The following is a 118,256-nucleotide window of genomic DNA, read 5'->3' as shown; positions in this document are numbered from 1 at the left end:
GATGAAAACTTAAAAAAAAAAAACAATTTAGAGCAACCTTATATCTAATGTTGTAATTTATCATTGGGAACTTTAGGGGCGGACACAGATGTCTCCTGGTTGGGATCTAATCAAGCATTGACTCATCATGTCTGCTCTTTACTGTGAAGGTTCTTGCTTGTGTCTTTTGTGTCTGGATGTCCTCCGCGATTTGCTTTAAATACATCACTTTTGTGTCAGTGGCAAACTCTATCGCCTCCTTCGTTTCGGTCGAGCCAAGGGCAGTAGAAAAGTTTAATTGCATGCCGATAGATTCAGTTTCTAACACTCCTGTCTTTTCCCCTGACTTAGCACATTTGTAAGACACTTAAGTGCATTGATCAGGAGACCAAGGCATGATGAAGTAAATCCAAACCTCCCTTTTCAGGCAAAGCGCACTTACGTCACTCACAGCGAGTCAGGATGAATTCATTCATGGCTGTCTGTCTTTGAGTGGAATCATCTGATGTGAGACATCAAGACAGAATCCTCACTTCCCTTTGACTGGCATCATTCTTGCTAATGAGCCCGTGCGTGGGTAGGAGAGGAGACATTACGTGAAATGTCTTGATTTATCTGCTACATGGCAGACTGTTAAAAAATGCGAGTGTGAGTGGCAGTAATCTTCATATTTTCATTACGGTACATCATTAGTGGTTTTTTTTCTTATTGATTATATTAGCTCCGCCCATCGTATCTATTGCTGTCTTGTGTGAGCAGTCAGTTTTAAGCATATCTGTTAACTTTCATGGATTATTTCTTAAAGGAGGCTCGTTATGCACACTTTTCACTATTTATAACAGTTCCAATTCATCTCAATAAAAGAGCATTGGAATTCCTATGACTTGATTAAGAATTACAACAAGCTTAATATGCACTTGTCACTCCCTCGGATAAATCACACTATTTGAAGGGTGTTTGTTGTGGTAATGGAGACTTCTGATGAAATGGATTCGTTCACCTTTCTGTGTTCAGACTGCGAATGAATGAACGGTGTATGAGAGAAAGTTATGATTTAAATCATAACCAAAGCACATGGGTTGCAGTAGATGAGTTAAGAGTTCAGTCCTTTACTTTTCTGTTCTCACACAAGTCATCTTTTTACAGATTTTGTGGTATTTACCAATAGCCCAGCCAGAGCACTATTGATTTTAAACAAGATCAAATCAAATATATTTAAGGTGCCTGGAGTTAAATATTTAAAAGTTTTAGTTTAGGTAAGTAGATTTGTTTTTAGTGCCCTAGCAGGCACAGTGTTCAACTAATCATTGAGAAAGCATACTACTTTCATACTTTCAATGATATATACGCCAAAATACATTTGGTAACAGGGTTCATAGTCAAAATCCTTGGAGGCATTTTCTTTGTGTATTGTGCCCGACTTTAGGTTTCTGCCAGCTGTGTTCATTCAGTGACCTAGTGGTTGACAATATGTCATTGAGCTTTGGGGCCACAAATGACTTTGCTCTACAAATTCTGCTTAGCAACCACTAGACTGGTATGTATTCCAAATACTGACCAGTGGCATTTTTCAAAAAAAATTCTCATCAGAGGTTGCCTCATGGGGATTACCTGGCAGCCTGCATCATATATGTATGCACTATCACACCAATCACACTCCTTTTTGTTTTATTATAAAACGTCACTTAGAATGAAAAAAACATCAGATTAAATCTCATTTAGAAAGATCAATCACATGTCGAGCTACTTCAGTAATGGATTCCATTATTTATTTTTTTCCTGTCTTATCTAGAATCTAATTGTATGTGATTATGTCTTCACTGTTAACCCAAAGCACTTAACGTTTCATTTCCCTCCCGATATGACTCCATAAGACTAAAAGCCATGAAGATTAGCGAGTGCTATTCATTTATTAACAATTTCTGTGTTATTGTGACGTTGGTGAGTGGTCCTAGGTTCAAATCTTGATTTAAGACCTCTCTGTGTGGAGTTTGCATGATCTTCCCATGCTTGTATGCTAGGCTACTGGAAGACTCTAAATTGTCTAATTGACTGTCTCTAATCCTAAAAATAAAAAATACTCCATTTGAAAAATAGAAATATACACTCAGAACAGATTTATTATCCATCAGCATCAATTCCAGAAGGTAAATGATTCTATCTTTGTGTTTTTTGTTTTTCGAAACTGAGAATGTGAAAATTGCCTGAACGGTAAATTCAGGGTTCAAGGTTTTATGACGGCAACAAATTCTCAGCATCTTTCCAAACGTATGAGACCAACTAATTGTGTTCAACAATGGAGGTGTCACTGTAGTTCAACTTTACTCGTACTTGGTTGGAGTGTCAGATCTCGCGGACTTTCTGCGTTCAATCTTCTCCCGCACGCAATCACCAGTGGAGAGGCAGCAACATAATGAAATCGCACACTGGGACAAGAAGACAGCTCCGCCTGCCTGTGATTATTTTCATCATGATCCACTGTCACTGAAAGCCCCCTGCACTCCGACTCCCTCCTGTTTTTGGTTGGTGCCATCTCTCCAGTGTCATCCCAAACTTCCTACTGACGTCACTCACCTCATCACTGTTCTTTTCTGCAGCATCCCAGGGCCTTTGCTAAGTATATTTTCACATTCTTACAGCATGGTCATAGAATATATTTTTCCGACTCAACAACAAGCATGTCGAAGAGCAAATTATTGCTGCTGCGTTCACTGTATCCAACCATTTTCAAGCTCATTCTTTTGCAGTTTTTCAGCCAAAGCTTTTGAAATAACACTGAATTATAAAAGCTGCATCTGGAATCGGCCTGTGGTGAGCACTACATGGTTGTACTTTAATCAAAGGCGTGAAGATGAGAAATGTTCAACTGAGCTATAAAATGCTCTAAGGCTTGTAAAATGAGCAACCTGATATGAAGGGAAATGAGGCTGGCTCTCCTCTCAAGCTTGTTGCTTCACTTTTGGACTTGTATCAGAGACATGTGGAAACTAACTCTGAATGACTTCAATGATTTTAGTACAATCCCAATCCAGCAATAATACAATACATCCAGGAGGAATTGTGGGTGAAAGTAATCCATGCATTTTGATCATACAATATGTCCTCATGAGATCATTTTGCTGCTCCAATCCCCGTAATACTGCTACTATACGTGTTATCCACCATCCCATATGTATTATATCATACACTATAATTTTAATGAGTTATAGTATACTGCTGTGTGTAATTTAGACCTGCAGCGTCATTGCTTAATGTACCTAAACCATCCAGCGGAGGATATAGTTAGTCCCTTGAAAAGAATTAGTGTTTCCACATATCTCAGCTCAGATTAGTCTATATTGGAAGACACTTCAAAGCCCTTAACATCACTTATTGCCATAATTACACTGAGATTTACTGAGAATGATGCAGATTTACTGTCAGTGTGCACAGTCTGGGCGACAGGAGCTGGGTGTAAAGAATAATGTGCACTGCAGGGGAACATCAGCAGATAGAAGACACATAGTTGAGCACAAACCTGTGTGCACCAGGCAGTATTGGAGACTATATTGCTATTTGTTCATTGCTTCTTAAACGGGCAGGTCATCAACTGACAGCGTTAAAAAAAAAAAAAAAAAAACTACTTTTTTTTGCAACCAACATTTGCAGTTGCAGTTTTTTTTTTTTTTTACTGGTTTTTATAGTTGCATGAAAAAAACAGACATTTTTAAGCGGGAACTCTTTGTCATTGAGCATATTTCAGTGAAACAATTCCTGTTAACTATAATCAGATGAAGAATAAAACATTTGCCATCACATTTGAGAATCAGAGCTGCATATCTCCCACTGCAGTCTATAAGCAGAGTGTTTTCTTCATGTAGCTATTTTAATCAGGCAGTTACCAGGTAGAATAGAAAGAAAGCTCTGGTACCATCTGTTATATTTGGCAAAGAATAAACAACTTCTGTCCTTTTAACTATCTCCAGAAAAGGAATTTGAAGAATATTTCTGTAGAACGGAGAGCCTAGAGCTTGTTTGGGAACACATCCAGCATGTCAGACGCATTGACAGTTAGTCAGGGACACGCCGGTCGAAGATGTTGGGCCTCATTTCTATTCGACTTCCTCCATCCATCAAAACTCCATTGGGACGTCGCTTGGCCTGCAGTACCGGTCACCTCTGCATCAGCGGTCATGTTCTCCTATCACTATCTTGGTTTATCTTGTAAGGATCGTTTTTGTCATTTCTCAAGGGAATGGCCAAGGGCTTACGCTCATTGGTGGGGTTATAATGTGACTGCCAACCCGCTTCCCAACCACTGGGCAGTTGATGTGAATTTGCGGGCAGATCACTACAAGTGTGTATTGCTAGTTGAAATTGGCACTAACACAATTTGCAATTAATAGACAACAGAATAGACAGAATAATTATGTCATCATTGAGGTCAGGTTGGTGGCCCAGTTATAACTGGTAAGCAGGTAAGCTGGTAAGCAGAGTAACAAAAAATGATTTGAATCAGAAAACAGGTTATTTGACAAATCAAACTGAATTGTTACATTTTATAGTCCTTGCATTTTTTTAGGCATATCGCGATAAAAATCAAATGGTTTTTTTTTTTTATGAGAAATGTAGACCTGTAGAAATGTAGATATAAATTGGTTTGACGTTGCTGATGATTTGTTGTTTGAATTCAATTAACTTGGATAGTTTGGGCTTTGGAGAGCTTTTACATGTTGCATATTATTTAGCACGACAAAAACTACTGCTATCCCATCTCGAATCGAATCGTCGTCCCTCTGAATGAAACCGACTTGAATCATTGCAGTTTAAAATTGTTCCATGTATCAAGAATCATGAAATTTGATCGGACAAAAACACCCAACATCCACATATGCTTCTGAAAGCATCAGTGCAGTCGAAAGATACACTAAGAAATGAAGAGAATAAACTGCTGTGAATAAATTAATACACATTTATGGTACACCTTTTTTAATTGAGGTTGTAAATGTTAGTTAGTGTTTCTGATAAGTGTTTCGGCCAGCAGATAAGACTTTGCTGGCACCACTAAAACATAAAAAAAACACCACAATGACAGTTTTTCTAGAATGATTACCCTTCTGCCACAACTGAACATCTGTCTCTATAAAAGCATCACATCTGATACAGCTTGCCATAATTTAGTGTCGGGACTCATTAGATTGAAAGAGAAATATGTATCTTAATAACAGTGCTTCACTGACGGTTGCCAAGGGAGGACAAATGAACTGTTGTTACAAATGAGAACCGTGGGGGTGTACCATGAAATATTTCTAACTGAATGAATATGTGCCCTCCCCCTAAGGCCAATCACCACGGCAGGGGGCTTCCACCATGACCACATGATGAAGAGTTGAAGGAGTTGGGTGGTAACTTGGGGGAGACCCGCTCGCCTACGGCGCTGCTATTGGTTTATCCGTGACGTGGATGGCACGGAGGAGTCGGCTTGAGGACTTTATAAAAGCGAGCTGCTGTGCGTGCAGTGAGTCACCATCCACGAAACCAACCCTGTTTAAAGAACCGCAAACCTCTACTTAAAGGTGCACCATGAGCGGGGTAAGAATTAATTACGCGTTTTAACTAATTATTACGCACGGACTTTGCGGCAATGCGCACTGGTGGGAAGCGTCGTTAACGAGTATTATTGATCTCTTCCGCTGTGATTGTCGACTCGTTGCTCTTAGCTGTCATGCGATGTTACTTTAAATGATGTTTTACTCACATTTGTAACATGAAATGGGGCGCATTATTCACGTGCGCGCACTTTAGGGTGACGGCAAGGTTTACGCGCAGGTCTTTGCTGCTGCTTTTTACCAATCCACGTAATACTGATCCCAGATTCAACAGTGCTGACAAGTGGTCACGGGGGGGGGAAAAAAGTGTTAAAATGGGCTTTATCTGGAGCAGTTTTGGATGAATCGAGTATTTTCAAGTTGTAGTGTTTGTTGCGATGTGTTGAACTGGGTGGATGTGTACCAAATGAAATGACAATGTTTTAAATAATTGATGCAATAATCATGATTTAAAAAAAAAGACCAAACTGTTTTTTTTTTGTTTTTTTTAATTGTCTTTCTGTTTGAATTCCTGGACATATGAAATGAAGGTGACTTAAACTGATGCCGCTTGCTGTCTGTTTTTTTTATGAATATGATAATTACTTTGAAATCCAATGTCACGAGATGGAAAAAGACGTCCGTCCACCAGATACCAAGTTGTCACTGTTGAAATGGAACCACTTAGTTAATTGTTTTAATCAACAACACCATTCAGCAGATGAATTACAATTTAATGGACATTTATTTTTTTAATGTTTTAGCAGGTAAGTAAATTGAGAACACTTTCTCATTTACATTGACGACCTGGAGGCAAAGTGTGTGAAATGTCTTGCCCAAGGATGCAACGATTTGCGAACATCTTGTGCTGTTGCTGTGCATTCTACTGTAGTGGTGCGTGAAAATGTTGGCTGTGAATGGTTTCAAGGGATATGAGTGTATATTGTTGCACAAACATCATCATGGAATATTTTTTTTAATGGGAGCTCTAGTTCAGCCAGGGAATTGACTTGTTTGTGTCTGCTTAAACGAATATTTGCGGTGTTACTGTATGATGCTCGTTCACAATATTAAAGATGGGATAACTTGAATGACTTATTATGGCTACTATATGTCATTCGCTACATCTATTCAGTCTAATGGGTTTCATTACAAGAGTGCTAGCCTATTGCAAAACACAATAATACTCCGTTTTGATTGACACTGTTCAAAAGATACTAATTCAAAGATTAGAAATGAACAATCATTGCTCAGTCAATTATTTGATCATTGAAAATCAGACAATGATGTCCAGTTAAAGCAGTGACACCGTAAATCGCGTGTTGGAGCAATTGAGGCAAAATGATGGGCACTATGTATGGCTGTATAAAGCCAACGGAGTTGACATTGATTTCATCTCATCTAATTTGCTGTCCAAAGAAGTGCAGCATAACGGCAGCTGTGGGAAGTTGAGCTGCATCTATTCTCTAGACATCTGTGCAGTAGAACACTAACATTGAAATATGAATTCTGAACATTCAGAGTGATACTTTATTGATTGAGAAAATACACATCGCTTTTAGAAACACCTCAGTATTGCAGTTCTAAACTGCAGTATACCACAAAAAGCACAACATATGGTATTTAACTATGAAGTGCCTGCCAGATAACTCTAATTCCATTGGGAACAGTTTAATAAGCAGGTAAATTCAAATTTAAACACATATCTGAAATTGAAAGCCTGACATTTCTGAGCCTGAACTGAGTTTAGTGCTGCCCTGCAATTGGCTGGCAACCAGTTCAGGGTGTCCCCCGCTTACTGCCCGAAGTCAGTTGGAATAGGCTCCAGTACTTAAACAACTTAAAACTGGTGTCATCTGGTCTAAAGTCTAATCTGCTTTCTGTCGGTATTGGCAAGTGTGCTCGGAATGTGTAACAGACCACGCCCTAGGTCTGGCAAAATGCCTAGCAAGGTGTAGCACGGTCTGCTAAGTTCCGAAACACAACAAACCAGACTTGCCCCGGCACGAAAATAAAAATGCACCAGTTTTTATGCCCAAGCGCATGTGCGTGCGCTTGTCTATGAAAATAGGACCAAGTATGTTACACAATTGCAAAAAGCCAAACTTTGCTTTTGTTACGTTATCCCCAATTACAATTTAAAAGCACGATGCCTGCGAGCTACTCCAGAAAAGCGACAGCACTTTTGATGGACGGAATAGAGTGAAGTGATACAACAAAAATGTTTTAGCATCCAATTTGCAGTCTTAACTTGTTTAGCAATGATTTGCATGTGTTGCATTTTGTAAGCTTTTTGTGCAATTCAAAGAAAAAAAAAATAAAGAAAGTTCAGGTCAAGGCAAAAGTGGGCTAACGGTACACTGATAGCAACCTTCAGAACAAAGGCAGGCTTAGTTTGGGAGCACAACCTGAGTGGAATGTATGATTGTCATCAGCTCAAATGGCAAATGTAGACAACAGCGCACTTCTGCCGCAAGCTGTTTGTAACAAATTGTACGCTGGGCGGCTTAATAAAAGATGCATACTGGGTGTACACACACACACACACAACAGGGAGCTGTTTGAATAATTGAATCCCTTTCACCCGCAGCAAAATCGCAAACCTTTGATTTGCCGTTAATATGCAAAGTAAAGAGACTCTGCCATTTCCTGTTGATTAATAAAGGTGTTACATTAGAGTGGATATTGTGTGAATGCAAGCGGGATGAGGTGAGAATGAGATGATTGTATTCGTCTCAGCGGTGAAGAGCAGAGTGATGCTGGATGAATGTCTGAAATATGTTTTAGTCTCCAAACATGACCAGAAGATAAAAAAAATAATTGACAAAATTCCGCCAAAACAAAACAGACCCCCGCCCCCAGAATTTACTGCAAACTTGAGCCATCTCTCTTTTTTTCCCCTCTCACCTTACATCCTCACCTTCCCCTCTTAGAAACTCCAAATCCATCTTCAGCTATAAACCTTCCACCTCTCCCTTCCATCCTAGATTATTAAAATATTCCCTAGTAATATTTGTATGTACTGAATGAAATCAGTCATATTCTCAAATAGTCATAAAATGCCATCCATCCATTTTCAACACAACTTATCCTGTTCAGGGCCCCAAGGGGTGCTGGAATCTGGCAAACCATACCCTGAACTGGTCGCTAGCTAGTTGCCCACAATCCAGCAATTGTATAATACTGTACACCGTAAAAGTACACGAATAAATTAGATGGGATAATTGAGCCATGGGCTGAACTTGCCCTTTTGCTCAACGTATTCTCTACTGTCTCCTCAGCTCAGAGCTGCATTCAGTATTTTGCCCCATCCATCTAACTAAATAAGGTAATCAAATTAATAGGAACAGCACTCAATAGGATGCAGTGCAGTTACCATGACACATTAATTGACATCTTGTCAAGTGAATACCCCTCTGACAATGTGCATCTTAATAACTTCAATGGTGGATATCAAACGATTTTGCTGTTGTGCCTAAAAAGTGTCCAGGAGTGTAGTTGCACAATATCCCCAAGGTGCATTCTATCTTTACTTTTTAATTATACCCCACTTCCCTCCGCCCCCTAGCCCCCCAGTGTAGTCAACAACTTCAAAAAAGATTAAAAATCCAGAAGAACAAGTCCCTAAAGCTTCTGTCAGCGTGTGTATGTCAAAGCGAAATGAATGAGCTGACAACAGAAAAAATGTCAGTTGCTCCAGATAGTGGAAAATGGCTGACTGGGATGTTTTAATCCCTCCCCCCCCCCCTCTGCACCGACAAGAGGTTAAGCTACTGACACTGTTACTAGACATCATAATAACACTGTTGCACCCATTAAGGACTTTCACTATGAAATTATTTGAAATAACGTTACACAAAATAACATTTGATCCATTAAATTGATCAATCTTGCAATTAAAGAGCCTTTAATTTCCTATTATTTACAGATGTAATACAGACAATTCTAATAATAACAATAATATAATCTTTTAGTTTTTTGTGAAGACAGAATTTTGTATACAGCACAGGTATTGAATGGCAACAGCATACATAAGGAAGTGTCTGACAATGTGCTGATGCTGGATATGTATGTATTTGGAACAGTGGTTCTTAACCTTGTTGGAGGTACTGAACCCCACCAGTATCATATGCGCATTCACCGAACCTCTCTTTAGTGAAAAAAATAATTTTTTTCAAATTCAACACATCAATGTTTATTACTAAATGAGCCATGCATGAACATCACCTTGTTCAAAGAACATAACGAACAATGCATGAACTCAAAACAAATAAATACCTGCAAATCAGTGTGATGTCTGCTGTTGCCTTTGCGAGACCAGTACATATATGCGTCGTCACGAATTCACAAGATAAATCAGGTGTGTTCGGACCTCCGCAATGGAGGCTCTGCCGAATCCCTGAGACCGATTCACCGAACCCCTAGGGTTCGATCAAACCCAGGTTAAGAACCACTGATTTGGAAAGAGAGCAAATATGATGCATTGGGATGATTGCAAATTTGCATACACTTTGTCTGGACTGACCGGAGACTTTTTAATGATGATTTTGAGACTTTAGAATCAGCCTTGTGTTTGTTTGGTTCTGGCCCCTAATTCAACATACAGACAGGAACCATAAATTTGACAGAAAAAGCAATTTAATTTAGTTTAAGCTGCGGCTGAGACTTCACTAAGTAATTGGACTGAAATCTTTTAGACAGGATGTAAAGAGGGTGTCATTACATCGATAGTCGGTACAAACGAGGCAAACAGCCCATCCTTATAGGACACAAATAAAAAGTACCTCTTTCAGTTAGCGTTTTATTGACCACAATGCACTAATAACGTTACACAGGCGAAACAATGCCAGTGAGTTTGGTTCATTATCCAACAGGGCGTGAGTCCGTCCATTGTTTTCCTCTCTTGTTTGGTCCTCTCTCTGGGTTCAAGCACTTGCTCTCCATCCCATTAGAAAAGTGACATTAGAGGCTTTCACCATCAGCGCCATGAAGCGTTTAATCTACCAAAATGTATCTGAGGATGGAAATCTGCACAAGATAAGTCTGCCCTCGTCTCTGCCGACTGGCAAAGCCCCAAGAGAAACTGGTGTGTCACTATGTTCAGATGCTAAGCAGCTTTAGAACGTGTTCTGCAGGATTAGCGGACTTTTGTGGATTGTGTCATTCTGTTGTGTCGCGGCCTCCCACGTTGATGGTTGCGTTTTCATTTGCTATTGAACACGCAGATGGTTTCATTTCGGAGAGGCTGGTTGAATTTTTAAAACCACTAAAATTGTATTGGGTTTATTCTCCTTTAGTTTGCGTTCATGGTCTCCAATGAATGAATGTGCAGATGTGCAGATTCCATCTGATTTGAGCTAGCCATACTTGCTTAGCATATTTGGTGGTCTGGAGATTAATACTATTTTGGTGAGTTTCATTGAGTGCTCTGTTTCTTTTTAATATGCACTTCAACAACACGACATGATGTGATTTTGCAGTGTTCAAAGTATTTAAAATTTCTAATAGTCACAAGAACATTTTGTAAAGCTTGGGTCTACCACTTTCCATTATCAAACAATCTGTATTAACTCATCAGTGTTTATCATCATTGATTCCCATCAGGATGAGCTTAATTACCAATCACGACATCAGCCAACACAGCAAAGAAGATATGAATAACAATGACAAATTAACCTGCAGATTTGAGCATCACTGAAATTGCTGCTATTACACACTGGTGTGTTTTTACACTGCAGCTGAGTCTGATCACTATTATGGAGCCATATATTCACAAGCTGTGCACACGCTAAGGGTTGGGAGGAGGGGTGTGCCACATGATGTTACTGGGCGGCTTGGTCTGCATGTTGCACAGGGAATCCACAATGTATAGTGAATCAATAAAAGAAATAGGCATCTCTATTAAGCCTGTTACTCGGGTGAAGTGCTTTGGGAGTGCTTCCCCTGCAGTGGGTGATCAATGAAGCTATATTATAGGGAAGCAGCATGCATGATGCGAATATATAAATTGATCCGAATAGATGAATTGGCGGTAAATAGCATAATGCAGTTAAACATTTATGTGTCTAGTATTCCTAACGCACAAAAAAAAATCTCTTCTTTGCTTACTGTACAGATGGCACTGAATGTAAATCACACATTCGGGCGAGTTCAGCAACAGAGCAGTCTGCGCACATGTTTCAGTCATGTACCTTACAAGTCGAGGAGGCTGCAAGCGTCTGAATTAGCTAAGCGACATTCCTGCTGCATGCTGCAAATTTACCCAGCACAAAATCATTACAGCATCACACCCCAGAGATTGGAGGCTGAAAATAGCACTTCAGAGACTGCGGGGGACTGCAGGGCAAGCTAATAAGCAGGAAAGTTGCAGAAACAGGTTTGAGCCTAAGAGGGTTTGAACGTGAGAACAAGTGGAAAGATGTCAGCGGACGCATTTGCATACCTTCACTCATCACCAAGCCTGCCCCAGTAAATCTGAAGATTATAATTTTGTGCAACCTTTCTCTTCTTAAGTCTCATCGTGAATTTGGTTACATAAGAGTAACTAATGCACAGATGCTGACACAGAAAAATAGATTTCATAGTGTAAGCTGGAGAAAGATTTGTTTGGAGGATTTTTGAAGCCATACATATAAAGAGGGTTATTCTCGGACCACTCTGAGTGTGGCTGCTACTGTGATGTTTTCATAATTGTTTTGGTAAACAGGCTCCATTGATTCTAATGTGATGCTTTTGAGTGCACACAATGAAATAACTGTTTGCCTATTAATTGGAAAAAATAAATCCTGCTCTGAGCTCATCGTCAGAATTGAGAAAGTTCACGCCAGCTTGCAAAGACAGAAATCCAAGTACAAGCTCACAAGTGATTGGGTGGTTGAGAAGGAGCAGGGTAAGACTAAGAGGGTAATCAAACCCAACTCAGTAAAACAGGGCTAACCAAGGTTATTTGGATGTCAAAGTCATTCGTTTTGTAGCAAAAGAAATGTTTCAATCGTCGCAACAATGTTTATCTTTGTAGACAAGAACCATAGAACTTTAGCTATTTGGTTTATATTTGAGCTCACACATAATTTAACACGATATTCTACCAGTGGCAAAATTCTTATGTTGACGTAACAAAAGGTTTGTCACTCTTTGGCCATTAATGGCCACGGAAGATCTCATCTGCTCAGGCCAAGATTGACCTCTACACGACTTGACAGTTGCAGTTCTTTTAGCTTTTGAGGAAATGGTTTTGTGACACACTTTCAATAAGTGTTGAGGAGACGACGTGAACATGAATGATTACGGTCTAATACTGCTTTTTTAAAGCTTTTGCGTTTGGGAGGTTGCCAAGTTGCACTGTTGAAATGAAGTCCATTTAATTTATTTCCACATCCATCAATCTACTTTGGTCAAATACACATTATTTATGACGAATTCCTATTTTAGTAGCATCTCACTACCCGAGAAGCTTTTCTGTGGGGTTTTGCAGCAATTGTGAACATCTCTGGTGTGGAAGGACGGGCAGAGGACAGCTTCATCATCATCACTGCTCATAATTAGTCTCTTAATTTGAACACCTTGCTCCTTGCAGTTCATTCCTGGGCTCTCCTGCCGCTTGGCCCACAAAAGCAGACGGGAGCGTTATCTGGGTCGCATTGATGTCACGTGGACCTACGCACAGCTGATGTCCGCCTGGAACTAGATGGCAGCACATAGCAGACTAACTGCCAACAGGCGAGCCTTTCAAAAGGGTCAACATCGCTGATCCAGATGGAGTAGCTGAAGCCAAAACATCTATCATTGCTTGATGCCAACTTTGCTTATGAATCAAATATTGCAGATTAACCAACTAAGAAGCTTTCACAGCCTATTGATTCTTTAATGCTCTCATCTTCTTATAAACAGGAAGCGAGTACATGAGAATTTCGTGTGGACATGGTAAATGTTTTTGGCAGAACTACAACAAAATGTAGTTTTTGTTCTCCTCCCATCATTTTTAATGGTCTCTGTAGCACAATTTCAACATGAAATCCATATTATGGCATCATCAGTGCGTCCACCTCAAGTTGTTGCCATGCAACACTGAGCCGTAATTCAGCAATGGCCATAATAGTGTTTATGTGCCTTGGGAGGAGAGGAAATAAAAAGAGGAAAAGATAATTGCTCCTATTTGTGGTTGTTGAAAAGGGGGCCACCTTGGGGAGCCAGAGCCGGAGGTGAGAAGTGTCATTAACATTTCCTTTCGCCAGCGAGGGTAACAACTGCAGATCTCTCCTGGATGAGTCAAATATCATGAGATTTAAGTTGCCAATGATGGTGGAGGTTGCCTGGTGAAAGGGCCGAGTCAGACGGGCTTCAGTATACGTTAATATGAATTTGATAACATTGTTTCACAGAGCAGCAGTTTTAGAGATTAGACACATTGTAAAAAAATATTTACTTAACTTCCACTTTGAGATGATTTTCCTCTTCCAACTTTACTTCTCCCAAAAGGTTGACCTATTCCTTTAATCACTACAAACAAGCACTTGTATAGCTTTCCCACAGATTGGTTTTATTATTCCTTAAATAAAAACCGAGTGAAGGACCTCATGATTAAAAGTGTGTCAGTGAGAATCACAGTAACTGGCTTCTGTAAATTGACTGGCTGATTGAACCTGAAGCCATCCTGATTCCTGACCGTGCACAACTTCATCTCTCCTTCGCCTTCCGCGTTGTTAGGTACCACCATCACCACAATCGCAAATCGAGGAAAGTAATCCCCAGACGCTAGCAAAGCTTGCACTAATGAAAGAAACACCATAAAATGTAATCTCGTCAATTTCAAGGCTCATTAAGTTGTGTAACAGACGGGGAGTTTGAAAAAATAATTTGACGAGTCAAAGTAATGTATTTTCTCTGCTTCTCGCTCTCTCTTCTTCTCTGTGGGAATTGCTGTGAATTAAAAAATAGTTTCCAGCTAGTATTCAAAGGAAAGAAAAAAAAAAAAAACTTTTATTGAACAGGCACAGTTTGTAAGGCTCCGTTCAGGCACTTTGATCAGTCTCCATGGTTGCATGACAGTCGGCCTGCCTTGCTTTCTTGAGGCGGGTTTATACACAATGAATTTTCACATCTTAAGTGATTTTTGAAACGTGAGAGCCCTCACACATTTTCAGGAAAATAAATGCTCCATGTGTTCTTACTGCTCTAATTGTGTGATAGCCGACACAGCCCATCACACTCATTTGCCGGCTATTGTAAATTTCCTTCCCAAATCAAACTAGATGATTGTCAATGTACCGAGATTGACCTGTAAGAGGCATCGCGGTGCCATTGAAGCTACCGGAAAATATTAAGAAGAAGAAAGTGTCACCTTCCAATTGTACAATCTGTGACTCAGCTGAACTTGGTGGTGACTACTCACATAAAAGTTTGATGAAGATTGAAGAACAGGTTCAGCATTTAGTAAGACTGGATAATGGCCTGGATAATGACTCAGTGTCATCTTTCCGAGACATCCGACAATCGGGCCTTTGTTCACTTTGATCAGAAGCGTCAAAATAATGCTTAAATTTGGCCTGTGTGTACCTTGCTTTCTAAATAATTTAGCCATAATCAGCCTGAATCACTTAAGAATGGCTAGCTGGTCCACACACAACTTCTCTTTTTGCAGTGCATCATTAAAAGAATATATACTATACAGTTCAGCTAAAATTATATCATAGTTGAATTCAATTCATTCCTCTGTACCAACATCACTTATTGCAGTCGAATGTCTATTACAGAATAAAGATGTAAGGGGGATATTCATACTTACATGTGTTCCACCTGCTTGCAACACTAAAATAAGAAGAACTCCTCTACACTACTTTCTCTTCTTGAATTTAACAAATAGAGGAGGATGTAAAAAAATTGCGGCGTGGACTTATTGATCCAGCACTGATTTAGCACAGTTTCACGATACCCTGTGGCCTTCGTGGCAGTATGCTTTATGTAACAGCCAATGCGGCTCACGCAGATAAATGTGAGTTGAAGCTTTTACACACGGAGTGCTTGTAGTGAAGGGGTGCTTGCAGACTCACTCCCACTGTGGTGAAGATGAGCAGGCTGCTTCTGAGTAGATGAAGAGGCAGCAGCAGAATGAAGGGAGTTTTAACATAGTGCCTTTTCGTGGACCCACCACACTCTGGACGTCACCTTTTTGAGCCGGGTGAGCGACACATCATAGTGAACGATGCAATTTGTCACTGTCATGGAAACAAGACATTTTGAAGCACACCAAGATGCACTTACTATATGTTGCTATGAAACCAAGGACATTTGTTTTTTTTTACATTCATAGTCCGTTTTAAAATTTTGCCTTTAGACATCAGCACAATGAATTCAAAATAAAATAATCAAGATACGACTGAAGTGAAGACTCTCGTGTTGAATTTCAAAACAAAATATTTTATTTAGGAAAATAAGGTTCTACGTATTTTTGGGTTGTTTAATAATGTTAAGGCCAATTGCCCATCCCCCAAAAGGCGCACAGACATGTTAAGGAGTACCTTAAGTTAGCTTCATCTGTTCCTATTGTTTACACACAATATGTACATTCAGTTGGACTAATGATGCTTGATCTGTGGATATGTGTGCATATTCTTCTTGATGTGCATTCGAGTGAAAGTGCACTGAAAATGTGACGTATTTTGTGCTTCAGTGCACTTAACAAATCAAACAAACAAACATACAAACAAACATAAAGGTCATCTGCGCGTGGCAGCTTCTGTCTACTAAGAATGGGAAAGATAAAATATATTCACATATTCTCTGCTGTACAGCGTGCATGCAGAGTGCATATATAATTTCAAATTCTGCTTGACTCGTCTGTGTGTGTGTGTGCGCCCTTTTATTTGCTTTATTTGTCATATTTCATATTTCATATTTCAACCTTAATTGAGAGCCCAGAGGTACAAATTCTCAAGAAGGCTACAGTTGAATGCTGTGTGTGTGTGTGTGTGTGTGTATGTGCGTGCATGCGTGTATTACCTCAATGCACTTCCTGTCCCTCAATGGCCGTTCATGATAAACGAGAGGTTCAAGTTGAATCTCACTGCTCTCCATCACCCTCATCAGTGTAATTACAGGTTTTTCCTCCACTTGATTGGTTTTGAATCCACACACTTATTTGTTCCTCTCACAGATTGTGTGTGTGTGCGTTCGTCTGACAGGTGAGCTGATTTGTTGGTCAGTGTGTGTATGTGTGTGTTTAGAGCATTTCCCCACTCAGTAATCTTGCTCGTCAAGTTGCTGTTATGGCAATTTACACTTGGCTCAGTCCCAGAGGTGGTGAGGCAGAACGGTTCCTTCTCCCTGCTGCCCTGTGTGATAGGTCCTCAGCACCTCAGTGCATGGAACATGTATACCGTAAACTAAATTACCTCAAGTTACGGCTTGTTGAGACGATAGTTGCAATATGTTAACCCTGCTACAATCTGCTCATGCATTATTAAATACAAAAATGCAAAGGAAATGTTTTTTTAAAACAAAGTCCTCAAGTGATCTGGACCAATACTGTCAGTAACATTTGTGTTCGTCAATTGTTTTCACCCAATTTCATTTGGTTGTGTGTCCGGTGCATCTGTTTAAATTAAATGAATATTTATGTCCAGAGTTCCAAGGTTCTTGCTTTTTTCCTCCCTGCATTTCTGTCTATAATAGACAGATAGACACAAATGGACGGACGGATGGATGGATGGATGGATGGATGGATGGATGGATGGATGGACGAACAGACAGATGAACAGATGGATGGACAGATGGAGGAATGGATGGAAGTATAGAATTTTGGGAAGCAGGACCCATGTCATCCCTTGAGGCTGTGTCCTCTCGAGCCCCGTTCAGCAAGTGCTTGCCAGGAGCAAGGGACTGGCAATCAGTATCCGAGCGAGGGAAAACATTTCCAGTAGATTTATTTATCATATGGAATTTTGAGTCGTGCATTATCCGGTCCTTCACCTAGACCTATTTGCCTTGGGTGACCCTTCCAGGGGACTAGAGACCGCAACAATTTAGCTCCTGGGATTATTATTATATGCAAACCTCTCCTCCACGGTAAGGAAGAAGAGACTAATATCATTGATACAATTATCATGAACTGATTGACTAAATCATAAATCAAACACACGTTTAATTTCCTCTTGTGATGGTAAGATGTTAAGAATGATGGTTGACAAGTTAATGTAACCAACAAGAAAATGAAAAATCTGATCAATTTAAAATGGCCGTTGATGTGCATTCACAAAAAGAGGACGCTTCCAAGCTTATTCCCATCTCTTCCTCCTTCTGCCATCAAAGTGCAGCTCACGCTATTTGAAATGCATTGAAAGTGTTGAATAAATAATGTCGAGAGACAAGCTGAGAAAAGAGGACAAATACTATGCTATTAAAGCCTTGACATGAACAAATAGGAAACCTTTGAACAAACCAGGTAATTACAAAGACCTGGTTGCAGTGAGAGCTTCTGAGGCACCAAAGGCTCAAGCACACATTGCACTCCAATGGAATCATGTCCTGTTTGGTTATTCTTCACATCCCCTAGTGTGTTCCTTGTATCGAACCTCAGAAATATTATTTTTGTTATTTAGAACCAGAAGATGAAGAAGCATTCAATGCCTTCAGCTGCTTTCCTATTTTAATTATCAGAAATAAATACATTTACTTCTTTTGCAGCAAAAGAATCATAAACAAATACTTCCAAACGGGAATGTTTTTTCTGATTGAAGGCCATTTGAAGCTCTGGGAAAATCATTTTTGTCTCGAACATCAGAAGTTTTTGACTGAAGAATTAGAACACCCACTGTGCTTGCTCCTTGCCGCTTTACCCTTCCTTTGCTGTTTTCTTTTCTCTCCAGATGAAGAGTTTTTAGTCATCAATTTCCCATTGCCAATGCTTTTATGAGCTAGTCTCAAGGGGATAGGGGCAGCATTGATCCTGCTCTGTCATCAGCGATCCCACCAAGCCTGTTCACTTGAAACCTGCCGGCCAAACTGCTATAAATGGTCCACATTGATGATGAGAAGAGAGATAATTTAATTGGGTGAAAGCTTGATTCGATTTCACCAATCAACCATTCATTGATAAATCACACCATCAGCTGTATTTTGGTCGGTATTGTGAATTTTACATGACAATTGCAATTTTGTTGAAAAATGCGTTGGTTGCAGGGTAAATTTGTTTGCGAGATGTGGTTGCGAAGATAGATGGTCTATCAAAGCATTTGTAAACACATGCTCAGGGACATCACTTGAGAGAAATGGATAACTGATGCTGAATTATTTAACAAGTAGCAGATGCGAAGGAGAAGCAAACAGAGCAGAATGTGATGCAATCACGTATATATTGTACTATGGAGTGCTTGGTCTGCAAAACAAGTGTAATCATAAACAAGACAGATAAATTGGAAATATCCAGTCTCAAGAAATTAGACAATAAATTAACTTCACATAATCTATGCGTCTACATGGTGGGTTTAGTGAACGTTCCCTGAAGATAACATTGGGTTATATTGACACAGTCGTCATGGGAAATTTTTAAGTGCTTCTAAAGATACCGTTCGCAAAATTGCACAAAAAAACTACAAATTTCAGTGAAACTTTGTAAAATTGTAGGTGGGTGGTCCCGAAACTATGGGCCAAGGAAGACTCTATTAAACATTATTGAGAATCTGGAAAAGGACATCAATGGAATCATCCATCCCCAGAGTCAAGCGAGCAAGACCTGAGTTTTTTTCCATTCTTCACAAATGTTCATGAATGACTGTTGCTTGAATGTGTACAGTTTTATTTCGGCTTTGAGGGGAAAACAATAGTGTTTACCAAATGATTCCTCTTTCTCTCCGCAGAGGCAAGGATCTGGGCCTGCAGCTGGCAACAACAAAACCTCCGGAGGACAAGGTAAGCTGCAGTCTCATTCCCGAGGTCAAAACCCAAGGCGTACACAGCAAACTCTCTGCAACATCTAATAATGAAGGGCATCACGAGGCTCACTGCATGTTGTCACTTTGTGTACACCGTAAATGCAGGAGGTTCACTGCAACCTCGATTCTTGATTGATTTTAGACTGGTATTCTTTTTTTAATCAAAGTGCAGGTAGACAGATTCGGCGTCTGTGGAAATCTGATTATTATCATCTTAAAAATACGTTTATTACAGCACCCCCTCATGAGGGAAGCCACTTCCAATAGATTGTAAAAAGGTTTACTGCGTTCCCTCCCACAATGGTGCACCGGGGCACAAGTTTTTCTAAACATTTCTCTAAATCAAAGCAATAACTGGCAGATTGCAAGAAGACGGCGAGGGAACGTCAGCCAATGATTAAATGAGGCGAGCGGATAGAGTGGAAAGAAGGATAAATCCACCGGAGTTTGTAGGACGTGATGGCTCATGTATTCAGGATGAGCTTTTAAAGGCAGACGTCCAATGATTGACAGTAACAAAGGCTGAAGGACAGCTGCCATCACACACATGCACGCACAAACACATCACACACACGCACGCACGTTATGGGACTAGAGGCCTTGCCATCAGATCTGATTACAAATTGACCACAGCAAAGTGTCACATCAATGTCAACATGGCAGCAACATACAGTGCACAAATTTGAAAAAGAGCTCATCTGTCACTTCCTGGTAATACGTTGTCCCCTGAAGTTCAGGTGGTGTGAGCGAGAGCAAAGGAGCTGCGCCAACCATCAGCAGGCTACTGTGAGCGCCGTTATTTATTTAAAATGACACATTGTTCAGCAAAATAAATTCTGCATCTATTGGAATTTTCAGCCAATGTTGGCCTCTCGAAATAACCTTTGTTGGTATATGTTGCTGTGCTTTGCAGCTTTCTCATAAATCATTTTGAGCTATAATGGTTGGACTCACTTGGGTAGAATAATGCAAACATAAGGAGACAAAGACGAGATGACTCTCAGCTCAAAATCCTCTGATGAGAGTATGCACGATGAGACTGAGATTTACCCTATTTACTCAAGCCCGGGGGAGCAAAAAAAAAACAAAAAAAAGACTTCCCCAACCCTGTTTACTGTTAATCTCTCTGTCAATACACAAAAGCAGAAGCAAAATAAACCAAGACATCGACTGCTATTATCTTTTGTAATTTAGCGTGCTGCAAATTACAGCAGTGATTTAGAATGTGCCGCTTACCCATTTGTACAATAAGAAAGATAACAATCTGTGCGGGTGTGCATAAAAAATCATTTGGGTGGATATAATGCATATGTTTTCTGTATTTTCTATACTTTTCTATACATGGTTCCTATATGGTTGCTAAAGCCAGGATACACTATGCACTGGTAGGGTACATATTAACAAATGTTTTTGACTCCCATTTACACCTTTTGACAATCGGATGTCTTTAATGGACATAAAATACATGTTTTGCAATGCGGGACAAAGCTTTTGTCCCCTGTGCAAACACACTCAAGCACTGGGAGAACATGCAGACACAGACGTGCCACAGCATGCTGCCCAATTCCAGACAGAAACTCTGAAGATTGAAAAGCAGCTTAGAGCTTAATGGTAATGTTCTTTGCATTCAGTGAAAGAAGAAAGAAGAAAAGCAAAGGCGTTTTGTATCCAGTATAAGTTTACTGTTTTAAGAGTGGGAGGATGAGGAGTGGTATTAATGACTGCGGTTGTGGCTCCAACTAACTCCACAAGCAGAGTTTATCTTTCCAGACAACCTCTCTCACAAGCTCAAGGACAGTAGCACATATAAATGTATTCAGTCTTATTTTAACAGGGAATACTAAAGTGAGAGGACACAATCACAGCGCATGACCCCCAGTCCCACAGCAGGGCTGTTTGCCTCATTACAGAAATATTGGGAATCACCAGGATGGCAAAGATTACTTTGCAAAAGGGAATATTGATTCAGTGGATGCCTGAAGAAACACTATTTCAATCCAACTGCTTGTATCTCTGGGGATGTTTGGTGCTGTTGAGATACACATGCACACAACACAACGTATTTGAAACAATTCGTTAAAATAAGGACATGGATGGGGAACATTTATGTGGTTAATGATGCTTCCAGGATCATATTCCTCCATTTCACTACTATCACTGACGTTTTTCTCCTTATAGTCCCATAAAATCTCGATTACCCTTCATTTACATCCTTTTATAAGATCATTTTTTTAACATCTCAACATCCATAGAGGTTGACTAGAGTAACAGGCCTATTTTAAGCAAGTAAGGAGAAAGAACAGAGTGAATATTCAGAAACATTGTCAGAAAACTAAATTCCTAAAATCTACTTAAGTACAGTAAGTATTTGTACTTTACACTATTTGTACTTTCCACTGACACCATTGTAATTTGGCATACAGCACGAATCTGCTCACAAGAGTAATAACTCCTCCTCCACGGTTCTGAATAGACCCAGGAATGTTTCAACTTAGCTCACCTTTAGAGATCAAAGTTATCCTTTTTTTTTATAAATAGATTGCAGTGGGCTCTCAGCGATGATGACCCAATTCCTGCATCCTTTTTTAATTAGCTTTACTGTACTCGGTTGTTGCTATGCTGAATACATCAAGGGTATGGAGGCATTCACTGCTCTTTTGAGTCTTTGAACACACCACATTCAGTCCATAGGTTGTGCATCCACCCGGAAAGCCAAGTAAAAGTTGACACAGTGTGAGCAACCAAGCCTGCAGTAGTAATCAATACAGTGTGTGTATGTGTGTATTGATTGCGGCAGGTGTCTCACACATACTGGCACTTCAATGGTTTTGGAGGGCGTATGTTTTCTCATGCTGACTTTTAACTAGAGACACACAAAAACTGGCTAGTTACAATGTGTATACTAACATAATTGTGCATGCACTCAAAGTGCTTTACATGGATTAAAACCAAGCTCTACTCTTACTCTCTAACTGGCTTACTTCTTTTTACCCTTTAATTAACAACACACAATGCAAATGGACGTTGCATGGATGTTGTGGGAGTTAAAAACCTTTCAACAATGTTTATTTGCACACAAATAGTGCAGCAACACTTGCAGACAGACAATTCAATAATAATCATGGGTTGTTTTATTAGAAATGAGGAATTTGTGCAGCTTCATCTTTTTTGTGTTCCATCATGAAATTCACATGTATTATATCGGCATTAATTGCCCCCTGGTGGCTAAGGGATGAACACCAGAAGGAACAGCACAGTATCTGTCGAGTTAAAGGATGAAAAATATATGAAAATGTTTAATTATTTACATTCTATTTAACTACCGTTTTTTTCCGTGTATAATGCGCCCCCATGTATAATACGCACCCTAAAAATGGCATGTTGATGCTGGAAAAAAGCCTGTACCCATGTATAATACGCACCCAATTTTTTTTTTTTTTTTGCTTTTTTTTTTTTTTTTTTTTTTTTAAGTCCCAATGATCGTCACACACGCAGGGAGGCAATGGGTCCCATTTTTATAGTCTTTGGTATGGTCTTAACTAGGCTGGATGTATTTTTTTTTTGTTGGCGTTGATTTCTCCGACTGCCCGTAAAGGCACCACCGCGATCAGATGAAAAGAGAGGAAAGTGACGTGCGGACATGTGAAAAAGGCGGCTCTGTATGGGAGAGACGTTGAAGAGGAATAAAAACACCCTTGGAAACCAAAACTTGCCCCTCGTCGTGACTCGGAGCCGCAACAAATGTTTCGGATTTGTGTAGGGTACATTGTGACAGCAAACGAGCAGGTGATCGAGCAAGCGTCTGATACGAGAGCATTGCGTTCGTATGGAGCGTGTTTGAAGTGAACAGCAGAGACGAAAGGAACATGGCAAAGTGTTGTGAAATAAAATATTACCTGTAATACGCATTTTGTTATTTGCTGATTGTATTAAACTATCACATTCATTGTCAGTCAAGAAGAGAAGAGGACTATTATCCCTTCTTTGACGAAATGACCAGAGCACAGTACAAACACACTATTGTCGGTCAGTCCTGTTGTTGGTTTTGTTGTACCATGATTTTCTTAAAAAAAAAAAAAAAAAAAAAAAAAAAAAAAAAATTAAAAAAAAAAAAATTAAAAAAAATTTGTACCCATGTATAATGCGCACCCCAGATTTTAGGACAATAAATTAGTTAAATTTTGCGCATTATACACGGAAAAAAACGGTATGTCATTTCTCTATGATGTCACACTTTCCTGAAGATTGTTATTTTTATTAAAAACACATTTAATTTGGTTGTGAGTGTTTTAGCATTTCCAGTCATTTGAATGTGGAAAGAGTTGACATAAAAGTGACATGGGTTACAACTGTGGTCATAAAACGAAATAACTTGAAAGTCAATGTAGCACTATTTTTAATTTTTTTTCTTAAAAATAAAGTTTCAAGAACATCTCATAAAAGATTGTCCAAGAGCTTCCCCTGTACAGTACACTTGATCGTCCAATATACTGTCCTACTATAAGAACTGTGTTTAAATGGGAAGCCTGCATTTTGCATTTGGCTCAACATTACAGGTACTATGAATAAATCCCATAAAGCAGCCCCTTAAGCTGAAAATAAATGCCCTCTCACTATCTAAAACCTTGCATTATATTACTTGAAGATAAATTTTGACTTTCCAAATCTGTCTCACTCGTGTCAAGGTCTGTAAGGCTTTCTTTTATGCGTCTTGCCCCCCCCTCACTACCACCACCCACCTACCCATGGCTCAACTGCTTTTAAAGCAGTCAAATCAATAAGGAGTCCCATATTTCACGCCTCTCCAGAGACACTTTTAAAAGACATTCTGAAAGACAGCCAAGCGAGCATGGCCTTACCATGTCCCTTGTGAACCCATTTCATCTACACAACTCTACAGAAAGATTGGCACCAAACTGGCAAGTCATGCCTAAAGTAAATCCTTAAAGCCAAACATCTCCCGGTGCATAGATTCCGGCGGTTATCATCGAAGCGATAAATGAATAAATATAGCCCCCTTCATAGAAAAGTGGGGAGGAATCCAAATAGCCCTCTGACAGCCGATTTACACGCTCATTAGGTGAAGACAGGGACACTGATGGTGCTGCCAGAGGTAATAGCGTGATCGTCTGTGTTGGGGGCAGAGACTCACATCTTTCGAGTGAGCGCCATCTATCATTGTCACTGAGTGAGACAGAGTGAGAACTTACCTCAGCTGAGCCTTCGTCAATATGATATGCACATGAAAGTAGAACTATAGAGCAAGCAGTAACGCAACAAAAATTCAAATTCAATCCAAAATCTCAGAAAAGAAAAAAAATGCCTCAGAAATCAAAGACTTACTATCTAAACCTATGTGACTGAGATTTCATCTTTTGTTTTGCTTTTTTTTTTGAACACGGAAAAGTGCCATTGGTGGCAAAGAGGCGTGTGATGGTAACCATAGAACCAAAAATGAAATTTTACCAGACGAACACCTAGGAAAAAGGCGGACCAATGTGTGAGAGGGCAACGAGGCAATTGCCTACTGTGATTGGATAAGGGGTGAAAAGAGGTGGGATTAGAATTATTAGGCAAATTTGATTTAAAAATGAGTCCAACTCTTTGTGAAGAAATGGTTATGGTGAAAAAAAGGGAGGAAATTCTGGTTTTGGGACGAATGGGCTACACATGATCAGTACAGGTATGTCTTGTGTTGTCACAGTGAAGGGCATGGCTCAATAGTCAATGCTTCCATCTGGGACTCCAAACAACCATCACTGGAACAGTGGAAAATCCAATAGCAATTATGTCACATTAGAATCTTGTCCTGACACGGGGATTAGTGACTCGCCCTTGAGAAGCAAGAAAAAAGGAGTTTTGACCAGCCATGAGGGATCAGGGGGGGATTAGCTACATTGTCAATGCACAAGCAGGTTCGTTATACCGCCCTCTGTGGATTTCACTGGCTTCTGCTGTTTGTTGCTTCCTAATTAGTCAGTCAGGATCTTGTAACGCACATGAGGCACGATCATTGTGGAGCAAATATGCTATATCGAGGGTCATTTTCCTTGGTTCTGCTTCATGGAGCTGCAAACTGACAGATGTTTAAACCTCAGTGGAATTCACAGTGTAAATGTTAGTGTGCCGTGACCTTTAAAGCCCCATAGAGCCCAGTTACTTACACTGACATATGCGCTCTGCTCAACCAATAATGGGAATTGATGACATTTAATTGGTGCCGAGGTAATTGCAGATTACAGTCCTCGTTATCGTTCATCTGTATGGATGCCAGGCCAGTTGTCTGCGGGGGGGGTCAAAGGTTTACACTTTCCACAAAGGTTTTCTTTGTCAATATGTGCAAAAACTTTGACATTATTTATAAATTCAAACAGATGCATGTGAGCATGATGCAAGCTCAAAGCGAGTCTGCTTCTGAAATCTATTCTTCAGACACAACACACACTTCAACATCCACCTAAACTTTAATGAATTCAAAAATCCATTTGCTTTTATGCATTATTAAAGCCAGCTTTAAATTCCTTACAATGCGTATTATATAAAACAGGATAATATAATACCAAAATATATTTTGTGTAGATGCATGTGTATGTGATACAGATCATGTGTTATTCATTTTTATACTATGCCTTTGAATGAAAATATGACTACATTTTTTTCTTTTGGATTGAATTATTTGGCGGTTTTGGGGGGATTACAGTTATGGCGTCTTGAGCAGAGTTTTCAGATGATTAAATGCTTTTCATTAATCTTTGCTATGTCCTTTGACCTGAGAAACAAAGTCCATTTTGATGACATTGGACCTTTTGTGTGGTATTTCAGGGTTCTCTATGCAAAGCCACTGTTGTGTGTTCATTTCAATGGAAGGAACAGAGTTCATATATGTCACTTCAGTTACTGTAGTTCATTAAAAATACATTTACGTCAACATTTTCATCACACTTGAAGAAATCTTTAATAAGAAATGAATGATTACATACATTAACATGAAATGAGTTGAAAGCAAGGCTGCATGACAGCACTGTTAAATGGTTCATACTGACTCACTCAGATGCATTATTGCATTCTGTAGTCCATTTTCACCTATGTATTCACAATTCAAATATTGTACTAACGTTCCATAGGCCTTAGTGTCCAAAATGTAGAGTATGACACAACTTCTTTATTAATTTATTTATTTATAATACAATAGAATATATTACAAAAGTGTGTGTATATATGTATGTATATGTATTTACGTATATATGTGCACACTATAATATAGCGTGTCTATATAGTGACTATATAGATATTAGATAATCTAATCTCATGGTAGGATCACTTAATCACGCTTAATCATTCTGTGAGAGGTGACATCCCTTTCCAAATATACATATATCACTCTTTTTGTTTTCCCCTCCAGATGCATCCAAGGCGGACGTCCCGGAAGATTTCGACATCGACATGGAAAACCCAGAGACTGAGAAGGCGGCCGTAGCCATCCAGTCGCAGTTCAGGAAGTTCCAGAAGAAGAAACGTGACGATAAGTCCTAGTTGGCGGTCACTGTGACCACACAGTGACATTTGCATGTGTCATACCTGTTTGAACTCCACTAGTTGTAATGGAGTTTTGGGGAAGGAGAAGGAATGCAATAGCCTGTTAAACATATGTCTGTGAAAGAAAAAAACACATTCTATTATTACAGTCATATTTATTAATAATCAACTGCTGTATTTGGAAGAAAATTGGAGAAACTGTTTTTTTTCTCGTTGTATTTGTCTCTTAGATCATAAAGTAGTATTTGTGATGGGATATGTTTTTGTTCTCGTCCCAGCCTCAATAATTCCCAAATGAATCTATATTGTGTTTGTCGATGGAGCAAAAGGTGTGTTAGAGTGATGATGGTTTTAGTAAAATTAGCCTGCATCCCATTCTAGCAGATGATTTCACTATACCCGCATGTACACACTGAATGAATAAAGACTGTTTGGTGAACAAGTGCCCAGTGTGTGTGTGTATAATATGTATTTCAATTATGTACTAAACCAGAATAGCGCTACGATGCAGATTTGATTCCCAGCCACTGGCGGTGGGGAAACACATTGTACCAAGCAAATCTTTGCATTCTGACAGTAATAAGGTAGTAGATGACAATATCTAGCCTTTCTTCTTTACAAACACAACAGATAGGAATCTCTGCCTGGCTAATGGCTAACTATTTACATCATGCTAGAATAAAAAAAAATAATTTGTAACTAAAACAAAGTCATTTAAACAACAGTCACATTACTGCATAGATACAACACATTTGATTAAAAATAAATACTTACAAAAATAAATGAATAGATGGATAAATAAAGGAATAGATGGATGGATAATAAATAAATAAATAAATTTCCAAAGGCTTTAAAGGCCAAAGATGAAGACACTTTGGTGAGAATCTGAAAAGAAAAGTAAGGTGACAGGCATAACAATGGCTGGAGGAATTCAAATTCCCGGGCAATGGACCCAGTGACCAAATAGATCAACCAGATAAGGTTCCACCTACACCTCAGATTCATAGCTCAGATTTTGACGTGGTAACTATAAATAGCAAAGCTTTTGGACAAACCTTTGCTGAATCTCTTCCTTTTTAAATTTGCTGACCTTCTATATGTAGAACCACTGCCTGATTCCGACTGAGCACTTTAGCTGGAGGCGCTTTAAAAGCATAGCATAGCCTTTCATAAAGGTCGTGCATATTTAGCTCATGCTTACTTCAAATGGATTCCTCTGATATTGTAAGCCAGATATAGCATTGTCAAGTTTTTTTTCCTGCATTTGAGTGCTGCACTTGGATTGTGTTTAAATGAGCCGGTTGTAGCTGTCAAGAAAGCAGCCCATTAAAGTTGATCACAGCATGCAGCCTCCAAGTGTTGAGAGTTCATTTATCAGACACGTAGTATGTTCTTGTGCACTAGTCTTCACATGTTACACTTTTGTAGACTCTTAAATGAAGGATCACATAAGAACACTTTCCACCAACCAAGCACTTTATCACGTACACCTGCATAATCTAATGTCATAAGAGCTGTAACCAAAATTCTCTCCTAACGTGGTTATTAATTCAACTTAAGAGTTAATAACCAAATAATAGTTTGAGACCATGCACAGAAAATAGATACAGATTATATTTATTGTATTTATGCTGTTGTATTTTTTACTTTTACTGTGCACTATGGGTTTAGTGTGTACATTAGTTTTGAATTGTTGTGTTATAATACAAATTCTTCCATGATGGTCCGCACTACAGTAAGTAATGTCTAAGGCCCCATGAAAAAGTTGTTTCATGTATCATATTAGGAATTATGCTCCAACGTATGGCACAATATATCAAGTCTACAAGGTTATACGCCTCAGAGGAATCTGGAGGTTCACCAAGAGTTTAAACTGCTAAAGAAGCTTTCTTTAAATTTGGGATCATGACATCCCAGAGGGCAAGTGGAGAAATAATCTTGATAGGAGCTCAGAGTGTGCGAGCCTTACGAAGATTAAACAACCTAAATAACAGCACCAAATTCTTGGGTTGTAAATGAAGGTGGTTTAAAACAAAAAGATAATAAAATATTAATTCATTCAACTTAATCTGTTCTCTACTTAGGTCTACATATCAATGTTGGATTTAAGAAGTTCAGAAGGAAGTCCCTTTATTTCAGGCATAATAAGAAATATAAAATTAAAAAATACGGGAAAGTCATTTAAAGGCTTGCATCATTTTCTATAGGCACACTGCTCTCCTCTCATGTAAGGACGTATTTATAATCATGCAAATTTAACATTAACCCATGACCACTACAATTACATTAAACAACACAGCTTTGCAACCAAAAAAAAAAGTTTAGTGAACATGTAATGTATTTTTGATGTTGTTTCTGAGATTCCTCCATAGAAGAGGAGATAAAAGGTGTGATCATAACAATTGAACCAGAAATATAACTTTTTGCAATTTAGTGGCATACAGGTCTTGGACCTGAAGGATGAAATCCACAACCTTCCTCCCTTTCCGCTTGATTGTCACGTTACATTGAGAGTCCATTGCCGTCACATTCTTTGCTCTTTCAAGACAGTTAAGAATGGTAAATTGTTACCTTGATTTACGTTCGCAGTTAAGGTTAATTGTACAGATGGATTATTTCCCATGTGAAAAACGTATTGTACTTTTCATCCTGCAATTTGAATGCAAGTTGCACGTCTTTCATCGCAATATGCATTGGTAGCAGTTTGAAGCTTTAATGTATCCTGAATAAAACCGGCAGGGATTTAGTGGGGACCATATATGCAATGCGACGGGAGGCATTTGCAGCGAGGATGAGACTGCAAAATTCAATGGCATGCCTGCCTTCTGTTCTGCTTAATGAGAAGATATTGGACGGTGGTGAGTATGGATGGGGCAATTTTCTTTCCTGCTCACAGTTAAGTGAATGCAACATCTAATGTGGATGTGCCATAGATGCGGAGCTTATCAAATGAACGCTGCCTGATAAGAGGGCAGAGATAAAGGTGACATTTATGGAAATTTAATTTTGTTAATGTCTTGATGCTGCAGGAATCAATTTCACACCATGCAGATTGTATTAATATTTAATCATCTATGTAGACTTTTCAAAGAATAAATTATTTCCCCCCGATTGTGTCACACATAGTTAGACAAAAAGCACAGAAGTGTAGAGTGTGTCGTTTTGAACGCGCTCATCTTGCATCACTTCATTGACATCGACTTACTTTCAGTCATTACATTTACATGAATCATTAGGGGCTTGTCACATGCTTCAACAGTTTGGTGAAATTAAACTAATAAAACGAGTATGCAGTGTGAAATAATTCACCCCCTGCTCGCGTACGCTTGAAAGATGGAATTAGTGAAGAAGTTCACTTCATCATCCTCTTACTGTGAAAACTCTCAAAGTGGATTTGCTTTTACGCTCAGACGCTATCTGTCTCAGCGTTGTGCCTCCAAAAGCCCATTCATTTGACGTCTGCATAACAGAGTTGTTATTCTGATAAGTCCCAAACAGTGATGAGTCTTGGAACTTCTCCGTACAGACAAAACCAAAAATAACTCCCAAAGACTGATAAATTCATCACATTTGCATTCTTGAATTAGGACAAATACACACACACACATTCCTTCACTTCTGCGTTAATTCAGTAGGAAGATTATGTAATGACTTTAATTATGCTTTATATAAAGCCCAGTAACTCACAAAAAGCTCTATTTTGAAAATTGGGTAGGGAATTTTAGCATTCAATATGTTGGGTTTTGTGAGATTAGATAATGGCTTGGGTTAAAATAATACAAAATGGACGAAAAAATAAGGAGCGAGATGTGAGAAGACCATTAAGTGCCACATTGAGGCAGTAAAAAGCCTGCTAATGGCTTTTGACATTTCCAGGTGTCCGTGTAGAAGCATCCTTTGGACAAAGGTAATGTTCAGAGGCAGCTGATGACCAGCGACCCCTAAGAGCTGATGCATGATGAGGTGACTGCGGCAGCGGGGGCTCCACTACAAACCCATAAATGAACAGGGGAAAGCCTGCAGGACAGCCAGATGACGCAGAAGGGGAGGAAAACGACAAATATTAACATTAATAGAAACGTATTGCACTAACACATCATTGTTACAGCTATAATGATGAAAAAGGAAAGTGATTTACTACCATAATTTTCTGGGCTTTAAATATTTCATTATGTGATACATTGAAACAGGAAATATCAATACTTTGCTCAGAAGTGAATTTAGATGGGCACATTGAAAATAAGAATGAGGAAAAAAAACAAAAGAGTTTCAAGGCCATTTCTGAAAACATCACAGACTTACTTCACAACTGAAATATTAATGTGTTACATGGAATGGTTCTAATGGACTCCGAACAATCTACTTGCTTGATTTTTCCAAACACACTTCCCACTCCTTTACAGTCATTTGTCAACCCTAAAATGTCCTCCGACAGTATAGACTATAGTAGTAGTTTTCTTGCCATTCATCATTTTCTTTATGACAAAAGATGAAAAGAAGACAAAGCGGTGTCACATGTATATGATGAGTGTAGGCCAGTGTGCACACTCAAGGGGAAAGTCCTTCTCTTTTAAGTTCTTCAAATGTACCCCTCTGTTGCATCTGACAACTCTTCAGGGCCTTCATTACAAAACCCTGGTGGCACACGTCTCTCTTTCGAACATGAATTTGTCTGTGCGGAACACAATGGAGCCAAAGGGAGAAAATCCACCTCAGATTGCAGGACAATTGCAAGGAGTGTTTTGGAAGAATGACTGGAGGAAATGACTCTAAAAGAATGACAATTTGAGGGATACAATTTGATAATACGGTACTATACAAAAAAGTAAAAAATGAACCAATCCTACTTCTACTGATGTTACTTTATTTTACACCATGTAAGGTGACCTTGAGTGTCAGAAAGGTGCCGTCAAGTAAAATGTATTATTATTATTATTATTATTGTGACCAAAGCCAGAGGACAGGGAGAAAATGCATGCAAAAGTTTTCAACATACAAAGGTAATCTCTGCATTTTCAAATTTAGAACCAATAAATGGTTCAAACACACGTTCCAAAAAATGTTCTGTGGGCATCAGCCAACATTTTCTGTTCATCATTTCTGGCACCTTTTTGTGTGGGAGTTACAAATAAGGGAATATGCAAAATACTGTAGTTAATGTTTTAAAGCAGTGATTTGAGCAGCAAAATGAAAGAAAAAAAATCACTGGATTAAATCCAAATAAAATGTACATTTACGTAAAATATAATCAATATTGCATTGGTATGAAGCTTGTAGCCATGCATACCTCTAAACTTTTCAAGTACAGTACATATTTTGCAGTACATTGCAGTTTTAATTTCAAGTCCAGTGCAGGACACATTTGCATAGAGGAAATATATTTTTCTGAAAAATATGGTATTGGGTTCCAATTTTTAGGTTCTACAGTCAAAACCGACTGCGAAATTCAGTCATCCAACAGGGTTATGCCAAGCAAACTAAAAGGGGTTGGCCACCTCTAATGGTAAGAAAAGTGTCTGTGAATTTCCCTCCATGGTGGCTGGACCAAGTGCTAATGGTCTGCTGTGAGAAGAGGACTTGCGCTGCCCTGTCTTCATGTGTAAGGTCAAGAAAAATTCCCAGAAAAGAGGTTGCCCATTTATACTCATCACACTTTCACAAATCAGTGTGCACAAACCCCAATGTTTTTTTGGTGTAGAGGATAGCACATTATTTTCTTACATGAAGTGTTTTATTACATTTTACAAAAGTGATGTTTCCCGTAAAATGTTTTGACGGTATATCATTGTGAAGAGATTTTACATCCACATTCTCTTCCACATCGTGACAGTGTACACTTGATGTTGGTCACCTGGTGTGTGCTGTGGCATGAATTATTCACAGTGTTCTAGGAGGTGTGTGAATGCAAGTGACAAAAGCACACACTGGTACAGGCTGCACGGTCACCCTTGATGATATCTCACTTTAGCCTGTCAAACTGATTTTACTGCACACTGACCCTCTGCCTACCTGCTGGAGTCTGCAAACTTTAAGTGAGTCATATAAAAATACTAGTGACGTCATAGCGCCATCTGTTGACCAAAGCAAGGAGATAAGCAGCAATCTTGAATGATTGAAGAAATCATAATGTGGAATAGTCTCTTTAGAAAAATTCCCAAATTTGCATAAAGGATTAATAATTTACATGTGGTATATGCACATGGAGACAGCAATTTTAAATATGCTTTAATGAGTCACCTTCCCGGTCCTCCGGCTTCCTCTCCCAAAAACTTGCATGCTGGATTTATTGAAGACTAAATTGTGAATGTGAGTGTGAATGGCACCTGGAGAATGACTGGCGTCCAAGTTTCAGATTTGAGAGGCTCCATTTCAGTCGTGACCCTGCAGAAGACAAGCACTATAGAAGATGGATGGATGGATAGCTGGCCATATTGGGGAAAGTTAAATGTAGAGTTAAAAACAAGCTAACAATATTATATAAAACTACATTCTACATCTACCAAAATATACTTTGTTGCTGTCAATGTCATTTTATTTACATTTACAGGATATCAGTCCTTTTATGTATTTAACCATTTTTATCAGTTCACTTGTGACTACTTTGATGATGGCATAGTTTACTATTATTAAATTATAAACAATATGGGGAAAGGGGAACGTTGTTTTTACTTTATACTCACTGGCGGAGCTAGGATTTTTTTTCTTGAGTGGAACATGGGGGGACCAAGGGTATCTCAGGGAGTCCGCATTTAATTTTTTTTTTTTTAAACAACCCCCCTAAAACTCTTCACAAAATCAATATGAATTTTATGTTCCTACAGGCAGGTGGATATGTGGGCGAAATTCCCAGGCAAAATAAAAAAACACCCAGAAGGCAATTATCAGAGGACCAAGCATATTTTAGCTCCGCCAGTGTTTTTACATTTAATTGAATATCAGTAAATGAAGCTTGGAAAAAAGTTGAAAATAATCCTAAAATATAAAAATAAAAAATCGGCCAGGATTGGGAAAAAATGTCTGTTATAAAGAAAACCAATCAATAACGTTGGGTTCAAGCCAAAGGACTTCAAAACAGATGTGTGCAAACATGACTAAGGACTTTATTAACCAAATCATTTTCCCCATAATATCCACAAATAAAAGTGATCTCTTTATATATATTCACATTGTATATTTTTTTTCTTTATAGTGACAACAAAAAGATCTTTCTTGTGATTTCCTGCAATGCAGCCGCCAGGAGTGGTTGATAAACATTAGGGTTGATCGACACTGGCATTATTCTTCTCTATTGGCCCTTCAGAGGTCTAAAAACCTTCTCGTCGGTCAATCACCAAACTTAGTTTTACAATGAAAATAAATTATGAAAGCATTGTTCACCTTCCACTTTGTGATATTCCTCCATTACATTTCACTTTTTTATATGTTCTTTTTATATATATATAATAATAGTAATCATAATCATGACTCTAATCGTCCTTGATATAATTTCAATAACATTTTTCTCTATCTCAATTATTAAATAAATCATTTCGGCAATCCTGGTGTGTCCTCACTTTAGAATAAAAGAATAGCCGAGTAGAAAATAAAAGCGGTGAGTTCCCAAAGAGGTGCGAAAGAATGAAAAGTGTCAAAGCAACACAGATGAACGAGAGAGGAAAGAAATGAAAGCAAAAGAGACAGACCAGAGAAAAAGAAAGAAAGAAAGAAAGGAAGGAAGAGAGAAAGAATGAAGGAAAAGCATCACCATCAGACGCATGTCGGGAACGACTCTATATACAACAAAGTGTGTTGTGGAAAACCATCCTTGGTGTGCCCGTCGTCCAACAGTGTGTCTCCAAAGTCATCCAAGTGTTATACCAGAGTGTACGACTTGGCATAGGGGTTGTTGCTTTGTTTCAGGTGTCCTCTGGAGTCCAGCAGGGACTCCTGGGAGGTGCTGAGCTTAGCAGCCTGTGCTTGGGCCAGGTCCCCAGTGGAGGGGACTTCTGCTCGGACCTCACCCCGAGCCTCTCCCCGTTCCCGGACATCTCTGTGCGGGAGGGTGGACGCCGTTCCCGGCTGCCACTGTTGCACCTCCCTGGGTGAGGGCACTTCCATGGTGGGCTCCATCGGAGGGGGCCTCTTTAGGGTACGGCTCCTCTGGGGCTCCAGGCAGGTCTGGCCCATGGCTCCACCTCCTGCGCCTCCTCTGGTTTCTCCCGTAGCACCAGCAGAACCTCCGGCCACTCCGCCACCCGCTCCTGCGCCGCCGTTGCTCGCCCCACTGCCCCGGGGCACACCGCGGTTCAAAAGGAAGTCCATGCGGAGGTAAGGCGGTAAGTGTACCAGCTCTCCTCCTGAGGAGCAACGACAACGGAAAAAATAGACAGAAAAGACAAGTGAAGACTAGAGAATCAATCAATCACATTGCAGATGAACATGTTTGGCACCAGAGGAGGTCTATACACTTCTTCATTTGGCTTGATATTTGTTGACATTGTCAAGTGTTGGATGTTCATATTAAACATGGTCCAAGAACCTTTAGAACCCTTGAACTTAGTCTCCCTCAATTTTGCTACTTTGGCTCTTTCCAGATGTATTTGTAGACTCATCTGTTTCGACATGCTCATGAAAGACACAGCATCTAATTCTTAAACCCCTCAACGGCAGGCGGCTCTGCAAGCCTTTAGAGGTTGTTAAATTTGTCCTGCAAATCTGCTTAGCTGGTTATTTAGGAAGGTTAAGAAAGTGTTTAAAGCGCACCTCAGCTCTGGAACGTGGCCAGTTAGTGATGGGAGACTTGAGGGATGCGAAAATATTACAAAATAGTAATGCCGAGTCATTATAGCCAAGTCATACTGTACGAAATCTACTTCATCAGGGACTATTATTATGGTCCTCAACAAACTGCATCTAAAAACACAATAGATGTAATAATGAGAGCCATCAGGGATTTAAAAAAAATGTCCAACAACCTAAAACCAAAGCTACATTTCTCACTTGTTTAACTCTTGCAAAAACACGTGCAAAAATATTCAGTTGAGAAATGTAAAATCCGTAAGCTGATTATTTCAAATTTGATTTCTTTGGGCCACCACCAATTTATCCCATTTTAAAAGTCTCCCTTAACTTTTATATTAAATTTCAAAATTACATTAGTGAAAAAACAATCACAATCAATCATACTGCCAAAAATAATCACATTTTCTGACAAAGACAAGCCATACAATCTATCTTACTGTCAAACCATGGAGCTTTTATGCCCAGTATCGCTTTTACAAATTGGGCTAATGATGACATTAAGGGGACCCGGCTGCCCTCACACACTGTTCATTCTCCATTGTGCCCTCTGCGGATAATGCACGCTCCTAGCGGGTCAGGGTTCTGACATCTTTTCTCCATTTTTAGAAATGCTCTGCTTAAATCGACAACATACCGAGAGCTGGAGATCACATTAAAGTCCTGTTCACACGGCGACACGGGTTCACCTTGGGGCTTATGGGATTGTGATTCACATTACTATTATTCTAATCTTGTACCAATCTTCTCCCAGTGTGAATCTATCTGATTTAATAATATCTGATAGAGGGAAAACTGTGCGGCACATACGGAAATGGAAGACAGAATTTAGAATATATCTTCAGCGGCACTGTGTATCATGATTCAATGTTTTTCTGTGACAATTACACTTGCGGATACAGCAACCAGCTTTGACTGATTTAATCAGTGATTCCCAAATGTTTTATACATAAAAAAAATACTTAACTCGCCAAGTACTGTCATAAAAAACAAAACAAAAAAGCAACCATCTTATTCTTGACAGGTGGAAATCGCTTTTCAGGAAACAAACAAATGCAATAAAAACGGTATGTCTGTTGCATTAACATTACAGGCTCCAAGAAATGGGTGTTTGCGACACTGTGGGCGTGAACAGACCCGACTTCCTGAACTTGCTGTAACATTCAGAATTAAGATTCATCGGGTCAGATAACCCATGAAGATTTTGTCTACACAGCACAACCACAAAGCACACGCTACACAAAAAAAGAACGCACATTACTTCTTACATTCGGTCAAAGAATGACCGTGAAGGATGATTTAATGGATTTGCATTTATTGCAGGTGCATCTCTATTAATGCTTATGATTAGGATGAATCTCCCACTAGGGATGATTTAATCAAGATGGAAGTGTTTTACTCTTTGAAAAATAGCTGTGATATTCACCAGGCGGCAAATTGCTAAGTGATGAGATGTGAAACAGAATATAACAAGCTGTTAATCTGCTGGTGCTCTTCAGTTCTGTGATTTGTCTGGCACAACATCTGTTAAGGTTAAATTTTATGAGCAAAGTGCAGCAGAATAAATTTTAATAGAACACAAGCTCAATAAAAGATCCATTAGGAGGAAATATCTAAAACTCTTGGACCAGTGCAGATCGGACTATAAAGTGTTCTTTCTTCCATGTCAATTGTAAATAGAATGTAATATGCCTTCAGTCTCATTCAGTTTGACTGACAGATGGATTTGCAGCCTTTCATTCTCATTGAACCTGTCCTGAACTGACCTCTCTGGGGTCACTGCTGACGTTTCTCTGTGCATTTGGTTATTTGATGCCAGCACTGAGTGTTCAATGACGCCTCACTAAACTGAAACGCAAACAGGTTTCCACACTAAGTGAGCTCCAATGTGGTCCTGAAGTGCTGTTTTGAAAGGTTTTAATGAGGAACATTTGAGTGACAAACAGCCTTTGTGCGACCTTGATCCCTTGGTGATATGATCTGCTTGTCTGGAGCACAAACAAGACATTGACATTGAGAATAAGACCTGAAATTGGAGAGAGGAAATCAGATCACCTTACCTCACTCAGTGGTGCTGCACACACACACACGCACGCACGCACACACGCACGCACGCACACACACACACAAATTGAAGATGGATGACCTGTAGAGAGAGTGATATGCCTTTCCTCAAAAGCTCAATTTCCAGATCCTCCCCATTAACAGATCAGCGTCTATACAATGTTTTGCCTTGCTAATATCAAACGTTGTAATGGCGTGCCATACATCTTTTTGGCACCCTCTAATCAGTTACTAACCCCAGGGGTACTTATAGGGTGGGGCATAACTAATGGGGAATCTTAGCTTTTTGGGGGGGCGAGGGGGAAGTGTTGGGGGGGCAGAACAACTGACTGAACGGGGTTTAGGCGGCACTACACCATCGGTGACTCATGTACCACAAGCTAGGTGAGGATTTACTGTTTCAGACAACACTGTGGTCAGGTGAACTCACTGCACCAGCAACCTCACATATAGCAAGCACGAGTGGTTGCTCAAATCACAAAACCAATGACATCCTTACCAGGTCTGTGCGCTTTGGGCGCGGCCATATTCATAACGCGGCTGACATCCTGAGGTTTGGGTGGCGAGGCGGTGAAGCGGCAGATGCCCGACTCAGACGGCGTGCTGGAAGTGAGGCTGTCGGTGTAGTCGTTGGTCCCCGCTGTCATCTGCTCGGAAGAGGTGTCGGAGATGAAGCACTCGGTAATGGTGAACTTTGCGTGGCGGAGCTGTTCCTCCATCTTGGCGTGCTCGTAGGCTCTGGCCAGCTCCTCGTAGGTGGAGGAGGCGCTTTCGGTTGACACCATGCTGCTTCGCGCTCGATCTGATGGCAGTAAGTTACATATTAAGGCAACACCCAAAAGTGTCATATACTTACATTGCAATCTATCCTTGATATTGTCAACACATTTATTGGTCACCCACCTGTGTCCTGTGATGGGCTGACACTGTAGCTGTCGCTCTCCTTGTCCACAGATCCAGTAGCGCGTGGCGTGGGTAGTCTCCAGTCAGTGGTCAGGGTGTGTGAAGAGCTGGTGGGGTGTGGCCTGTTCAGAGTCCACTGGCTGGCGTACCGGCTTCGTGCGGCGGCAGGACCGGCTTTGGCAGTGCGTCTGGCGGTGGGGTCTTGGGGAGAAGAGAAGGGTGCCCAATTCATCGTTTCATCGGTAAGGAAAAAGGTGGCACAGGTTGAAACGGATAATTCCTCAGATGGAGCTGGTTACTTTTGTGACCATTAATGTTTGTTCGTGTAATTTTCTGTGTTTTCTGCCATTTTCTGTGATAAAATTGTAGTTATTTTGCCATTACAGTTCACTTGCACTGGGGACAGGTGGGGGCATTGACAGAGTAGGTACCCCAGTGCTGAAATGGGACATTAAAATCTTGACCTTGGTGGATGCTCTACTCAGTGGCATTTCAGTTCATTTGAGTTTACTACGTACTCTCTTTTAGCGACGTGTGACCTCACTGTTACAATTGAAAAAGTCTCACAGTAGAACATGTATTTTTTATACATTCTATTAAATGTATACAGTATTTGATTGAATACAAAGTCCCGTTTCACCTAGGAACTGCACAATTATCCATAACTGAGTGCAAGAAGGGGAGACTTGGGTGAGTATGTGTCAAGGGGAAGTAAAGAGACCACTACTCTTCATCAGTTCCGCTTCAGCGGAGCACAAACACCAAGTTACCCCTGCAGCACTATTGCTGAATCATCATCACATCTGGAAGTCACCTCATTGACGAGATGATGAGTTTGCAGGAATTTAAAGACGTGAAATTTGGCTACGAGATAATATGTGATGAATGAAATGACCAATTAAGTGCGACTCAGCTCGTGTTGCGGTAGCTGAATGGACATTAAGTACCCGCTTTCATGATCACAATTAGTAATGCAACATTATGGAATATTTTTGAAAGAGAAAATAGAAATGGGCACTAACAATGGTGGGACTCACTGGTTCCGGGCCTGGCATCGGACACGTCCACCAGTGGTCCGGTGGCTTGGGAAAGAGACTGGTAGTGGACGGTATGCGTCACTGTGGACGACTTTTGCTTATTTGTGTCGCCAAAGTCGTTATCAGTCAGCAGCACCGTGGATCGGTCATCTGTGCGGTAAAATGAAAAAATGTCGAGCAAAAATTTGATCATGTGGGTGAATTTCATATAATTGAATTCACACTCTAGGTCTTACCGATTGTCTCCATGGTGTCCCTCTCTTCGATGAGCAGCTGCGCTCTCGGAATATCGATGTGCATTCTTAGTGTCTGTTGCTGCTTGTTCACATTTTCTGGCGTCCGTGTATTCTTACTGTGCACATTGATAAGGAAGAAAAATGTATTTTATTGTTGCCTTGTATAGTATAGGGCATAGATCAGAATGAAATAGACTCACCTCATTAGCATTTCTGCCAGGCTTTTGGCATCTGTTAAGACAACAAAGAGTAAATTGGTAACTAAGCAGAAGATATTCTGCACAAATCCGTCGTTCATCTTCAATGCACGTTTGATGGTAAATGTTTATTTAGAGTAAAATAATAGTAAAGGCATAGTACATGAGTACACGAGTACTGTTTTAGCATAAAAACATCAGATAGACAAACAATGCACAGAAAGGGTTTGGCATTGTTAGTGCGGAAAAATCATTTCATCATGGGCCTACCTCGAAGTCTTTTGAGCCTTTGCTCCCTGCGTCTTCTCTTTAGCACCATAAGCATAATGAACACCAGGACAGCCACAACCAGGATGGATGTGATGGTCACCACCATTTTCAGACCTCCACTGCCTGACATGTTGTCTGAGATGGGATCGCCTGTTTTCAGCAGAGGAGGAATGGTACCTTGAAAGAAGCACAGACATATTAGTGACATTAAATGAAGATCATGAGTTATTTCCCTCAAATGTATTATTTTTGTTGTTGTTGAATTAAATTGTTATAGGTCAAATAATTATTTTTGTTTTGAAACCATTTATTGTGATCTAATTGGTTTCTAAATTTGGGGGTGAGAATGGTCACTTTCTATATTCACTTTATTGTGGAGCTATGGAACTACTATATAAGAAAAGCCCAATACAAATATTTAAACTGCTATGTGGATAATGAATTTAATCACATATTTCTATTTACATCATTTAATACATCTCAGAATGATCAGGCATTTGTTTACAATTCCTCCAGTTAAAGAAAGCTGGTTTGCCTTGATCCATGGAAGACTCGTGTTGAATGTTGGCTTTAATTCCAGCAGCTAAGCTGTCAAACTGACAAGCTCTCCCGCTAAATCATGTTTGCCCACACAGAGAGAAAAGCACTTCCACGCACACATACGCCATCCTGACAGGCAGCTTCAACTCCTCAAGCAAACAAGTAAATTAATGAGTAGTGTGGAGTACGGCACTCTCATCGCCTCCTGTCTGTCCATCTCAAAAGCATCCTTTCAGTCTACTGTAGTTGCACAATAAAGCTATAGAATTTGTTATGAAGCACGGCTTTCTTACGCCACAAGAAGCGTGACAGTGAAATTTCATTACGTGACTTTTGGATATGTTGTACAGGCACCTCACAAACGCAACAACAAAGACATGTTCAAGCAGTTAAAATTGCAGAGTGGGAAAACATTTTCCATGCAGTGTCCAGAAACTCTTCATAATAAGGGTAGCATGGCATTTGGGGATTTTATTTGTTTGGTTTTAAACCAAGATTGAATAGTGGATTGTGGTTAGGTTTTTGTGCTTGTGTGGGGTTTCTTCAGGGACAGCAGTTTGTTCATTAAGGTGGAGATAAAATATCCATTAACATAAAAATTGCATTATGTAAGGATATAACAGCATCATTTTTCCCTATAATTAAAAAAACAAAACATCACTCGGTCAAAATTTCAAACTCACTTCCATCTGCATTGAGAGTGGCAAAGGTGAGCTTCTTTTCTGCTGAGCCAGCACTGTTGATGACCTTCATTTGCAAGTCGTACCAGGTGGCCTCCTGCAGGTCGTACAGGATGTAGCTCTTGGTCAGCGACGTGCGCTGTGCCGTAGTCCAGGTGGCCGACTCCACTGCTTTGTACTCGAGAATGAAGGAAATGATTGGACAGCCGCCGTTGTTCCAGCCAACCAGATTGAGTCTGGCACGGGTGGAGTTGATACTGGTGAAGAGTTCATGTTCTTTGGCAAACTGTGGTTCTGAGGAGCAAACACACAGATGATTACAGTAGAAGCTTGGTTTTTTTGACTTCATCAGCGTGTTTCATAACATCCATCCACCAAGCCGTCCACCGTACCTTTCCCGTGGGTTTTAGCTTCAATTATCTCACTAATTCGGCCCGGCCCAACAGCGTTCTGGGCGGTCAAGGTGAATTTATACCAAGTGCCGCACTTCAAGTTCTCCAGACGGTACAAGCGCTCGCTGGGACTGATGGGAAAACTGCCCCACTGCTCGCTGTTGTCCTCTGAGTACTGCAGGATGTATCCTGCCGATGAAAAGATGACAGATTATGCCATGGAAATCTGTTCAGTTCTTTATAACGATATACTTCTTTAGCAACGATGCTACTATTGTTGTTGCAAAGATGCATTTACTATTGGAGTATTTTAGGACATCTCTGAACATCAAATGTAAGGATAAATTGTCATTTGAAAGGATGATTAGGGAAATCAAATTTAAGACTTTTGGAAAATCTGCAGGTTCTCTGGATTAACGTATTTAATGTGCATAGCATGCTGAATCCACATCATAGGTTGTAGATTAATGTGCCAGAATGTCACACCTCTGATAGAGCTCCCGCCATTGTCTCCTGGTATCCATGACAACGTGATTGAAGTTGTGGTGGTCTTGGTGACAGTGAGACGTGGCTGATCAGGAGGCACTGAGAATAGAAAGATAAAGACACTTCATTGGATTCTAGAATATTTTGCTGTACAGTAGACCCCAGCATACTTGCTATGTAGTAAAGGTTTTTCTTTTTTTTTTTTTGAAAGTAATGCTATGGTGACTTGCCTTGAACCTGCAGATTAAGCGTGATCTCGTCTGAGCCCCAGTTGTTGCTGGCCACACAACTGTAGTTTCCGGAATCCTCTGCTTTCACTGTGCGGATGATGAAGCTACCATTGGCGTGGACGCTCCGTCGACCATCTACCAGGACAGGCGTAGGAGTCCCATTGGTGCTGCAGAGAAATAGAATGGACTACATTATATTCCACATTTATATGAATAATTGTACCCTTTACAATATAGTCGTTCAAATCTCCCTGTCCAGCCTTTGTTTTGTGGGGCAGTAGAGCACACAACTACTATATACTACTCAGAATGTTTTCTTTTAATTTACTTATTTTACTTTGTCAAGTAGCTGCACAAAATAAAAGCATCTGGATGAAATATATATTTTTTGCAGCCACTTGTTTAAATATAATTTTCAGAAAATTCTAACTTTATACTGCACATACCCAGTACCAAATAACCAAGTCATAAAGAAAAATATTTGTGAAATCGCTAAGAAAGAAAGCGTGTGCATGCTCAAAATCACTAAAAAAACATTTTACAACAATTTTTCTTACAAATGGTGACCCAACAAAATCGACCTGGGTCCCAATTGGATTAACAGGGACGGTAAAAACAAAACAAGTATGAATGCCTGTTTGAAGGAGCAACCACTGACATATATAACAAAGGCAGGTTTATTCTTATTTTGATTTGTGTTGCTTTCTTTATTTTCAAGACTGCCTTACTTTCCCTTGAGCCACTTGATTGTGGGAGGAGGGTCTCCAACAGATTTGCACGGCAGGACAATGTCCTTCATCCAAGGAGTGGTCACTGTACCGTTGAAGGTTAAAATTCTGGCTGGAGCTAGAAGTGAGACAAATTGATGTCAAAACAGGAGAATGATGCAAAGGGAAGAGCAGTTATCCTTGGCCCGCTGTACCTTTCGGCAAAGGCTCCACTGTGATCTTCTCACTATTGTTGCCATGACCAGCGGCTGTCACAGCCACCACCCAGATGCTGTACTGCCTGTTTCGAGCCAAATTTGTGATCCTGTAGAAATATGCGTCGGGAGAGGCCTCAAACTCACTCATTACCTGCAAATCCGAGAGGAGAAGAGATTACTGTATCACTGTGGAGCCACCGTATTCTGACAGCCTTGTCGCTCAATATTGCGATTTGAGTCAAGCCCGGTGTCAAAGAAATATGGAGAGAATCCTGTGGAACACAAACACTATTACCATCGGATGCAGGTTCGAGCAGAAGACGATGTATTTCCTAATGATGCCGTTGAGCTTGAGAGGAGGCAGCCAGGAGACAAACACCACAGAACTGCTGGAGGCAGCGGCCTTAACGCCTGCAGGGGGACCAGGAACTGGGATGGACAGAAACAAGTCAAACTCAGAAAAGAAAAGAAACATCCAATATTAGGGAAGACAGCATCACTCCCTTTCTTTCTGATACACTTTCTGTAATGGATCCACTGAATTTAACTTGTGCGGAAAGTAATTTGAGGAATTAGAAGACTGAAGGGAGGAGGTTACAGAGAGCAAGAAAGAAATCATGAAAGCTTTTGTGTTTGTTGTCTATTGTTTTCCATTTCTTACCATCTTCCTTGGTCCGCACATAAATCTGTTCACTGCGTACGCCATCTCCAGCACTGGTGAAGGCTAACACCTGAATGCTGTAGTTAGTGTATTTCTCCAGACCATCCAGTTCCAGAGATGGCTGACTGGTGGTTACGTTCCTGATTTCACCGAGTTCTAACAGAGCGAGAAAGGAATTTAGGAGACCATGCATAATGCTGAAGGAACTTTTATCACGACAAACACAACAAAACAAGGGTAACACACTATTGTAGTTTAATAATTATGTTTAAGACATAACGCGTATTTGTACTTTGTTCTTATTACTAGGAATTTCTATTGATATGAAGTATTCCCCCTCCATTTGAGAAACTTTACAATACAGTATAACGATGCAAGAGTGCCCTCTAGTGGAGTACTTATAACAACCCAGCATTGGAAAATAATATACCCTACTTAGACTTTAAATGTCAGCTTTGAAAGCAATTAACTTGGATTGATCTTTGTATAATGTGAGAGTGTGCATGTTAATACCTCCATCAAGCAGGTTTGCCCAGTAGATGACTCTGTAGCCCAGCAGGTTTCCGTTAAGAGCCTCTCTCGGGAGCTGAATCCAGGAGAGGGAGATAACCTCGGGGGACTTGGCCACAGCAAGCACATTTTCAGGAGGCCGAGATGGCACTGAGAGAAGGAACAGTTCAGTATTCTTGAATGCAAAAAGAATGGACTTCAATTGGTTTGGAAAATAGTAGCATTTTTAAATGTTCCATTTAGATGGCTATATAATTAACTGTACTTAATCACTGATCACTCATTATTTTCTTCTCGATAGAAAAGACAGAAGAAACACTTTGAACAAATGCAAGGAAAATTAGAAATGCATGGTTTAAAAATTGGTATTACTAATAAGATACAGTTGAAGTAGTACAATAGAAGTTGTTCAATATAACAATCACTTTCCATAAAAAAGGTCAGCTCAAATTAAATCATTAGCTGTCTGACATTGAATCTATGGGCAAAAAAATATGTCATAACCTCTTGCATTCATTTTTGGCCATGTTGACACAGCGACTAAAACACAAACACATCATGTTTTACGACAATGTTCAAACGCACAGACGGTCCACTTTACATTTGAACATTGTCAAAGGCCACAAAAGTGGTACAATTTGGAGTCAAATCATTAAAAACAATTAATTTTGAATATCCATCTTCATATGTGATGATAAATTTGGCAAGTCTTACATTTTACAGTTCTTGTGTCTTATTATACTTTAATGATAAACACAGCCAGTAATAAATGAATGATTTTTTCCTGATGGCAATCACAAGATGAATTAATTTATGTTACATTATTTCAAAAAATGTTTTGGAATTAAAACTATTTGGAAGTCTTCAGGAGCTATTCCACTCTTCTGGTGTCCTAAAATAGTCCACTTGGTGGTAGCATTGCTTAAGGTTAATAAAACTGGCAGAGTCACAGTTATCCTGTACTTACCATCCTCCAAGGTTTTGGTGACCACCTGCTGCGAAGATGGACCAGTCCCGGCCCGGTTCGCCGCTTGTACTACCACGCTGTACTGCGTAAACTTCTTCAAGTTGTCCAGCACAATGCTCTCCATTGTGTCTCCTGTGGTGTCCACGCTGATGATGGTGAACTGGTGACTTCCACCAGGGCTGTACTCCCTGTAGCCCACCTGGTAGCCTCGGATCACACCGTTCTGCAAGTGCTTGTGGGGAGGCTGTCGGAGACGACAAATAAGTAATCACCATTGTAAGCATTTGTGAGTATAAAATGAAGAAAATTAAAACAACAAAAACACTCATTTGTATCAATTTCTTATATTGCATTTCATTATTTTAAACACGCCTTCTCTTATTGAGGTCAGGGAGGTTACATTCGTACTTTCCTGTTAGTGGAAGAAGAAAGAGCTTCCCCGAGGTGAAAAAAGTTTGAGAATTCAGTTTGAATCTTGTTTTCTTTACTGTTTCAGTGATTCAATTAAGGTATCACAATTACTTGCTTGGCTTAGGATAATATAATAGTCATTCTACAACTTGAACCGCAAGCTCAACAGACTCTCTTTCAATTATCAAAACCCTTTGGCAGAATTCTCCTCACATGAACGCTTTTCTTTTTCCTTTAATGAATTTTTAGCTCGCTGCTCTTCAGCTTTGACGGGGTTGTTTTTTTTTTTAGCTCCCAAGGCCAATCCTAAAATATTTGGTGTCCTGTTAAACATGTGACCCCCTTCAACTATTTGATATTATAAATGAACGTCTTGTACTGATGGGACAATGCAACATTCCAATTGGACCAAACAAGCAACATGTGATGAAGCTTGAAGAGCCCAGATACAGCTTGTATAAACTTATAAACATATCATGTATTGAGTCTTTCCAAGTATGGCCACAGTTGACATTAAATAAAGGACTGTGGTGTGTTATTATAGATATTTTTATCCATTTTATCCATTATTTTATTTGTTTTTCATTTACAATTTGAAAATATAGTTTGAACAACTTTCAATTAATATTTTTTAAACAGAAATTATTAACAAAAAGAGTGATGTCTTATTTCAGGGGTTGTCAATCAGCGGACCGCGGCCATCTGGCGGTCCTTGGTGGTATTGCAGGTGGTCCGCAAAATTGGATTGGAAAAATTGGAAAATAAAACTGATTTATTATTAATTATTATTATACGGTATTGCAGGTGGTCCGCAAAATTGGATTGGAAAATTTGGAAAATAAAACTGATTTATTATTAAATATTATTATGAATAAAACTGATTTATTATTTAAATTTGATTTATTTTCCAGCTAATTTTGTGAATCATTTACCCATCCAAATTATGTCAAATGTAGCTGAGAGTCCCAAAATAGACATACATATGCAAATAAATAGCCTGTATAGGTCTATCTTCCTTCGGTGCAAAATAAAATAATATTGCACCAAAGCAGTGGTTCCTGATTTGCTTCTTGGTTATAATGGTGGTCCCTTGAACCAATACCAGTTGAAAACCCGTCTTATACCATTCAACTTTATTTTAAACAAAATGCTGCAGTCCATGTTTTTAACGTATTCCAAGATTATGTTGCTAGTTAATAGAATAAAAAATAAATAAATAAATAATCAAATAAATCAAACATGCAGCAAACAGCAAATGGCTCCCAGGCCAGACTTTGGACTCCATCGTTAATATGCCCTGAACTGGTCACTGTACCTTCCAGGAGACTTTGATGCTCTGTGGGGAGGTGGGCTCTAGAGTGACATCTTGTGGAGGACCGTCAGGAGCTGCAGAATGAAATCCATCAGTCAACATTACCAGGCACTTGAGTCTTAAATGGGTCAGATTATCAACCATCAAGGACAATTTGGTTGACACTTTAATTTCGCTAGAGGGTGCCGTCGAGTTAAAAATGAGGTAAAATCTGAGTGCCCGCTATTCTTAATGTGCCTTGCAGCTTAATAGCATAATAAAAACAACAATATTAACATTTAAATGTGACAAATGCTCGACTTGCTTTGAATTTCATGCTTTATCTTAACAAGTTAATTTAATGTGCTCGCAGGGGAATCTAAATAAATTAACATTTATTGAGGTGGCTAACACGCACAATGATGAGTAAGATTAAAGCACGTGACCGTCAACTTTAAATAGTTATTTCATGACAAACTTTCACTCATATTCAACAATGGATTTTTATATTTGATGATAGTGGCCTCTACTGGAACAGATTGAGGCTATGCATCAATTTATTGAAAAGTGCATTGAATTTATTTATTTATTTATTTATCTATTTATTCAAACTGGGACAATGCACATTAATCAGTAAAAAAACCCCAAAAAAAACAAATATAAATATGCCGGAAAAGATCTTTAACGTAACATATATCCTCAAATGATGATCTCTGCCGAGACTCAGTGTGCCAACTAATCATTGAGTTCTTTGTAGACTTGAATATGCTATACCTGAAATAGATGTATAATCATTCCCCTGTGAGAAAAATCAGTGGGTGCCAATCGGAGTCTGTAATTACCTTTCCTAAGGGATTTGGTAATGGCGTATGTCACAGTAAATGCCATTGCTGCAACATGCACCACTGCAGATCAGAGGTGGCATGCGTAAAGCTGAAGTTGCTGTATGCAACACAAAGTGGATCATGTCCAAAAATTGTGTTTACTGTATTTATGGTTAAAATGATTCGGAGAGAAAAAATATTGCATTGTATTGCAGAACTGCAATGCATTAATGCCTTCTAGCTTTACTCATCTACGGTGAGTGATGCCTCACCATAGATGAGTAAAAACATAATTCCTCCCGTCATGATATGACAAAATAGAGTGAGTCGCTTCTCTAACCGGCTTCATCAGTAGTGATGGTGAGTTCGTTGCTCGGGTTGCTGTTGCCGATGATGTTCTTGGCAACCATGCGGATGTTGTAGGTGGAAGAAGGGTGAAGGTCAATGATAGTGGCCTGGTTGAGTTGTGGTGACACATCTTTGGTAACTTGGGCTGATAGCCATGAAGCTAGAGGGAAAACACAGAAATCAGAAATGTTACCTCGTCATAATGTGGACAGAAACCAAATGAAAAGACGCTTTCTTATCAAATGAAAAAAAATGTGATTTTGTGCTTTCTTCCATTACATATACTTCTGGATCTTTAGTGAAGCAGATTGCCTTAAGATTCTTCATGTAATGTTTTCGTTATACTACATTACATTCATTATTTGTTCCAAATGCGAATGTCTTTATTTATTTATTTATTTATTTTTCTTACATTCTTTATCAGTTCAACACTGAATTGACGATCAGTACCTGATTTGTTCTTGCACTCTATGTCATATCCTGTAATAGGGCTGTTGCCATCAAAGCCCATGGTCCAGCGAAGTGCTATTGTCCTGTCTTTGACTTCCCGGATTTCCACCTCAGGAGGGTCAGGAGGTTCTGCGGTAAAGAAAAACAAATCTAATAACATACCTTTGCTTTGAATTTATAAAGCAACTGGAGAGGACAGAGCAATTGTTCTAATCTGTAATTTCGTGTGAGAATCAACAAACAACCTTCTATGGGCCACAAGAATTAATTACCTAGTATATAACTAAAGCTGCATATTTAAAAAAAAAATTATTCCTCCCCAAGGGACATATCTCAAGTGACATGTTTTGCAAAGGCTTCAAGCGAGTAAAATTTTCTATTAAGACATGCACAAAAAATGTAAGTTTTTAAAATACCAGTGTCTATAAAACATTTGCAAGTGATGTCATTTAAGTGAACATTTTTGAAAAATCACTTTTGAAGTGTTTTACCTTGCACTGTAAGCTGTATGATTCCTCGATCTTCTCCAAAAGAATTGATGGCATGACAGGAGAAGAAACCAGAGTCCTCGCGCACGGTGGGCATAATCTGTAGAGAGAAAAAACACAATTTTGTGATCAAGAAAGAGAGTCACACTATCACGCTAGAACATGAATGCACCAAGGAGGAGACTTGGAAGTTTGAAGTAAAATGGAGGAAAAACATTTTTATATTGTACAACCAACCCAGAATCTTAAATACCATGATAATCTGGAGGCATTCGATTAATTTAGAAGATTCTGCCACACAGTGACTTTCTCAGAGACATACGTACATATTTCATTTTGAGGATTGTATGATGCTGATGTATTTTGGCTGGAATCTTTGATACGCTTCGACTCACCACCAGCGTTGAGATGACTTCGTCGGCCACCTCCTTGACGCTGACTATGTATCGGCTGGTCTCAGGGTTGATGATGCGTTCTTCTTTCTCCCAGCGCACCATGATGGGCTTCTCCCCATGTGCTATGCAGCTCATCTTCTTCTCTTCCCCTTGTGTGGCCAGTGTGGTGTTAGGATACGAAGTGATCATGGCCGGGACTGAAAGTGGACCATGCAGAAGGAATATGAACTGGTGAGGATAAAGATTTAAATGTTTGTTTTGTTTATTTAGATGCGCATTACGATTGGCTAGCAACCAGTCCAGGATGACTGACAAACAAAAGCAATGAAGTTATCTTTTTTAATTGCTTGAGATACCGAGGTAAATTCTCAATAATCTTGCTTATTATTTTCTTTCACACACACTACTACAGAATCTGAGGCTGTTTAGTTGAACATACAGTTTTCTAGTGGAAAAATACAGTAGTCATCTGCCTGTCACTACAGTATATGTCACTGGGACTGATAGATGGAAAAAGTCACATCATTGAGTAATTTTGCATTTACTTGTTTTTGATATAGTATCACCCATTTTTTATTGATGCAAAAAATTATTTTGGTCTGAAAAGAAAAATTTACAAATTTTAGGGATACATTATTCCTTGTTACGGAAAGGCAATTGTGTAAGATTTTATGTTTCTAAGAGTAAGGGTTGGGTTTTGCCGCACAGTTTGTAGAAAGGATATGGTTTGGTATCATTATTCATAAATGTATATTGGAAAACTTATTTCCTACACAGCACTGCAAGCATACACCTTTGTCTAAATTCTCTTCGCCTACTTTGATGATGACAGTGAGCGGTAACGTGCATTTTACTGGGAAGAAGCTGCCGAGACGAAGAAGAAAGCCGTGACTCCCGATTGAACTCCCATCGGTCTGAGCGTGGAGTCTGTCTGGCGGAGTGCCGTAACCACACACCGGACTCATTATCAACACATCTAGTCAGTGTGTGCCTGTGCATCTGCAAGTGTGTGTGTGTGCATGTGTGTGTGTGTGATTCAGCAGAATGTGTATCTGTTGTTAATGTCTTTCACCCAGACTGCTCAGAGTCTTTTTTACTCATTCTCACACCTTCTTTCATACTTGTCTCACGAGCTCGATTAGCCCAGAGATTTTGGGCCATAATGATCAGGCGAAAGTGTGAAGCTGCTGAATTGGATTACGCCATATTAGTTCTGAAGCTCTGAGCAGAGAGCATGAATGTGATAATCTGTATCACCGAGCGAATTATAGGTATTGTCCTTATTCATATTATAGATGTCACACTGCAGGTAAAATTATGTAAATCTATCTCTGAAGTGTGTTACATTGCCGAGATGGTAATATAATCTCAATCTCATCGTCAGATTGGACGAGAAAAGTAGCCAATGCGTTTAGTTGCAGGACACACAGGAAAAAAAAAAAACAATCACACCATTGGATGATAAAAAGTCTTGCATGCATGTTTTAGGAGATGAGAGAGGAAGCCCAAATAAAATCACTGCAAGCGTGTTTAAAAATCCACATAGGAAGGATCCCATATTGGAATCTTTAACCTCAGATATGTGAGCAAGGCAGGGTAACCACAAATTGTATTACAAGAGTGGATACTTGCTTAGAAAAAGGAACGACTGGTAGACAACAAGAAGGGTAGAAATTTACAAATCAGGGCAGTGTGGGGCTATAATAGAGCAAATGCAAAAAAATAAATAAACCAAAATTAGCTAAACTGCTAATACAAGGTAGAAATGGTCTTGGCTTGGGTAAGAGTCATCATTTGGCTGTGCTGGAAAAAAATACCAATGCAGCTCATTTACCTGCCGATACAGTAGAAGCACCTGTGGCTAAAGCCAAATTGTGCCAAGGATTTCACTTTCTGGATTCTCCACCTCTGCTTTTCACGGACATTCAGAATTGGCCTGCACGTCTGAAGTTGGCACCCTCCTCAATGAATACTTCTGGCATGCATGTGCCTGATTGTTACACCGCATGTGCAAATGCAAGAGTGTGTGAGAGCAGTAGCAACGTTGTGGGGCTGAGTGGGCAAGTAGAGCGACTGGTTCTCATGACACATCTCAACCACACTACACGATGGAGGATGGCGAGAGAGCGTGTACCCCTGCAGCGCTAACTATGATCCCTCTCGCTCCCTCGCTCCATGCGCCTCCTCAGGCTCTCACCAGGACAGCCATGATTTAATGATGAGAGAGACCGCTTTGATTATTCATACGCAGCAGACTGCTCCGCTGGGCATGCTGGTGTCTCACGCACACTTTGAATACGTATGCGTGCATGAAGACCGACGCACACGCCCGCACGATTTAGAAAGGCCTGAATAAGACTTTAGTTGAAAATGAACGTTCATACACATTGGGGACGACATGTATGTTTACACACTAGATAAACAGTATGATGTAAATGTAAAACGACTGCCTCGCCCTGGCACTTTAGCACACAAATTACTCTAATGGCATTACGTGTAAAGAGGGCTTAAGAGACAAAGACGGACCATTTGTAAAAAAAGGAAAATTCTTAAGATGCATTAGTGGTGAGGGGAAAGGCATGTTATGAGAATGATCCAAAATGTAGTTCCAGTGTCTTCAGAAACCAAGTTGCAAATCATAAAACCTCAAGTGAAAAATATTACTTAAGAATACTTTTCTTGAAAATTATTATTACCATTTGAATGATAACAACTGAAAACAATTCAAATACTTATATCAGTAAAATATACAGATTTTCAAAAATGTGGTACGTCTTGACCGTTGTCAAATCTTATGACAATTACTAGTGCTGATATTTCCAAATGTACTAAATGTATTATTCAATTTATGGCTTTATTTTAATGCACGTGTGTGTGCATATAATGATGGACCGTGACAGGCTTAAGACTGCTGACGTTTAAAGCTCATCTCTTATTCACTGACAGCCCCTCCTTCTTCCTCCCTGGTGCCCTACACCATCATCTCCCTTCCAACACCCCCGTGAAGGAAATTGCTGATTTATTTTGCATGGCAACTCTGAATTTCAAGTAAGTCCTATTAAAAAAAGTCTCTAAATGCTATTGTTTCTTAACGGGGGTGGGGATATTTTTGCCATTGAAATCTGAAGCCATGCCAAAGCAAGTTGAAACAGATAATGGTGATGTTTGCTCAGTGAAAGAACTGAAGAAGACATTACATTACTCATGCATTCCAATAAAGTAGATGTAAGCAGCGTTAGACTGTTGATGTAGTAACTGGGGCAGTTGGTAAATTACACTTAAATATTGTTCAAAACCTAAAATGAGAAAATTTCAAACCATCCATGCATTATACGCAAAACCACAATAATACTCCATGTGCCACTTAAAAAGCACGGCAACCACTTCAGCATGCACAGAGGCACACATTCATGTCATGGATCACGCTCATAGTCATTTAAGAGTAAAAGCACTTTGTTAGTGTTGTCACTGGCAATAAGCGCTAAGACAATGATTTGTGAGCACCAAATAAACAGTGGCCTGCTGGGTTTGTCCGCTTTGAAAAGGTGTCAGCAATGAAACAAGGACAAATTGTGAAATAATGCCGTCTTTATCGTTTTCAACTTCCTCTCACTGGTGTAAACGGTGGAACGAAAGGCAGCCGGAGATTGCAACTAAAGCCGATAAATATGCGCACGGTTCTTCCCCGGAGCACCTTGTCAGCTTCTTATTGATGTATTGACAGATTTAAACGAGGAAGAGATGTCCGTTCTTAAAACACGCACATAAACGCACACACTCATAAAAGTGCAAATTAAAACAAGAAATTAAAAATCTGCATTGACAAATCTGTGGTTATATAGTAACATGATTTTTTTTTTTTTTTAAGAATATCTTGGAAGGACAAGGCTGCATTTAAGGGATTTAATTAATATTCCGGATACACGATAAAGACAAAAGTAATTGGACGTGTCCATCAAGCTCAAATGACATTTGTTTTTCCACATTTACAGCTATAACAATTTTGACACTCTCCCACATCAAACTCGTCTAATCTTGCCTTTCACTGTAAAAACTGCTCCTATAGGACAATCAGTGTTGAGTGCACGGTCAGAACATATTACACAGTAAAATTGTAATGCATCTAAAGAAAAACTCAGTTGCTGCCAGTGTTTGTTCAGTGGGCGGTGAAAAGTGGAAGAAACCGGGTCAGAGGCACAGGTCCGCTTGCTGCATAGCAACTGGCTGCTGTAGTCATGAAAGTGACCTATGGATAGTCAGAGTTCATGTTTGTGTAAGAGCCTGCGGCTGAGGCACAAGCAGGATGGCGGATCGGAACCTTTGTGCACGGCGAGGCTTAATTACACTGACACATGAATATCCATAACATGCCAGGCGGCATTAATTGTCAAATATTTCTCTCGCAGGGCGATTTCTACACAGATTATTATCTTTGGCGCTAACAGGGAAGGCGAAAGCGCAGCTATATAGAACATTTTTCATATCCCATTCAGAATATTTTCATTTGGTGAAGCTATTATCGTGCCAAGGTAAAAGCAAAAGAAAGATATGCTTTGCTATGATCTTTTACTTTTTAACTCTGCGCAAAAATATTTGATCCATCCATTTTCTAGAGTGCGTGTCCTCATTAGGATACGGTGAGTCCAATATGGAAGCGCGCTCGCTAGTTATGACATTTAATTAAATCGGCTTAAACCTTTTTTCAGGGAACCGGATGTCATTGATATTTTTAATGTTAATTAATACTGACCAATTGAATAAAGGAAAATAAATGTAGAATTCTGTAATGCTTTAAATCAACACAACAAAACACTCATGTCACAAAATTATAGATTTCAGCATCTTCTTTGGTAACATTTTGCAACACCGACCTTACATCATGTAGCCTATGGATGAGGTAAAGAGTCTTACTTTTGACAGTGAGGTACATGGACTTGCTGACATCAGCACCCACGTCGTTGCTGACCTTACACAGGTAAAAGCCATTGTCGTCCTCCAGCACGTGTTTGATCAGCAGGGATCCGTTACTCAGCTGCTGGATGCGAGAGCCGCTGTTCAGGAGGATGGGCTGAAACAGGGGGACACCTGCACCTGGGCCATAGAAACAGACACTTTTCAGTCGACACACGGGAATGGCTTATCAGGGGTGGGCAATCGTTTTTGCCACATTTGATTTTGAAAACCTACCAATAGACCAGGACATTTGCAGATGTAGAATATGTAAAACATTTTTAATAATGAAATAATTTTCCATCCATCCATTTTCTGAACCGCTTAGTCCCCACGGGGGTCGCGGGCGTGCTGGAGCCTATCCCAGCCGTCATCGGGCAGTAGGCGGGGGACACCATGAACCGGTTGCCAGCCAATCGCAGGGCACACAGGGACAAACAACCATTCGCACTCGCACTCATACCTAGGGACAGTTTGGAGTCTTCATTCGGCCTACCAAGCATGTTTTTGGGATGTGGGAGGAAACCGGAGTGCCCGGAGAAAACCCACGCGGGCCCGGGGAGAACATGCGAACTCCACACAGGGAGGGCCGGCGGTGGAATCGAACCCGCACCCTCCTAACTGTGAGGCGGACGTGCTACCCAGTTTCCATACTAATTTAAAATTCATTGAGGTTTAATTAATGATACAATTTTTTTTTTACAAAATCACAAATTTGCATACATTTTCCAATACTAAATGTACAAGTAAAATAGTTTATTTTTCTAAATGGTGGGCTGGATAAAAGAACTGTGCATGCCATATATGGTCTGTGGGCTATACATATATTTTTCAGGAGGTACAAATGCAAAAATACAAAGTATAACCCCAATAATGAAGTTAGTTAGTTAGTTAGTTAGTTAGTTAGTTAGTTAGTTAGTTAGTTAGTTAGTTACTTAGTTAGTTACTTAGTTAGTCATAGTGTATAATGAATAGATCGTATTAACAAAACTGAAGAAGGGTATACTATGCCGCAGGTGGGTTTGCAATAACAGGGACAATTTAAGTGCAGATTCAAACCAAAATAAGATGAATTCACGGATTTTGTACTGCGTCTTACAACATTCGCATACCTAATGAAGTGTCCAGTAAATACATGTTGTCCTATATTGACATGAACCAGACCTCGATGATCATGATGCCCACTGTGTGGGCTTTCATTTGAGCACATGTTTACAGATTTGACGACAAAGCCTGTCAGATTTTGGGAGGATTGTAAACATGTTTCTTAACACTGGGTCTAAATCCTTAAACCGGCCAACAGATGCCGAGCGCAGCGTCGAAAACTGAGCTGCCGATGTGATGCAATCAGAGCGGACGTAATGCTCAAGATGAACAAGACGACAGATTGGTGGCAGAGAGAGAGTTCCAATGTAAGGCTTTGCCAGTCAGATTGACTGTATTTAGAAGGATTAATATGCATGTGTGAGTGAACAACTCCCGGGATTTATTGTTTGTACATAAGATGATAAAAATTATTCGTGTTAATGACTTTAAAATTATGTTATGTTTCTTAAACGATGACAACAATGTGGATTTGTCTTGACAACAAATATAGTGAATAACAATGTTTGGACGTCCTACTGAAGTAAATGTCATAAAATACTGTATATACATGAATTATATATTTTGATTTAGCAGTCTTGAATGTGGATCACTGAGGTACAACAGTAACGTCCCTATAGAAACACTTACAGTGTATTTCACATTGCACATTTACAGTAAAACGTGTTTGAAATGTGTCAGACGTTAAAGACGCTCCATGAAGTTAGCATGTTAAGATCAGACTACTTAGTGAGCTGTGTATATCTTCCCTCCGCATTTTAATTACAAGGCTGTCAGGCGGCCTAGAGAGCACAGGGTCAAGTGGTGACTCTGTTTCTGTTCCCCTGGCGCTGAACGCTTTTCCTCCTTGAATTATGGATTTTGCATATCCAATCAGAGCTGGTTGTTATGCTAATAGCAGGTGACCTTTACTTACTCTTCCATATTTCCCACAGATATTCATCTGGCCCTCATCTACCAAGGTTGCTGTAAAATGACTGACATGAAAGAAATTGGGCAATACTATTGAAAGGTCCAGAATGTGGGAAAATGAGAATTTCACACAAAAACCCACAGCAGATTTCATGAGATTTCAGAGGAAAGAAGAAATGAAGAAATTAAAATGTATTGCCACATAGTAGGGTACTATTTATGAAAATATTGTCTTTATCTATTACTTTAGATTATGCATTTTTCTTCAACTTAAACAGAACAGTTTCAGTTCCTGCTTAAAACTGTCCTTCAATGTATTTTTCCTTGGATTTATACTGGACTTACTTGACTAAATTTAACTGCATGATGCCTATAATTTGCCATTACTCTGACTAACGTAATGTCCTGTGGGTGGTTTGAAAAACTGTGACAAAGTGCATGTGTACTTTCCGACTTACCGTATTTTCCGCCCTAAAAGGCGCACCGGGTTATAAGGCGCACCTTCAATGAACGGCCCATTTTAAAACTTTGTCCATATATAAGGCGCACCGGATTATAAGGCGCATAAAATAGAAGCTATACTGCATCAAACTGAGGTTGACTAGGGTTGCGGTATGCATCCACTAGCCAATAACCAACGAGCCCTCTGTAAACAATCGCGTTTCTCAAACGATCTCCTATAAAATGATCAGAACTGACTAAAGTTCGATCTAACGCATTGGTACTACTTACCTATGTTTCCCTTCCATATCGATCCGTAGATTTACTCGAAACATTAACAGAGCAGCCTATTTTGACATGAAATAGCCTGGTACGTATAGCAGCTATCGCAATAGCATTAGCCATCCGCAAAGTCTCACGAGCCTCAGCTCGCAATCTCCCATGAGCCTCAGCAAAGTGTAAACAATCGCGTTTCTCAAACGATCTCCTATAAAATGATCAGAACTGACTAAAGTTCGATCTAACGCATTGGTACTACTTACCTATGTTTCCCTTCCATATCGATCCGTAGATTTACTCGAAACATTAACAGAGCAGCCTATTTTTAAATGAAATAGCCTCGCGGGTACAACAGCTATTCGGTGACGCCCCCTGACTACAGTTGCCGTAATGTTGGGAAGCGATGCGACCTTGTAATTTACTAGTCGTACTAAAACGTACTGAAACATTTTGGCAGAGCACTGTGTACAACCAGTATGGATCAACAAATTCATCAATTGATCCATATATAAGGCGCACTGGCCTATAAGGCGCACTGTCGGCTTTTGAGAAAATTTTAGGTTTTTAGGTGCGCCTTTTAGGGCGGAAAATACGGTATGTATCTCAGGAGGGACATTGTGTGTACACACGCACACACACACATGGCCACCCTCACACGCCCACTTGCACGTTTCTCCATTGGTTGTTGTCTTTCTGTTGGTGAAGCGTTCATCCCTGGTTATATGGATGAGGTAGCAAACACCTGGGCCCTTGCTTCATGTTTTCCGCTCAAGTGGCTGAACTCACCTGCTGCCTTCCTGTCTGTACGCCAGGCTGCTTTATTGTTCTTCTGCACCCGGACGTGTCGTCTGTTTTTCTATAATGGGGTCTTTCTCAGCGATAACACTCTTAGGATTCGGGATGGCACCGAGCTAGACCATGTTAGCTGAACAGATGGATGTGTGCACTTGTGGAGGCATCAATATGCCTCAAGCACTCGATGTGTCTAAGTGCATGCATCCGTGTGCACCACCCAAATAAACACAGCTAAACCTACTCATCTGTAAAATAAATAAATACAAATCCCCACCAATGAATCATCTGTGATAAGTGTCCGGTATCTGAGGTGAAGGTATACATTTATGTCATGTATTGTACCTTTAGAGTGCTCCCATACAATGGTGGGTGGTGGGTATCCTTCTGCAGAGCAGTTGAGAGTGACAGTTTTCCCATAGATTCCATCTTGGTCCTCGGGCTGAACCACAAACTGAGGAGGAACTGTACACACACACAACAATTCATGAAATGATTTGTTTACTGTATGCATTTTCAATGGCAGGGAAAAAAAACTATACTAATCACTATTACTGCGACTTAAGTACTAGAGTGGAGCACCAAGAATTTATATAAGGGAAATCACAGTAGTCTCTGATAGGCTTTTTGTGTGTGTTGAAGAGCTATGCTATGCTATAAATCACAGACAGCAAATACATTTCATGATGATAAAAAAGCTATCTAGTAGTCTTAGCAACATGCATCAAGAAAATTTCTCAGATTCTTCTTCCTGGTCATCTCAGAAGTATGTGTGATCACTTGTTGCCAAAATTCACAGGGCTCAATCAGAACTCCCCCATAGGCTTGTGAGAAATGTCATTTGTCAGTCACACCTCCAGGCGTGTCTGAATAATAATTAGGAGTTGATTACATTATGGTTCTGGATTATGTGTAGGTAGGAACAGACAGTTAGATACAGGCTAACAGATTTTACCGGCTCACTTCAACTCGCCTTGCTGTTTTTAATTTGAAAATGAACATTGGAAAACTACGGCACATTGTATGCATCATGGATGCTAAACTTTATAGTACATGGAGAACAAGGGTCTGCTGCATTTATATTGTACTTGCATGCATCTATTGGAGAGAAGACAGAAGGCAGCAATATGGAGATCATGTAGTATAAAACGGCCATGTCCAGAGCTCAAACAAAACAACAGTGTATGATAATATTAGTTTGCCCATACTTGTTATTTCTAGTCTTGTATTTCTAAATGTTACAATGACTTGGCAATGATGATTCACCGGTGAGCAACCAGCAATGGTGTAGGTCACCCATTCGGCATGTTTGGAACCCCGACTGACCAGATACTAGAAATAGTATCTTGTAAGACCTTATCTAGTCAATGGAGCAATGGTGAGCCGTAGAGGTAGTGCAGTGGAAAATATTTGAGGCATATGAGAAATATTTACACACAATAATTGAGTCTTTACTCTGCATTACATATAGAAAAAAATGCTTTTGCATTTTTGAAAAACACAGAGTATCTGGTGGTACATTTGCCACTGGCCTCACCTCGAACAATGAGCTGACTCTGGTGCTCCACAGCGGCCGCTTCATTGCGGGCAATGCAAGTATAGTTGCCGTTGTGGTCAGGCGTCAGGTTGGAGATTCTCAGTGAACTGGTGAAATCAATGTTATCCACAGTCACGCCAAGGCTAGTCGGGATAGGTCGTCCATCTTTCTGCCAGGTGATGTCCAGAGGCCGGTCACCTGACATGACCACGCAGGGGATAAAGACACGCTGACCGATGGTAAAGCGCTGGAACTCAAAGGGCTGAATGTAGGGAGGGACTGAAGACAGAGAAGTGGAGAGAAGGGAGTGGGGATACACAAAGGAAGAGAATCTACAATTAGAAATAAATTCAGCTGTCAGGGAACATTTTTCTTCTTTAAAGTCAATGACATCCTGTAATTTTCTAAGTACGTTGCTTTGTAAAACGTCAACGAACATAATGAACCTAGCATATGACGTCAAGGGACCTCGCATTGTTGCATTCGAGCCGCCTCCTTAACGACCTATTATATATACAGTAAAGTAGCTAGCTCTAAAAAGTGAGCAAGGCTTGTGGTACACCCAAAAGCAATTTCTTTGTAGGTAGACATGTCATCGTAATAGATTTAAAATGAAGCAATTGAAATATTAATATATTAAAATATGTAATTCAAGGGATGACGTATGTAATTGAAGGGGGGGGGGATGATGTCATTGAAGGGATGACGTTCACCTTTAATTTAAGAGCTTGCACACACATAAGATTTTATCTACTTTATCCATAGTTGCTCAGTACTTGGCAAAGCATATCACAAGGAATGTCTTGGAAAAGGCAGTCATAATTGTCAACATGCAAAATTATATCATCAAAAGATCCCTTCAATATAAATACAGATGTTTTACAAGAGGGTGGAAAAAAACTGGAAAAAAATTCAAGAACGGGAAAAAAGTTGTGGAATGTGGGGTACATTTGTGCTTTAGGGACAGAAATGGATTTCTCTGGCAATGGCGCTTCCTACCAATCATCTACACGACCTAACCTATACATTATGCCTTCATAACAAATGTTGCCAAATGGCCTGCTTATTGAAATGATTACAGTGATTAAGGAGGCACAAGCTGGACCATAATTAATGTATCCCACACTCCTATGTGGGTGGTTAGGACATTGATCAACAATGACAAGAATAGCACATGAAATCAAGGCTAGAAATGCAACCCGCCAACATAATAAACCAGAATTATGCAATATACGGTTTTAAACGTGTCTCTTGGAAACCATCAGCAATCGCACAAGTCATCTGTGGTTGAGTGTCCAGTGAGATCAAATAACTGTGAAAATAAGCAGCACTTTAGCTGCTTATTTAATTCTCAACAAAGTGTAGATAATGGACTCCCGGGGTCCCCAAAGACCGCCGCGTATTTTAAGCACGAGCGGCTTGAAATTAACAAATGCATTCGCTCAGCATGGCACCGCTGGGAAGCGTTGTTGTGTATCATCGGCCTCTCTTGCGTTCTCACTCTTCTTTCTCCCCCTCTGTTCCCCTCGCTCATGACAAAGTGTAATGTGGCGGTGTCATCCTCGCGTACTGATCAGATGGAAGGAAATGGAGCATAATGGGGAAGCCCTCCTTCGTCTTTCCAATTACAGCCTGTAAGATCTCGGCGGAGATCAGCTCTGTGATATTATTAGCACAGATACAGTCTTCATTAGCTAGCCTGATGAACTGAGGAGTAGCAGGTAGACTCATTTATTAGTCTGAGATGAAAGTCAAATATTCTTAAACAGCTGCTTGCTTTCCTGTGTGAGTTTATTTGTTTATCTGTTTGCCTTCTTGCCTTTTTTTCTGATGCACTTTGGAAGCCAAGAGGAACACGTTTAAACGACAATGGTCTTTGCTAAAAATAAACATGAAGAATATTTACTTTGCTTTTGTTTCACCTGAGGACACAAGAATCTGCAAAGACAACATTTTGCAGTGTCCAGGTCAGGCCATTATTTGGTAGTAGTAATAGTTCTGTATTGTTTGGTATAAGTGTTCCTATCCTAATGAAGACAAAACATACAAAAAAAATGATATACAGGTGGGAAAATACACTTACCTCTCACACGGAGGTGGACACTTTGGGAGTCCATCTTGTTGGGTTGGACCATCACTTTGCAGTTATACTCTCCGGCGTCTCCCTGCTGCACATTGGTAAGCCTCAGCGTGCCGTTGTTTTCGAAGGCCCGCTGTCGATGGTTGAACGGCAACAACGCAGAGTTCTTGTACCACTTGATGGAATAGTAAGGATAGCCAATCACACGGCAGTGAATGAAGGCATCCCGTCCAGCGATGGCGGTGACGTTTTTCATTGAACGGATGCTGGCACGGCCTGAGAATGAGATGGGTTCAGAAAGACCTCCTTATGAGGACATTTATTAGTGGTGGTGTTAAGCTGCAAGAGCTGTGACACTTGCCGCAGTGATGTGTACACAAAACAGTCAATTTCGCAGCTTATTAAACAACACGATGTTAAATGCTAAAAACACAGACTAGCTTCACATGTCGTCCTTGCCGTCAACTTCTTAGAGAATTACTGGGTTGTAGCTCTCAATTATTTAATCTTAGCAAAGGGCAGCAGAATAACATGCAGATTCAAGTGCTCAACATCTGAGGGGAGAATTGAGATAAGAATGCAACGATGATACTTTTATATACGTAAATCTGCTTTTGCTGCTCCCCTCAGAACAATTCGGCGTCGCAAAAAATGGACTATCTGATCTTAAATTGTAGAATTGGCCGGCCTTTTAAACACACACAAAAGCACACCACAGATACATTCATGTAAAGAGAATAAATATCCTCTGGCTATTTACTGACTTGCGCATTTGGGAGACCAATATCCAGATTATATGTAGCAAACCAGGAAAATGCATTTGACCTGAAGGTACGAGGGTGCTGAAAAAGCACAATAAAAATGAATACGTTTGCAGAAAAGAAGAATAAACAAAATAAAGAAGAATAGTAAACAAATATTAAAATACATTGGACTAAAGAAAACTAAGTCACTACATCAAATGCAAACTAACTCAATTTGCACTTTTCACACAACTTTCAGACGTGTGCAGCATTCAGGCAGACAGACAAACATACAGTGAGACAGACAGGTATGTGTATTGTTGTTCTTGGAGGAGCTGATTTGACAAGCACCTCTTACGTTTATTCGAGCCTGGTGGTACGCGAGGCCGGCCGAATTGCTGCACGTGCACCGGTACACGCCGCCGTCCTGCACCTGCGTGTGCGTCACGTTGAGCTGGCTGACCACGTGGCCCTCGTGGCTATCGTAGTGTCCCAGGTGATGGTGGCTGTCTTTGATGACCGGGTCGTCGTCCAGCGACCACATGCAGCGGGGCGGCGGCGTGCCCTTGACGTTGCACACCAGGAAGACGGGCTCATTCGGGTTTACCACCTTTTCGCTGAAGGAGGAGAGGATCTTTGGCGTACCATCTGTGGAGGACAACAAGGCCAAATGGGTATACGCTGATGAATAAAACATGGAGGCAGGCAACATATTATTTGGAGGGAGCAATCACCGGGGTGCAATCATATTCACTGGGTGGATAGAAATAATCACCACCTGTTACTCTAGCTGGTGGAAAATCTGCAATATTTATTCCATTTACTATTTCATAATGTGGTAATATTCACCACAGAGAATAAAGTGAATATTATCTTTATTGAAATCACACTGCAGGACAAAAAAAACCGTTTCTATTTCTGAATTGTGCTACAATGTTGAGAGCGCAATCACTGATTAGATGAAAACAACAAAGCACTAACAGAAATATTATCTTTGATCCCAGTTTACAAGATTGGATCATCTTTGAATTACAACCACTGAAGGTTAAACAAAAACACTAGGATCTGACAATCTTTGACTTGACTCTTGACTGATACGGACAGTGAAACATTCATTTTCATATGTCATTAATTAATAGAGCAACTCAGGCTTAAGGATAGCTTATTCAATATACCACATGTGGGATGCCAAATTCACGCATTCACGGCATGGCATATTTGCCCATCCTGTCTCCATGAGTTTCTCACAACTGTCCCATTATTTCCATTCCTTGAAATGGGTGGGGTGAATTTGGCTGGCAGGTACGGTACACCCTGGAATGGTTGCTAGTCAATCGCAGAGCACTCAAATTTATTCATGCCTATGGACAATTTCGAATCTGTGATGTGGAAGGAAGGCTTAGGCAACAAAGAGCATATGTCTCTTTTGAAACATCTGCCATTTATTATTCTCAGACAATCTGAGTTTGCTGTGCGTGATTATAGATAATCAATATGTTCTTTTTTACAGGTCCGTGACCGCAGGAGACAGTTGTCTGAGCAACATTGCCGAGGTAACCTCCACATTATGTGCATGTGCTTTTGTTTGTGGACTCTCCGCCAATAATAGTGGTGGCAGAGAGTCAAAGCAGGGTGGATGCCATTAACATGCAAATCTTGTGTTGATGGCTCACATCTGAATTTGTTTTTCTGTGAGATACTGCATGTGTATGCATGTACACAAATGCTTATTGCACTGTTACCTTCGAGGATGACTTGCACAAAGTCTTGAGCGGACATTTTGCCCTTTCTGGCAAAGCACTGATAAGCCCCGCCGTCGCTCTTTGACATTCCTTCCATGATGAGATTCTCCCGGTTGAGACCGGTGAAACGGACGTTGTTGCCGGGGTAGATGATCTCTCCGTTACGGTACCACGACAACTCGTACTCGTCAGATCCGCTCACGCTACAGGAGAGAGACACCTTGCTTCCCACGCTGCCTTTCACTTTCCGAGGGCTGACCATTGCCTTCAAAGCTTCTGAGGATCCAAAGGAGCTTTCAGATACACTTCATACATACAACACAAGTTCGAAGAATAAAAAAGCCTCACGTCTGACATGCAGGTGGCCCATGACCTCGGCGTTGCCGTAGCTGTTCCAAACTTCACAAACATACGTCCCAGAGTCGCTCGGCTGAGTGCTCTCTATCAGCAAACCTGTGACGGTCTGGCGGAAGCGACTGTCGGGCTCCAGCGGGCTGTTGTCCTTGAGCCAGCGGTACTTGGGGAACGGGTAGCCAGACGCCTTGCAGGGCAGCTCCACTCGATGATTAATCAACACGTCCCGGTGGTCGAAACCGTCCAAGATGCCTGGCTCGGCATTGGTGGGGTCTGGAAGCAGGGGAGTTTAGAGCTGCCGTTAATTAGTTGTGAGTGTTGCTGGGCACTTGAAGCAAATATTGATTCTGTAGGTGAAGATTCACTGTTTAAAGGCAGAAATTTTGTTAGGTGGGGGGGGGGGGGGGGGGGAAGTCTGTTATAGCCAATTCCAATGAAGCACAACAGACTGGTGCCTTTCTCAGTCGTCATGCATCAAAGAGCAGCACTACAGTCATATTTTGCTTAAGCTTCACTTGTAGCACACACAAATCATGCATATTAGGCCAAGGACACTTTGTTTTTTTACACGCCTTGCTTTGTCCCCTTATCTGTTAGCAGGATTACATTCAAACTACAAGCTGAATTTCTCAAGGCTGGGCGGGAGGTGGAGGGGGGGGCTACATGGGAGGAAGAATGGATGGAGAATAGAGAATTTACAGTACAAATCTGGTTGACACAAACACTTATATTAGAGTATTTGTGATTTTTTTTGTCAAAGCAAGAAGTTCATTGGTGATTTTCTTTCTTCATGTCAAACCAAGCAATTCATCCGTATAATAATGTAGCTCAAGTCAAAGGTGAGCTCACCAGGAAATAGCAAGGAAATGCTGTTGATTTTTAATCACATCCAGGATTGAGATTTCAAGGGTTAAATCCACATTCAAGTTGGAAATGACAACCATGATTGTTGACCCTAACGTAATGTTTTCAGCAGTCTTCTAATCTAGTGGAATCAGAGACCTTCAGAGACCACATAACCTATGACAGTATCATTACTGTGCCCATGCATATGCAGCATTTCGAGTTTGCATTGTTGCTTAATACGTACCTGACACAATGAGACGTGCACTGTTGCTCTGTCGAGTCTCCCCAGTGTAGCGGTGACGTGTGGTGCAGCGGTAGTTATTCAGCCCATCCTCAGGCAGGACGTCCAAAATGTACAAGGCTCCTGTAGGTGTGATGAGATATCTTTGTCCTGCAACACACATACACAGAAAAAGAGGAAACAAAATGAATACATCAACTAAGGAGTACTATGATAAAATGTCCAGCTAGCAACATGACTTCAGGAAAGGATGGTTTGCTTCACAGTCAGAAGTTCTGGGTCCAAAAACATTCACGTTTGGTTAACTGAAGACTGTAAATTGGTCAGTGGTGAATGCCTAAGAATGCTCATAAAGCAGTTTCCACACAATGAAATCTGATTAATTAACTGCATTTTTGATGAAAAAAATAAAAAAATATTTATTCTTAACATATACTGACTGAAATGAAACCCTAAAACATTGTGAATATATTCTGTTGTTTTATACTTAGCCAGTAAGAGCAGACAATGTGATTGTGAAGTATGTATATTCAAGGTTTCCAGTTGTAGATTATATTCTATTGAGTGAGTTGTTTTGATTGCACTCAATGGCTGAAAGCAGCAAGGGTGATTTATAGAAAAGTAGAACAAACTGAGGCTTTGTGGGGACGAAAAAAGATAAGAATGGGGTGTTTCCGTTTCGTCGATAAACAGGAGCAGTGGGTGTTCTTGTCTTATTCTTGTCTCTAAAAGATTAGACACGTGTATGTCTGCGGATACTGTCGCTAGTATTCTATCTGGACTGCTAAGTGGAGCAGTTTTAATATTTATTATTGTTGATTTTTTGACAAACTGGTCTTCCAAATAGGTGCTTCAAGCTTCCATGAAAAATGCATGGGCAAGCAGTTGCATGGAGCTCTGTTTTCTGTGTGGCTTAACAAATTAGATGCCACCTCCCTAAGGTCACATAACGTCAACCTCGATACATGACACATAAAACTATCACACACTAAATGGCTGCGTTGCTGCTCTGATTTTCATATGCAACACCAGCACATTAACAACAACAAAGTCCAAAGCAATTAGCTATAAAATGTTAATAAGGAGCATTCAAATCCACAGTAATTATATCAAACACCCAAAGTTTTTCTTAAATATTCCACTGGAGACTAATTTGTATGGAAGAAAAGCAAAGCATGTTTAATATGCTTTTATTTTTTATGATTATACTTACAAAACAAAAGAGACCTTGTAGGGCTCAAGCAGTGTGTGTGTGGGAGGGGAGGGGGGCAGTAAAGAACAAAGTGGCAGAGGCGAAGGAATGGCAAAGCTATTGTAAGCGTTGACCTAGATAGAATAGACAACAGATCCCTTGGATTTGATGACCTGAAGGGCTTTTACTGGTTTACATGCTGCGGAATATCCTCGGAGCAAGTGAAATTTATGAAGGTGGAGGGGAAGTTGGGCGAGTGTGACTGTGTGTGTGCGTGTGTGTGTATAAGTGCCAGCAGCATGTGTGCATGTGTGCAGGCAGCGTGCTTGACAATGGTGGGAGGACATCTTCTCAGGGCATGAGCAGAAGGGGAGGGGCAAATGCAAAAGCAAATAGACGACAAATTCTAATTTTTCAAAACCTTCTGGCTGTGTGTATATTTCATTTCAATTAGCCAAAGCCTCACAATATTTAACAAGTCAGGTATTAAAAGGGCTAAAAGTTAAAAATGCTTTTCCCCTGTCCAGTGTATGTCCACCATTATGTAGCGACCACAACATAACACAAGTCCATATTTCAAAGCTGTTCACGCCGTGCTGCTGCACTCCCTTTTTTCTCTCCTCCCTTCCTAGCTTCTCCATTTTGATTCTGTACTGGTCCTCTGAAATCTCACAGTGGAATCCATCTTGAGTGAGACAAAATTGTATTTCAACGCAGTCGCTGCCAGCCACCGCAATTTTCTCCTCAAGCACCTCGATGAGACTGCAGCCTTTTTTAAGACATCAGAGCTCGGTTTATTGTGTTATGACAGAACGAGGGGGGGGCTTCACAATAAGACATACTGTGGTCAAATGGATTCTGTCAACACCTTGCATCACTAATTCCTGCTCACACGATCGGTACATCAAGTGATGTTTCTTTGTTGTAAACTCACGTAAAAGCAGAGCAAAACAGCCACACATAATAATGGTGATCATTACGAATAATAATCCTCAATCAGTATTTTTAGTTATGCTCACCATAATAAGCCTTAATTGTGTTCAATTCATTAATTATGCACTGAAATAAAATAAATGTTAGAAAGTTGAGCTGGAGCTAATTGATCTAAATCTAGCTTTTAACATCTAAAAGCTGTCAGTGTAGTGAACTACGTATTAGCTGTGACACATTAGGCAACTAAAATATGTTTTTTATCATGGCAGCTGCTAAGGAGCAAGTTTTTGTTTGGATACTAATGTCCAAAGTGTTAAGTTGTCTTTGGTTTCATGCAATAGAATAGGACTGGATTTGCAGCTGACTGCAAAGAAAGACCCATTTCTCGTCAGGTGTGGAGAGACAGACGTGATAAATGGGCCTATAAATGCCGCTGCTCCGTGCAGCAAGTCATTAAAATCAAAAACAGGTATCTGTCTAGTCCAGGTCCACCAGCAGAGAAAAAAATGACCAAATGTTTTCTACTGAAACTGGACTGGAATCTTTTTCACATAAAATCAGCCAAGCTACATTCAGACAGTTCAATATCTTTGACGAGAAGCATGCTCCGACTCCTGTGGAGGAGTGACTGATGAGTTCACAGACTAATTTCTGTCCGCTCATATCGGTGCTACGCTGTGTCTTGAGAGAGGGTGCAGGGGGCCAAACATTTTGATCGCAGCTTTAATCCGAGCTGATTGAGGTCAGATCGCAGGACTGAACCCTCCGCTGCTGCCAAGCTCTCTGGGACAGTGTGGTTGCATGCAGAGAAACTTAAATGGGACTATTTACATAATATACGCCAAATATCCTCAGGTCTATTTTGTACATCTCTCTAGCCAAATGACACCATCATCGTTACACTGTACATTTATGCAAATTCTGTTACACATACTGTGTGTCAACATAACTGGAGCAATTGCATAATCATCATTGGACTTCATATTCATTCTACTAAGTAGATGTTATGATGGGCCTTTTAGACATGCTTATTGGTCATCAGTAGATGGATGAGAAGTCAGTGTGAAGCATTTGCAGGTGGATAAGTGCTATTCAAGTGAAAGGACAGTTATCATACTGGTCAAGATCCCACACTTTTGTTTTAGAAATAAACTGAAATGCACAGAAAAACAGCAAATGGTGTGAGCTTGCTGACATGGTGGACGATGACCAGTGGAACAACATGGTTGACCTTCACTTACTGTAGCAACATGATATCAGAATATTTTGAATTTGGAATTTTTGAGAAAATGAAAAGCAAAGTAACATACTATCAGTAACACTATTAAGTGAATACAAGATATTAACCATTTACCAGCAATCTATTATTCTTGTCAAGAGTAGAAATGGAAAACAATAAGTACAATAAGTGAGCTTGGCATGTGACCATCTTTTCTTATATGTCTGTGCAAACTAAGTCGTTGCGCGCCATTCGTTACCTTCAACTTTACAGTTTTAAATGTTACTATGGTGATTATAGTTTTACTCGGGATTTTTTTTTTTTATTAGATTTTCATCATTTATGAAAGAAACAAAATATTCAGAACAAAAAAACAAAGGTCAGTGAGCATCACTCGAGTTTGAATTTGATGACTGAAAATCATCACAATGATATTTACCTTGCGATAGAACATACCGAAATGATCTACTTTGTGGCATAATCTGTATTAAATCAAATGTCTTTAAAGCGTATCAAATGGATGCACAATCTGAACGCATTATCAAAAGTCAATTTGAAAAGCCCGTCCTGCACCTGTAAAAGTGTCTTTCTGTGAATGCACCTGCTGTGTGAATAGATTTTAGCAATGCAAAAGAATGACAGAGCCGCCATTGACACGGCATTGAAGAAGGCGTCCTTGAATTTAAGCGAGGGTTTTGGCATTAATGCTAGAATGCTAAGAGAGTCTCTCTTATTTACCCTGAAAAACCTCTGTGTTCCTGTTTGGCTCATTTCACTTCCTCTCCTGTCTCCTGCATGTTCTCTCCAGCAGTGTGTGTGTCCTGAATGCTAAATCAGTGTTTAGCTTGCTCGGAACTCTGCAATCCTGCAGATGCCCATATAAACATCTTCCTTTCCATACATGCGATTTTGGGTATGTTTATATAAGAAAAATGTTCAAAAAGGCATTCGAATATTAAATGTTCAAGATACTAGTGTTTTGCAAAGTGCATGTTATGTGTTTTGGGGCAAGACGCTCAATCCAATGACTGAAGAGATGAAAATCAATATTCGTATGTCTGATTGTTATGTTCCTGACAATATTTTTGTTTTTGCAGCGCCAACAAATCATCAAATCATTGCAGTGCAAATAAAGAATACGTAATGGTTTTTACTTGCTTGTTATGAAGACAAATTTACACCTCAGCCGTGAATGCAAATTGGCCGTGATTTGCAAAAGCTAATAAGAGCTTAAATCTTGACATCTAAATGTTAACGCAAACAAGCCTCGAATGAAATGTCCTCAAATAACATTATCCAATGCCCAACAAACTTTGAACAAGGACTGGAAATAATATTCCATTCTTACCCACTCACCAAACACACCTACAAGACACACACACACCCACACCCACACACACGCACACACACACACGCACACTTACAATGCAGACATGATTTACAGTGGAAACTATTGTGACAAGTGGCATTATTGAGCCACTTCTTTATATTGAAAATGGGCTCTCATTTATCATAAATTATTGCTGCATTGTAATCCATGCAAAAAATGTCCAACTGCCTTGAACGATTCATATTTAATAAACAAGCGAGCAAGTGAGGGTTGTCACTGTAAATAAATCATGAGACCGCCCCCTCCACCGTCTCAGATTTGTACTGGTCCTGGTCGCTCAGATTTGCTTTGCGACAGTAATGGGATTATTGTAACTGCTGAGTGAGAACATTTAAATGCTTTTTGGCATGGCTTTTCAATTCTCCAGTCAAATCCAAAACAAAGAAACACCGAACTGTCTTTACTATCAATTAAAGATTCATTGGAGATACCCTCTGTGCACTTCTGCAAACGTGCCGTCTTGATGAAATGACCACAGATAAACATGTTTTGCTTCCGAACAGCCTTGATCTTCTGCACGAATCTAATGTACTTGTAATTTTGTTTCTTTGGCAGCAATTGTGTTCATACTACTGAAATAAAGTGGGCTACAATGTTTTCTAGCATCCCAGAAGGTGAGAGTTGCAGATTTACAGTATGTCTTAGTGGGAGCAACTTAATATCAGAGCAACTGAAGAAAGGATTAATTTCACACTAATGTATAGTACTTTGCTGAGCACACACAAACACGCGCTCTTAGCACAAAAATTGCTGAAGAGGAAAGTTGGGTCTCCCAGGTTAAAGAGTCATGGGGTTGTTTATATCTTTGATGAGGTTAGCAATCCAGTAATCTCCGCTGAAGCCCGCTGCCATTAAACAGCATGTTGCTATGCAAGCCAATGCGGTGGTGTGGGGTGAGCATCAGCACAACTACGCAAAAGTAGAAGGAGATCTTAGAATGAAATAGTTGGGGAATGCAGCCTGAGAATTGATCACAAATCTTTGCAACGGGGTCCTGTTCAAATGAAAATCTTAAGCGGATGCCAACGATCTTAACCGCTTCTTTGCTCGCTTCGACGCTCAGAACAGCACTTGCCCGCTGAAGACCCCTCCCCCTCCACACGAGCAGCCCCTGTGCCTCTCTGCCGATAGCGTGAGGAGGGCGCTTGCCGCTATCAACACCCGTAAGGCGGGCCCTGACAACATCCCAGGTCGAGCGCTGAAGGACTGCGCTGGGGAGCTGACGGGTGTCTTCACGGACATCTTTAACATTTCCCTGCAGCAGGCCATCGTCCCTTCGTGTTTCAAGGCTGCCACCATCGTACCTGTGCCGAAGAAACCTGCTCCGTCCTGCTTCAATGACTACCGCCCCGTGGCACTGACGCCCATCATCATGAAGTGCTTTGAGCGCCTTGTCATGGAGCACATCAGATCCATTCTCCCCCCCACCATAGACCCCTTCCAGTTTGCGTACCGAGCCAAACGGTCCTCTGAGGATGCCATCTGCTCTGCCCTCCACTCGGCCCTCACCCACCTGGAGAGAAGGGACTCGTATGTGAGATTGCTGTTTGTGGACTTCAGTTCTGCCTTCAACACCATTGTGCCACAACGACTCATCTGCAAACTCAACAAGCTGGGCCTCAGTACCTAGTACCTCTGCAACTGGCTACTGGACTTCCTCTGTCAGAGGCCTCAGGTGGTACGTGTTGGCGACAAAATCTCCGCCAGCAGCACGCTGAGCACGGGGGCCCCCCAAGGCTGCGTGCTCAGTCCCCGCAAGGCGACCACGATTGTGAGTGATGTGAGTCACCCCGCTCACTCTTTGTTTGATCTTCTGCCCTCTGGGAAGAGGTACAGGAGCCTGCGCTCCCGCACCACCAGACTCACCAACAGCTTCATACTCCAGGCTGTTAGGATCCTGAACTCTCTCCCCCCTTCTGCGTAGCGTCCTGTACTTTTGCGCTATATTCTGACTGTCTGCTGTATGCACGCTTGCTCCATTTTTGCTCCTCTTATTTATTGTTATTTGTTTATTTATTATTTATTCATCACTCTTATTTATTCGTTGTTTGTGCCTTCTTGCTTTTATTTTTTTGTGTTGTTTACTTGTATGTATATATTGTGTACTATGTCTTGTCACCGTGGGATAGTGGGAACGTAATTTCGATTTCTTTGTGTGTCTTGGCATGTGAAGAAATTGACAATAAAGCAGACTTTGACTTTGACTTTGAATGTAACAGAGGGCGCTATAACCACTAACTAAAGCCTGAAGAAAGTTGATTGTGGAAAAGCCACAACAGCAAATTGAGGAAAAGGGGCTTTGTCCTTAAGGTCTGGAGTTACGTGGTGTCATGTTTTAATGTTAAAATTTAAAATTAAAATAAACAATCATTAAATAGATTCAGTCATATATTCACTGCACAATGTTTTAAGTTACATTATAGGAATTCTTAAAGGCCTTAAAACAGACATTTTACACTGTACAATAAAATCATATACAACAAAAAATTGAAAAGTGCATTATGAAGGCAAGTAGTAGTTTAACATTCCAAACTGCCATTCAAGTCGAAAAGGAGGTTTATAATAAAACCTTCAAGCGATAAAGTACAAACTGAATTATGGTGGGGAAATATGCAGACAACTGCAGTTTCATTTTATATTATCATTATTTTTTTCTAATTAATCAAGGGGCCCCTCAGACTGTGGTCGGTGGCCACATGCAACCCACAGGCCGCCAGTTGCCCATCCATGGTCTAATGTATGGATGTCAGATTGATCCTATCACACGTTGCCCAGTGTTAGCGCAGAAAAGTAAATCATAAACTCCAAATCTTCAGTGCATGTTCATACGGCAGCCTTGACGTTGCCCCTCCCACTTTATCATCAACCCCCGCAATCACCCCCCATCCATAAGCAGAGCTGCATGTTGAGCGATAGGCCCGGGGACGAAACTGGACATTGCGTCTGAGGCCCTGATTTTTATTAGGGCTCTGTTCCAACTTCCCACTAATTATGCTGACACAATTTGATCAGCACATGGCTAAGTATCTTCATCTAAGGGGGGGGGGGGTCGAGGAGGGGGGGGGGTGATGTAATAAGTACAATTTGTCACTATTAAGACGAAGGTGTTGACAGGCGCCTGTGTTGTCAGGGCAACCGATGGTGCTCCCTTGCGACAGTGTGTATTCTGCTGCATCCGGCGAGTGGAGCTGTCAGCCCCCTCAATAATCGATGCCTCGGGTTGCTCTGCAACCAGCAGAAGCGCACGTAGGATGACATGCTGATATACAATGTCATCAACATACCAAGGCTGAATGCCAAGCAGCCCTTCAACCTCATGTAAAGTACATACTACATGCATACATTCAATACAGCCCACACAAACACTGAAAGGAAACATCCGCAAACTTATAAGTGAGGAAACCTTTTTTGGCCTTTGTGATTTTTTTTCCCCCCATTTTACCAACATCATATTTACTGTTCATGAATTTGATTGTGTCAAAAACACTACGTAATACCTATGATGTAGCCTTCGAGTTGAGGCTGATTGAGCAGTGAACATCCAAAGATTTTGTGGGGAACCGGTACAGCAGGTTGGATTCCTACACGTGTTATCAATAGATTAAATTTGACAGCATTAAGAATCTGAGAGTAGAAAGAGGCACATATATGTTTGAAGTGGACGACATACACAACATTTGACTGCCATGTCATCTTTGCAGACAGTGCCTGAGCAGTGACATTAACTCAAAATCAGACGTTCAGCCTGCTTGTTCCCTTTTAATATTAAACATATTTTTCATTCGCCCTTGGATGACATTTTACTTTTCCTGCAAAGTTTTTAGGTTTGAAATATTGATGACGCCTTTTTTTTTTATTATCAGTGCTATACAGTGCTCTGCTTTGTTTGGAAAAGACAGAAAATTCGGCCAGGACAGTAATGGAAAGTCTTTCTTTGTTCCATTAACAACAAAATAAAATAAAAATGAAGACAAAACACAAAGGCCTGTGAAATGCAGAAAGTGGCAACACATCACCGTACTGATCTTGGACCTCACTTATCACCCCAAAGAAAATCCCACAGGAATAATTCATTCCTAAAATATCCTTGACGAGGCCCTCGATGAAAGAGACTCCACTCCATAATAATAATCACAACAATAATGGAGTCGCTGAAGATGGCTGTCATGTCACATTGTCATCAGCAGACATGCAAGCTTGTGACGTCTGACATCAACCAAAGGTCGCGTGTAGACTCCTTCCACGGGCGTCATTGCTCCGAGCCTCATGCCATCTCCCAATCACGTGACAGGAGAGCCAAACAGGAAGTGATACACTCCAAACTGCAGAGGATCAGTGTCCGCATTGGACAACGTGTCACAAATGCCTCGGGCTGCTTTGGATAAAGTTGCAAAGCAGATGACTACCAATAAGGCAGCAGTCAGCAAATCAGAGGATGTGATGAACGATCTAATGTGGTCAAAATTACTTGGAGTTTTTCGTTTGTTACATGGACACATATTTGCATGATGTTGCTGTGGGTACAGTTTGAAGGCATTGTCTTGCCAGGCATTTTCTGCGTGTGTGTGCATGTGTCTAGGGGCCAAGTCAGCACTTACACACTGTGCTTTCCAGCTGACGTCAGGGGTGCAGGAGCTACTGTAGCAGGCAATCCCCATCCTGCCTTATGAGAGCTCTACGCATCCATATGGATCAGTTCATGCTCTTGCAATTTCATTTCACATCAGCACAAATTCCCTAGAATCGGTTTTACCTAAGCCAAGCACAAAAGATAAAGGTGTTGTTTTATTTACTCTATGTTGATTGACATGTTGAAACTTAATGGCGGCGTAACACAAGGGTGACGCCATTGTAATTTGTTGTAAATTCCAGAAAAAGAAATATTGTGATGTCAGCTCCTAATTTAAATGCTAAAATGCAAAAAACATTGTCTTGACGGTTAAAATGGGTTTTGGGATGATTTGTTTTTTTTCTAAATGAATTACAATTTTGCCATTTGTGTCGCAATGGAGCGATGAAACGCAACACCAGCAGAGCACTTTATAATTTATTTTGATTTTAAATTTTTTCAAGGTCTTGATGATGACCAGATTGTCGCCTGTTGCCTCACTATTAATGATCGAAATTACATCCTGCCCGAATAAGATCTGACACACTAAACAGCGACAGCACTGAATATTTGTTTCCCTTCTTCCCTCCTGCGTTTCTGTTTGCAAACTCTTGCCCTGCACCTTCACCTCAGGCCGCTTGTCATTCACTGCCATCTTCTTCCTCTTATCCACTGCCTGCATCTGTCTGCATCCCTGGCTATTGTCTTGATCCAGCGCTTCCTCTCTCCTTCCTCTCCATCTCAAAATGAACACTGGCGCTCCTTGTCCACGGCCTCCTGCCTCGGACAAAGACTCGCTCTATCCAGTGTTCAGCAGAGGCGCTGCAGGCCTACCTCTCAGTATGCGCAGCAGCCATGTGGCCTGACAATGGCTCATTTCAACCTCGATTTCCCCTGAAATGAATGGGAGCCCACCCCGGCGCATGCGGCGTGCCTTTTAATTGGTCTAGGTTAGATTCAAACCATTAAATCACTGATGTCGCTACATCGACACAACACACAGTCTTTGCTTTTCTCGCCAGCCTGCAACAAAACCTTTATTGCTCAGCCTTGCCTAAATGCATACAGAATAAATTGCCTTCTCCTAGGCCCACACTTTCGCTTGCACGCACACATGCAGAGGGAAAATACATAAATGTGAGCATACATACATAAAGAAAATAGATTTTTGCTGTCCCTGATATTGTGTCTTTTTACTACGTTGTCAAATATTGATTTCATGTAAAAGAGGAATCCGCAGAGCAGATTTCAAACTTCAGGTGTCTATTCATAAGACTTACCTGTATGCATTCAAGAAAGAAGTAAAACATTCAATTTGTGTTCCTTGAGTTTAAGTTTCAAGGACTAATCTTGTCAGATGTCACTGTCTTGCATGTTCCTTTGGTGGCTTGAAACTATAAAGTGAATTTTGACCCATGCCTCACAGTCAAAGGTTCTGGGTTCAAGTCTTGCCTTGGACCTCTATATGTAGAGTTTGCACGTTCTCCATTTCAAAGTAAAGTTACCAAGAGAATATACTATATAAACTCTGCCTATCAAGACCAGCATCACGAGAGAGCGCCCGAGGCCTCGGCTTCAAACAGCCGTCAAATCAGAGCGAAGGCTCAGAACCAGGTGTGTTTCATCTCTCAAAACACAAACGAGAAGGCCGAGCCGAGGTGAAGCGGGCCGGACTGCTCCAACGGGCCTTTGAACAGTTTGAGCATTTCACTCCGAATTCACAACAGCCCCCCAGATGTTGTCATCGATGAATGATGCAGTGCTGTGTCCGCCGTGCTTTCCACCGCTGCTTGTTCTCTACCCAACACCGCCAAAATAAAAGGGAAGTTATCATTCATGCAGCTCTGGCGCCATTTTACACTACCTGCTTTGATCTCCGTACAGCACGCTGCCGCCATGACAGATTGACACGACAGTATCTTTGTTTTAGAGGCTTTTCTCCACGCTTTTCCCTAGTTGGAGTCACATGCATCTACATATTTACTTGGCTAAGCCTCTCCTCGTCTCGAACTGTCTCTCCCCATCGGTTGTCGTCCTCATTTAGCTCATTAGTGCTCGGCAGTAGCCGCGGAATCAATTACAGGGGAATGCGAGCTTGCATCTCAGCATCGTTACCCACCACAAACTATATTAGGCCGGTCTGAGGGGAACATGAGATTGTGATGATTACCCATCCGCCCAGCTATTTTCTCAAGCATTATGCTTGACTGCAGCCTTTGCACAGTGCTTGAAAACCTGAGTTTTTTTTTTATATTTTTTTTTCCTACCAGTTTTAACTCTCGGCAACAATGAAAAACAAAAACACACACGTTGATCTACAAAATCAGGTGTCAGAGGGACAATAAAAAGCTCTAATGTGCATTAACTACCAAATTTACATTTACAAGACTTTGCACAATACTATACCAGGTTTTGATTGTTGACATGGGAGCAATAGACAGTGTGGCATAAGTAGCACTGAGCTTGACTTGATCCCCGAAGGTAAGGTGATCAAAGCTTTTTGGAAATGTTTCGGCATTGGCTACTCAGGTTTACTATTCGTTGTGTTTTGATTAGGCAGAAAATTCAAATTTTGCACCGTAAACTATGAAGCAAAACTGCTTATTTGAAATCGGTGGAGAGTGGAGACGCGTGATTTTCTATGGACAGCAACAATATGCTCATGTGGCGTATATGTCAGCATCAGATGCAGACAAAGCGCGTGGGATGAACACGAGCTTGTTTTGATCTCCATTCTTCGTGCGTTTATCCCGTACTTCCTATCATGCAACCTCCCTCGCTCTTCTATCCATGTCAGTAGTGAGTCTTTTATTGTTCTTTACAGGCATTGTTTTTTCCCTCCTCTGCCCCCATTTCAGTCGTTATTTCCACCACCTCCTCCCTCCTCTTTTCTTCTCCCCCTGGCCTCACCCTCATAGAAGAGACTTTGGGACGAACTCCGCCCTCCAAGACAGCTGCACATCACCAGCTGTAGGAGGAAGCACAACATACTCCTCCTCCCTCTCGCTTTCCTTCCATCAAAGTCCTCCCTTTTGCTCCTCCTGCCTTGTCTGAATACACAGAGTGGGGAGCTGCCAGACGCAGCTCGTCATTGATGTCAGACTCATGACACAAATTACCTCTTTTTGATCATTAATGGAAGCCATTAAAGTGTCAGCCAAACACGCAGTACGACACACGCTTCACGAGGAAATCACACTGAAAAGCCCTTTTTTGGATTCCCATCATTTACACTATAGAGCAACAAAGAACCTGGTGGACATTCATTTATTTACTTCCTATATGACGTTGTAGCTTTTTATTTAATTGGTTATTTGAAAAAACAATTTATCAATTGGAATAAACAATGATGGAAGACTCTCTGAATGCTCTGGTCTCCTGAGCCAGCCACCGTTTTTCTTGGAAAACGTATATTGTATCAGCGTTTATTATTATTATTTGTTTTTGCACAATTTTCATCACAATTGCACCAATTTTTTTGGTTTTTTGTTATCCATCTGGTTAGGAAGTGTGTGGTCCTGTGTGTGCCCCAAGTGGAGTCCTTCATTATGCATATTTGTCGTGAAATTATGTTTCTACTGTATGTGTGCATTACAAAAAGACAGCCGCACCCTAAGGGTGTTCAGTACTGGCCTCATCATGTATTATTTAATCTTTGATGATCATACGGGTCAACGGTGAACAATGGCCAAGTCTTGTCAGGAAATTGGATTGAAGTAAGACCGCAGACTTAAAGAAGAATAAACGGGGAAATCTTCTTATGAATGCAAAGTAAATGGAGCAGATTAAAAGACTATGTTATATTAAAGATTACAAATCCTTTATGTGGCACACAGTCGGTTCAAGTAAGAACAATGAATTAAACATAAGTTGCATAATTACAGCACAGATGGACCATATTGTTCTTTTCAAATTTAGAGTCTTAAAATTCAAGGTTACCCTTTTGTGCGCCATTGTTCCTTATTTGTTGACAGACAATGGAAAAATGAGTTCTCGTTGTAAAGGTGAGATAGTCACAAAAGAATGCACATCTGAACAATGCAATGCAATATGGCTGGCGAAAACAGGTTAGGTTGGGTGTTGTTCAAAAGAGAAGCTGCTTGTGGCGAGGAAAGCTCTTCAAAGCTATTGCCCTTTCCAAATTCACTTTTATCCTTTCCTAACTTTCAAACACAGCTTTGTGTGCTTGTGCCATTGCATGCTTTATGCATTTCTTGTGTGAAGAGAATGAAAGAGTGAGAGGTGTGCATTGGAAAGCACAGGTAGAATACTCAGCTTTTTCCAATGACTGCCACTTTTGCTCGGATAAAGCGGAAGATCATTTCCACAAAACCTTAAACAATGGCCCTCAAAAAACCTGTGATGGCTTTCCATGACTGTTTGGAGCCACGATGGCTCGACTGGGTTCAAGATTGGATCAGGTCACAGTGGATTTAGCAATGCGGAGGTTAGATTGATGTTGGGGAAATGTCTGTTTACTTCCTAAATGCTACATTGTTGCCCTTGAGCTATCATCTAAAACCCTCACCGATGTATGCCAGTGCTAACTACTTTGGATAGCTTAAAGTGCTCACTTTAATTCCCCTGTACAGTCTCATAAGAGCACTTGCTCGAAGGTGTGTGTTAATGATTAGTCACTTTTCACTGGTAACTCAGACAGTCAGCCACTTAACCAGTCTAATAGGGATGATTTTCAGCACAGTATTTCATTTAACAAGTGATGACAAGCCTCAAACGGCCATTCAGCACTTGACTAAGGCAGACGGGAAAACTGTTGCCACAGAGACCACGAGTGACGACCTCCAGGATTTGCATGGATCTTAATTTGATCTACTTGAGATTGCAACTTCCTTCCACTTGATTTAATTAGGCGGAGAGACGTGACTAATTAAGTTGACGGTGAGAAACACAAGCGCGTCAAAGGCGGCTGATGAAACGGCAGAGGAAGACGATGGTAAATATTGACAAGGGAACTTTATTGGTTGAGTGGTGAACAGAATCGGAGGGTGAAAGACTGGTAGATCTCCAGCTCTTTCAGGGTATTCATCATTTGGTGATAATGGTGTGTTTTATTTTGTCATATAGCACACTGGCTGTATGTGTTGTGTATAAATTAATTTGCCACCATGAATGACAGAATAAGATAGTGACACAAATAACCAATAGAATGTTGGTGTGGTAAAGAATTAAGGGGACCGTAAAACATCCAAAGTCACATTTGACACATGAAGTTGTTCTAATATTATAAATAAAAACTTGCCCATAGGAAATAATGTGACAAAAAAACACGGTGGTTGGAGAAAGGAACAAAAAGGGGAAAATCTAACCTAGTGTGGTATTGATATCTGCAAATATCCCAAATAATTTATCAGTGCTGAATGGAATCAGACTACAGTATTTCCATGTCAAAGTACTCATACATTATGTACACTCCACAGCCTCTTATCACCCGTTTCACGGCCTCATATTCCAGTCCAAGAGCCTGGCCTATTAACATTTGGCAGATGTGCAGTTCCCACATCAAATACCTGCATGGCTAAAGGTCTTCTGAAATGTTGAGGTATATAATTGCCAATCTGTGCTAAACCCAGAGGCCTCGTTCACTTCGTTTAGGCCTTTTATAGTGGCGCGACAGACGGAGAGTCTTTTCCAGTACATAAAAGAACAGATGTTAAAATCGTTTAACCAGATTGGTGTCCCTTAACTTCACATCTTTTTCTTCAGTCTGGTGATCATCTGGTTATAGCGAGGCGGGGTTCACCCAGTCCCGACTGAAATTTGCTTTGCGGGTTCGGTGTGACCCAAAAAGTATTGTGATTGTATTGTAAAGTAATTGATGGAAGTTTTGTTCATGACCAGGCAGTCAAGATGCACCTTTTGCAAACAAGGTCAACTCAAAGAGTAGCAAATGGATTTTAATTATTGTAAAAACCCATGAACAAAAAATAAACAAAAATCTAGGTCTTTTCTTTCTTTTTTTTTAATAAATGAGGCCAAATAAGGCACAAATGGTAATTTAGGAGTTCTGTGGAAAGAATCATGCACAACCTGATCTGTTTCACATTCTGTAATTAAAAGTAGAACATTTAAAACCAGTTAGATAGATATTTAAGAGGAAAGTAAAACAATATAAAATAGCTTGCTAAAATCACAAAAAAAAGCATCACATTTGAAAAATACTTTAAATGAATTTCATCACAGGCATGAAAAGAGCAGAGTTTCTACCCCGAATTCAAAAGCATTTATACTTAATTGGTATGTTTTGTATGTCCATTCATTAGTATTATTCACTCTGATAATGAAGAATACCAGCAATTCGGAGGACCGTAAAATACACAAATACAGAGAAGGAAGAAAAATGCTTTTTTAGGGTGATTTTGCCGGGGTGGATCATACACAGATGTGTGTTCTTCACTGGATTTTACAGTACATTTACTGCATCCCACCTAACAATTAATAACATAGTTTCGAGCACTCAAAAAATTGACTCTGCTCGAGCACCAGGAGATGATTGATATGTCTCAAATAGATGAGGACATTTTAAAATGTTTTACCACATTCACTCGTAAATACAACAGTAAGCAACTGAAACGGGATCAGCAGACATGTATATAAAGATACAGATACTGTCTACAATTTTGGGAGTTTTCTACTATGCATGTGGCCTAAATGTGCAATTTGTGATACCATTTAAGACAATTTTTAATTTGTGTTTTTGAGGCCAGAAATCATACTGTGCCGCGTAATTATCTATGAACGATAAATTTATTGGATTTATATGTAAATGCATCAGAAGCAAATTAGCGTAGCCATGCGGAGGGAGACATTCGGTGTTGCATGCAGGGAAGTTATTTTGTTTTTGGGTCAATCGACCAAATACATGACATTAGCTGCCTCCATCTTGCTTATCTCCCCTGTGATACCACTCTTCCCTTCCATTGCCTTGCTACTCTCTCCTTCTCTGTCCTCTAGTGGTCTCATTAGGGCGGGACTGTGAAGGGAAGGTGAGATGGTTACTGTGACAACAGCAGAAAATGACTGACCGAGTGGCATGCGCCTGTTAATGTGAGATCTATTGCATTCATGATAGTATAGCTACCCCTGCAGCTTTTTAATTGAGTTATAAAGTTGTTGTGCGGCTTAATTTGACAGGAGACACTGAAATATTCCGGGTCATGGTTGTTTGCAGAAAGGGAGAAATAGGAGTAAAGCGTATCCAAAGAAGAGAACAAACATAACTGGACAGACCAGAGATGAACAAAATGGAAAACTGACAGTGGAATTTAATTGACTTGGTCACCCATTAAAGGTCTTATCTATTTAAAGAGAAGTAGACACACAAAATAAACCCGCTGTCAGAGGAGGGCTAAGATTAGAACCAACTGATTGACATGTACGTAGAGCCAACTGGAATTCTGCCATCCGTGCTTTTAGATAGTCTACTTACAGCAACGGAGAAGCAAGTGCCAACTATTGTATACGAGAACATAATCGACCAATTAAAACCATCGTTTTTTGAGGCTTTGCATCAGTGACACTGACTTCAAATGAGTGAAGTGTTGAGGGATCTAGAAATAAGTCCAAATTAAGGAAACAGAGCCTATCGCCAAAAGACACAAAAATGCATTGAGCAAACACTGTTGTGGGACGTGGATGCTGCCTCCTGTGGTGTGGCTGACCTTTTTGCAATGCCACATAGCTCTGCAAGACTTTGATAAAGAGCAGCTGGGAGATGACACAATGCCCTTGTGGAAACACTGGCCACACTGGAGGCATAAAACACACGCAGCACACCCACACACATGCATGCACACACAGGGGCAACCAGCTGGCCTAGAAATATCATTTGGTTCAGGTCACGGGTTCAATTTCCGTTTCAAACAGCGGGGTGTGTGACTGCAGGTCAAACATGACAGCTGGCAGAAAGCAGGTATTTGTCCTGAATACATACTAGTGTCATTTTTACAAGTATGTCAGCTGTATGTATAATATGCTCATCTTTGCTAAAGTAATGATGATTAAAGGATGGTCAATACCAATATTTGTACGAGTGCTCAATTCTTGAGTAAAAAGCAGGTAAATGGTTATGTAAATGCATAAAATATTGTAATGGAGAAAGACATGATACCATGCAAATTGAAGTAACGAATGATATCTGATATCTGTGACAGGTATCGGCAGCCTTCAGTACTCGATACGATAAATAAGGCAGATATCAATTTTCACATGAAGAAATAAAGAAAGATCACCTTGTGACAAGTTGGCCTCAAAGGAAAGATAGAAAACATGCAAAGCCCCTGTGAACATTAATTTGCACATAACAGGGAAAAATGACAGATGCATCGAAAAGGAACAGATGCACATGCTGAGTCTATGAAATGGAGCAGAATATGTAAAGCAGTCTGTGCAATACATTGACACGCTACATTTGCAGTTAAATTCATCCGTATTGGCCGCAGATTATTGCGCGCATGTGTGTACAGTCATAACAGACCGGGGCCCTATTAACATACTGACAGTCTAACCTAGTGAAACGCCTCAAATTGAAAGTCCACGTACCTGTAAAACCCTAATGAAATACTACTAATAATTAAATTATGAATGTAAAAGTAAAAAATCTACAAACAATTTACGAAACCTGGTGTCGCCAAAGTCGTACAGTAACATAAATGACGTTTGAGCTAAATCAGTGAGCATCAAAGGATTAACTCTAAATGTGTTGTTGCTTTTTCTTTGGATTTTTTTGAAGTAGAAGAACAAAAAACAAGAACATGAGAAGAGAAAATTATACACAAGAATTTATCATTTATTTTCTCTGCAGACTCCCATTTGCATGGCAGAATTGTGTTCAATAGAGGTTTCTGTCTGGTAACATACGCTAACATGGGCAGATATGCTAGCAGAGCCCTTCCAAGTGGAAATGACCAGACATTAACACACACGCATAAAAACACAACAGGCCCAAATTGAAACACTAATCTGATTATGTAGCAGCTGTCACAGACAGACTTCGGTGTTGTGGTTTATGAGTCACCACACACATGCACATGCATGGTTACATCCATACACAAATGGAACCACATGGCTCCATGTGCCCAAAGATTTTGGATTCAACAACCACAGAGAGGTCACCATGAATTGAAATTATAACACTTTCTTAGGGTGCATTGCCTAACATCATCAGAACTTGAAAAATTGATGATTGCATTAAGATTGGAAACAAGACCTGATTGGTATCAGTGCACATTCCCACCATTCTCTACTGCCACCAAATGTCTCCTCTGAGGCATATCATGCAAACCTCCAAACACCAGCTTCAGTACCTTTCATTTCTAAATAAATACCATGAACAAATATAAATGTAAATGTGTTTTCATGATTTAATTCACCATGACTACGGTGGAAAACAACATGCAAGGATCAACGTCTTGATTAAATGTAGATTTGTGTCAAAATGTTTCTACAAGGTACTGACAGTTATTATTTTAACAGTAGGATTATTCTTGTGATTGTAGTTTCCAGTGGAATAAATCTGTACTGCATCCTACTGAGATATTTCTAATCTCTCATGTAGTGAAATGGGGTAACCAAAACATGAAAAACACCAGACCAACAACACAAGATCTACTCATAAACGCAAAATAATTATAAATGATCATGGTTATATTAGCACATTACAGACAGTACCCTTCCCTTGCCAGGCCATCTTAATGTTATAGATGATGAAAAGTAGCAGCTATGTTAAAGTTAACACCAAAACAAAAAAATAAAATAGCTTTTGTGATCACAAATCGTATTAAATGAAATATGTAGAATACTTTTTAAATAATTATATATAAATCATTTGCGTTCAGCAGTTATGAATAGAAGAGGCAGCAAGAGTGAGTGCATACAATTTTAACTCAGGCCCATGCAATTTTAATATTTGACAATTTCCTTTGCCATCAAAGTTAAAAGGAAAAAAATGGAAATGGGGTTGTCATTTGACCGGTCATGCTGTTATCAGTGCCGCGCTTCCTTTGAGGTGTGATGAGTCAATCAGTTAAGGAGAGGAGAGTCAGAAGATTCAGTGGGTCACTCGGTAATGTTGAAGTCGGTGCACAGACATTGCGGCTGTGTTAGCCACCAGGCTGCTCATCCAGGCAGCCAGTCAGTAAATCTCCACTTAAGTCAGTCATTTAGAAGGCCAGCCGGACAGTCAATTACAGTCAATATGTTAATCAGACACTGCTGTCAGTCAGTCAGTCAACAAGATAATGATGGAGCACCCGTTCATGAAGGCTAATGACAGCCAGGCTCACGCTTCCAGATGTTCTCTTATTGCGTGTTTGAGAATGTGACAACATGTGAGAGGAATCATTTCACTGAAACTGTCAAAGGGAATGTAAATATTCCAATGTCATCAATTCGACTGATATGAAGGGAAAAGTTTCGGTACACATACGCTGTGTTTTGCCCTCTGGCAGCATAAGCATTTCAAGTCACAATTTTCCTGGAAAACACCTGCAGGCAAGACTATCAAACAGCAAGCAGCTGCTAACTGTTTGCTTTTGTCTAATGTGAGAGGGATTCCTTTGACAAGGGGACTGAAACAACGCGCATAATTCCAAGAAGAAAAGAGAAGAGCGTCAATGCGACGCCCCTTAGATCACATCCACGCTGAGCGTCGCAAATCTGACACAAAAAAGATTTGCTTTTATCTGCTGAGAGTCAATTGTTGCAGGGAGCAGCACGGCGCCTCCGCCTTTGACTGCCACATGAAAATGTGACATCACAAAGAGGCCTGAAGGTCATGAGGCGCTGGCATGGTGTATGACTTAGCACTCAGGCACCACAAACAAATATATTTACCTTGCTAACTTCTCTATAGAGGATAGATGATATGGCCCTTTTAACTTGAAACAAGAGGAACATCTAATGTCCTTGGGAAAAATCTAAGGAGCATTTGTAGAGCCACTTTCATTTTTAAATGATCGCAAATGATCACATCGTCTGATTGGGTGAACAATTTTCAGCCGAACAATTGTGTAGTGTTTCATTGTAATTGATGATGATGATCCTAGAGTAGAATAGAACCCTGCTCTTGGTGCAGAGGGGGCTCTGAATAACGTGGGGAGAATGCCATTAGCAGCATGACAGCTACTGCGAATCTTGATGTGCAATGGCCGCCATGCTGATTGCTGCCTCACTGTACATGGCCTCGGCCTCGCGGATAATAGGAGACTATTTTTAGCCCGGGGCGAGAGGGTGCCCGTGTGAGAGGGTACGGCTGAGAAGAATAGGGATGAAGCAGACAGGGGAGAGATTTTATTGACAACATGCAACACTCAAGCAATAGAAGGAAGACAGGAAAATGTTATGGGCAACCAAGCAACTAATAAGCTTGAACCTCACCACTCTGCATAATGCGACAGCTCATTACCGCCCAATTAGGCATTACAATGCCTTGCTTACTGAGGTTTATTGATGCAATTCAAGCAGGAAAAAATATCCCGGTGCCAGAAAAAGAGATGAAATGATAACATCATTGATGAAAAGTCTTTCTGAGGCAGGGCTGTTATCCAAATTAGGAAAAGGCTCTGAAAGAGCATGCACTCATTATCAAACAGCTGATGCTATTATGTTGACCGCTTTGCAGCGCAAGACATCATTTTGCAAACACCGCCTCCTTCCACTTACGATCACAGCATGACACTTCTTCCAGGACAGGATTTTGACCTGCATCAACGGCACGTGACCATGACCACTTACCTAAACTCAACCTTGAATTACTTGCCACATCATTTACATTTGGAAGATATTCATAAAAACAGCACCCCTTTAATTCTGCTCAGCACCCCCCCACCGCCGGCGCAAAACCACGGACCCTTGTCATACCTTAATTTTATTCTGGATGTTTAATCCTGCTCCCCTGGCTAGCACATATGCTGCTTAGATGGATTACTGCATACTACTAAACTCAGTCTGGATCAGCCTTGAGCTAATCACAGTATATAATGCAGTGTGTGTGTGTGTGTGCGTGCGTGCGTGCGTGCGTGTGCGCGCGTGCATACATACGGGTCCATTGAAATGATGCGTTATAGACATGATCGAATTGTAACCTTGTTAATTAGGCTTTTCAATTCCATGAGAACTGAAAAGGAACCGCTGAGATATAGTACTGTCAAAGACTATCCACTGAAAACTCTAATGTGGAATATAATGTACAAATAAGAAAATATATAATGCAATACATATATATACACGTATATATTTTATACTATATTGTCATACAAGCTAAAAAAACAAGGTCACGTTCAAAACTGTGTGAATTCAACGGCATTCAATGTTAGCATTTGCATTGCATTTAATCTCCAAAGGCACTAGGACTGCTTTGTCTGACTGTCAAATTAAAGCATGTTATATTATTTTTCAGTTATTTCACTCTCTGAGGACGCTGCCCATCGATAACACACTTTGCAAATGTTTCTTAAAGGATCCGTGTCGAGAAGTCTGTCAGTTGAAAAATAAAACAAAATATTTCATTTTGGTGGTACACTACCAGTCAAAAGTGGAGATATAGTTTCTCATTCAACAGCATGAGAAAAGTGTGTCCATAAAAATGCTGTTAGTTTATGTGAAATGAAATTAATCTTGACAGGAATTAGATATGGAAATAAGTGATAATAATGAGTGACATCATCATTGAGGATTTGAGAGAATAACTTTTTTTGTGCTTTTAGATCGACGGACGGATGGATGGATGGACGGATTATTATTCCCAGACCGAACAATAAAGAAGCTTCGCTTTGATAGCAGAGCATCAGGTTTGCCTTGTGATGTGTGGCCTCAATACCACATTGCGACTGTTTGCATTTCAATTATTTAACAGGCAGTGACTGAAGTCGTATATCTGGGTGGTGTAATAAAGTCGTTGAAAATGACAGATCAAATTCAATCTCACTGGAGCATGGTGCCTTGAAAGAGGCGGGAGACAATGCAAAGCCAAGCGCCGTCTCCATTTTGTTTCTCTGTCAAGGACGCACAGGAGTAGAGATTTTGCACGGTGAAGCTCCCCAAAATATCCAATTCAATGAGACAAAGTGCTGATCAGTCTACACGGACATCACAGCGCATGGGCGGTAATGGACTCGGATACATAAAAGAAAAAAAAATGAATACAAACAGGCCCACTTTCAGCTTGGGTTGTGTGGAACGGTCCATTTGGAATCAGAACAGAGGGGTGCGTGTGTTTGCACAGGTCCAGTCTGGCTGTTTTCAATAACCCAGTGGTTCGGTCCGATAAAGGGCAGCCATCTATCTGCATCCACCCAGTCAACTCTGACACTGTTTCCAAGGAAACGCCACCCTCGGGAGTGGGAGCGGGTGGGGTGCGGTGTGGATGTGAGACCTTGAGGGAGCATTCTCCTGTTCTGTCAGCACGCCAGGAGGAAGGAGAAAAGGAATAGAGTGATTGAAGGGTGGCGAGAGCGGGGGATGGGCCATGCAGGAACAGGGTGCACCAGACACCTCATAGGGGTTAACTCGAATCAGCCGTGGCACACATGCAGACACCTCGGGAAAAATTGTGACAAATGCAACTTGAGGCAACCGTGCGTGTATACCGCACTTTGTTATAGCGCATGAAGCACATTTGGATATGGGGATGAGATTTTATTCTTTAGGCTCGGACCAATAGTTGAAGCCATCAATGCCGATGACTGAAATAGAGACGTCGTCACAAAGCTGCATCGATCCACAGCAAATCACTCTGTCACCTTCAATGATGTCACATATTAGGATCCTCATCACTCATCCTAAGAGGTGTGTCACGTATTTGTTAGGCTTGAATCACTCGCATGCAAAATTTGCTGACGCGCTCTAACAATTCACTGGAACAGTACTTAATGTCTGTGGTGGTATCCAGCATGTGTGCTTCACCACTCACATCTACCATTACCGCATTTCCTCAAATAGTAACCGTCCCTCTAATAGACGTAGGATGCATCATCCACTTAACGCAAATAAATGTCTCCCATAAATTGACATCTTCCTTTTCCCATGGGCATCATTTTCTCAGTTCATAAATGCTATTGTTCACAGAGGCGTTAGCTTCTATTTCAGAGCCGTTTAAACTCTGTTGTGATCCAAAACAGCAGCACCGATCAAGGTCCTTTTCATTTTGTAACAAACTCCTGTTTTAATTAACAGCATTTGTTATATATATCACCAGCAAAGTTAAATATTATTCCCCAAAATGGGCTTCTGGAAATTAAGACCTCCCCATTGTCTGTGGCAAATAATGCAGCATTTATTTTCTTGTATCCATTGAAGAAAAAAAAAAGCATCTTACATCAACGTTTTAGTGTTCGCAGATACTACAGAGTATCTTCAACTGGCAAAAGCTAATTGTTTGGTGGTCTTTACGGCAGACCTTGTTATGACCTATATTTGGAAAATACATATTTAAAAAAAAAAATACAACAATGACTTATAATAATAATAGTCAGTTTCTCTCATCTGCAAAGATTCCATAACATGCTTTCTTATGCCATGTCTGAAACACCACACATGCTACAAAAACAGTCAACACAGCACTAAACTCCACTGGGTACGCTGGGCTCCTGGCAGCAATTAGAAGGTAATCTCTGTACATTTATCCACCGGGAGGCCTGTGCACAAATGCTGAGCAAGTAGAGAGGCAATAACCATTATTATTAGTAGGCACAGTTGTCTGTACTTGAGTACCCATCACTTGCATAGACAAACTCAGACACACAATATCGGTAGATGCACACAATCCCCATTTTACATCGGTTGTGGGACTTTTGTTGTAACATCAATTGCTATAGTGTAATTTGGTAGTTGTAAAAATGGCTGTGAGATTTATCCACCCCCCTCATTCTCCTCCTGCCTGGCGGCTGATTACAAGTGTGTGTACAGTCTCGCTGACTTAATGCTATTTTGCTCCAGCAGAACCATTGCAGCAGCCCAGATGTCCATATACTATAATCTAATCGAGAATGTTCTGGCTCAGGATTGGCTAATCCGACACCAGTCTTAATCTGACGTCTAATTGACGACATCTGGACTAGACAACATGCAAAGGATGACCTCAAGACAATCTGACTCGCCCTGGCACCGCAATTTTGTCTGTCCACTACAGTAATATTGCTCATATAAACTTGATCCCCACTAAACACTTTTCTTGAGAGACAACTGTCAAATACCTATCACTGTTTTCATTCCTCACTTTGGACTGATATTTAATTATTTGCAAAATAATGTGATTCACCATTCTGATTTTAATTTAAATTAGATGAAAATGGTGTCTGCCTCATAGTCAAAAAGATAAAGACTCAAATTTCAAATTCGTGAAGTTTACCGGTCCCACACACAGAACAGACCCCTCATTGCGTAGCTCCTCTTTTTCCAGACTGTATGTGTCACACTGCATTCACACCTCTGCTAAAAAGCAATGAATAAGTCGAGAGTCTATTTTGGCTGGTGTCAACACGTCCCTTTAAGTGTATAATGGATCAAATCATTAATAATCAATTGAATGTCACACAGGAGAAACACCTCCCGTTTTTTTCCTCTACCAATATTTTGTCTTACGTCCAATCTGAAGGTGTGATAAGATCTCTGAGTGGATGGCCGCCATCTTCAACCTGCAAGAGACCTTCTTGGCGAGCGTAGCAACAAGACGTGTATCCTGTAAAAATAGGATTGGCCTCCGTAAAGCCTTCTCGACGCCTCGGATACAACACACACGCCACTTCATTGAGTATGCGTCCAAGCTCCTCAGAGGATAGCCACACGGACAATGTCTTGCCCTCCGTCATTCTCTCTCTCCTCATATAGCTCCCATTTTCACCCCTTTCTTCTCAGATATTTCAGCCATTTACCTCACAAACACATGAATATTTTAGTCGTCCTGTATGTCAAGGCTTCCCCTTTTTTATCATGTACATAGCTATTGTTTCTTCTGCATAAATTAAATGTTAATGCTACTCTGGCATGCTGTAAACACTCAGCCAAAACAGTCATGACAGACATTTTGTGAAACTCAAGTAGACCAAGGCTGTCTGAGTGTATCATAGAAAAAAATAAAAAATAAAAATTAAAAAATGACAGGATTTTGATGATTGATCATAACGTTTCAATTAAGGCTCTTAAGAGACTCAAATTTTGTTTTATACTGGCATGGCATTCTTCTCACATACAGAATAACACAAAAGGATAATTTCCTGAACAAAAACCAAGGTGAGGTAAAGGACAAACATTTTTAAGACTGACAGAAAAAGAAAGACCCCTTTCAATCGCGTCTAAACACGACAACAAGGCCACTGTGTGAACGGGAAGGCAATACACCGAGGATAGACATGAGAAGAACGATGAAACATTTTATAAAACACGGCAAGACTTCCCATTCACTGCAAATGTCAAACAAACAAAAAATCCAACATAAATCAGACTTGCTTGGAAAGCAGTTATTTTCGGAGGTTGCATTTAAAAAATAACCTACTCATTAATGACTTGATACATTTGGGCATGATTTAAAACAAAAACAATCAGTTGATGAGCTATCCTGGATTATGCAAAGGACCTGGTGCACAAACACTTATCGGTTCCATTTCTTTGTCCTCCCAATGATATTCATGCCGAATCCTGCAGTGCCCTATCTTTGCTCACAGCTGGCAAGTGTAACTAAAGGATTATGCAAGCAGCTTCTACAAGCAAATAGATTTCTCCCTACTTCAGAGGAAACTGCTAGTGATGCAGCGCCCGTCTATCCGCCAGGCATCCACAAAAATGTGCCTCCCAATTTCCTTTTTCTACTTGTTTTAACAGGAATATGAGGGAGTAGCGCAACAGTGTGTCTTGCGTATTCATGCTGACTAGTGCAGTTTAACACAAATATGTTATGATAAAGTAATACGCTCTTCAAACCAACTAATCATCATGCACTGGAGAAGTGCTGAAGAAATAAGATTTGGTACACAGCAAATTATTTGGTGGCAGAGTCAAGGGGAATGTGCAAGGTGAGGTTCAAATGTTGCTGAAGGTTTGACTCTTAAAAAAAAAAAAAAATCAAACTTCAAGATTGTCAGCGATTTCTGATTCTCTCCCTGCCCTCCTGAGTGTCCCTGAGGGAGACGGAGTGCATTAATTAACATTGATCTGGAGTAAGAAAACACACTCGGATTGGGACGGGTCCAAGGCTATCGCAGCTGTGGGATCTTGTGTGTTACACAGATCACGTTTGATCATTCAGGTGACTCACTGGCAAGAAAAGCACTCAGTGGCATATTCTATAAGAATAAAATTACGACAAGTCAAAATAAAGCCATGATCTGTGAAAAGACGAAATTTATATTATGGAAAATAATTTGTATGGTTATAGAAAAAATTAGGACAGAACGCTATGGAATCTGCATAAGTTCCCTTTGGCCCTCGGATGTAGATCTGGACAGCTATTTTTCTTAAAAATGTTCATTTAAAACAATCTTGATGAGCAATTCTAATCTCAGTCAAGTTGCATCTAGTTTGCTGAATGTACGATTCCTTTGTGAGCCATTTAGGATGCTAACAGCTCATACTGCCCTGTTATGCTCACAGCAATGAATCAGTAGAACAAAAGACTGATCTGGAAATATCCAATTTAAATGTCCTTTTAAAACGTCTTATTGTATGTGACAACTCCTGCCTGAGCCGTCACTTTGCAGTGGTGTAGGCGTTTGTTTGTCCCAGGATCATCATAGCAAAGTTATTGGGACTTTATGTACGTCTCTGGTGGTCACTCAGTGCAAACAGGTCCTAGGTGAAGGAACAGAAAGCACGGCTTAGAACCGCCTATTAAAATGTAACATGTTTTCACTTTCCAAGACACGGCCCACCAGGGAAGCCGGGTCTGGCTTGATGGTGAGTGCCTGGTTGACTGACTCATGAGGTCCACCAATGTGTTGAGGGGCTAGCGGGGGTAGGTGCATTGTGAGCTGAGTGATGCTCAAAGGTGGACCTTGCTACAGAAGCTGGCTCGAGTTACATGGAGTGTCATCTCTCTAAGCACTAGTGGGATCTGTGCTTGTTAGTGACTACGCAAGAATTGAGAACTCAGAACCTGTACATGCTAATGAGCCAGGCCAAGAGATGAAATTGCACGGATGTCTACAAAAACTGGAAAGTTACATTTACGGGTCCAAGATCATAAGCTACACCTGCCCAATATAGTGTGATACAATCACAGTGTATTGAAATTGTATTGTTGGAGCGGTACTGATGGTACAAAATGTGTTACTGTGGCTGCAGGTTTCAGTGGTACAGCTCTGCATGTATTAAATTGTGCTCTTGGATTTTACCATCTCATTTTGATAAATAGGTGAAGGAAATGCACATTTCTTTTGATACAGTTCAATATCGCATTTAATTAGACTGCATGTGTTGAATATATTATTTCTCTGGTGAATAAAAAAAAAAACAACACTGAAAAAAGACAAAATTATCTTATGCTTATTTAGGAAAAATATGCAAACATATAGTACTGTATGTACAGGGAACATATATCTACAGCTGGGAGAGGCTCAGTTCCTTACAACCCTGAATAGGATAAGTGGTATAGAAAATGAAGTGATGGATTGATGGCTCATGGCTCTGCAGCCAGACATTTCCCATTTATGTTGCGATTTAAAAAAGGCTTCATTTACAGTACGTTTGGATGTGTAGAGTTGGTGTACTGGTCAACCTTTCAATTAAAAGTTGTTTTTGAAGCTACTTAAAAACGTACGTACCCACAGCCACGACAAATGATTCCGAATGTAAGGAAAAGAAAGACAAATTGAGTGTTTGGCTGTGAGAAAGGCAACAATTACACTTGCCCTAGGCAGCAGAAGGAACCTGACCACGTTGCCATGGAAACTCAAGTACAGCAGAAAGTAACGGGAAAATCAATTCAGAGTGAGCTTATCTCTGCTTTTCGCTCCCTCCCCTCTCATTTCACGAGGGCTACAAAGCACGTCTCCGCTCCGAATTGCGTTTTCACAATTGCAAGGCCGATGCTCCTCTCGTCTCGGCAAACAATGATTCCCTCGATTCATTTTCCCCAAATGACAAACGAGGATTACATATTCACATAAAAAATGTCTTCAAATTCAAACCTCTCAAATGATGTGAGTGAGAGATGCCAGTGTGGATGTGCTACAAACACCACAAGACAAATCTCCCACTGTTTCCATCCCATCCTTCCTTCTTGCTGCCTCTTCCCCGTCCCCCATCCTCCCTCCTCACCACCTCGCCTCCTCCGAGGTACGACCGCAGCTGCAGGCAGGTGATAAGCATGTGCAGCAATGGGCGCTTGCCTCTGATTGGTTGGCTCTGCTCCTACGCTGATGTGAAGATTGCAGGGTGCGTCAGTCAAAAAGGCCACTCGGTTCTTGGCTGTCACCTCGTGATGTCGCTACCGCAAATGATTTGACTGGTGCGGATCACAATGGAAGCCGCATCCTCCCATCCTTTACGGAAGCATCGTGTAAGAGTATCACAGACGTTCTGGTATCTTTGTCTACAGTGAGGTGGCACTGTGGCAGGATTTGCCTGGCTTCTTGTTTTCCCCACTGCTTAAGTAGCAGCCTGCGGGGAGTTCGGGTGGTTGGATCTTAGATGCTTGCTGTGCAAGGCAAGGTGAGGCCAATGACAGGCTTCAAGTCTACTACGTGTGCGTGACTGCGTGCGTGCGTGCGTGAGAGTTCTCAAGGCTCACGACAAAGAAGAGCAAAGAGGAGAGAAAGCGATCCTTGAAGAAAAAAGAATGATGCCTAAAGCTTCGTTCAAGTTAAAGATATGCAAGCTCACCTTGTAGTGAAGTCAGCTGATCATTTCGGAGGTAGAAGCAGGCACGTGATTGTTGTGTGGGTTGGATGATTTGAGAAAAAAATAGTAGGATACATGGGGTTTATTTATGTCCTGTAGGACAAAGCCAAAAATTTTCTGCTATGATTTTTTTCCCAGAAAATAATATACCGTTAAGGTTCCAGTGCAAAATAATATACCGTTGAGGTTCTTGTGCAAAAGAGGAGGGAGAGGTGAATGTGCTGACTACTAAGCTCAGTGGATTTTTAGTTGCCTTTTTATTCACTCTTTGATAACCCTTCATCATGGCCTGACTCGGTGCATGCTTCCAAAATATTCTGGCATCATAGTAGTTTAAAGTTCGCACCCACCACAATTAGCTAGGAGTGTGATTACAAAAAATGAACAGCTCACTAAGAAGACTCTTTTGTGATTGGTTGGTGTCCAGCAGGTGCTCTCAAAGCAGGATCATGTTTAATCAGTGTTACAGATGCCCAGCGTGAGATCGCAGACACCAAGGCTTTGTACGAAAGTTTTAAAGAGGCTCAATGCGATTTAGTGTATTTTTCCAGATTTGCCACCCTGGGAGCAGAATAAGGCCGCTTCTTAATCCTTGGCTGGATGGAAGACGACGCCAAGACAAATAAAAATCTGGTGAAAAACCCTTCTTAGGTCAGCAGGGTGATTAGAATTATAGGTGGCTTTTAAGAATTTAATCAGTCACTTTTAAGATGGGATCAGACACTTTTGCATACGGGATGTGACTAAAGACCCAGTTTGACTCCATTTCCCCTCCCGTAGGCAGCATATGGGAAGGCTTCAGCTCCAAATTTGCCACCTGTCACCAACTCGCGCAGCCGATACAAACAGCAGCCATCCAAATCCCACATCCAGGAGAGTTTATAAACAGAAATTAATTGCTTGTTCCGCCAGTAATTAGCCAACACCATGCCTATTACTAATCTGTGCTTTGGCATAGCGCCAGGCTAATTCTGGCACCTCTCCAGTCCATTTTCGCCAGTGTTTCTCGGCAGTAATCCATAAATCAGACAGGCTGGGTTATCTAAATTTAAACATTAAATATGAAGCAGTGTTTTTGCCATCTAAATGTGTCATATAATAATCATGCTTTCCTGCCCTGGCCACACAGAAGATGTAATCGCGCAAAATAGTGAAAACCAAGTCTCATTTAAAAATCTGTCGTCAGTCCAAGTTAGAAAAAAAAAAAAAATGGGCATCCCCATCACAGGAAGCCAAATTACCTATTAAAGATGAGAGCCTGCTCAGTCTCTCAAAGCGTGCAGCTATCAGCACCCTAATCATTCCCTACCCAAACAGCCTAATGGCTGCCATATTGCTACTGTTTATTAGTAAACACTGATGGAAGAGTGCCGGCTTCAACAGTTGTTGATTTTGTCTATCCGCATGGAGTATCAGCTGGTAATCACAGCCATCATGCCAGCTCGTTACTTGTTGCTCAATCCCCTGTCACTAAATAAACTGCTTCGTTGGTTTATGTGCGCAGTGATTAGGACACAGTCAGATGTCTCCAGTAAAACTCATACAGTGGAATCTCCAAGGTTGAATACAATCTGTTTGGGGTTGTTGATTTATTTACATTTTTTGTTCTCATGAGAAATATGGAGAGCTCATAGACCAGGAGTGTCAAACTCATTTTTTCCGCGGGCCGCATAGTAGTCATAGCTTCTTTCGGAGGGCCATTATGACTGTCAACCCAAATAAATGTATGAGCACCTCATATTATATACAGTAAAAGCTACAATACAAACTGACAAAGAACTCGTTTTCAAATCAGACGAGTAAAAACTGGTCAAATATTTCAAAAAACAGATATTATTAAAAGTGAAGACAATTTTCAATTCTATTCTACACATTCTAGATTCTTCTAATGACACACGAATTTGATGCACAATTTGTCTTCGCGGGCCACATAAAATGATGTGGCGGGCCGTATCTGGCCCCCGGCCCTTGAGTTTGACACCTGTGTCATAGACAGTCGAAAGAGGGAAATGTTCTAAAATACACACAAGTGTAAATGAAAATAACCCAACCACTAATATTACAACGATGAAGCAAAAATAAGTTTTCGCACTAGTTTGTCTAAGTAAGAGCAAGAAGGAAGAGAGTTACAGATGACCTTAGGTTTAAGATGCTTTTGGGAACGCCAGCCTGAGATCGATTTCCCTCCATCTCTGTCTCAGTAACCCTTCTATCTATCGATCCTTATCAAATATGTATCACGTCCTCAAACCTTCACCACAGGTAAGAGGAAGACTTCAAACGCATCAAACAGAGAGCCAAAGGAAAAAAAAAAATCTTTCTTCACAAAACTGTAAACCTCACAGGCCCAGACTATTAAACCAAACATCAGCTCAAGATATGCGATGCATGCCATCCCAATTCTATGACTGTTCATGAACACTTGAAAACACCAAACGTTTTATTGAGTTGCTTTTTGGGGCAATTTTATAAAAATACAAACTATATATTTGTATGTTTTTACATTATTTTATATATATATATATATATATATACTATCATTATTATTATTATTATATATACTATTCTTCCAATTCCGACAACGTATTATGACGAAAGCAACTATTGCTTTCAAACGTCACTTTTCACTAAAAGGGTCTCGAGTTGTCCTCTTCCAATTCCCCAAACTCCTCTCACAGCACTCATACATTGCAAATGCCCTTCACCTCATGTTCCCATCATTCTCTGTGGCAGCAATGTAATTAATGCACACATCTATTGATTTCTTTTCACTCTGTCTTTTCAAATTCATTTCAGGAGAGTACATCCAACCACCAACCAACCAAAGGGTCTTTCTATAATGACAGTTTGCATTACTTACTGTGAATATCAGTAGTACTACTTACTGTCTTTATTGCGAGTTAACTCACATGGCACCAAACCCGTTCTGCTTAATATGTGTTGACAGGCTTGCAAATGAGCCAATGAAGCCATCAAAACTACTGAAGATCACCCAAAGATGGCACCAACAAGTGCAGGGATCCGACTAATTGCAACAACTATATTTAGCGGCATGTCTTTCGTTGAATAATTAGTTCTTTTTTGTTTCTCGCTGATCCATCAAAATATATCAGGAAACCGAGGTGTGGCACAAACAAATCGTTGTGGAACTTCATTTTTATGCACCCAAAAAAACAAAGCAGGTTTTAAAGAGATCCCAGATGCTTTCTGTCTTGATCAAGCGCACCTCAAAATGTTCGGGAAGCAATCCTGCTGCAACCGGACACAATGTTGAATATTTTGTACCACAATAAGACTTCAGCTTTTGGTCCGAGCCCCACAAGCCTAATACTTGTCATAAGAGCAATATCCCAATACAGTGCATATGCTAAATCGATACGTTATAAATTAAAAGGTGTATAAAATGCAATTTTCCATTCGAATGAGAAGCCTTCAAGTGTACCTGTATAGTGTACACGCACGAGTGTTTAGGCATGATTGCAGTGTTGCGCTATCCTTGAGCCTTGACCCATTTTCAGCCTCCCTAACAAGCACAACAAGCCATGTTTGCGCGACGAGGAGAGAGATGGAGTCTACAAGGGCGAGCGCGAGATGAAGGGAGGGAAAGTGAGAAAGAGATCATGTGGCCGACGTGACGCAGCCCCTTGTTTACCGAGCAAAGCGCCTCGCCCACCATGTGGCCGACGTGACGCAGCCCCTTGTTTACCGAGCAAAAAGCCTCGCCCACTCACCTCCCCTCTACCTTTCACATCTCCTTCTTATTCTCTTGTTCCCACAACTTGCCTCCTTCCGTCCTAATGCACACACTACATTGCTTTGCATCTTGTTCCCTCCTGAGCTTATTTCTGTCACGGTGGCCTCCTTTCAAGGTTGGTCTGACTTTGGGCGTGTTGGATTTACAGCCCCCGTCTCTGCCGGCTGCTCAGTGCCCTCACTGTCAATCTCTGTGAAAAACGGAGGCGGTGGCACATCGCCGGCATGATAAATTCCAGAGAGCAATGATCCGTTACAGCCAAACACCTATAGTAGCCTATTTGAAGACATCCTTAACATCCCCGCTGCTAAGTGTGGTTAAGACTGTGACTGTATTAGCTAGCCAACAGTTTTATTAGGCTCTCTAAGCACTCTGTAAGGAAGAACGACATTAGGAGGCCCGCACAGAATGCAAGAAGCACATTCGGCTCTTAAAACGCGCAGTTGGGCAGCCGCCGACTTCAGTACGACTGTAACTGAGATTTTTTTTTTTTTAACAGATGCCCTTAGTATTGGATGGAGTCATTTGCATAAAGCAAAAAAGAAAGCAGCATTTTCCACACAAGAGGAAATTGACGAGGGCACTTTGCCAAGCAGGTTATGCAATGAGATGCAAAGGAGAAGAGGGCATTGGTGAAGGCCAGTGGAGGTGGATGGAAGGAAAAAGATAATTGAAAGGAAAAAAGACAAGATGGAGATTTGTGGAAGGGGAAGAGGCAACGAGCAATGATGACTTGCTTTTCAATCAGGTAATACTATACTTGTATTTTTTAAATCACTTTCAATGTTTATAAAAAGGCAGAAGAATCAAATGCTTTTAGATGAAAGAAGGTACAATAAAGCTGTCGCCATTCATGCAACATAAGTCGTGGCTTCTTTTGAGTTCATCAGCTTTGTGTTCAAGATCCACATTTCACACCGACTAAATCAGTTGGAATATACATTGACAAAATAGCATCATTTCAGTAGTCATACTTTTGTGGCATTTTGTTTGAAAGTGTGCTGTGAGACTTTTCTAATGTAAAATATATGCTTTGGCTAAATCAAGGTCAGTGCACACTGGGTTAGACCATGACCATTTCCTCTCTGTAATAGAAAACGCACAAAACATGTAAAACAGCATCTTCAACACGGGTTGAAATATTATTAATTCAATCATTCTGTTTTAATGTATCGTACATAATGAAAGAAAAAGTCATCCAATATTGAGCCAATGCACGAATTAGAGGCGCGTGGCTTCTAATGAGAAATTAATTCAAATGATACAAGGTTACATTACTGTGCGTGTCACATCCATTATTTAGACATCTCTTGACTACCTCTACAGGATACATATTCAATGTGCTTAACCCTTTTAAATTTTAAAGTAATCTACATTTTCTCATATTCTCTTTTCCTTTATTGTTGTTTTTGCCCAATAATTTTCAATGCAAGTTGCCTCACAAATATTGCACAATGTTTGAGCAAGCCAAATCATTTCAAGATAAGTTTTGAAAGCAGCCTAGGGTGAAGGGCGAACATAAAAAAGAAAATTTAAAAAAAAAGCAAGAAAAATCAGTGAGAACTCAAAAGTTTGGAAGCTGTACAAGATCAGTGCCAGCGCTGGGCTAATAGTTCACACCTAATATATTTGAAACTTTCAAGCTGATTAATGATACTCCCATTTCTCAAAAAAATATGTTTTCTTACTTGCTAAACTGCACAAGCCAAGTGTGCAAGGTCTCACTCACATGTTGTTTGCTACTTTTTCCAACATCCATTTTTTGTCGGCTCTTCTTCCTGCTACCAAGGCCAAGGACATTTTGAATGATACGGAAAGTAAGACGGTAGATGGGAAAACACAAAAACGACTCTCTTTCAAAAGCCACTCCACCACGCACAGCACGCTGACGCACAACAGTGCGATTGGCAATACAGCATCACTTCAAAACAAGGCTCCACTATTTCATACACAGCACAACTCATCGCCATCCCGGTTCACTGCCTTTCTTCCCTTTGTCTCTTTCATCTCCCCATTAGCTCCATCAATTGTTTATCAAAAGCAGCAGCAGGGCATATGAAAGCTTGTACATGCAAGACCCGTTTTAAAACTTTACTTTACTAGACTTTAATTTTTTTTAATAAAAATTCATGACGGGTTAATGGTATGTTAGTTGCGACGTTAGGACCCAGTGAACCAGTATTCACATTCAAAACAGGCCACTTCAAATGACTACTAAGCAGTCCTTATTCTAGGAGGTAATTCATATTCTAATTAACTTTTCAATCACAGCTGATTTATTAGGACAGGGCCTTCTCTGTAATTATGCATCTATTTTAGACCCATGAGTGGTTAGTCATTGATTATTTTCTTGGGGGGGAGGGGGGGGGCACACTTTTGTCTAGTTGTCAATGTTGCGACAGTGTAAACCAAACTACAACATAACCTATCTAACTATATAATTCTAAGTGGACCATAAAGACATCGGGAAATCATGTAAGACATCAGCACAGAGCAATTCTGTAAAATAATGGAAAATGGAAAATGGAAAGCGAAAAGGTCCCTGGTTTGATTCCAGCAAGGACCACTCTGACTTTCGGTCTTTCGGTTCACATGTTCTCCTGCTTGCTTCATGGGCAAAACCATTTCCATTGAGGTGGTGGTTAGCACGTCCGCCTCACAGTTCTAAAGTTCTGGGTTGCATGTTTTCCATGTGCTTGCGTGACAGTCCTTCACCTTCTCCCCACATTCCAAAAGCACCCACATAATGTTCATTGAAGGCTTAAATTTGTTGTAAATGTGAGTATGAATATACTTTAAAGTTGTTTGTCCATCTGTGCTCTGTGACTGGTCCAAAACTGATTGGTCAAATTTAATTTACCTCCAGTGAAGAGCATTGTTTTGAATTCTCTGGGGTGAAAGTCAATTCAGCACTCTTCACACTCACCCTTGTTTTTTCGCATCTCTCCAAGCATTGATTGCTCCTCCCTCACCTTCTAATGCAAGAGAAGTGCGCTTGATGTTCCCATTCCCAACAAAAAACAGAGATTAATAATTCAACAAGGCTCCGAGACAGCTTTATCTTAGTATGTATGTCCATTGAGACCTGGTCTTCTTTCATGAACAATCGAAAAAAAAGTGAGCCAGAGAGAAAAAAATCAACTGGAGAAGCAGTTGGAAATCCAGGCTGGGTCAAACTACACCTGGTTGCCACTATCAAAACTCGGTTGGTATCTTTCTGCAGCCTGTTCACCCTTGGAGTGAACACAACCTCTCCATAACAGCATGAGCTGGTGGATCTGCCCATGCATCAGAATCCACCATCAAATATTTATCAGAGAGCAGCAGTGATTTTGACCGTGTGCTCATGCTTTTGACAGCGCTCGCTTGCCGCAATTTTTACTGGAGTAAACACAAGCAATCCAATATTGTCGTTCTTGCAAAAGAAGGCAAAAGAGAACCGCGCACGTATAGTATAATTCCTCATTCAACTTGATTGCATAAACACTGCCAGATCAGTTGGAAAAATATAATTGCTTCCGGTAAAATAAAGGTGATTTGTTTTATTTAAAGCAATTCCAGACTGTGAAATAGATGCGATGGTATTTTATCCTTAGGACGCAGATGAAAAGAATACCAGCCCTTGTGTTGTCTGCATGATTCACTACATCCAACTCGTATCTGCTTGCCGCATATTTCGCCAAATCTCTATGACATTAGGCAATGTCTTTTAACTGGCAGCTTGCAGTGAGTAAGTCAGGAGAGCTCGCTAGTAAATACGTCTCTGGCATGGATCAGAGGACACGGCTTCATGCTCGAGCAGACACATTTAAAATGCCACCAAAACACCGTCCCAGATTTTGCCCTCAGTCAAATGACATCAAGTGCTCACTTAGAGGTCCCTGAATGCACCGGTATGAAGCGGAATCAGACCGTAGGCGGAACACGGAGCAATCACAGAGAAGAACCGATAACTTGAGTAAAAAGTCAACGCTTGTTGTCATGCCGAATTGCAGGACGGAAAAAAATAAGCTCTGCGATGCCATGTAAATTGTTCTGGCTGGGCTCAGGTTGAGAATGTGTGTAGACAAGAGGAAGGCACATGCATCAACATCCCCTGGCTACCAGGAAGAAACTAGTTACAGGGAACGGGTGAGTCCTTGTGCTGGCACACCGATATGGTAAACCGGTACGATGACTCACATGGGGGAAAAAAAAAAGTAGAAGTTGTCGTATTAAGAGGAAAAAAAAAAAAGGCAAAATTGCAAGAAAAGTCAGAATTTGGGGTAAAACCAAGTATTTGTGGTAAAGAGAAAAAGAATTCAGACTTTATTCTTGCAAAATTACTTTTTTTTATAGTAGTAGAATTTCATTTTCAGTGTTTGGAAATATATTGACACTCAATGTAAGGTAGTGTAGTTATGACTCAAAATCATTTGTTTTGGTTACGTTATTTTACAAGTGTGTACAAGCTCTAATTCCAAATACCTGTTTAATGCTTACATGTATTGTTATTATTTATGGAATTTCATAGCTCCTGTTACACAAAAGATGAAATAGAAAGGACAAGTTATGCTTGATTATTTTGTTACTCAGAGAAGTCAAAATAAAAATGTGGTTATTGGTATAAAAACACTCACTTAAACTTAAAGTCTGCAAATTTGTTCAGCACGGAATAGATAATGTAAAACTTTTTCAATAAGAAGATCAAAATTTCAACTTTATTCTCCTCTGACTTGTCTCTTAATGCAGTATATCAAACATACTCCTTCAATTCCTGATGTGTAATTCACGATAAAGCCACTTTGGCCACTGTACGATAAATTCAAGTTGAATAGACTGCAGCGTAGTCAAGGCATGATTTGAAGCAAAAGAAGCCAATTAACATATTTGCAAATCACAAATAACATTTGCTCTCCTATAAACATTTGATTTTAGAAAGTGGCAGAGTTTGCGCAAATGCAACACAAAAATGAGGTGATCTGTTTCAAAAAAGTCAGTGAATCATCCAGATCACTGCAAATTACCTTCACATAATCCAGACAGACATTACAATTCCTTATTGAAATTGCATAGTGGTCTTACCTGAGTTGATTGAGACCGTGTCTTTCTCCCATGATACAACGCTGACGTAGGACTCAACAGAAGCAGGGATAATGCACTTGAAGACCGCTACACTGCCTCGCATAGCCTTCTGGTCAGCCACTCTAACTGTGTAGGGTTCCCGTGAAACTACACAAGATAAACAGTAAATAAAACCACTTTAAATACTGAACACTTTCCTGATCTCTGATCTTTATTTGGACAAAATCTCCAAAACATCTCCTGCACCATCATCGAGGACTTACCAGCTTTAATGTGGACATCCTGACTCCTAATTTTGCCCGTGGGGTTTTCGGCAGTGCAGTAGTACGTGTTGTCGTGGATCAGCTTGCTGAAGCTGGATGGCAGGAAGTTGAAGATCTGGAGTGTTCCGTTGGGGTGGACATGGCGGATGCCCGGGACGTCATAGATTTCCTCACCGGTGGACAGGTACCAGCGCAATGAGGCAGGAGCTGCACCCCCAGCAGGACAGGGCACTGAGGTCCCTGTGGTGCTGGCGAATACTACCTCTTGAAGCGATGCATTGACAAAGTATAAGCTAGAATGTAGGTCCTCACTGAAAACTGTGGAAGCAGAAAAGAGACACAGGCTGTGAGCACATTTTATGTTGACACCATTTACATTGCTCAACTCCTATCAGAACCATAAATAGATTTCATTCCAAAAGAACGGTAATCTGATTCTTAGAATCGATGAATTAACAAAATTACCTCAAAAGGTTCAAGAGAAACTAAACAAAGGCAACTACAAAAACAAGGACAGTGAAGCGACAAGCAGGAAACTAGATGCAAATAAACTGATGTAACAAGGAGGAACACCTGGACAAACAAACTGAGGGTTGGACGGAGCTGATCGGTTTGCATAATTAAGGCTAAATAACCAGACCCTAAATTAATAAATCAAAACCAAATCAACAAAGACAGATCATGATGATATTTAAGGGAAAAAAGAGAATTGGCATGAATCTGGATAAAAGTGTGCGTGGGTAAAGTGGGTGTGTCAAACATCATTTTATCACAGGTGACATTGGAGCAAGTTCTTTCAGCAAGACACGTTTTATTTCTTTGCTTTTAAATGTATTTAACTATTTTGTTTGTGAATGATTTAAAATGCAGTACTTTCAATTATGTGAAGCACAGAATTGTGTCTAAAATGTTACATATAAAAAAGCTGCCTTGCCTTGTCTATATGGTTTACGTCAAAATTTTGTTGTAGGAAATTTGCCCAGTGTTTCATCGGAATTATAATCATCTGTACTAGCCAAGTATGTTAAAAAAAAGGTATTTGTACAGCAGACGCGCCCGCTCTTATTACAAAATGCACATTGTGAAAGTACAGAGAGCCCAGAGGACATATAAAGTGACCAATAGCCAGCAACAAATTTCTGAATTATGCAGAATGTCAAAAAGCAATATTAAGTGTCCCGTAATATGACAAGACTGACAAACAACAGTGACGGATCTATGCTGAATAGAGTTTTCCTTTGTCCTCTTCCTTTAATCCGGAAGTAGCACAACCCAAAATGCATACGGAACAGCCCAGCACCCATACAGAGCATGGATATCACATCGACCGACATCTTTGACAAATATTTATGGTACACAATCAAAATGTGTGGATGTGTGTGATTGATAGATGAGGCCAGTATTTTTTTTTCTTTCATTACCTGTGAGCAAGTACTGGCAACCATGTGTGTCGGGCCAAAATATTTGTTCCTGCAGTACATGCTTCATGTTACTAGCTTGCCATCTGAGTCTAGCAACGAGCAGAGTGGCTTTGCTCTAAATGGCTTACAGTGACACTGACAGCAGGCTTGGACCCTCCCTGGGGAGAAAACATTTTAGCACTTCATAAATTCCTAACAAGGTTTCAAATTGCAGACTTTTTCCATCTTTTTCTCTGCTTCAGTAGATTTCAACCGGCAATAAGATCCTCTAATGTTTTTCCCCTTCACCAATCTACACATTTCAGCAAATCAAATCTTTATGGAAAGTCAAATGGTTACATATGTATGTATTGTAAATTGTTTTTACTGTACACAAGAAAGTTTTCGAAAATGTAGACGGAGTAAGGTAAAAAGGAAAAACGATGATTGATTGATTGATTGATTGATTGATTGATTGATTGATTGATTAACATGGGGGTAAACTTTGGTTTTTCATGTGACTTAGTCCTTCCATTGAATTATAAACTCAGCGACAGGTATAACTGGCAGAAAAAGTAGTTTTCAGCCAAACAATTTAGGTGCTTGAGTTAATTGAGGTGGTAGAGAAGTAGATCAAAGACAAGTGTGATTGCCGTGAAAGCTTTTATTCCATTCTAGCATCAGAGAAATTGGATTAGGATTTATGTCCCGGCTATTTTCATATTCGTCTGTTTCACATATGAAAAGTATGTGAGCGCGACTCACTTCAGCTAGGCTGAGAGCAAAAGCCAGATTGATTTAATTAAAAAATGGAGGAATTGACTGTTTCACTGCACTGCTCGTTTTCTTAATTGACTTTGCTCCCCTCAGCCAGGGAGCACATGGTCTGGTGACGCAGGTACATTGCCTGCTCAAACCTCACAAAGAGGACCGTGGCACGCCCCAATAAACGGCCTCAGCACCTAGCCACTTTGCTTGGGAAGAAATGCATAATTGGTGTCATTTTTCATGAGCCCATCTGTAAAGGTGAAATAAATGGCACTCTTCCATTATGTATTATTATATGCATTTATAATTGACTGATTCTTTTACGTCTCTAGTTGCTTGGATGTCTTTGAGGAGAAGAAAGCAATTTTGTGTCGAATGTGCTGTTCGAGTTATGGTACACGATGTACTGCAGTGGGAAAAAAACACATTCCTTTGTGCTGTATCATGTAAAGATTTATTGTAGTTCCTGTTGAACTATCTTTGATTGGAAAATCTTCCATCTAGACGTCCATGTTCATGTTTCATGTTCAGAATCACAACTGACTTGGAGTCTATCTTCACTGAATTTGGACGAGAGGTAGTGTACACCAAGATTAGTCGGCAGTGGAAGGCACATGTAGACAACCATTTGAACTTATGAATTGCGCCTGTCAACTTCCAAAGATTTTCATCTTGAAATTTGTTTCATCGTTATATGCGTAAATATTGCCCTTGGCTTTGATGTGGAGCAAAATAATAAAAAATAAAATAGAAATTGTGAATTGAATCAAATTTCGATATCTGTCAGAAAAAACATTATTCTATCTTTTCCTGAAATCGTTCAACCCCATTGGCCAGCGGCACATAATAAAAAGCTCAACATATTCAAAGCTAAAAATATTAAAAATAATTCTTAGTGTCACTCCAAACAAAAGCCACGATTAATGTGTTTCTGATTGTTTCAATAAAAAAATGGGAAGATCAGAATTTTCTATATTGGCTCATACAAGTGTTCAGTAAATTTGCATTCAAAGATGTTCACCTTGTTTTTGCGCCAAAAGTCTTACACATCTTTTGTTGCATCATTTTATTTTGTGCAGTTTCTAGTTGGTTAGATTCCACATTGACAGGGGAATGAAAAAAACGTAAACCCATTGGCGAGATTCAATCTTCTCTCTTTCTTTGGGCATCTATTGAGTTCTTTCCTTTGTCATGTATGCCCATTGGTCAAGTCATTCAAACGCCCCACTTTAAACGTAACCCCAAAAATATTTCTGAGACAGGCAGATGCCAAGCAGTCCGAAGTGACTAAACGCTCCCACTCGTGTGATCTGCCTGGAGGCGATACACCATGCGCCCAAGCTAAATGACTGTCCTCCAATTTGCTCTCATGAATATTAAGCAGCGCTGTGACAGTAGAAAGCGTCGGCTGCGTGCATGCCGCTGATTCTCACCGACAGATCTGTCCTGTGATGTTTAAGAGAATATGCTTAAACGATGTCTAAATTATACACTCGCTGCTTCTGCATTTGAGCTCACAAGAGAGAACACACTCTTTTGCTCCCGTAAATGGAAAATATTTGGCTTTGATATCAAAAGATGAATGAGACGACACGTTTTTTTTCTCCACCAGCCTTTTTTTTTTATAATTAAACCTGAATCTGTTACACTATTTAGAGCAGGGGTCACCAAGTCCGGTGTGTTGTAGTAGGGCTGCACCTAAAAGGCTGGATTGGCGCCCTTGAGGACCAGAATTGGTGACCCCTGATTTCAAGGATAGCAAATTTTTCAAATTAGCAAAAGTATTTGCATTATTTTTGTGACAGAGGTGTGGTTCCATTACATCGATCATTCAAACAATGAACAGCGCTTATTCTGCACTAATCAGGGATATTGATCATGAGTTTGCCATCAAGTATTGTCAAGAACCATGCAGAATCTTGTTTTGGTATTTCCCCCCCTCCTTGACCTAGTTAACCAGAATTTGATGAAGAAAAATGAGAGAGACGTATTTATAGTATGCAAATCCTAATCCCTTTGACAGACAGAACTGGATGAAATTGTAAATGCCATTCATGGTTTATTTGGTCTATAGAGGTGTGCCATTTTCAGCGTAAAGTCTCACATGTGACAAGAAGATAATCACTAGCGCTGTTGAATGGAAATTTTATTATGCTTGTAGAATAATTTTACTAAAACAAGTATGACACAACAGTGGAAGACACTGCCTGCCAGCATCTCAATCTGATTTCACCATTTACTCAAATTGTCACACATGAGAATAAATATCAATAGCTTTTGAATGAAGGTGTGAATTTGTTCATAATGAATTCCCTAACTGGCACTTGCAGCACAATACGCTGCCCACTCATGAACTCATAAAATGAGGATTAACAAATGTATCTGTTGGTTGTTAATAATTTTACCCTTTTCTTCTAACAACATATTTCTTGAGTATATTCCAAGCCCACAGTTCATCCACCGCATTGTCACTGTTACAGTGTGTCAGTAAACAGTGAACCTTTGTGCTTCACTGTGATACTCAAAGACATCTGATTGAGATTTGAGTGGAACTAATCTAATCCCTTCCCAAGTAATCTAATGGCCAGCATACATCATCTCTCTTGATAACATGATTAAGCAGCAGCCTTCACGTTGCACACTTGCTGACAGAGGCCTGACTTCAGTCGGTCACGGCGCATCCTGGACGGCCAACCTTATTATGTCAGCAGTCATTAAGGTTAAAGGCCCTCAAAGGAGTCGCTATGCGTTGTCTGAATATGACCAATGTCCACCTACAAGTGAAGCTAACGTGCGTGGTGGGTCAGCACAGGTTGGACTGACCCTGATGAAGAGAAGCTGCTGAGGTAACATCACCTGTCACAGATTGGCCTCAGGTTTAATAAAGTTGCAGAGGACTTTTCTTGGTGAGTGGCTTTAATATTTTAGAGATTTAAATCATGCAGTAAAATCTATTTTAATAAGTCTTGCTGTAGTACCAACAACCTAAATTTGAACTTTGACAGGGTTTCCCATTGTTGAGAGCTTTCGAGGTTGTCGACAGTACAACCATAGCGATGGAGCGCGCCATTGTAGATCAAATCACCCGATGCAAATTAGGCAAATAAAATCTGTTCCCAGACCAGTTACCGGAGCCTGTCCTGATCCAGTTATGCACACCACACGGAAACCGCTGTGCTTCCCAAGCACAAGAACCACCAATTATTTGGCAATCTCTACCAAGTGTGTATGTAAAGGATGGTCAACATTTGCTTTGTTAATGCAATATTATTTCTCGCGCTCAACAGTTAATAGGGGGATACTGTATCTGTCTCTCTGGTCTTTCTTTAAATATTATTGAGCACGCCTAATTATCTTACTTAATTATTTCCCTAGCTCAAGACAAGAGCTGGGAGAGTCTTATCAGAGCCATAAAAATGTATTGCGCTTTTATTTTCCAAGTGGTAATTTCTTTAAGACTATAATGTAAACTTTTATGATGCTGTTATGATTTTTAAGTAGTGTTTAATATGCATTTGGAAGAAAATTGTTACAATTGAATTACTCTTTTTTTAAAAAAATCAATGCTCTCGAAACAGTAATATCATTTCATAATTTTTACTGTAATATCTCCATACTCTGTTCCACAAGGATGAAATTATCTGTATGTTCTGAAGAGGTCTCTGGAAGCAAAATCTATCAAACAACCAATCTCATTTTTACATATTTTGTCCGTAACGGCTCTTAAACTTGCAACCCCAACCGAAACCTTCACAAATCAATCAATTGAGCATGTTGTTTCTAATTAAGATCTTTTTTTGCATTGATAATATCATTATCAGACCATGGCAGGCCTTTGAAGCTATACCGCCATCCCCATTTTGTCCAAGAGACGTCTGTGACCAGCAGCTGGTGGAGTGTGTTAATGTCGATGTCTCGGCAGCTGGCTGCTCTCATCCTGTTAGCTCTGTCTGCCATTATCGCTGCTCCCCCCCCCCTTTCAAAGCTGCTGCTACTGCTGCTGCTGTGTGCCATTTTAATAGTCCAGACTCATTTGACCGTCTTTATGGACTTATCATATTAAACATTTATCGCAGCCATTTTCCCTAAACCAAGCATGTTTATTCAACACTTAGGGGACCACCGCACGGCTCCTTTCAGCAATCCCGCACCCCGTACACACATTGCCTTATTTTCTTCTTTACCTCATTTCTCTCCATTTCTCCAGCTCTCTCCCTCAGCCCCCCGTCTTGGTTTATTACGGCTCTCCATGTGCCACGGGCTGAATAAAAAGGAGCAATATTTGTCTACACTTCTCTGTTCTCCAATCATCCTTTCCTCAAGTGACGGGGGGCTCTCAGAGACCAAAGAGACACAAATGTATTCTGAGCATTTTAATACCTTGAATGAATCATGTCTTAATTTAATCATCTGATCAAATAGTAATTAGCATAATCACTGGTGGGGATGGATGTTCCAGATGGAGAGGCACAGAGCAACATATTATAGACCTCAGTCTGACAACAGTGCATGGGGACACTTAGCACCATGTAAATGGTGACACGCTTCTAAGGACGGCACTCGGTCCAAATTACTCCCTTATTCTTCACTTCTACTGTTAAATGATCCTGTTCCATTATGTTACTTTTCCGCTGCACAGCACCAGCTCGACTCTGCTCTGCGTGACTACAGTCGCCTCGGTTTGAGGCACTCACTTTTCCACTTCAACATAGAGCCGCCGGAAACTATGAAATGTGCCACATTGAATTGGACCGAGATTTGCAAACAATCATCAGCATTGGAGGAGATGTGGTTCCTGTGTATTAAAGTCTAGACACAAGATTGTTAGTAATGATAAGAAGATGTGTTTTATACAACATAGCAGCAACAAAAGAGACCCTGGAAGAATGATTTTTGCCATTTCCGAATGTTGCAATGACATATCCACAAACACTGTAAGACTGGCAATGGTTTACTTCAAACTATAGCAAGGATGGGCAACTTAAATGATGGAGTGGGTCGCAATTTTTCATCAGTTCTACTGGGAGGGGGGCACAAAGTATGAATATATCATTCAAAAAATAAATCGTCATGGGGCGCCACTGCCACCCTCAAGTCCAACCAAGACATATCTGCCATCTAGTGGTGGATGGTAAGATTACAACATAAAACTATACAGTGGCAACCAGGTCTCAATTCAGTGAAAACTACTAGCACTAATTTTGCAGATGCAATGCTGTGGAAAGGGGGCATTACCCGTTGATAAGCAGCAAACCACAAACGTGCAAAAAGGTCGGTGAAATCGAGGAATACCGCAAAGTGCTAAGATTATTGACAATGCACTCAGTCTCACGCCAGGCTCGGGGATCAATGCGCGCCTGAAAGGACATAAATCAGGCCCCATGGCCCGCTAGTGCATGTCACGCCCATCCAAGCTCCTCAATTAAGCTCACTTTGCAAGCAGACTTTTTATTCAACTGTGTATTGTTTTTGCAGCTTCTAGGTACTTGAGCAAAGAAATACCTGATAATAAAATATAAAAATACAAAATAATGCACGTACTTCACTAAAATTCCAATCAGTGATGTTTTATGAAATAGTGGGCTAAAAATAGACAGTACTGCTCTTTGTGCCGTAGTTTCTAAAATAAAGAGCAGTGTCAGGAAAACCAAGCTGGACCCATTTGTCTTTATGTCACTCTGTCTATCCAGCCTTGCCTCCTCCATTATCTTGGACTGTGGAGCATCACGCACCCAGGCAGTGAAATATCTCCCGAAAATGAGATTGGGCAGAGATGCAGAAGTGAAACGTCCAAAACTGCAACTGGTGGAAAACTAGAAGGTCAAACAGAGACAGTGCGTGTGTGCGTGTAATTGTAGACGTGACAATAAACATGCACAAGTCACAGCATCCCAGGCGCATGCATTACGCACAGGCCCCAGATCAATTCAGCCTTGGGCCTCAGCAAGTTCAAAGCCTGGCCATGGTACGTGCAAGACTGGATTAAGAGTCAGTATTTATGAAGTCCAGCTTCAATGTTTGTCTTGGTGGCTGATGGATGGCAAACTCATCACACTTCCGCCACCTGTCCTCCACAATGAACACTCAGCTGGGGCATACACAACACAAGCGCTTGGCACACCTTACTGTTTATGTTTTCCATTTGAAACCCGGATGACTCTTACCAAGCTTACAAGAAGTATTTTTAGCTTCTTAGAGTGATGACCAACCGAGAGATGGACTCCAAAGAACAATCAATTACTTGATGGAATGACATCTGCCTCTTCCTGAATGTTCTTAACTCCTCTTCCACTACCGGTTTCTTATTGTGCTCTTCAACTTCCCCAACCTGATTTCTTGCTGTTTTCTCCCTCTTCCCCACAACAGTACCTGTGAGTGGTGCAGCACACGAATATGATATGTCACTTTGACAGGTGCTGAGCGAATGAAAAGCATCCTCTCTACCGAAAAGCCAGGCTGACAGGGGGAACCCCCGCCAGATGTACGACAACCTCACTTTGCACGCATGATCAAACACCTACATCTGGCTGCTGAGGGCTTTCCTGCCTCGGCTTCTTTCCACGCAGATGCTAAATGATATCGTTAACATTTTAATGCGAGAGACATTTACACGCCGGCTTGTGCAATTACACCTCCGATTTGCTGGAATCCAGACAGACGCAGTATGATCGGTAATTAGATTTTGCCCTGGATGAAGCACGTACGCACGCAAGCTAGTGGCCAAAGCTGGCACCTAATTGGAGTGCTAGACAGGCTCAAGGAGGCGCTGCGCCGTAGAGTAGAGTAGCCCTCATTATCCCACTGGTGCAAATGAACAAGGGATATCAATTATGATCACACATCAGGGTCTCCATTACCCGACATTAGCGGCCTTTTCAGCTGGAATCACACAGTGCTCAGACTGTAACCCAGCAAACCCTCTCAAAACACACACAAGTTAAGTGCGTTGCTGTACTTAATCCACCCCATTAGATATTCATATCAGAGCAAAGCGATTCAAGATGATTGATCACTTGACTGCATGTTTTTAACATGTAATTAGATTTCATGGGTAGCGATCTAATGTCTGCAATCAAGCCATAATTATTTGCTAGTAAACATCCTTAATGTGCAAGACAGTAAAGCTGCTCAGGTTTTAGTTTATTGCTGTATGACAACATCTAGTCAATGTAGTCATGTCTCGGGTCATCCAATGGTTCTACCTAATTGGGCTCTCATCAGTCTCTGTTGCCTGGTTATATTAGCGCCATGCTGTTTTGGCCCCTTCTACTCGTGGCCAAGTTGAATCCATCTCGCCACTCGAGTCCAAGCTGGTGTTTCAGCTTGCTAATATGAGGTCATGACAGAATTGGCAGGCTAACTAATCGCACTGTAAGATAGCTGCAGCGAGAGCTTCCACATTTCCTAGGTTTTCCTCTGAAAAAAGGTCAGCGATAATTGAGATAAAAATTTGATTGCGTGATCTCTTGATCTCTGCTTAACCGTTATCTTATCGAACACGTACGTGATTAAGTCTTTAAGCGTCAGATTAAGTCTCATGTGTATGACTACATTTCATTGCTGCTGCTCCTCTTTACGTCTTTGCAGCCAGAATGCGAATCTGGTAGTTTAACTTGATACTGTTTTGCCTTGAGGCAGCTCTCAGGGAAAGATTGAATTTGTTTTCATTCGTGTGGAATATTGATAGCTGAATAGGGTCATTAGCAGACTGGAAGAAACCGAAATATGCTTTTGAATATTCGTTAAGAGAAGGACTGGAGGTCTTCATGTTTACTTTGGAGCGCTGACAATTAATGAATCAAGTAAATAAGGCCGTCTACTTGAACACAGGTATTTTGCTCCTTAAATGGTGCAACTGAAAAAAAATTAGGAACGGAAACAGTCTAAAACAAAATTGTAAGGAAGCAAAGTTTCAAATTGTGTGTCAATTGAATTTTATTTTCAAATGTATTCATGAATTTTGCTCTGTTTTAGGAGGACGAATGAGATATCGATGTCCGATGATGAAATTTGTTTCGTAACTTTTAGGATTTTTATTGTTGTTTTTGGAAAACAACATGAATATACAATGTAGTGTAGAGGAATCTGGCAACAACAACAAAAAAGAGTGGAACATGTGGGGAAGGTTTACATTTCAATGTAATTTGCCAAACAGCACCTGACAGCGGGCGAATTCATTTTCAGGTTGCCAATGATTTTGTTAAAGTTGCACCATGTGTGGACTTGATTTGTTTTTTCAAGTGGCTCAAATGCTGCATGTTTACTACAAATGTAACTGTGACCAAAATAATGGGTTGAAATAAAATAATCTTAATCCTGTCTGAGGACAAAAGGTTCCCCTTTTTCATGTGAGAAATTGAAATTAGCTCCTCATACTGAACTCCAAAACCATTGTCTCAAAACATTTAGCATAAAATAAATAGTTAAAAGTTCTGTAGTGTAGTGATCTAATAAGGCGGAAAATGGTAAACAATCAGAGGACAGGAACAAAATCATTTTTTTTTTTTTTTTTTTTATCCGACAACCACGGTATAGGTTTCTCCACCACTTATAGTGAATGTTTTTTGGACAGCCATAAAGGAGGTTACCATAGAGACGGGCCAGTGAGCATGTGATAGGCCTAACTCTGAAACAGCAAGAATTGTCTCGAAAACCAATCATTGTGCCGCCTCCTGTCTACAAGGTCATTCATTCAGTCTGACGATGCCTGCTCAGCCAATGAGCAGCTCATTTTCAAGCTAATCAACAATAGTTAATAAAGCAGGCCTCCTCTACGGTGAAATCTAATAAAATGACAACACACGCTGTAAATGATGAAACATGTTCTCCTTTTTGAAAAAGAAATTAAAAAAACGCACGGCAGCAATGTTACGTCTACACACGGCAGTCTAATTCTTATCACTTGTTTGCCACAGGCGCTGGTTCAATAATCCCTCACACAATAAAAAGACAGAATTGTGCAGAGCGGTTGATGTAATGTCACAGTCAGATGATGATGATTGATGAGGATTCCTTATTGTTCTTTTATGAGTTTTCAGCACAAGCTGAGGCGAAATACCATTTTAGTCAATGTCAATATATGGCACCAGATGAAAAAAAGAGGCGACGCCGAAGCCTAAATCCATTCCGAAGCCTTATTTGATCGTCCCAGGCAGAAGGGAAAATCCATTTTGGGGGCACACCGAATCACATCACGGCTCCTCAATGCGGCTCAAATGTATTCGTACCTGTAAAACGCCATGTTCCTCGCCTTTCTGCTTTGTGCATTCAGCTTTTCTTGACCCTCCATTTTGATTGTGTACAGTTGCGTGAAAATCTAAGCCCGGTGTGTTTTCGCATTTTACATTCTCTTCCCCTTCATCGACCCTGCCTTACGTACACACCCAGGCAGCCATAATCCCCTCCTTGTAGAAGAAGGGATGCTGGCCAATAACTGAATGCAATAAACTATCAATTTTCTTCTATTGATTATCAAAATGAAAATTCATGACACAAATAAGCGTGCACAGCATCCACGACATGCATGTGTCCTCACGCAGATATACAGGTAGGTCTAAGGAAACAATAAGCAAATCTGAATGCACTTAAATGGAGAGGGAAGCTTTTGATCATTTGAATGGAAAATGCATGTTTAGTGTGTGTTTTGAACTGGCCCCAAAATTCAAATGTGACCTCTGTGCTACGACATTGCACTTTAGTTTGGGAATACTAATAAAAGGCTGAGCTGGTTTTCGTCCCTCAAATGGAAAAATACAAACACTGGCAAACCTCACTGATGGAGAAAGGAGAAAACAGTAAATTGGGATTTTATTTAAATATGCTATAAATGCCACTATCAATTTGTTGTTATTTGTTTTATATGTAAACATTTTCTAGCCTTTTTTAATGCAAATCTGAGTAAATTTTCTGAAGTAAGGACAGTGGCAAATCAAATGTTCATGATATCAAGTACGTCACCTATTACTAAGGGCCACTGTGGCGCTGAGAGAATATGTAGCATCAACAGTTCAATTTTAAGAAAGAAATGAAAATACATTACAATATTTTCATTGAAGAGACTATAATAAAATTGAAAACTCCATTTTTCCAAATGCAACCATTAAATATGAACAGGTCCAATTTATCTGATCAAGGCCAGAGGTGCATTTTGGTGGCCAGCTTTGAAAGGTTTTATATGCGCATCTTGCACCTTGCCTTCTTCACCTTCCTTTATCAAGGGTGTCAGCCTTTTGACAGCCATGAAAAATCAATTTCATGCCCACATTCTTTCGACCTCACTATGTGTGATACGCATCAATCAATAATAAATACAAACATTAAAAAAAAAAGAAATCTGAGTGAAACTTACCATTCAAGATGCTCTGGAACAAGGTAAAAGCCAATATCCACATGCCCTGCTCCGTTCAATCCCCCCCACAGCTATGCTTTCTCTTCTTCCTCACACCGGTGCCTTCCTGGGGTTCTCTTCAGAGCGTTTAGGGTGATGTTAAACATTTGTCTTCAAGCGAGCCTCCCCGAGTCTTGTACTTTTAATTTCTCCTGGCTACTTTTTTTGCCCCACTTTTGGAGCATCAATGAGCCCTGTGATTGTCTCGGGGAGAGCTGTGCACACTCTCCTCTGCTCTGCGCCTTGCTGCTTCTCAAAAGGATGCTGAGGGGGTGAAGCCCAGGTGTGTGTGCGCGCGCGCGCACGTGCGTGTGTGCGAGAGTGTGTGCGTGTGTGATGCTGAGTCAGAGGCGTGTACAAAAAGATCATTTAACAATAGTAGGCTTTAACTGCCTAACTCAATGTAATCAAAAAAAAGAAAGAAAAAGTCCGACGCTCTAATTACCTCAATTAACTAGAACAGTTTTTGGGAAGATGTTTGGAAGGATCAAATTAAAGGAAAAATAAATAAACAAGCGAAGACGCAAGAAAGGTTAAGGTTGTTTGGTGTCCAAAGTCAAATCATCTTCATCGCCTCTGTGCGTCCAGCAAGAGGCAGAGGCGAGCAAGCACATCTTCCCCGTGACGCTCTCTGTAGTCGCACCGCACGGACTCGGGGAGCATTACATTGAATAAAAAAAATAAAAAAAACTCTCCCCCTCTCCTCCCCGCTCTGCCCCTGCAGACGCTTTAATTCCTCATTGCCTTAAAGGAGCAGAGGCGGATACCGGTCGCGTCCTGAGGGCAACACGCCACTGGAGACGACACTTATTTGCATTCAAAACACGGCTGCATCCGACGCTGTGCTCAACCTCAGAACAAGTTTTTAGAGTCAAGAATAAAGTGCCATACAATTAGTAGATGCGAAACGAAAAATTAAAATAATTTACTTAGAGCTGATCATTTCACAGGCTACCTCATCTATCACGTGATCTCCTGTTGATCTCTATATTTCTTGCTTGCACACAATCTTGACAATAAAAGTGATTCTGATTAGTAAATCATTCACATCAGTAAATGGTGTTCAAATATTATATTATCACAAGTGGTTCAAATGCAGGTCTACAAGGCGCATGAGAATTTGATATTCTTTGTCATAAGAGGAAAAGCATGCTTTTCCTGGCTGCAGCCTGATCCTAGCCAAAAATTTCCAAGGTCATCCAATGTCAAATATTCAATGAGACACATGGGGGAAGAATAAAAGATTATACCAAATGACATCTTGAAATTTAGTGAAGGTCTGAAATAATTCTGAAAAATGAAAGCGTACATACAT

At 40.5% G+C, this 118,256-nt stretch overlaps 2 protein-coding genes across 6 annotated transcripts; one reads left to right on the top strand and one right to left on the bottom strand.

Annotated features, from left to right (window-relative positions):
• The first annotated feature begins 5,392 nt into the window (after positions 1 to 5,392).
• pcp4b (Purkinje cell protein 4b) lies at positions 5,393 to 27,455 on the top strand. Its single transcript, XM_037267455.1, has 3 exons — positions 5,393 to 5,550; positions 19,400 to 19,451; positions 26,877 to 27,455. The coding sequence occupies exons 1-3, from the start codon at positions 5,542 to 5,544 to the stop codon at positions 27,005 to 27,007; spliced, it is 192 nt and encodes a 63-aa protein (XP_037123350.1). The 5' UTR covers positions 5,393 to 5,541; the 3' UTR covers positions 27,008 to 27,455.
• A 6,631-nt stretch (positions 27,456 to 34,086) lies between these two features.
• Positions 34,087 to 117,590, bottom strand: dscamb (Down syndrome cell adhesion molecule b). 5 transcript variants are annotated; one of them, XM_037267230.1, is made up of 33 exons: positions 116,903 to 117,590; positions 104,387 to 104,704; positions 104,124 to 104,270; positions 66,118 to 66,264; positions 65,022 to 65,300; positions 64,674 to 64,949; positions 63,283 to 63,579; positions 62,192 to 62,464; positions 60,109 to 60,387; positions 58,917 to 59,036; positions 55,005 to 55,184; positions 50,094 to 50,290; positions 49,702 to 49,798; positions 49,211 to 49,339; positions 48,753 to 48,920; positions 47,613 to 47,683; positions 45,887 to 46,130; positions 44,923 to 45,069; positions 44,410 to 44,565; positions 44,038 to 44,177; positions 43,746 to 43,899; positions 43,552 to 43,669; positions 42,824 to 42,990; positions 42,594 to 42,692; positions 42,108 to 42,296; positions 41,719 to 42,009; positions 40,496 to 40,672; positions 40,229 to 40,259; positions 40,029 to 40,144; positions 39,778 to 39,942; positions 38,756 to 38,956; positions 38,352 to 38,654; positions 34,087 to 35,346 (listed from the first exon to the last, which is right to left on the bottom strand). In XM_037267230.1, the coding sequence occupies exons 1-33, from the start codon at positions 116,943 to 116,945 to the stop codon at positions 34,862 to 34,864; spliced, it is 6,204 nt and encodes a 2,067-aa protein (XP_037123125.1). In that variant the 5' UTR covers positions 116,946 to 117,590; the 3' UTR covers positions 34,087 to 34,861. The 5 variants fall into 5 exon arrangements, with proteins under 5 accessions (XP_037123125.1, XP_037123128.1, XP_037123129.1 ...); XM_037267233.1 differs by having other exon boundaries at positions 39,793 to 39,942; XM_037267234.1 differs by having other exon boundaries at positions 39,793 to 39,942; positions 44,044 to 44,177.
• Between the last annotated feature and the right edge of the window lie 666 nt (positions 117,591 to 118,256).

Source organism: Syngnathus acus, chromosome 13, assembly GCF_901709675.1.
Source record: "Syngnathus acus chromosome 13, fSynAcu1.2, whole genome shotgun sequence".
Lineage (NCBI taxonomy): Eukaryota > Metazoa > Chordata > Actinopteri > Syngnathiformes > Syngnathidae > Syngnathus > Syngnathus acus.
Note: the sequence above shows the minus strand (reverse complement) of the source record. Positions and strands in the feature narration are given on the sequence as shown.

Excerpts from the sequence above, each read along its gene's own strand:
- pcp4b (XM_037267455.1), top strand. Across the intron at positions 19,452-26,876 it reads CAAAACCTCCGGAGGACAAG|ATGCATCCAAGGCGGACGTC; the intron begins GTAAGCTGCAGT and ends TTTCCCCTCCAG.
- dscamb (XM_037267230.1), bottom strand. The coding sequence starts at position 116,945 with ATGTGGATATTGGCTTTTACCTTGTTCCAGAGCATCTTGAATG. Across the intron at positions 66,265-104,123 it reads CACGGTCTCAATCAACTCAG|GACAAAGATATCTCATCACA; the intron begins GTAAGACCACTA and ends TGTGTGTTGCAG. Across the intron at positions 40,145-40,228 it reads CTGGCAGAAATGCTAATGAG|TAAGAATACACGGACGCCAG; the intron begins GTGAGTCTATTT and ends CAATGTGCACAG.